Source organism: Oryzias latipes, chromosome 22 (assembly GCF_002234675.1).
Source record: "Oryzias latipes chromosome 22, ASM223467v1".
NCBI lineage: Eukaryota > Metazoa > Chordata > Actinopteri > Beloniformes > Adrianichthyidae > Oryzias > Oryzias latipes.
In genome coordinates this window covers 24,940,657-25,049,541 of record NC_019880.2, presented here as the reverse complement: position 1 = coordinate 25,049,541, position 108,885 = coordinate 24,940,657, and the positions used below count along the sequence as shown (strand labels likewise).

Genomic DNA, 108,885 nt, shown 5'->3' with positions numbered 1-108,885 from the left:
TGACAACGACGCAGCAGAAGACAGAAGCTGTAGATTCAATGAAGTCACATTAGTAGCACCAACATGATGCCTGCTATTATATTAGTCTGAAACAGCCTGAAGGACCAAAAGCTGCTGCAGCTGCTTCCAGTGACACCGGCTGCTCTGACAGGAAACATGCTGGACGTGAGCTTTGAAGAAAGAAAACTTAACCAAACATCTGAATTAAGAGAGATAATGGATCTCATATGCTAAGAAACTTTATCATCAAAACGGGAACTTGAATATTAAGGGGGAAGGAGGGGTTCCTGGATGATGTTAGCTGGAATCTCATGATTCCTTCCCGCATCCGTCCTGGACTGCAGGGACCAGACTGTTTCCAGTTCAGCTTTCTTCTCCTTTGGGTGAAAGGGTTCAAACCGGTTCAAAAAACTCCATGAATTTTTTACACAGCTAGTGCTGGGTCATTCATTCATCTTCTAATTCGTTTTTCCCTTTTGGGTCAGCATGGCTGCAGGAGCCTATCCCGGCCGCTTGCAGGCGAGGGCAGAGGACATTCTGGACAGGTTACAGGGCCACAATCACACACCTGTGGTCTCTCACCTACAGACAATTTAGAGTAACCAATTAACCTATGAAGCATGTTTTTGGATGGTGGGTGGCAGCTGGGGTCCCATGTGTGCATGGGGAGAGCATGCAAGCTCCACACAGAGGGGTCCCCCAATGTTGTTCCGTGTCCCCCAGCTGGGACTTGAGCTGGGGGCCTTCTTGCTGTGGGGCACGAGCGCTAACCACTGCTCCACCGTGCTCCACCGCCACCAGCCTCTGTTTTTAGATTATTTCAATTAACATTAATAAAATGGCGAACGGACTCCCCCAAAAAATGATGACATCACGGCGGGAAACTCTCAAATAGACGAGTGGGGTCAAAATCTCTTAAGGGGCTCAAAAAGAAAGAAGAGAAGACAGTAACATGGAGCATGCTGCAACGCTGCCGTAAGGATGTCCTGCACCAGAGCTCAGGGGCTTCCGCTCTTTTTTTAATCAGGGGAGAGATACCTATGAAAATGGAACAGATGTGTAATTTTTAGAGGATCTTTTCTACAAACTGAGGACTACTTCAACCAGTGGATGGATCACAAGTTTTTTGAAATGTTAGATCTGCACGAAAAAAAAATCCCTCATAAGCAAAAGTAACAATTTAAGAAAGTGTGTGTGGGGGGGGGTTGGCAGCCTGAACATATAAGGTCTTTTTGAGTTTTATTCTCTGCACAGATCAGACAAAGAGATGTTCAAATTACAAGAGAAATCACATTTGGACCAGACTTGTGAAAAAATAGTGGTTGTGTCTGAATTCCTTCCCTACTCACTACATAGTGCACATATATAGCACCATTTTGTAGTGCTCTCTGAAGCTTAGAAATTTCCCAGAAGTCTCTGCGAAAAAACCGTGGGCATCAATGGTCACTAGATTGGTAAATATAGACCACAATGCATTGCGTCTGAACAATTTTTTTCCCAAAAAATTTATTTAAATGTATTTTTTTAAATAAACCATTAACGTTTTTATCTCTATAGAACTGAGTGAATTTAGTAATGATTGTCGTAAAACGCTCATATATTTTTTAGATTTTAACTTTGTGAAATCGATGACGTCATATTCGTCTTTAAAAACAAAAAAGTCGAGAGCATGCTGTCTGCATTGCTTTTCAAATCCAGGGCACTACATAGTCCCACACTATGTAGTTTTTTAGTAGTTAGGGATTAGGATGGGAATTCAGACACAGTGTCTTCTAATACAGATGCCACTCCCACTCGATGACATCATCAATAGGCGGGTCATCCACATTAGTGTGTAGCTGCAAGCCGTCGGAAAATACATAACATCAGTTTTATAACTTTGAAAAGTCATGCAAAAACAAGAAGTTATTACTTACATTTACATGTAATTGTCTGTGCTTCAGAGCACAGCCACCTGAAGAAATGCGTTTCTCCTCTGCGGCACAGCGCGACGCAGATTTCCCTTGCAGCGAAAGGGTCTTTAGCTTGAATTTGGATTTAGCTTTAGAGTCAGAATGTAAAAAATAATCCAGAATATCACATTGTTTGATTTTTAGAAAATTTTTTTAATGTAAATTTAGAGAAAATAATTATATATAAGATGGAGAGATGACATCGAGCAGAAGGCAGGCAGCACGTGGACCCAGAGTGCCCAAAACCGTGGTGAGTGGAGTAAGATGTGGAGGCCACCCGCCAGCAGTGGCGTGACAGGCTGATGATGATGATGATGATGAATTATTTGTTCAAAAACAAAAGTTTAACCTGTCAGAAGTCAGAACTCTGTCTTCCCTCTGGTCACCATCCATTGGGAACCATCTCCAGAGTTCTAACCACACTTCCTGAATGTTGCACACCTGACTCCCGTTCACTCAGTCAACCACACATTCTTAAGCTTTGCACTTAGCTGATCTCAGTGTAAAGTATGTTTGTGCCACTCTACCTTCCTTACCCAGCAAAATATTTGGATTTGGACTTGGATCTCTTGTCTTCCGACCCTGACTATGTTTGCCTGCCGCCTGGCCCAACCCTCGCCTGTATTTTGACCATCCTGTCTCTCCTCTGATGAACTTATGCCTGTTATCGACTCCTGCCTGCCTGACCCTGATTTAGCTTTGTGGAATCTTAGCTAAGCTAACAAACCTGCTGCATTTGGACCCAGCCGTCTGCCTGTTCTAGTGATATCACTTTGTTACTTTATAATGTAACACTGGTTGGTGGTCAATGACAGATGTTGAGCGTTTCCTGTAGCTCTTCATCAGGTTTCCACACACTGCAGCTGCTATTTTGGTCCATTCTTCCATGCAGATCTTCTCAAGAGCTGGGATGTTCTGGGTTTGTTTCTGGAAAACGTTTAACCCCCATCCTCTGTTTCTCTGTTGGATTTGAAGTCCAGAGACCGGCTAGAACACTAGAAACATAAAATGCTTTGAACATAGCTGCTCTTTGATCATCTAGGCAATATGTCATTCATCATTGTCTTCCAGCATGACAGTGGAAGGAGGTTTTTGCATTAAATCTAACCAAACATGGCTCCATTCAGCCTTTCCTCAAATGGATCATTTGTCCTCCCCCCTTTTTTTATAGTAGCTTAAACTATTTTCTGCACCGTTATACAAATCAATTCTTTCAAAATCATAAAATGTGGTTTCCTTGTGTCTCTCGCAGTTAAAGTGCATCTCTGATAAGCATTACAGACCTCTCATCTTTTTTAGTGGGAAAACCAGATTACAGCCAAAGACATTTTTGCCTCACTATATGTGGTTCTGTTCAGGCTGCGGGACACTAGACCTACGGTGGCCGAGAGGTGCAAGACAGGCTTACATTGAAGATACAGCAACAGCAAATCCCAGTACAAATGAACAAATCACGAAACACAACAGCAAATACTGAAACACAACAGCAAATACTGAAACACAACAGCAAATCACGAAACACAACAGCAAATACTGAAACACAACAGCAAATCACGAAACACAAAAGCAAATCATGAAACACAACAGCAAATACTGAAACACAACATCAAATCGAGAAACACAACAGCAAATCTCGAAACACAACAGCAAATCACGAAACACAACTGCAAATCACGAAACACAACAGCAAATACTGAAACACAACAGCAAATCATGAACCACAACAGCAAATCTCGAAACACAACAGCAAATAACGAAACACAACTGCAAATACTGAAACACAACAGCAAATCACGAAACACAACAGCAAATCATGAAACACAACAGCAAATCACGATTAGTGATTAGTATTTGCTATTGTGTTTCATGATTTGCTGTTGTGTTTCAGTATTTGCTATTGTGTTTCATGATTTGCTGCTGTGTTTCAGTATTTGCTGTTGTGTTTCATGATTTGCTGTTGTGTTTCATGATTTGCTGTTGTGTTTCGTGATTTGCAGTTGTGTTTCAGTTTTTGCTGTTGTGTTGCGTGATTTGCTGTTGTGTTGCGTGTTTTGCAGTTGTGTTTCGTGATTTGCAGTTGTGTTTCAGTATTTGCTGTTGTGTTTCGTGATTTGCTGTTGTGTTTCAGTATTTGCTGTTTCGTTTCATGATTTGCTGTTGTGTTTCGTGATTTGCTGTTGTGTTTCGAGATTTGCTGTTGTGTTGCGTGATTTGCTGTTGTGTTGCGTGTTTTGCAGTTGTGTTTCGTGATTTGCAGTTGTGTTTCAGTATTTGCTGTTGTGTTTCGTGATTTGCTGTTGTGTTTCAGTATTTGCTGTTTCGTTTCATGATTTGCTGTTGTGTTTCGTGATTTGCTGTTGTGTTTCGAGATTTGCTGTTGTGTTTCGTGATTTGCTGTTGTGTTTCAGTATTTGCTGTTTCGTTTCATGATTTGCTGTTGTGTTTCGTGATTTGCAGTTGTGTTTCAGTATTTGCCGTTGTGTTGCATGATTTTCTGTTGTGTTTCGTGATTTGCTGTTGTGTTTCAGTATTTGCTGTTGTGTTTCATGATTTGCTGTTGTGTTTCGTGATTTGCTGTTGTGTTTCGTGATTTGCTGTTGTGTTTCAGTATTTGCTGTTGTGTTTCGTGATTTGCTGTTGTGTTTCAGTATTTGCTGTTGTGTTTCATGATTTGCTGTTGTGTTTCGTGATTTGCTGTTGTGTTTCATGATTTGCTGTTGTGTTTCAGTATTTGCTGTTGTGTTTCGTGATTTGCAGTTGTGTTTCAGTTTTTGCTGTTGTGTTGCGTGATTTGCTGTTGTGTTGCGTGTTTTGCAGTTGTGTTTCGTGATTTGCAGTTGTGTTTCAGTATTTGCTGTTGTGTTTCGTGATTTGCTGTTGTGTTTCATGATTTGCTGTTGTGATTCAGTATTTGCTGTTGTGTTTCAGTATTTGCTGTTGTGTTTCAGTATTTGCTGTTGTGTTTCAGTATTTGCTGTTGTGTTTCATGATTTGCTGTTGTGTTTCGTGATTTGCTGTTGTGTTTCATGATTTGCTGTTGTGTTTCAGTATTTGCTGTTGTGTTTCGTGATTTGCTGTTGTGTTTCATGATTTGCTGTTGTGTTTCAGTATTTGCTGTTGTGTTTCAGTATTTGCTGTTGTGTTTCAGTATTTGCTGTTGTGTTTCAGTATTTGCTGTTGTGTTTCATGATTTGCTGTTGTGTTTCGTGATTTGCTGTTGTGTTTCATGATTTGCTGTTGTGTTTCATGATTTGCTGTTGTGTTTCAGTATTTGCTGTTGTGTTTCGTGATTTGCTGTTGTGTTTCGTGATTTGCTGTTGTGTTTCATGATTTGCTGTTGTGTTTCATGATTTGCTGTTGTGTTTCAGTATTTGCTGTTGTGTTTCAGTATTTGCTGTTGTGTTTCAGTATTTGCTGTTGTGTTTCAGTATTTGCTGTTGTGTTTCATGATTTGCTGTTGTGTTTCATGATTTGCTGTTGTGTTTCAGTATTTGCTGTTGTGTTTCGTGATTTGCTGTTGTGTTTCATGATTTGCTGTTGTGTTTCAGTATTTGCTGTTGTGTTTCATGATTTGCTGTTGTGTTTCAGTATTTGCTGTTGTGTTTCATGATTTGCTGTTGTGTTTCAGTATTTGCTGTTGTGTTTCGTGATTTGCTGTTGTGTTTCATGATTTGCTGTTGTGTTTCAGTATTTGCTGTTGTGTTTCGTGATTTGCTGTTGTGTTTCATGATTTGCTGTTGTGTTTCATGATTTGCTGTTGTGTTTCAGTATTTGCTGTTGTGTTTCAGTATTTGCTGTTGTGTTTCAGTATTTGCTGTTGTGTTTCAGTATTTGCTGTTGTGTTTCAGTATTTGCTGTTGTGTTTCATGATTTGCTGTTGTGTTTCGTGATTTGCTGTTGTGTTTCATGATTTGCTGTTGTGTTTCATGATTTGCTGTTGTGTTTCAGTATTTGCTGTTGTGTTTCGTGATTTGCTGTTGTGTTTCATGATTTGCTGTTGTGTTTCATGATTTGCTGTTGTGTTTCAGTATTTGCTGTTGTGTATCAGTATTTGCTGTTGTGTTTCAGTATTTGCTGTTGTGTTTCGTGATTTGCTGTTGTGTTTCGTGATTTGCTGTTGTGTTTCATGATTTGCTGTTGTGTTTCATGATTTGCTGTTGTGTTTCAGTATTTGCTGTTGTGTTTCAGTATTTGCTGTTGTGTTTCAGTATTTGCTGTTGTGTTTCAGTATTTGCTGTTGTGTTTCAGTATTTGCTGTTGTGTTTCATGATTTGCTGTTGTGTTTCATGATTTGCTGTTGTGTTTCAGTATTTGCTGTTGTGTTTCGTGATTTGCTGTTGTGTTTCATGATTTGCTGTTGTGTTTCAGTATTTGCTGTTGTGTTTCATGATTTGCTGTTGTGTTTCGTGATTTGCTGTTGTGTTTCATGATTTGCTGTTGTGTTTCAGTATTTGCTGTTGTGTTTCGTGATTTGCTGTTGTGTTTCATGATTTGCTGTTGTGTTTCATGATTTGCTGTTGTGTTTCAGTATTTGCTGTTGTGTTTCAGTATTTGCTGTTGTGTTTCAGTATTTGCTGTTGTGTTTCAGTATTTGCTGTTGTGTTTCAGTATTTGCTGTTGTGTTTCATGATTTGCTGTTGTGTTTCGTGATTTGCTGTTGTGTTTCATGATTTGCTGTTGTGTTTCAGTATTTGCTGTTGTGTTTCAGTATTTGCTGTTGTGTTTCAGTATTTGCTGTTGTGTTTCAGTATTTGCTGTTGTGTTTCAGTATTTGCTGTTGTGTTTCAGTATTTGCTGTTGTGTTTCATGATTTGCTGTTGTGTTTCGTGATTTGCTGTTGTGTTTCGTGATTTGCTGTTGTGTTTCATGATTTGCAGTTGTGTTTCATGATTTGCTGTTGTGTTTCAGTATTTGCTGTTGTGTTTCGTGATTTGCTGTTGTGTTTCATGATTTGCTGTTGTGTTTCATGATTTGCTGTTGTGTTTCAGTATTTGCTGTTGTGTTTCAGTATTTGCTGTTGTGTTTCAGTATTTGCTGTTGTGTTTCAGTATTTGCTGTTGTGTTTCGTGATTTGCTGTTGTGTTTCATGATTTGCAGTTGTGTTTCAGTATTTGCTGTTGTGTATCAGTATTTGCTGTTGTGTTTCATGATTTGCTGTTGTGTTTCATGATTTGCTGTTGTGTTTCAGTATTTGCTGTTGTGTTTCAGTATTTGCTGTTGTGTTTCAGTATTTGCTGTTGTGTTTCAGTATTTGCTGTTGTGTTTCAGTATTTGCTGTTGTGTTTCAGTATTTGCTGTTGTGTTTCAGTATTTGCTGTTGTGTTTCGTGATTTGCTGTTGTGTTTCATGATTTGCTGTTGTGTTTCAGTATTTGCTGTTGTGTTTCGTGATTTGCTGTTGTGTTTCATGATTTGCTGTTGTGTTTCAGTATTTGCTGTTGTGTTTCAGTATTTGCTGTTGTGTTTCAGTATTTGCTGTTGTGTTTCAGTATTTGCTGTTGTGTTTCGTGATTTGCTGTTGTGTTTCATGATTTGCTGTTGTGTTTCAGTATTTGCTGTTGTGTTTCGTGATTTGCTGTTGTGTTTCATGATTTGCTGTTGTGTTTCAGTATTTGCTGTTGTGTTTCAGTATTTGCTGTTGTGTTTCAGTATTTGCTGTTGTGTTTCAGTATTTGCTGTTGTGTTTCGTGATTTGCTGTTGTGTTTCAGTATTTGCTGTTGTGTTTCAGTATTTGCTGTTGTGTTTCATGATTTGCTGTTGTGTTTCGTGATTTGCTGTTGTGTTTCGTGATTTGCTGTTGTGTTTCATGATTTGCAGTTGTGTTTCGTGATTTGCTGTTGTGTTTCATGATTTGCTGTTGTGTTTCAGTATTTGCTGTTGTGTTTCGTGATTTGCTGTTGTGTTTCATGATTTGCTGTTGTGTTTCATGATTTGCTGTTGTGTTTCAGTATTTGCTGTTGTGTTTCAGTATTTGCTGTTGTGTTTCAGTATTTGCTGTTGTGTTTCAGTATTTGCTGTTGTGTTTCAGTATTTGCTGTTGTGTTTCATGATTTGCTGTTGTGTTTCGTGATTTGCTGTTGTGTTTCATGATTTGCTGTTGTGTTTCAGTATTTGCTGTTGTGTTTCAGTATTTGCTGTTGTGTTTCAGTATTTGCTGTTGTGTTTCAGTATTTGCTGTTGTGTTTCAGTATTTGCTGTTGTGTTTCATGATTTGCTGTTGTGTTTCGTGATTTGCTGTTGTGTTTCGTGATTTGCTGTTGTGTTTCATGATTTGCAGTTGTGTTTCATGATTTGCTGTTGTGTTTCAGTATTTGCTGTTGTGTTTCGTGATTTGCTGTTGTGTTTCATGATTTGCTGTTGTGTTTCATGATTTGCTGTTGTGTTTCAGTATTTGCTGTTGTGTTTCAGTATTTGCTGTTGTGTTTCAGTATTTGCTGTTGTGTTTCAGTATTTGCTGTTGTGTTTCGTGATTTGCTGTTGTGTTTCGTGATTTGTTCATTTGTACTGGGATTTGCTGTTGCTGTATCTTAAATGTAAGCGTGTCTTGCACCTCTTGGCCACCGTACTAGACAGCTTATTCCCTTTGGACAGTGAGTGTTTAATGCACAGCTGTCTTGTGGACACATGGAGGCATTTTGCATCTCTCTAAATATCTGAGGAGTACATTGGAATGGTCAACTTTTGAAGGCCACCTAATCCTAGAACCCAGGCTCACTTGAGTTGGTCTTTATCAGATCATAAATCTATGGTAGATTTCTTCAGTTCAGCTAAATGAAAGATGGGCTGAGGGTTTGGGAGCCTGAGAATCTGTCTCTGCTGTTAGCATAGTTTTATCAGGACTTACAGCTCTGTGTGGTTTGAGATTTGAAACAGATGGAATGAAGATTAGCTGCTCCAGTTCTAAAGAGTTAAAACAGAAAGTAGTGCAAAATCTCTCAGGAGGAGCACACCTCCTCAGAGATAGGAAACAAGACTCTGACCTCTAGAAGATGCTAAAGAGAAGATCAGCCGGAAAAGAGCAACAGTAGAGGTTTTGACATCTACTACATGCTTATAGTGAGGGAGGCCTGCAACAGATCCAGATCTCTGTTGGTGTGGGAACAACCTGGTGTCCTCCTGAGTGAAAGAGGTGTGTAGATCTTGATCATTGACTGTATCAGAGCTGGAGCAGGTAAGTGTGACATCATCAATAGAAAATGGTTTACGTCCAGCTTCACTCAAATGAAGCAAATTCAGTCGGTATTTTTCACAATACAGAACTCGCCCTGTAGGCGGCCGAGTCAGCTTTTCTATGGCAACCATTCTTGCCAATCAGGAGTGAGCTTGTTGTAAATCCACACTCCTACCACTTGAAAGTGGGCTACACGAAATCTGTCAGTCAAACCTTTTTAATATTGTAAAGCGTTGTAAGGCGCTTCGAGCTACACAAGTATGAGATGCGCTTTTTATTAATAAAGTTAGATTTGTTTTAATGTAAAATCTGCGACATGGGGGGCACCTGTTTTCATCGAGGCATCTGATTGGTCACTTGTATAACTTTCACTACAGAAAAAAATAGAAAAAAATCAGATTATCAAGAATATGTTAAAAAAAGATGTAAGAGCTGGAATGGTTAATCTGACAAATAGAATGACTGAGTAATATAGTGGAGCAAAAAAGTGTTCAGTCGGTTACCAATTTTGCAAGTTTTCCCACTTAAAAAGGTGAGAGAGGCCTGTAATTTTCATCATAGGTATACTATGAGAGACATAATCGGAGAAAATAATCTAGCAAGACCACTGATTATCTCCCTCCATCTGGGGCTCCCTGCAAGATCTCACCCCATGGGGTCAAAACGATCACAAGGGTGGTGAGCAAAATCTCAGAACCAAAGTAACAAAGGCTACCATCAGTAACACACTATGCCGCCAGATCCTGCACAAAATTTTCAAATAAATTCTTTAAAAATCGGACAACGTGATTTTCTGGATTTTTTCCCCTCATTTTGTCTCTCATAGTTTGGGTATACCTATGGGGAAAATTACAGACCTCTCTCACCTTTTTAAGTAGGAGAACTTGCACAACTGGTGGCTGATTAAATACCCTTTTTGCCCTACTGTAGCTGTTTATTTCTCTATAGTCTATGGGGATTTTAACTCGTTGGAACCAGCAGGGACTTCCCATGTAGAATGTGAGGGGGGTTCACTCAGTCCAGTTCTCATATACAGTCAGTGATCTTGATGAGAACCTCTGCCCCCCCCCCCCCAAAAAAAAAATAAATAAATAAAAAAATAAATAAAAAAGCAGAAGCACAACATGATGAAAAGATGGAAGAAATGAAAGTAGGATCAGTGGAGACACAACAGTGGCAGCGCACATTTTCGCTGATGTGGTAAGGTGAAAAGCATGGTGGTGGAGGTAGCATGGTTTGGGTTACTAAACTTCAGTTTACAGAGGTGAACGTTACTGTTTTTCCCTTAAAAATGTCTCTTTTTATTGACCTCCTAAAGATGATGAGGCTCCTTCTATGTAAACTGTTTTCACACAGTTGTGCACACTTTGCTTCTGTCAGGATGTAGTTTTTCATTCTGATGGTACAATCATTAGAATAATAAACCTGGAAGTTTTTATGATCTCTATGCTTGCAGCTGAACTCCTCGTCTCTGTAACAAATGTGTCCACTGGGCTAAACCTGACGGATTAAAAGGTCCGATGATTCCTTTATTGCTCGGCTCTTCCCGCTGACAAACGCTCGCGCGGTGCAGAGCGCGTGGGCGAGGGAGCTGGAGCAGAGGCTGCAGTTAGTCTGATGCAGACTGTCGACGCGGAAACAGTCGGTAAGCAAATCTCTCTGCCCTAGGGAAGTCTGTGCGTGAATAGAGGCGCTCTGAGCCCGAGACTACCCGCTGCTTTTTACTGCCTGTTTCAGGACTAGACTGCTGTTACAAAGTCTGTTCTTACAGGTTGCTAAGACTTGCAGACCTGCCAAAAGCTAAATGACTGTGTTTACTGTTAGATAACTTGATGTCTGTAAAGATGATTACATAGCTGAATTACTTTTTTTGCAGGTCTGCTAGACAGTCAAATGACCGTTCTTACAGGCTGTTGGACTCCTGAATGACTGTTATTCCATACCTGAAGGACTTTTGCAGCAGACCTGTCACAGACTTTAATGACTGCTCCTGCAGCAAGCCTGTAACAGACCTGAATAGCTGTTTTTGCAGACTTGTGACAGTCATAAATGACTGTTCTTGCATCCCTTTTAGCTGAATGACTGTTCTTGCATGCTACTTACAAATCTGAGTAATTGTTTTTGCAGACCTTTTACAGTTCTGAATGACTGTTACAGACTTGTTACAGATTTGATTGTCTGTTCTTGCAAACCTGTTACAGAGCCAAAATACCAATTGTTGATGACTTGTTACAGTTCCTAGTTACTGTTTTTACAAATGTGCTGAATGTCTGTTCCTCCAGACAGCTACAGTTTTGCTGACTGTTCTTGCAGACTGGTACGGTTTTGCTGACTCTTCTTGCAGATTGCTACAGTCTTTGCTGACTGTTCTTGCAGACTGGTACAGTTTTGCTGACTGTTGTTGCAGATTGCTACAGTCTTTGCTGACTGTTCTTGCAGACTGGTACAGTTTTGTTGACTGTTGTTGCAGACAGCTGCAGTCTTTGCTGACTGTTCTTGCAGACAGCTACAGTCTTTGCTGTCTGTTCTAGCAGACTGGTACAGTTTTGCTGACTGTTGTTGCAGATTGCTACAGTCTTTGCTGACTGTTCTTGCAGACTGGTACAGTTTTGTTGACTGTTGTTGCAGACAGCTGCAGTCTTTGCTGACTGTTCTTGCAGACTGGTACAGTTTTGCTGACTGTTGTTGCAGATTGCTACAGTCTTTGCTGACTGTTCTTGCAGACTGGTACAGTTTTGTTGACTGTTGTTGCAGACAGCTGCAGTCTTTGCTGACTGTTCTTGCAGACAGCTACAGTCTTTGCTGTCTGTTCTAGCAGACTGGTACAGTTTTGCTGAATGTTCTTGCAGACAGCTGCAGTCTTTGCTGACTGTTCTTGCAGATTGCTACAGTCTTTGCTGACTGTTCTTGCAGATTGCTACAGTCTTTGCTGACTGTTCTTGCAGACTGGTACAGTTTTGCTGACTGTTCTTGCAGATTGCTACAGTCTTTGCTGACTGTTCTTGCAGACGGCTGCAGTCTTTGCTGACTGTTGTTGCAGATTTCTACAGTCTTTGGTGACTGTTCTTGCAGACAGCTACAGTCTTTGCTGACTGTTCTTGCAGATTGCTACAGTCTTTGCTGACTGTTCTTGCAGATTGCTACAGTCTTTGCTGACTGTTTTTGCAGACAGCTGCAGTCTTTGCTGACTGTTCTTGCAGATTGCTACAGTCTCTGCTGACTGTTCTTGCAGACTGGTACAGTTTTGCTGATTGTTCTTGCAGACAGCTGCAGACTTTGCTGACTGTTCTTGCAGACAGCTACAGTATTTGCTGACTGTCGTTGCAGATTGCTACAGTCTTTGCTGACTGTTCTTGCAGACTGGTACAGTTTTGCTGACTGTTGTTGCAGATTGCTACAGTCTTTGCTGACTGTTCTTGCAGACTGGTACAGTCTTTGCTGACTGTTGTTGCAGAAAGCTAGAGTTTTGCTGACTGTTCTTGCAGATTGCTACAGTCTTTGCTGACTGTTCTTGCAGACTGGTACAGTTTTGCTGACTGTTCTTGCAGACAGCTTCAGTCTTTGCTGACTGTTCTTGCAGATTGCTACAGTCTTTGCTGACTGTTCTTGCAGACTGGTACAGTTTTGCTGACTGTTGTTGCAGATTGCTACAGTCTTTGCTGACTGTTCTTGCAGACAGCTACAGTCTTTGCTGACTGTTCTTGCAGATTGCTACAGTCTTTGCTGACTGTTCTTGCAGATTGCTACAGTCTTTGCTGTCTGTTCTTGCACACTGGTAAAGTTTTTCTGATTGTTCTTGCAGACAGCTACAGTATTTGCTGACTGTTGTTGCAGATTGCTACAGTCTTTGCTGACTGTTCTTGCAGACTGGTACAGTTTTGTTGACTGTTGTTGCAGATTGCTACAGTCTTTGCTGACTGTTCTTTCAGATTGCTACAGTCTTTGCTGAATGTTCTTGCAGACAGCTGCAGTCTTTGCTGACTGTTCTTGCAGACAGCTACAGTATTTGCTGACTGTTGTTGCAGATTGCTACAATCTTTGCTGACTGTTCTTGCAGACAGCTACAGTCTTTGCTGACTGTTCTTGCAGATTGCTACAGTCTTTGCTGACTGTTCTTGCAGATTGCTACAGTCTTTGCTGACTGTTGTTGCAGACAGCTACAGTATTTTCTGACTGTTTTTGCAGATTGCTACAGTCTTTGCTGACTGTTCTTGCAGATTGCTACAGTCTTTGCTGACTGTTCTTGCAGACTGGTAAAGTTTTTCTGACTGTTGTTGCAGATTGCTACAGTCTTTGCTGACTGTTCTTGCAGACAGCTACAGTATTTGCTGACTGTTCTTGCAGACAGCTGCAGTCTTTGCTGACTGTTCTTGCAGACAGCTACAGTATTTGCTGACTGTTGTTGCAGATTGCTACAGTCTTTGCTGACTGTTGTTGCAGACAGCTACAGTATTTTCTGACTGTTTTTGCAGATTGCTACAGTCTTTGCTGACTGTTCTTGCAGACTGGTACAGTTTTGCTGACTGTTCTTGCAGACAGCTGCAGTCTTTGCTGACTGTTCTTGCATACTGGTACAGTTTCTCTGACTGTTCTTGCAGACAGCTGCAGTCTTTGCTGACTGTTCTTGCAGAAAGCTACAGTCTTTGCTGACTGTTCTTGCAGACTGGTACAGTTTTGCTGACTGTTCTTACAGACTGCTCACTCTTTAATAACTGTTCTTTCACACCAGTTTAATATTGAATGGCTTGCAGTCTTGTTATATGGATCCATTTTTCATGCAGACCCAATAGCGAAATCCTGCTTCTTGCAGACCTGTTACAGACCTGAATATCTGCTTTTGCTTCAATGACTTCATGAATTTATCAGCAGATCGGTTACAAAGCTTTTACTGATCTGTATGGGTAGCTGGTCCGTCTTATGCAAGTGTCCTGCCTGGACTCTGTGTTCTCCTGTGAGCTTTCGCTGGTGTGGCTGTTGCCTCTTCATGCATAATTTATGTGACATGTGAGCATTCAGGAGCAGGCACAGCTGGCTTGTGTTTTATTATATGAACAATCAGCTCAGCTATTCTGTGAATGTTTGCACGAGTGAGAAGATAAAGTTATGAAAATGTCATCCTAGTTTTTGAAGGATCAGAGGAATGTTATGAAGACTCTTAATAATAGTGTGTAGTTTGGCTTAAGGAAAGAAGAAAAGGATTATGTCTTTGAACTATAGGCAGTCTTAAAGTAATTTTTATTATGACACATTTCTTTTCTATAAATCAGTATTTTACATGCAACATTTTAATTTATTTACAGTTGAGGTTAAAATTATTCATAACCTTAGGATAAAGTTGTTTAAAATGTAAATAAAAGTTGTTTAAAAAAGCAATTTTTTAAGCAATGATCCAACATGTTTTGTTACCTCCTGGGAAACATTTCCTAACTAGACGTAATTTCCTGTTTGAAGAAAAATACATTTTGGTCTAAACTTGCCGTGGTAGGAATAACTTTAAGCTTGACTATAGGTTAATATTCTTAAGTTTAGGTGTTATTAGTCTGAAAAAAAAAATTCCTTTTCTGTGCGTATGCATCACAATGATTGCTGCTGCAAAAACTAAAGCAGCTGCTGGGGGGGGGGGGGGGCACTTAGCGGGATGAATTTAATGCAGGAAAATGTTTTCAAAAAAGACTGGAGAGAATGAAGATGTAGTGCTGCAACACTGTCTGCACAAATATGAGGTTCCGTTTGTGCCAAAAATATGTTTTTGTGTCCACTATCTATGTCTTTGGTCCATTGTCTATGTCTACTGAACGAGTTCATTGAACCTTGGTTCATGGGTTATGTTTAAAACTTTGCATTTGTCTTTGTTATTTTTGTTACCCTCTGTTGTCTCACTATGTCGTCAGGAAAGTCCTTAGCAACCGTTGCTAGTGTCGTTAGCTACGACGTTTCCCCATGTCGTGTCGTTAGATCTTGTCGTTTTTCAAATGTTGCCAAAGTCCTCTGGAGTCAAACGAAAAGCATTGTAATGATGGGAGCAGCTTATGTCTTAGTCTCAACTGTCCTTATGGGTATTTGCGGACTGTCTGCGGGTGAGAAATGGGCCAACCTGTACAGGGCACATAGGTGGCCCACCCACAATTTTAGGATTGTAGACTGCTTGTCATGCCTGTAGAGCAAAATGTTAATGCACATTTTTTCTATGTGCATTCTTTGGTCGACAGGTCGTAGCAAACACCTTGAGATGCACACAGGTTGTACGGATTTTTCCTTTTATCAACCCCCTGAACCCTGCTACTCAGGCCTCCTTGCACTAACGGCAAGGAGACCTTTAGTGCTGTTCACGTAATAGGTCCATGCTGCTTTCTCGCTCCATGCTTGTAGCCTGACTGTTAGAAATGAAAAAATTAGACAATCAGAGTGTAGTTTGAGTGGGCATCCTAAGGGCAACCGTTGGGCACTTAGATATCACGTCCACACCTGTGTGTGAAGCATTTATGCACACTCATTGAGGAGCCTGTACTCACATCGTAGTAATGACTAAAGAGCGGCGTAAGCGTACTGTGTGACAGCATTACAAGTACAATAGGGGGGGGGGGGGGGGTGATACGATACCAAGTAATTACAGGGCCAGTATCGCAGACATCGATACCAATACTTTTTCTTGAAATGTTTGATTATAGAACACATTTTTGGAAATTCATAATTTTTGGTTAATTAAGTGTAAAACTACGGAGCCCGTGTCCTGACATTAAAAAAATAAAATATATCTTGTTCCCACAAATTAATATCTTGTTCCCACAAATTCATATCTTGTTCGCACGAAAGAATATTCCGTTCCCACGAAATACTATTTCGTTCCCTCGAAATAATTAAGTTGTGCGAACGAAGTAATTATTTACGTCATAAGTCATTCATAAACAAGGATTGCTGCTTCGCCTATCGGACGTAACTCCTAGCTTCATGAATACGGATGTGAGCAATAGTTGGATTTACAACTGATACTTTCACATTTCTGTCTGTGTGTGTCTCATTCCATTCCATTGAAGAAACGGAGGATGTTTAGAGATCAGATTTATTTATTTTAAAAAGCTCTACAAAAGCATCATTCTCGTTAGGAGTCACTTTACATCCCAAGGCTAGTAGGTTACATGCTACGTATCCCAGCATGCATCACGTCACGACCAGCCAATCATTTGTCTTGTTGTTACACTACAGTTATAGGGACACAGTGATTTGTCGAGATGCATTATGGGGAAAATGTGATGCAAAAAAAAATAGCACCACAAACATATATTTTTAAAATAAAGGCAGAAATAAATCAACAAAGTCACTAGTATAGTAAAAAAAATGAAGTAAAGAACAGCAACACTGTAATAAAGTGAAGTTAAAGTCCCATTGGTTGTTACACACTGGTTTGCAGGTGGGGGGCCGGCTCACCTGCCTCCCCTGACCGCATGTCCCTGCTGGGATGTGTTTCAATAAGGAACCACCAAACCTAAACCCACCCAAAGTTATTTTTGCCCACAAATTTAGAATATAAACCCCTCAAATGGGCAGGAAATCACGCATTCTGGCAAAACTGGTGTTCGGCAAGGCAGCTGATGCACTGCATGATGGGATTTGTAGCTTGTATTGTAGTGAAGGTTACAGAAACATTAGAATTGGGCCTGCTGTCAGATCTAGCAGTCCAAGGAATTGTGGGATACCATTCCCTTTGCCTGTCTGGGCAGATTGGGGTTTGAGTGTGGATCTTTGTCTGTGTGTTTTGTTGTTAGGGTGTTTTACTCTGTTTATCCTTTAGTTATTTTATCCTGTTATGCTTCTTTCTTTCTGTAGCATGAATGAGGGGGAAGGAGAGGACGATGACCAGCCCCCTTGTGACATGTAGTTTTCTGTGGTCTGACAATAGAGCCAGAACGCCTGATAAAAGATCTGTCAGTCCCCTTCATCTAACGTTACCAAATAAATTACCAGTGCAAAATGTCACTGGCCTGATATAATTAATAATTCAAAATGATCTAGTGGGCTGGATATGCGTGCTCAAATTGACCCCTCGTGAAGCACTATCCTATGGAGCCCTCCAGGTGCCAGTGGTTAAAAAAAAATCTGATAAATCGTTTCCACGGATTTATCAATTGTGCTCGTACTGTTGCGCATTCGTGCACGCGCACACATTGCAAATGCGGGTCTCTGAGCAGCTGGACTCGTAGCTTCGTGTTTGCAGGCAGGGGAGGGTGCTTTGTAGGTATGGGTATTAAAGCCCCATGAAGCTTCCCTTGTGGGTCATGTAATTGTGCCGGAAAAATGAACCACCCATACAGGGCTTTGAAACCACACAGAACAGCGGCATCTGGTGGCGGACTGGACGAATATCGACATATGTTTCAACTAAGCTCCTTGTCACACTTCAATGTGGAAATGATGATGAAAAAGCGTAAAACAAAACAATGTTGTTAATGATGATTATAAAAAAAGACAACGTAAAATAAGACAACATGTGACGTTGAGAAGTGCTTCACACAGCACAATACACATCACATGAAGAAAATAAACGCAAAGCAAAAAAATGAAAATAATAAGTGTCAAACACTGGTCATGAACTCAGGTCCTCTGCATACATACCCCACTGATTGTTCCCCTGATCTATCTCTACTGACACTAATTCCATTATATGCTTGCCATTATAGATTTATTGAAGTATTTTTATATACACAATGCTCATAGTGTATTGTTTTATTTGGAGAAATCGATTTAAAACTATCCTGAGCCACAGTATGTTATTTACAAGGAGCCATGGTAAAGTGCCACAAACTGACACTGATTCCAATCTTGGGGAAACAATGAAACTGGTGGGGAAACCTCCGGGATTCATTTCATATTTCTACAGAATAGCGCGCCCAGCTGTTCGAAACGCAAGTGACATCTGAACCGTGGTTCGACCAAACGAAGCATTTGGCGCGTCATACGTCATCAACCACGTGATCTGCGCTAGTTGACACACGCCACGAAACATTGCACCGAACCACACTGTTTCATGAAGGTGAAACATTGCACCGAACCACACTGTTTCATGAAGGTGAAACACGCGCCGAAGCGTCGTGTCAAACGGGGCATCCCTGGTGCTTTGTTAAGGTGTGCGCAACGAAGGAGACTTCGGACAGCAGTCCGTCACGCTGTTCTATGAGAGCGGGATGCCAGACTCAGGAGAACCGTGTCTCCCTGGAGATTTGATTCTCCAGACAGAAAACGGGCTTTGGGACGGGCGGAGGCGGCTTTTGAATGAACATTCCTTTATAATCCAAGTTTCTTTTTATTTGAGTATTCAGCAACATATACAGTGTAAAAGACATTCAAACTATTTTTTTATACCCCAAACAAACAAACAAACCCACCCTGTTGCACCATAAAAGAAAAATAATTCAATACAATATACAAGAATTTTACTGATTGGAGTAACAGTCTTACCCGTCAGAGAGAAGCGATGGATCAAAATCTTTGATCTTGCTCAGAACTGGCTGCCAGACATTAAAAACCCTGCGGTATAACCCTTCATTGAGAATTTGATTTTTTTCAAAGGTAAGATGGCACATAAGATCAACAAGATATTTCCTAAAAGTAGGGGGTTGTTTGTTTTTCCAGTGTAGGAGGATTAGCCTTCTGGCCAGAAATGTAGTGAAAGCAATTACACTTTTGGATTTACTAGGTAGCCGCAGAGAGAACTCTGATACACTAAATATCCCAATTAAGGCCTCAGGAGCAATGTGCATCAGAAGGAAGTTGAAAAATGTTGGGCCAGAAGGCCCCCAGTGTCAAACAAAACCAAAACATATGTGACAGTGTACCTGGTACCATTTCACATCGATCGCAATTAGCATAAAGGTCTAGTTTGATTTTAGTTAGTTTTACTTTGGACCAATGCAGTCTGTGAACCACCTTGAATTGTATAACCCTTTGTCTTAAGCATATTGAGGATGAATAAATATTCTGAAGAGCAGTCTGCCATACATCCTCTGATAGGTCTGTAGCCAAATCTTCTTCCCACTTTCTTTTGGTATGAGTCAGTGGATCTGTGTTTGATGAGTTGATTGCTGTGTAGATTTTGCTGATGAGTCATTTTGATTGTGGATTAAAGGTCAAGATGTTTTCAGGAAGTGAGTCTGGCAGTCGCGAGGGGAAATGGGTGAGTGTGGTAGATAAAAAAAACTTCAAAGTTGAAGGTATCTGAAGAAGTGGACATCAGGATTTCTAAATTCACTTTTTAGTCTCTGAAATGAAACAAATTGACCTTCGATGAACAGATCCTTCAGTGTTCTTAGACCATTTGAGGACCAACATGCAAAAGAGTTATCAGTTATAGAAGGGATAAACATAATTTTCACAACTGGGGCATATATTGACATATTTTTAAGGCCCAGGCTTCTCCTAAATTGTTCCCAGATTTTAAGTCAATGTTTAACTACTGGGTTCTGTGAAATTTTGTCGAGAGATTGTGACAGTGGTATTGTTGAACAAAGCAGAGATGGAATGAGCATTCCTGAGAATCCGTGCAAACAATCGTGTGACTTTGTGTTACCAGTCTGGTCCAGACAAAATAAAGGCTGATGGTTATTCCAGTTAAAGTTGATCCGATGGTAGATGTTGTTAGCACATATTAACCTAATCCTAACCCTTCTTCCGGGTCAGTTCGGCCAAGAAAAAGCACTGGGAGCACAGATTTAGAAAACTATAAGCGAACATGCACTTAGTAATAATCATAGCAATAATAAAAGCCCATTTAGAAGATCATCTCTCTCTATGTTGGAGCTTGTTTACAACGGAACTCCAATTTCTTCTACTGTTGTACTGCAATTATTTTCAGACCAATCACAATCTTACACGTCATCGGACCAACTTATAGCCAAATATTGTGAAGTCATCATTAGTCGTAGGCTGTGTTCGGGGGCCTGCGGGAGCCGTTTGGTATCCAAAAGAGGCTCTTTTTAACAAGCTGAATCTCTAAAGATAGCCGGAAATTCCATCACAACAATGAACCCACACTGGCAGCCATGTTTGGTATGTTGTAAAGCCTGGGTAAAGTGCTGCACTTGTTCTGGTTAAATTCTGGGTCAAACAGCTCGACCACTGACTGACTGTCAAGGTGCTCGACATGTGATGTGACGTCAGGCAGACAGACACTTAGCTCAACAAAGAGCGTGCTCGTCAGCTAACATTTGTTCTTCAGATGTCGCTAATTAAGTTTATTAAGAATCCGTTATTTTGTTTTGGTCTGACTGACTGTGAAAATGTTGAATGTAATATTAAAAATGTCTAAAGTCATAATTATTGGCTGACAACGCTGGGTCAACAAAATTTGATTGAGACTGAGAGAAAAGAGTTTTACGTTAAGGTCTCTGAGATTTTTGTTGAGAAGATGTGTGTGGACTTTTTTTACAAGTAAAGGTTAGACCTGTGTGTGTGTGTGTGTTTTGTGAGTGTTTCACTGTTTGTAAGTCTCTAACTTATTCACATCAGAGTGCGTTGTGGTGCAGTGGTTAGCACTCTTGTCTTAGAGCACGAGGGCTCTGGTTCAAAACCTGACTGGAACTGTCCTGTGGCGTTTGCATGTTCCCTATGTACATGTGTGGGTTTTCTCCTGCTTCCTCCTACAGTCCAAAAACATTCTTCACATGTTATGCAGTGGTCACATTTACAACTGCAAATCAGATTAGCTACCACCACCCAATTTTTTGGCGTGGTCATGAAAGCAGATGGCGGCCATCAGACAGGGATGATATCAATACGGCCTTTCAATTGAATTCAGTTCAGTTGAGTTTATTCTATATAGCCCATAGTTGTTTCAACGGGCTTCACACCGGTAATTGTACAATTGGTAACTGCTAAACTTAACTAAACAGACTGGACTAAACTGGGCATCTCTGCCATTAGACCCTCCTTCTCGGTAAGGAAAAAAATCCTAAAAAATAAAACAGATTCTGGGAAAAACAAAAAGAAGAAACCTCAGGGGTGTCCACATGAAGGAGGGATCCTCCCCCAGGACTGACAGGCGATTTACCAGAACTCAGAGAAGAATTAGTTTATCTAACTATACAACTACATGTTAAATAGTCCAGCAGATGGAGCCTCATCCAGATGGAACTGGGGGACGGCTGGCGGTGTGAGACCAAAGACAGGAGCACAGATGAGATGTTCTCAGAACTAGTTTATCTTCATGGAACTTTATCACTGCGGTGGTGTTACAGTGGTAGGGGGGGTCGACCTCTGATTGAAAGATTGCAGGCTTAATTCCTGCCTTGCCCTCCCATGTGTCAAAGTGTCCTTGGGCAAGACACTGAACCCCACCTTGCCTCTGGTGGGAGGTTGGCGCCAGCGTTTGGCAGTGGAGCCGCCATCAGTGTGTGAATGTGACTGTGACTGTAAAGCACTATACAGGTATATGCCGCTTTCCATTTAAAGAACAGTAATGGTACATTTGTGTACCTGAGTGCAAAGGTTTGTGCACCTCTACGTCAGCAGTTTCTATCCATCAAGTCTGAGGTGGAAAATGCAAGCAACAAACTGTGGTGTAAAGGAAGACTCTCAGGTCAGGGGAATCAGAAAATAGGCTCCAAATCAGGCAACATTTCTCAGCTGGTACAGGGTGACTGCCTCTCTCAAGTTGATTTACCTGAGCAGTAAGTTATAAGTAACCCAGGTGACTGTATCGACCCGTCATGAATCCAAGCAGACGTCCAGGAAAACAGATGCAGAGTGAAGTTGCTCCATATAAGGGCCTCCTCTGGTGGCAAAAGAACAGGAATCATTCAAACGGGCCAATGAGGAGATGCTGAAGTGGTGGACCTGTTCACAAAGCCCCTTCTGCCCCAGAGTACATGTTAAATCAAAACATAAAGGCCGTGTCACATATGTAGATTTTGCACAGAATGCACGAGTGAAAATTGGTCAAACATAAATGTACGTGGAAAAAGTGAGACAAGTTGTGGTCTTTATGTGAACTTTTTACAGATGTGTTATGAAGGAACCACGTTAAAACCACCGGAGAAGTGCATATAAACCACGCAAAGAACATAAATCAACGTAGAACATGAACCGTGTGTGATTATTGCACTGTTTATCCGCAATTTATTAGTGATTTTGTGTGTCAATTACACAATTTTAATGTGATAAGTGCGCTGTTTACACAATATCAAAGTTATGCATTGATGGTACATGTGTGAAAAGTCCCCTAAAATTTACTACCCTAACTTGGTTTGATACATGTAAACCAATAAATCATCTTTGAAGAGTATGGTCTTTACAGATGGGCATCTTCATCTTTACAGGAGAGATGAAAGCTGATCAAAAGCGGAAACTCTTCACTTGAATCTGCTCGTTATTTTTATCCTGGACTCAGATAACCATTTTTATCATCCAGCTCAGAGGTGCTAATTACATCAAATGATATTTTTGATTGAATATATAGTGCACATTCGCAACTATATATACACTCTCCCCTCTCCTGCCATCTCACCCTCTATGGGTGTTTTTTTTTCTCACCCCAAGCTCGGGTCCTCTACCAGAGGCCTAGAAGCTTGAGGGTCCTGCAATATCTTAGCTGTTCCTAGCACTGCGCCTTTTTGGACTGAAGTCTTTCCAGGTATCTGTTGTAGCCACTCCTCCAGCTTTGGGGTTACTGCCCTGAGTGCTCCAATTACTGTCACCTTCACTTTCCATGCTTTCTCCAGTTCTTCTCTGAGTCCCTGGTATTTCTCCAGTTTCTCAAGTTCCTTCTTCCTGGTGTTTCCGTCACTCCATAGAGTAAGGCCTGAGAAGCCAGCTCAATGGCAAGAATACGACCCGGGCAATAAACAGCAACGCACTGCCAGTTATCAGATACGCTGCAAGAATAATAAGATGGCCAAAGCTAATCTCACGGATGTTGAGACACGAAACCTCCTCACCATGCATGGAGGGTTCCATCCCAAATCCAGCACCCTGAGACTGTATGCTAGCTGCAAAGAAGGAGGCAGAGGACTAGTGAGCGTAGAAGCCACTATCCAGAATGAAACATCCAAGATCCATGAGTACATCAAGCTCAAGGCCCCTAATGACAGTGTGCTCAGTGAATGTCTCAGGCAATGGAGAGCAGAGGATACAGTGCTGGAGGACAGATCCTCATGGGAGGACAAACCCCTGCATGGGATGTACCACCGGACCATAACTGAAGTGGCTGATATCAAGAAGTCCTACCAATGGCTAGAAAGGGCTGGCCTACAGGACAGCACTGAAGCACTCATCCTGGCAGCTCAGGAAAAAGCTCTGAGCAGCAGAGCCATAGAGGCTCAGATCTACCACACCAGACAAGACCCAAGGTGTAGGCTGTGCAAAGAGGTGCCTGAAACCAAAGAAGTGTTGCAGGCTTGATCCCCGCTCCCCCCAGTTAAACGCCGCCATGGCCCGCAGGCAAGATACCCCACCCTCCCCAGCGCTGCCCCACCAACATGTGAACGCACACGAAAGCCTCCGTGATGGTCAGAGGAGCCGCAGGCGTCCACCGGCACCCACCGTGGACCAGTATTGTGGACCAGCAGCCCACAATTCACTAAGCACGAATGAGGAGTGAATGAATAATGGACACTCATTGTAAGCACTTTGAGATAAATCCAATCCATTATTAATATAATAATAATTATTATTATTATTATTATTACATGGAGCGCCACAACCAAGTGGCTGGAATAATATACAGGAACAGATGTGCAGAATATGAACTGGAAACCACAAGTGGTAGAGAATGAGAGGGCAAAGATCCTGTGGGACTTCCAGATCCAGACTGACAGGATGGTAATGGCGAACCAACAAGACATTGTAGTAGCTCACACACCAAAAAAGTGTGGGCACCCCTGATCTAGTTCCTGCTGAGTGCTTTTTCTCACCTATTTGTCTTCCTGTCTGCGTTTCCTTTTCAGCTCTGTTATAAATCACACATTGCTTTTGGAAATATTTAAGATGTGTGCAGATGGGGAGAAGTATCTGTATACAACACCCTTAATGCAGACACTCATAAATAATACAGAGGAAAATTCCCATTTAGTCCATAACCTCACAGCAGGGGCCTCTTTAATCATCTGGGTGGGGTTTTCCCCATCTCCGAACAAACTGCTCGGCAGACATGAAGTCATGGATGCTGACCTGACCTCTGTCAAAAACAAACCTCTGGAACATCTATCTGTTTTAGTCTGTGAAGATTCTTCTTTGATCAGGTCATGTTCTAACAGGATTCTGTTCTTCAGGCTGGCAGGACTTTAAAGGTCTATCTAAAAGAGGTTTCTGTGTTCATCAAGGTAGCTGATGGGTTCAGGTTATGTACGTGGAGACTGCCTCAAAGGTGTGGGAGAAATGTTAGATCATTCACTGGATCATGGAAAATATTTATGAACTTCATGGCCATTGAACAGAAGAATAATAAAAATACAATGACCTGCCATCAGGGACAGCACCCATAGAAATGTATACAGCTAACCAGTTATGACCCGGAGCAGCAGTCTCTGACTGCTAGACCAGAATGTTTTTGCAGTTGGAAATATTTCTGTGTTTTTGAGAAAAAATTTGACCACCGCCACATGTGAGAAAACTCACCACAATGTAAACACACCTTGAATTAGGTGAACCTGAATTTTGGACATAGTGAACAGCCCCCTCCCCCCAATGATTACATCAAAGCGGGCAAAACCATAAAAAAATAATTAGGGCAAATGGGGCTTCAGAAAAAATATAGTCAGAATTCACTAACAAAACCAATCCATACATTTCGGGAGTATCCAAACAAAGTTTTGAAATTATTATGGGATGGCCAAACGACCTACGGCTTGGCGGTCATTTTGTTGCAAAATGTTAGATTTGGCGATTTTCATGTTCTCCCACAATATACAATGACCCATGGAGTTTGTTGACCTTTGACCTCGGGAAGAGGCCGCCATCTTGAATTAAAAAAAAAACACCTTTAGTGACCATCAACTCTGACCAGGGGGGTATTCCAGAAAGCAGGTTATGCTAGCTCCCACGGTAAGTTTGAGGCTAAGGAAGTTGATAACCTCAGTTTTCGGTTCCAGAAATGGAGGTATGTTTCAGGGAAGGTCAAGTTGCCATAGCAACTCATGCTCTGAACATAACCTGGTCTGGAGCAGGTTTATTGGATGTTGGAAAATTAAACTTTTTTTACTTTGATCTAACTAAGTTATTTGCTTCAGTTAAGATAAATCATTTGTTTGTTAAGTCAGTTTAAAAATAACACACAGTTTTCAGACAGTTATTTTACTTTCATTCAAACTAATTCAATTAAGTAGGTGTAACGTTGGTCCTGCTGTTAGATCGGCACCGCAAGGGATTGTGGGATACCATTTCCCTTGTCTGTCTGGACGGATTTTGGTTTAATTGTGGCTTTTTGACCAAATGTGTTTAGTTGTTTAGCTGTTTTACTGTGTATTGCCATGTTTTGCTGAGTTATTTTGTCCTACTGTGCTTACGTCTCTGCACCGTGAGTAAGAGTGGAGGAGAGGATGATGAGATTATATCGCACCCCTTCTATGTATTACTGTAATGACAATGACGGAAAAGTTTCTAATGAATCTGTGCGCAGCGTCCATTCTTCCCCCCGTCCTTTTTATTGTTATAAAAATGAGCATATCTGCCGGGCCGGCTCATACTTAGACATATGAGAGATCAAGAAATATACTTAATTAAGGGAGAAAAAATATTAATTGAATTGGAGTAATATGACATTTAGTTAGATAAATAGATAAATTTGAGTTGTATAAACAATTATTGAGTTTTATAGATGTAAGAAATTAGGTGATTAAATTTAATTCAATTATTTGTTACCAATAGAAGTAATTCATTTAAGGTGGCAAAATTGGATAAGTTATATATATATGCGTCACAAGGAAAATAGAAATAAGATCAGAAACTCTTGCGTTTACTTTGTCTGTTCTTCTACTACAAGCGGAGACTCTTTCTTTTGATGATGCAGCCGTTTTACTTTTTTATGGACGTATAATCTTCATACGCCATCATTGAAACCTCAGACTCCGTCTCACCGAAGTATAGCGCTTTCTTTTTTTCCACGTGTTTCCATGGTGACTCCAGAACTCGGCGATCCATAGAGAATGTCTTTATGTACTTGACATGCACGTGCATTAACCCAGGGTTACCAAGTCGAGCGTAATTACTCTAACTCATATCTAGTCTTTTGGAACCGACATACCCAGAGTAAGCAAGTTCAGGCGGATTTCAGCCAGAGTTCAGGCTTAAAGTCAGGCTAGTTTAAACATGCTTCCTGGAATACCCCCCAGGCTGACAGAGACAAAGGGAGGAGTTTGTGAGGCTTCCAATTTACATGGTTTATTTATACATACCAATGTGACAGTTGGCAGTTATTGACTGAGGGACATTCAACAATACCACAATACCACCACCATGTTTGTATTGACTGTTATCACAACTGGCAGTGCTTCCATGGTTAGTGTCTTAAGCAATGTGTTTTTCTGAGACAGTTGATGATGCTGATTGCAATGCTAGCACTTTTAGCCACATTAGCATAACTAGCATAGTTAGGATTATAAGCATCTCAAGCACGGTTGTGTCCGAATACCTCTCCTACTCACTGCATAGTGCACTACAAAGTGCGTTTGCCATTTTGTATTGCTGTCCGAATCTACAGTTCCAAAATCCAGCGCCCTAGAAATTCCCAGAAGTCTCTGAGAAAAAACCAGCGGGCATCGATGCTCACTAGTGCTGAAATACAGACCACAATTTATTGGGTGGAACAATTTTTGCCAAAAAAATGTATTTAGTTGTAATTTTTTATAAACCATCAATGTTTTTATATTCAGAAGACAGTGGACTCATAAATAATTGTCACAACATGCCCATATTAATCAGATTTTAACTTTGTGAAATTGATGACGTCATTTCCGCCGTTTGAAAAAAAAAAGACGTAGACCAATCAGACCAATCACTGACTATTGACATCCTCCAACATGGCGGCGTCCGTATTGCAAAAAAAAAAAAAGACGACTGAATACTTTTCATTGTGTTTGAGCTTGAAGTAAACCATTTTCCAAGAGTGACATCACAATCACTGTGTCCATTTCTTCTATGCAATCAATAGTTGAATATTGTATCAGATGTTTCATTACCTCACATTTGAGTGTCATAATTCCCACACTGGGTTCAGGGATGATTCCGGGAATTTTGCATGCAGTCTTTTTCAGTGGGATATGACTCAGCCATTCACAATGCCTAAATTACAACTTGGTGCTGTTGCCATGACTACCATTGTCAGGTCAGTTATCCAGAAGAAGGAGCAGAATTCCAGATGCCCGAGGGAAATCTGATATTGATCACAGGGTCATTTGTTGACCATACAGCTCCATAGATTGCTTTAAAACATGCCTGTGGCTGTTAGCATCCAGCACCTCACACATCCACCAGATTAACTCTGGTTCAATTAGGGACTTCAATTCACTCCACTGCTTTTAATAAAGATATTTCCTAAGTGACCTTCTAATGTGTAACCTGCACTTCAGAAGCTCAGAGGTTACAGTGAGTCCAGATTTGAAAGTGCAGAAGCATTCCCCTTTATTCTGGAAACTCCAAAGCGTCACATCCAAAGGATCAAGGAAAAATGACCAGCAGTCTCTGACTGAAATTTTTTTCTAGAAAATATTTTTAATCTGAAATGTTTGGAGGAGAAGTTTTGTTTTGTCACTCAGGCTTCAGTTTTCCACGGTGACCTTTCTGCACTGAGACAGAATGAGCTCTGGGCAAAGCAGCAGCAGAAGACAGTCTGCTGAAGTGAGTGATGCAACGTCCAGACTGCTCTAGGAAATCTGAATGGGACTTCTTTTTTTCTGAACACCCCCACATTATTTCTCTGGGAACTGCAGTCTTAGGATTATTGCTGATCATCTTAACAAACGTACAGTTCACAGAGAAGTGAAGCTCCTGACTGACCAGTCATTGATCTTTTCGGTTGTTTAACATTTTACATTTTCCTCACGAGTCTCTTTAAGTCCTTTCTGAATGTTTCAAAAAGTAAATTTATGCTCTGCCGTACTAATTCTAAATTGAAGACTGAGAATTACTATCATTTATTCTCATTCTGTTATGTTTTACGTTCGTGAAAAACAACTTTTTTCTCACATGAAAGATGGAATCAATCCTGTTTGTGCTGTTGATTGACACGTGGAAATACTTCCTACAGCCTTTCACTGAGTTTCTTACAAGCTGTGCTGTTGATACTGAAATAATAAAATGTAAAAAGCGTATACAATTAAAACAATTACCTAGATATAGTTGGGAAACACATATAAAGAACAGAGCTGGAGGTAGCGGAGACAAAGATGTTGAGGTTCTCTTTAAAAGTGACCATTGTGGAGAGGATCAGGAATGAATCCATCAGAGGAACAGATCACGCTAGATGTTTTGGAGATAAATGCAGGGAAGCAGGACGGAAGGAGGACACAAGTGTGGTTGACGTTAATGAAGAGGATGAAGGGCTAGTTGGAGGTGAAAGATTTGCTTGGACAAAAGACAAAGATTGCAAATCTGGCGAATTTTTGTCTTATTTTCAGACAGACTAAATATATGCTGTTGGTAAAGACTCATGGACTTCAGGGGAACACCATTTTTTAGGCGTTTCATTATCAGATGGATCTACAAGTGCAAGTCGGGTTTCCCGAGGAGACGTGTTTCTACTGAAACACCTAAATGTTTTTTCTGCAGCTCCCTCCTGCTTATAGCAGCTCTGCAGTGGCTCCTGGGAGTCTGACTGTCTGTAGTCTGACTCTTCATAAAAAGAACTTTCAATGACAAGCATATAGTTCACCACCAAACCAGGAGACTCAAAACATCAAGAAAACATAGTGTATTGTATTTTCGTATCAAGGTGTGAAATTGATGGACATCTCATAAACTCAGGAAGTTGACTCACTTCAGTCAGAGACGGAAAAAACATCGCTGCAGGAAAGAGCTTTCACAGATCTTGCCTCCCACCAGCTATTAGACTCTACAGCATCTCAGAGACACTGGAAACTTCTTTGTGTTATTTATTGTATCTTAGTGTTATTATTATTGTTATTATTGCATTTTACTGCTACCTAGCGAAAGTCTTCAGCCCCCTTGAACTTTTCAACCTTTTGTCACATTTCAGGCTTCAAACATAAAGATATAAAACTGTAATTTGTTGTGAAGAATTAACAAAAGGTGGGACACAATCATGAAGTGGAAGAAAATTTATTGGATATTTCAAACTTGTTTTACAGATAAAAAACTGAAAAATTGGGCGTGCAAAATTATTCAGCCCTTAACTTTCAGTGCAGCAAACTCTCTCCAGATGTTCAGTGAGGATCTCTGAATGATCCAATGTTGACCTAAATGACTAACGAGGATAAAGAGGATCCACCTGGATGTAATCAAGTCTCTGTATAAATGCATCTGCTCTGTGATCGTCTCAGAGGTCCATTTAAAGCACAGAGAGCATCATGAAGAACAAGGAACACATCAGGCAGGTCTGAGATGCTGTTCTGGAGAATTTTAAAGCTGGATTTGGACACAAAAATATTTCCCAAGCTTTAAACACCCCAAGGAGCACTGTGCAAGTGATAATATTGAAATAGAAGGAGCATCAGACCACTGAAAATCTACAAAGACCCGGCTGTCCGTCTAAACCACATGTGTCAAACTTAAGGCCCGGGGTCCAAATGTGCCCCTCCATGTTATTTTAGTTGGCCCACGAGAGCATCAAAGTTTTTAATTTCTTAAAATAAAAATTTTCTTTAGTTGATAACACTTATGTGTTGCTGCAGTTGTAATTGTTCAATGTTTGCACAATGTTTGTGTGGATGCAGAGAAATTGTCACCAAACCATCAGTTGTATGCAAGGCATTGGATACAACATTTTTTGTAAAATGTTACACATGTAATACATGTTCTTTCCAGCTAATTTTATGTCATTTTTCTTTATTCACTTGGACAGTTTGATCATGGGTTTTAATAAGTGGACAAAATGTAAAAGGATTTATGCTAGAGTAACAAGCAAACATATGTTTTCTATGCTGCAATAATTATCAGTTTAAAATGTTACAATAAATAAATAATCAGTTATTTTACATTAAGGAGTAGTTACATTTATTTTTCATTACATTTAGTTGAATGTAAAAGTTAAATCCGGCCCTTTGAGGACAGCCGCTATGCTGATGTGGCCCTTAGTGAAAATGAGTTTGACACCCCTGGGCTAAACTTTCAGCTCAAACTAGGAGAAGACTGATTAGAGATGCCGCCAAGAGACCCATGATCACTCTGGATGAACTGCAGAGATCTGCAGCTGAGGTGGAGAGTCTGTCCATAGGACAGCAATCAGTCATATACTGCACAAATCTGGCCTTTAGGGAAGAGTGGCAAGAAGAAAGCCATTTCTTAAAGAAATCCATAAAAAGTGTCATTTACAGTTTGCCACGAGACACACCAAACATGTGGAAGAAGGAGCTCTGGTCAGATGAAAACTTTTTAGCAACAATGCAAAATGTTCTGTTTGGCATAAACAACACAGCTCATCGGCCCGAACACACCATCCCCACTGTCAAACATGGTGGTGGCAGCATCATGGTTTGGGCCAGCTTTTCTTCAGCAGGGACAGAGAGGATGGTTGGATAAGATGGGAAGATGGATGGAGCCAAATACAGGACCATTCCTGATGGAGTCTGCAAAGACCTGAGACTCTGATGGAGATTTGTCTTCCAACTAGACAATGATCCAAAACATAAAGCAAAATCTACAATGGAATGGTTCACAAAGAAACATCTGTCTGTCTGTCTGTCTGTCTGTCTGTCTGTCTGTCTGTCTGTCTGTCTCATAACTTGTAGTGGATTAGCAGTTTGATGTGTCTAAGCGGTCCTCAGAAATCTACATTTTCTCAATAATCTTTCCGAGCTCAGAAAAACTTTGTCAGGTGAAGTTTCGATGGGCAAACAACTGCTCACATCTTGTGTTAGATTGTAAATAGTTTTCTGTGTCTCCTCCTGCAGTTATCTGACAGAGGATGGAAGACAGAGGCTGCTTTCTCTGCTTTGACTACTTTTAGACCATATTATTACAGTTCCTGCTGCAGAGCAAAGGAATGCACTCAGAGTTTACTGGAGCAGACTTTTGTGACCGCCGCCTCTTTTTTGCAGCAGAAAAAGTAGCTCCATTTTTCTTTGAAAAATTCCGTTGCTGAGTCACACGAGAGTCAAAATTAAGGCGCTTATTTACAAAAACAGGCTTATGGGCTGAGGAAAAGGAAGGCGGGGTGTGCAGAAATGTGACCAGAGGTCCTCAAAAAGAGGTTCTCAATACTCAGTCTGAACAACACATGCAGGTTTGCTTTCTGTCAAATCTCAAAATGGATTACATGAAATCTTTCCACCTTTATACATCTTTGTCATGGTAGGGAGAACACCTCAATGGAAGGGGGGGTCATCTAAGATAGCACAAGGGTTAAGTTGCTTTTTTGTGTTTTCCTTCAGTTCTTCAACGGTCTTACTTAAAGGACTTTATAACTTTATGGCTGGATGATAGAGCAGTTTTAGCTTTCTTGTGGGATACTAAAGTAATAAGCTGACCATGTTAGTGAGGTGGACATGGCACTGAAGGTTGGAGTTTGAAATTGCTTTGGGGTGCTCCGTACAGTGAAATGGAGTCATGCCGGCTTAGACGTAGCCCAGGTCAAAGAGGTCTGTGCCAGGTGTGGATGAGCGGGACGTCCTGATGAAAAACGGGAGACGAGAATAAGGCAAGAGCAAACATGGATCTGAACACAGATAAGTTCTTATGGCAGAACCCACGAAACCAGACTCAACTTTTCACACAGACTAATATGATGTTGACGTTAGGCCTTCAGTCACAGGGACATGCAGGTGGCCCACACAAAAGTTTGAGATCATAGACCAATTGGTGAGCCCATAGAGCAAAAATGTTCATGCACATTTTTTTTCTATGGGGCGGCCGTGGTGCAGCGGTAGGACGGTTGAGCCATGGTCATAATATTACAGGCTCAATTCCCGCCCATGAGTCAAGGTGTCCTTGGGCAAGACACTGAACCCCATCTTGTCTCTGGTGGGAGGTTGGCCCCCAGTGTTCAGCAGCAGAGTCGCCACCGGTGTGTGAATGTATGGGTGAATGGGACTGTGACTGTAAAGCACTTTGGGCCTTGAAGAAGGTAGAAAAGCACTATATAAGTAAACACCATTTACCATTTATGGGTATACTGCGGGCAACAAGTCATAGTGTACACTTATACAACATGCAAGGGTGAAGCAGGTGAGACACAGCCACATTGTACAGATTTTTGAACCTCTCTAAATCCTGCACACTGCAAAAGAAGCCCATTAGTGCTGTTTAAGTGATAGGCACAGACTCTTTGGGTGCATCCTGACTGTTAGAGTTTAGGAAAGTAGACAATCTGAGTGTACTGTAGTTTGTGTGGACATCCTGCGGGCTCTTAAGTAATACCGCACACCCTGTGCATGCAGCCTTTGTTCGTGGTCAGAAAGGAGCCTATTCAATAAGGAGAGATTTTGAATGTGTGATTGAAAGATTTAATAGTGTAGCATGAATAGTCAGTAGTCTTTAGCAGCTGGGCTCAGGGCCGGATACATCTTGCATGTTTGTGATGACCTTAGACAAAGTGAAGAGACCTCAGAGACCAGACGCTGATGGTGGTTCAGGCCAGACCATGCCGAATTGAAGAGCCAGGAGGAAAACAGGGTGGAGGTGGGCTGGCAAAATGTCTAAGCTTTTGGCTCATGAGTGACATGTAGAGTGATTAATCAACAACCCAGCATACTTGAAGAAGATGAAATTCTTCCTTATTGAAATTGCGCCAAAGATTCACTTTACGATGGTCCATTGTGTGATATAAAGATTCCATACGACATCATGACGTGTGCATCATAAGTGCAAGCAACTTGAATTATCCTTACGAATAACTCACAATACACGTACAACATTTACGACAATGGTACGTTCCATTTTTATGACTTCCCATAAGGTGCCTGCATAAGCCTTAAAGGATCTGTACGTTTTTTCAAGTGTTCCGAGTATACTCTATGTACAAATCGGGGGTTCATTGAAAGTTCAAAAGGTTGAACTTCTTCACTCTTAATCACAGCAATGACAGCAGTGACCAACCCGGACCTGAATTTGATAGTGACTTGTATAGGCATCCTTTTCAAAACACAGAAGTACTGACCTTTATCAACAGAATCATGGAGGACAAATTAATAATTTTGTTTTGTACCTAGCTGGATTGAAACCAAAGATGAACATTTATAGGAACAAAGCTGTGAAAACAAAAATCCTGGAGCAAGATTTGGAGGATTTGCACAACTTTGACTTTTCAAATCAACTTATATCACACTGTAGTTAGCAGACGAGCTCTAGTAAACAGTAAAAAAACAAAAGAAGAAGAATCCCATACCCTGCCGCTTTGTGTGTGTCCAATATTAACACCACCAGCTAAATGTGTCCTTGAAACCGTGAATAAAGGTTCTTGAACCCGGTAGTTGTGAAGGCAGCTTAACTTTATTGCTGCCTTCACACTAAACACGATTCTTGTGTCAGGGGCGCCCACTTTCAATGTTAAGTCAATGGTACAGACACGATCTCAGCGATTTGGCCGGGCGGTGCGGCGCGGCCAGAGTTGAAATATCTGAACTTTGGTGTGGTCGCCGCATCCCATCTAGCAATCAGGGACTCATCTTTGGACACATGAAATGTTCAGTGACTCGATCAGCTCGTAGGATTAGCTGTTCTGACACCTGGAGGCTGGCTCGCGGCAGCCTGTTCAGGTCTCCTGACAATAAAAAAGGTTTTCTAATTTTATTCTTGTTTTTCTTTTTCCCCTCTCGTTTTATTGCGGGACACAGAGACACAGAAACACCACGGACGCTGGTTGTCACTCAGATGCGGCTCCTGCAGCAGGAGTGTTTCGGGAGAGTCTCTGAATGATCACATGAACCCAAACATGAGATGTGATTAAAAAACTAGTTCTGATCTCTAAACATTCTCTTTTATCTTCCATGCATTGCGAATGAGATATACACAGACCCCTCTGCATGTAGCGATCAGGCTTTAAACATGTGGTGGTAGCTCTTCCCACATGTGGCTGTGGTGTCAAGCTTATGAACAGATTAGGAAAAGTGTCGAGCAGCAAATTCACAGCGTGGCGAAGAAGAGGTGGCCAACAGTAATGTGACGCGCGAATCGCGTTTGGTGTAAGCGCAGCTTCAGTGGTCCTGCTATTATTGCTCACATCCATTGCACAGTCAATGCGTCGCCCATTGACTGTATACCAGGAGACCCAGATTGGTGGAAATGTCAAATCACCTGAGCCCAGGCTGTGATTACACTGGCTGGCTGCATGTCCACACAATGTAACGTAAACAGAGAGTTTACTTTTTTGTGATGTAACTGTAGCTAGCGGTTAGCCAGCGGTAAGCTAGCGTCAGTTTTCATTCAGAATTTACCAGTCTTTACTTCAAGAGTCCCCACCCCCCATCGCCCTGATAAGTGGCTGTATGAGGAAGGGGGGTAAGTCGGGTACAGCTGGCAGACAGACCCCCGATTGGAGAACTACCCGTCCCCCAGCCCCAGGGGCTCCATCGCAACAAGAGCCATCCGCCCCAGGCCCAACACCCCCTCCCAAATAGAGAGAGGAGCCAAGAAATAGTTGGCCTCAGGGACAAGCCCAGGCCCCCGCACCTAAGTGCTGCCCCAGCGACAGCTCTGGTTGGGCACTGACAGGACCGAGGCAGCAGTGGCTTTTTAAGCAGTTTTTGTAGCACATCTTCAACACTGTTTATCATTTTTCTGGGGTTTTTGGGGTTTTTCTTACCACAGCTTTTACAAAGACGTCAGCTTTATGCAAAGTTTTTCATGTTTTTTTGTTTTTCACACTTGTTTTGACTATCTTAAACTTTAATTAATGTGGCACCAACCTTGCACAAATTTACTACAGAATTTTTGAATTTAGCATCAGTGCTAAATTGTACTTCAACATCTGTCAGCATTCACACACGTGTTTTTGAAGAAAATGCAATTATTCTAGTAAAGTATTTAGACTGTAACTGATTATGTTACGTAGACTTTCACACATTTTTTTAAGTGACGCATGTAAAAGAAAAAAGTTTCCTTAGTTTGCAGTTGCGTCAAGAGGAAATGCTGATGTGTTGAGGAAGTTGCACGTCAATTGTCCTAAGATATCCTAAGATAAAAGTATTTGAAGTGCTGCAGTGAGAGTCTGTTTCTTTTAACACCAGGGGAAGTGAAGGGTGAGTTTGGATCACTTGTTTCTTTGGGAACTCTGACAGCTCAACATTAACTAATGAGGAAATTTGACACTTTATGCTGTCTTAACACATTATCATTAGACGACCATCACTTCCTCATTGTTTTCACCCGCCGCCACAGTCTTAAGTCAAATTTGAATTGTTCTTTTTTTTAGTTCTGTATTTAACTTACACGTTGGGTGAATTTTCTTTTCTTTTCTTTTTTAAAGGAATTTTTTTTCTACATTTTTAATGCTTGATTTATACAACACTACAGTTTTAATATGGAATGTTAAACCTTCTTACAACTTTACTAAGAGAGAAAGAAAAACAAGAAAAACCCTCTTCATCCTGTAACTGAGCATGTTTCCATCTCTGAACGAAACCTCCAACTCACCACAGTCTGAAAACCTGGGAAAAACAGCCCAACTAAAACAACATAAAGGGTGACTCACTGCTCAGAAAAAAACTGCTTTTTAACAATTGAAAAAATATTTGATTTTCAAAGGTTTAAGTCTAAAGCAGTAGTGCGTAACCTGAGACTCTGGAGCCACATGCTGCTCTTTTATCCCTTCATTGAGGCATTTTGGCTTTAATGAAAAATGCTAACAAAATAAATAAATACCGGGCTTGTAATTTTGCCTGGTTTGTTTTCGAAAAGTTGTTTTTTTTCATTAAAATTTAAACAAGATAACTGAGCAAAATGATTCATGTAAAGCACATATTCTGATGTACTGAACAGTCTAGTTCCTGTTCACAAGCAAATTTCTGCTTTTGCATTCAAAGATGAAAAAAAAGATTTTACAACGATGTTGTCATGTTAATATTCAATAGTAAGAGGAGAGGAACACCACATAAACATAAATAAAGTTTTTTTTTTCCACCCACAGTGAGGTGGGAATTTGCAGCTCTTGTTTAGGTCAGTAAGAAACTGGACCGAATGGCTCTTTTATTGTGAAAGGTCACAGCCCCCTGGTCTAAAGACTTTCTTTTTCCATCGCCCTCTGAGTTTCCCCCTAAACACTACTTTATTTGAAACTCCTGTCATTCTTGTTTTTTTTTTGCTCCAACTTTTTTCAGAAGTATTGAAAAAAAATTTTTTCCAGTGAGTTTTAGTAAAACCTAGTAATAGTATTACTTTTTTGACTTTGTGTGTTAAAAGGACAAATATTTCCTCATAAAAGACCAAACTCACATTCATGTATTTCTGATATATTAATGCAGTGTTTTTCAGCCTTTTCTGAGCCACGGCACACTTTAACCTTAAAAAAATCCCGCGGCACACCAGCATCCAAAAATTAAAAAGAAAAAAAAAAAAAAAGGAGAAACTCATAGTCTGTATTGATCTACAGCCCCTCCACAATCTCACATGCATTTTTGAGATAATTGTTACAGCTGGAAACTGCAGCTGTTTTTTTCTAAAAGATGTAATAAAAGTTAAGTTAGAAGGTTTAAAAACTGTTTGAAGTGTGTTCGTTGGTTTCAAGACGTTTAACGACAGATCTCCTTGTGCGCTGTCACTCTCACAACCCAATGCATCATGGGAGATGTAGTGCATAAAACGGCCGGAGATCGGTTTTTGGAGCCTCATTGTTTTGTTCACTTGTTCCAAGGTCTGACACCGGATTCTGTGGAAAGCTACAGCGCTAAAGACGAGCTTTAGCTGGTATTTTTGTTAGAACTGAGCGACTTTACGAGCTAAATCGGGACAAGGAAGGGAAGACTTTAACCACTTCTGATTGGTCAGACTGATGACATGTGATTAAGCCCCCCAAGAATGATTGGTGGAGACAGTGAAGGGGCGGGACTTTTCCAAAATACAGCCGAAGCTGCAGCTGAATCGCGGTAACGTCATTCTTATCAAAATGTCTTTAACCCTTGTGCTATCCTAGGCACTTTACCATTGGGAGTTGGGTCATCTAGACCCACTAGACAGCCCTCTGATGCTTTTTTTCAATGATTTGTCAACCTCACTGGTGTCCATGGATTACATGTAATCTTTCCACCTTTATCCACCTTTGTCATGGTAGGGAGAACACATCAATGTAAGGGTGGGGTCATCTAAGATAGCACAAGGGTTAATAAAATAAAATAAACGCAAAGAAAAAGTATTTTACGATCTTTTATATTCCTAACTCCTCAGTGTTTTATCAGGGCCTGTTTGGATGAACACAGAGCTGAAATCCTGGAGATGGGAAATGTTTTTAGATCAGTTAATGAGGACAATTTCACACGGCACACTTGACCATCTCCCACGGCACACTAGTGTGCCGCGGCACACTGGTTGAAAAACACTGTATTAATGAACACTTTAGTAAACATTTGTAACCCTTGTGCTATCCTAGGCACTAACATTGGAGGTGGGGTCATCTAGACCCACTAGACAGTGCTCTGAACCTTTTTTCTTCAATGATTTGTGATCTTCACTGGTGTCCATGGATTACATGAAATCTTTCCACCTTTATCCACCTTTGTCATGGTAGGGAGAACACGTCAATGGAAGGGGGGGTCATCTAAGATAGCACAAGGGTTAATAAAAAAAAAGGTTAACATGGGTTAAATAAAACAGGGTTAGTTGTGAGCCAGACTGTCAAACCACACAGTCAAAAATAACAAAACTAATCATTTTAAGCCTGTACAACACAGAAAGCTAAATTATGAGGTGTCCTGTAAATACAAATGAGGTATCTCTTTAACTGAGAAGTTGTTATTTAAAATAAGATTTTAATCTTTAACAGTTTAAAGACTAAATATTATTCCAGACTTTTATTCCAAGACATTTTACTGTATGTTAGCTCCTTAAACTCATATTTATAGTGAAGTGATTTCACTTCTCCCGTCTTGTGTCTCCTCTCATCTGAATTAAACAGTTTGATTGATGCCCCGTCCCATGCTAACATGTCTAATTCTTGATTTGGACAAAGTACCCTCAGTGGTTCACTTCAATCAGCTCACTGTTCAGAGGTGAAACCCACCATAGTTTCTGGAAGAGTATAGAACATTTGTAAATGGAAAAGTTTTGTTTATGCTTAGATTTTTCCAGCTTTGTTAACTTTGAAATTATAATTGGATTAAAACCTTTTAAACCATGGAAGCAGCCATTTTACGTGGGCCGTTTTCTTTGTGCAGAGAAACGTATATATGTATATAGATGTTACGCACACATATAAATCTGTATTACTGTCTGTTATAAACTGCTGTGACTCTGCTGACTTGTTCACAGTGAACTATAATGAACTCTCCTGTGTTCACAGGACCAAACAGAGCACAATGAGGGTGGATGCATCCTCAGCTAGATGAAGTCAACGGCAGCAAACATCAGGACGTGTGGGTGCCTGTGAGCCAGCTATGCTATGGTTCCTTTTGGAGGATGAAGTAGTAAACGATGGACTCAAACATGTCTGAGGAAGAGTTGATCAACTGCACCATCAAGCATGATATCCACCAGAATGTCTTCTCCTTTGTGTACATCCTGGTGCTGCTGGTGAGTTTGATACGATTTCCAGCCCAGCTGTTAGTCGGCAGTGAGAATGTGCAGCAGAGCCGGCAGCTGCAGGAAAACTTTCTCTCTGCTGCAGACTTACGCTTCAGCATCCTCTGACCCCTCTCCGTCAGTTTACGATGTCTACCACTTGGTGGCTGAGCTGCTGTTGTTTCCAAACTCTTCCATTTTGTTCTGATAGAGCTGACAGTTGACTGTGGGGTATTTAGACGCAAGGAAATTTCACCACTAGACTTGCTGCACGAGTGGCATCCTATGACAGTTTATTCAACCTATGGCGGCTCTACACTAACTTACTCCCTGGGCGAGTAACCCCACCAGACCCCCCCTCCCGCACACATTCAATTTGACGACATCCTTTTTTGTTCCCTATCTTCTATTTAGCCATTTTACACAAAAACGCATGAATTTCATAAACTCGTATTACATGGGGGTCAAACTAAGTCGCACAGGGGGCCTAAATTAAAAACACGCTTTAGGTTTTGGGCCGAAAGGTTTTTTTTAAACCTTTAATACTGAACTTTTTGAACATAAATATGAATAAAAACAGGATGATTAATCCAGAATAACTCAAGTTAAACCTTAAATAATGTCTAATATTTTGCTCTCCATAAAAATATATTCTGTCAAAATTATACAAATATGAAGATGCTGCAGAACAAAACAAATGAAGCCTGGAAATATTAATAAGAAATTACAAATCAAATTATTCTGTTTTCTTTGCTCTTTTATCATTTTTTGGACCTGGACTCCTGCATCATTTTTAGCAATAATTTCTGGGTGTGTAACGTCCTGTGTGTGTCTTTGTGAAACATCAGAGGGAGAGGATCTAAAAAAAAACTTATTGTGATTAATATGTTTAGGTCTTATAAAACATTAAAAACTAAATCATAGAACTCATCAGTGGGATTACAAAAATATTTGGCATTTCCCTAATTTTGTGCAACACCCACAGTAGAAATCCTCCAAAAAACCATCCATTCATAAAAAATGGTCTACACCCACCACCCCTCCCCTGCGAGTGTTAGATAGAAAAAGACTCCCAATCACCTGTTAGTGTGATTCACCCAGCCACTGGTGAGTTGCGCCCCCCTCTTGAATTTTTCGACTTTGTTCCAAAGACTACCTCAAAGAGATGTAGACGCAAGTGTCTTGCAGCAGAGGGCTGTGGTCACGTCCATGTTGGGTCTGCTGTGTTGGAGCAAGGAATTGTGGGAAATAATGCCCATTGCCTGCTTTGGTCAAAATTGGGTTGAGCACGGGTTTTTCTTCTGCCTAATTCCTTTTCGTGTGGCTGTTTTACGTTATTTCATTCTGTTTTTTTTTTTGCACAATAAGTGTGGAGAGGGGGGAGGATGAAGACATGGGTGTGATGTTCAGTGTCTGATGTGTCAAAATAAAAGTGTAAAGAACTGGGGGGTATTCCAGAAAGCAGGTTATGTTAGCTCCCACGGTAAGTTTGAGGCTAAGGAAGTTGATAACCTCAGCTTTCGGTTCCAGAAACAGAGGTAGTTTTCAGGGTATGTCAAGTTGCCATAGTAACTCATGCTCTGAACATAACCTGGTCTGGAGCAGGTTTAGTTGAAGGTTAGTTTGTTTACAGAGAGGTGAAGCAGCATGGCGTGTCCATTTGAAGATGATTTAGTGGATGAAGAAGCTCAGATAATACTTTTTCCACCATGAGAGGGTGATAAGACCACATATGGATGTTGGAAAAATAAACTTTTTTACTTTGATCTAACTTAATTATTTGCTTTAGTTAAGATAAATTAATATTTTAGTTAAGTCAGCTTAAAAATAATACATAGTTTTCAGACATTTTACATTCATTCAAATTAATTCAATTAAGTAGGTGTAACTTTGGTGCTGCTGTTAGATCGGCACCGCAAGGGATTGTGGGATATCATTCCCTTTTCCTGTCTGGACAGATTTGGGTTTAAGTGTGGCTTTTGACCAAATGTGTTTAGTTGTTTAGCTGTTTTACTGTGTTTTGCCGAGTTATTTGTCCAGTTATGTTTAATTCTTTCTGCAGCATGAGGAAGAGGATGATGAGTCTTTATGTACCTGCTGCGCACGAGCATTAACCCAGGGTTACCAAGTCAAGCGTAATTACGCTAACTCATATCCGGTCTTTTGCAACCGACATACCCAGAGTAAGCAAGTTCAGGCGGATTTCAGCCAGAGTTCAGGATTAAAGTCAGGATAGTTTAATCTTGGTTTTCTGGAATACCCCTCCAGGACTGGGTTGTCAGAGGCTATATGAGACGCACACCATTGGGAGATTTTATAGGGAGTGGGAGCTTATCCCCACTACCACCCCAGTTGTAACAACCTTGAAACCGATGCCACCGTGTGCCACTACAGTGAGAACAAACCTCAAGAGTATCAACCATCAAAGACCAAGCAGCACTCTCCCGAAAGAATTTAAAAGTGAAGAAGCAGATGAGGAACTAAATGTTCTTCAGATTTGCCTGAAACCTTCTGTTTTGGGGTTGACCTCCTGGACTCAGGGGTAGAATGTGCACATTTGGTTACAACCCTGAGGGATTGTTCAGTCAAGTGTCTCGTTGCAGGTTGGCGTGCCCTCGAACCTGTACTCGCTGTACCACGGAGCTCAACAGCTGAAGCAAAAGAACGAGTTGGGGGTTTACTTGATAAACCTCACCGTGTCCGATCTGCTGTACCTATTCTCTCTGCCTCTGTGGTTGGAGTACTTCTTCCGGGTAACGTACCTGCCTGCCCTGGGGGGTATTCCAGAAAGCGGGTTATGCTAGTTACCCCAGTAAGTTTGAGGCTAAGGAAGTTGATAACCTCAGCTTTCGGTTCCTAAAACAGAGGTTTGTTTGAGGGTATGTCAAGTTACCATGGCAACTCATGCTCTGAACATAACCTGGTCGGGAGCAGGTTTAGTTGAAGGTTAGTTTGTTTACAGAGAGGTGAAGCAGCATGGCGTGTCCATTTGAAGATGATTTAGTGGATGAAGAAGCTCAGATAATACTTTTTCCACCATGAGAGGGTGATAAGACCACAAATGGATGTTGGAAAGATAAAGTTTTTTACTTTGATCTAACTTAATTATTTGCTTTAGTTAAGATAAATCAATTTTTGTTAAGTCAGCTTAAAAATAATACGTAGTTTTCAGACATTTTACTTTCATTCAAATTAATTCAATTAAGTAGGTGTAACTTTGGTGCTGCTGTTAGATCGGCACCGCAAGGGATTGTGGGAAACCATTCCCTTTTCCTGTCTGGATGGATTTGGGTTTAAGTGTGGCTTTTTGACCAAATGTGTTTAGTTGTTTAGCTGTTTTACTGTGTTTTGTCTAGTTCTTTTATCCAGTTATGTTTAATTCTTGTGAGAGGGAGGGAGAGGATGATGAGTTTATAAACCACCCCACTGTGCATTGGTGTGGTTTTAACGTCAGAGAAGTAACAACAGACTACAGGTTATGAATCCATTTTGTTTCATTCATTTTATTGTTATAAAAATGAGAATATCTGCAGGCTCAAATTTAGACATATGAGAGTTCAAGAAGTACAATAAATTAAGATGGAAAAACATTTATAATTGAGTTAGATAGACATAAGAAATTAGGTTGAATACATTTAACTCAATTACTTGTTACCAACTGAATCAATTCATTTAAGTTGGATAACTTATATATATATATATGTGTCACAAGGAAAATAAGATCAGAAACTCGTGCGTTTACTTTGTCTGCTCTTTTTCTACAAGCAGAAACTCTTTCTTTTACTGATGATGCAGCCGTGTTACTTTTTTGATGGTCTTATAATCTTATAATGGCTTTTTGACCAAATGTGTTTAGTTGTTTAGCTGTTTTACTGTGTATTGCCATGTTTTGCTGAGTTATTTTGTCCTACTGTGCTTACGTCTCTGCACCGTGAGTAAGAGTGGAGGAGAGGATGATGAGATTATATCGCACCCCTTCTATGTATTACTGTAATGACAATGACGGAAAAGTCTTTAATGAATCTGTGCGCAGCATCCATTTTTCCCCCCGTCCTTTTTATTGTTATAAAAATGAGCATATCTGCCGGGCCGGCTCATACTTAGACATATGAGGGAGGAAAAATATTAATTGAATTGGAGTAATATGACATTTAGTTAGATAAATAGATAAATTTGAGTTGTATAAACAATTATTGAGTTTTATAGATGTAAGAAATTAGGTGATTAAATTTAATTCAATTATTTGTTACCAATAGAAGTAATTCATTTAAGGTGGCAAAATTGGATAAGTTATATATATATATGCGTCACAAGGAAAATAGAAATAAGATCAGAAACTCTTGCGTTTACTTTGTCTGCTCTTTTTCTACAAGCAGAAACTCTTTCTTTTGCTGATGATGCAGCCGTGTTACTTTTTTGATGGTCTTATAATCTTCATACGCCCTCATTAAAACCTCAGACTCCGTCTCACTGAAGTATAGCGCTTTCTTTCTTTTTTTCTCCACGCGTTTTTCATGGTGACTCCATAAATTGGCGATCTATTGAGAATGTCTTTATGTACTTGACATGCACGTGCATTAACCCAGGGTTACCAAGTCGAGCGTAATTACGCCAACTCATATCCGGTCTTTTGGAACCGACATACCCAGAGTAAGCAAGTTCAGGCGGACTTCAGCCAGAGTTCAGGCTTAAAGTCAGGCTAGTTTAAACATGCTTTCTGGAATACCCCCCTGCTGTCTCACCGGGGAATCTTTGGCAGCCACGTCGTGTTCAAGTGTTTGAAGGTGGGTCTGGTGCTCCTCAGGGGGATGACTGGCATCACAGGGAGTGGTTGTGTAACCTGTGTGGTTTCCTGCTCTATGAGAACATCTACATCAGCGTTGGCTTCCTCTGCTGCATCAGTCTGGATCGGTACCTGGCTGTGGTGCATCCTTTAAGGTACTCGTGCAGCAGGTGTTTGGTCAAACTTCCTGTTTAAATCTCCATCTTCTATGGATGATGTCTTCACTTTAGAATCATCTTCCTGGATGACCTTTGTACTTTTTCTGGTCTCCATCTCCAGGTTTACCTATCTGCGCTCCATGAAGGCAGCATGGCTCTTCAGCGCCACCGTCTGGTTGAAGGAGTTAGCTCTGGGTGTGGTTTTCTTTCAGAAAAAAGTGCTGAGCAGAGACAAAACCAACCAATTGGTGTGCTTTGAGCATTACCCCATGGAACACTGGGAGCACCCCATCAACTACTACCGCTTCAGCGTGGGGTTCATGTTCCCGCTGGCCATCCTGCTGGTGAGAAGAAGCTATTATCCAACTCTGTGATTAAATCTGCTTTAGAAAGTCGCTCTCCAGGAAACAGAGCTGATTTTTCTCTGCTTTTCCTGAAAGTGTTTACTTGATTTGAGCGGAAAATGTCCTCCTTGTTTTGTTTTTTTTGGGATTCAGTTCTGTTTGGACCTCTGGGTCTTTTGGGTTTATGAAACTTTGACTGTATTCACTTTACCCCGTTTATTTTGTTGATTCTGTTTGCTTTAATTTTCTGTTCTTGATCTGCAATGCCTCTGGTTAAAGTAAAAAAACAAACAGATAAACCTCAACATTGTTCATAGAAACCTTCTTTTTTCTTTCAATTAATCGTGTATTTATTTTTTCATGGAGATGTCAGGATGAATTTAAACAATCATGTTCTTGTAAAAATAAACAAACTCCTCTTCAGATTGTGTAAATCTAAAAAACTAAACGTTTCATAGATATGGGGGTGGATTGGCCTCAGCCAGGTAACCCATGCGTTTTCCACTGTGCAGGTCAGTTACCTGTGCGTGCTGCGCGCGGTGGGCCAGAGTGTGGGAACTCAGCCGGATCAGAAGGTCAGGATCAGACAGTTGGTCAGCAGCACCATCCTCATCTTCCTCGTCTGTTTCTCTCCGTACCACGTCTTCCTGCTGGTGCGCACGTTGCTGGAGACAAACTGCGCCTTCATTGAAGGTATGTTGAAATGTTTGAGACAGCAGGCTCTGGTGAAGCGTCTGGCCCTGGTCCTGATTTGATCCAGGTTTGGTCAGACCTCTCTCTTCATCTCTGTCTGCGCTCAAACTCTCGAGAGGATCAGAATTCTTGTTTGGTCTCCAGGTCAACTTTAAAGACCCACTCCAATCATTTTTTGGTCTATTTTTAAAGCATTCCCAGTGGACTTTTAATTATGATGAATCAGTTTTTATACAAAATTGAAAAAAACGGTCCTGTTTCCCAGGACATAGTTTCTGGAGAGCAGCAGTAATACTTTAGAAATATCCCTCTGAGTTGGAGCCGAGACTGTTGGTGGGGAGCAACCCCTTCACCCCCACATAGCTCTGTTTACACACTCTTCTGCTAGCTTACAGCCCTTCATACCCCCAACCCAACGGCAAGGAATATTGGAGACATCCATCTGTACAGTTTGGATCCAGAATCCAGCATAACCTTTGTACTATCCTAGGCACTTTAACATTGGGAGTTGGGTCATCTAGACCCACTAGACAGTGCTCTGAACCTTTTTTCTTCAATGATTTGTGATCTTCACTGGTGTCCATGGATTACATGAAATCTTTCCACCTTTATCCACCTTTGTCATGGTAGGGAGAACACCTCAATGTAAGGGTGGGGTCATCTAAGATAGCACAAGGGTTAAATGAAGAAAACAAAGATGTACATGGATCTATTTACCTGTAGGCACACGCTTCATAATGGAGGAGAGCAGGGAGTTTCTTGCCCCCCCCGTGTATTTTTTTACATCACAGAAACACTCTTTTTCAAACAGCATTTTTTGATTCACAAAGTTTTGACTAAAGAAATACTCAGAAATGCAATTTCTTTGCTTGATTTTCTTTTTAAATGTCCTCCATCATCAGTACCATATTACACGTTAAAAACCCCAAAAACATCATTTTCATTGGAGTGGGTCTTTTACACTTCCCAGACCAAAAGGAGCATCAGAGGATATCAGCTATGAACCAGGACCAAAGCTGGATCAGCACCAAGTGTGAATTCACCCCTAAGGAAATCTGCCCCCCTGACCCTGACCCTTTCCTGTTTTCCAGCTATATTTAACTACTATCACCTGTCGCTGCTGCTCACCTCCCTGAACTGCGTGGCCGACCCGGTCCTCTACTGCTTCGTCAGTGAGAGCGTCCGCCACAGCCTGTACCAAACTCTGGTTCAACCCGTGGCCAGGATCCTCTTTTGCTGCTGTCGCCGTGGCAACGCCAGCCCCTCAAACCCTGCGAGTGACTCACACGAGGTTGCCACAGATGAGAACAACGGCCCCCCCACGGTGTTGCTGATCACACACACAACCTCAGACAACGACATAAAGACACAGGTCTACAAAGAAGCACCTGAACTCCTAACGCTGGCGGTGAGGAGCGGGCTCCCCGCTGTGGACGAGTGCGGGGGAACCAATGGACAGGCTGGTTCAGGGGCTGCTGGGGCTGGGGGGGGCAGAAACAAGGACCAAAGAGGAGCCTTTCAGGCGTCTGTGCTGAAAGCTTCAAGTGTTGCACAGACACAGTCACAGTGTTAGCTGAGCATAGGGGGCGGGATGGGTGCATGTTTACAGCAACCTTTAATAGATCTGAATATGACTCCGCCCACAGGCTGTTTATGTCTGTGTGGGGAAACTGAAAGGTTGAGTTGCACCAGGAGCTCACAGCTCTAAAATAAAGTTATATTTTTAAAAAAAGCAAAAAAGGTGTTTTAATAAACTTGTTACAAGACAACAATCAAGATTTTAGAAAACATAGCAAAATAAGCAGCTTTATTTTTGTTTTTATGTTAAATCGGTTTTGCAAAATGAAAATTTATGGTTTGGATTTTTCATTGTTCTGTGCTTTTTAACCCTTTTAAGTCCACCGCATAAAAACATTGACTAAATGTTCCTTTTTTTAATTAATATATTTACAAACGAATAACAATAAATGAGTTATTCTCATCATAAAGTTGCAAACTAGCAATGCTTTTCCCACCAAGAGCTCTACTGCCCCTAGTGGAATGATAATGAATTACAGGGCAGAAAACAAGGACAAAGTTATGATGCTTTAAGGAAAGTTTTGAAAATAATTTCTCCAATTAGAAAATCAATCTGCAAATAACTAATTAATTACAGTGAAATGTTAAATGTTGAGTGTAAAAGCTTAATTTAGTAAAGCATTAGATCCTTTCCTTTAAAATGGCGTGTACTTATAGTGCTTTCTTAGAAGGTTCAAAGCGATTTACAGTCACAGTCTCATTGACACACACATTCAAACACTTTACCAAACACTGGCGCCAACCTATAACCACCAGGAGCCATGTGGGGTTCTCTGTCCTGCCCAAGGACACTTCCACACATGTGCAGGCAGAGCGGGAACCGAACCTGCAATCGTCCTATCGGGTTGGCTGATCTACGGCTGCCCCACCGCCGTAAGGTAAGTGTTTGTAGAAAGAACAGCTTTGAGCTGAAAACAGAATCAGACATTTTTTTTTACTATGAACCTTAACTTTAAAATGTTGCACATGTTCACATAAGCCATTTTATTACTTGGTCAAATATTAATGATTTTCGTTTGTATAAAACAAACTTTGCTTAAAGAAATATGTAATCCTGTTTTCTTGATTGTTTTAAATAACTGTCATCTTGGTGAATGGACAACATTTAGCAACATTTCTGTTTTTTTAGATGACTTTTGGTCTGGAAAACCGTGACTATCTGGCAACATTGTACTTGTTTCAGTGACAAAGGCAGTTCGTTCATTAAGTCATTCATGTTAGTAAAACTAGATGCTGAAGCTGTTTGTTCATTCATTCATTCATCTTCTTCTGTTTATCCCTTTCGGGGTCACGGGGCTGCTGGAGCCTATCCCGCCCACTTATGGGTGAAGGCAGGGGACACCCTGAACAGGTCTGTCGCAGGGTCACACATATCACACACCAATGCACACACTCACACTCACACCTAGGGACAAATTAGAGTGACCAATTAACCTATGAAGCATGTTTTTGGTCGGTGGGAGGATGCTGGAGTCCCTGGAGAAAACCCACGCATGCATGGGGAGAACATGCAAACTCCACGCTGTTTGTTCATCTTCATTGTTTTAGTGTTTGTGTTGGAACTGCTCCTACACCTGCTGAGCTTTAGCAAAAACACAAAATGTGGCTTGTAAAATATTCTAATCTGGGCTGGATCTTACTGCAGCCGACTGGGTTCTGAAGATGGATGGATGGATGGATAGATGGATGCATTCTATGTGCCCCCCATTGTGCAAAGTACCCCAAAGCAATAAAGAACCCCCGGTGGGGAACTGCTCTCCCAAAGTGTTGCAGAAAAACCTCAATTGAAGCTGTTTTTCCATCAGATCAGCATTTATAAAGGATTTTTATATTGAGCAATAACTTCTTCTGTGTTGGACATTTCATTCTGCAACAAGCTCTAACGGATTTTCTTCCGGACCATCTTGTTTCCTTCTGAAAACATGCAGACATCCATGTCTTCACAAAAACATGGATGGACATTCTTTCAGTCAGTGCCTGGGTGAATTGATTTATTACAGGTATCAGTCAGCCAATGCAGAACAATCACACACAAACAGTTTAAATATAAAACAGGCTTCTCTCAGGTGTATTCACTAGTAAGGAAAACAGCTGCGTCTGCGAGGAATCAAAGGAGCAAGCTGAAAGGTAACCAGGGCAACACTGCATAATCTCCTGCCTTCTGCTACGCTTAGGCACCTGAGCCGGAGCTGCTGCTCAACTGATCTGTGCGGAGCCCAGCGTGGCCTCCAGCAGCCTGCTGATGAGACTGGAGTGAGTGGGGTGAAAGGTCAGGCCGTCCACCTCCATGCCCAGGTTCCCCGTTTTCCCACTTCGTATTCCCAAACGCACCAAAGTGGACAGGAAGGTCTCCTCCTGATTCACACAAAGGAAAACAGTCTCAGAAAATTCTGCTGTTTGCTCTTCTGGCTTCATTTCTGCAGAGCCCATCAGCTGCAGTCAAAAGATACTCTCTGTCTGTTTCTGTTTCTGTACAGCTGTAAATTTTCAGTTTGGATCATGTTTTCAAAGCTGACATTTGATGTTTGGTTAATATTTTACAATGATGTCATGATTTTCCTTAAAGAATCTTAAATGCTTGTTTATAGACAGATTCCAGAGGCCTAATAGTCGTCTTCTTTGCTTGTGACCTACATGAAATACCAAATGTCAAATGAGACATCATCAGTGCATTCATGTAGGATTTGGCTCTGTGGGTTTCCAATGACTTTCGTATGGACCTAAAACTTAACAGATTGTATTTTAGTGTGTGACAGACCTTTTTTATACGGCTCTTGGAAGTTAATGTTGAATCCAAAATTATGCCAAGGTATCTGTATTAATTTACCCTTTTAATAATTTCCCCCTTAACCTTAACTGGAGAGTAAATTTTATGACTTTGGCTCACTGAGAAAAACAGTTTTTATGGTTTTTCCTCATTTAGTGTCAAATAGAACTCATGCAACCAACTAACAATTTTGACCATTGCCACCGATACTTTAGCTGCCACTTGTTCTGGATTCCTCCCATCCATGTAGATAACTGTGTCGTCTGCATACATCTGGATACCCACATCATCACATATGGATAGGAGGTCATTGACATATAAACTGAACAAAGGTGGCCCCAAGACAGAGCCTTGAGGTACTCCCATGGTGTAAGTTTTCACTTTTGACACTTTACACAAAGGGAACATTTTTATCCGGCAAAAACTGCAAACAGCATTCTCAGCGGAGCCTGGAGGACCTCAGTTTTCTCCCCAAAAAATTATTTTAGCTGCTGGAGCTTCTTTGTATGAATAAAAACAGAAAAGTAGAACTGACTCTCCTTATTTTTCACCCCATGAATTAATTTCTGTCGACTTGACTGAAAATCAACTTTAACAAAAAGACAAAGTTGTGAAACAGTTTGGTTTGGATGAACATTCTTATTTGAACACAGAGGAGACGTTTTCCTTTAGTCCTCAAACGAAGGTCTTTACTGCAGACGTTTTAAACCCAAATCAGAAAAAACATTTGAACCTTTGACAGGAAAATAGCCACAGAGTCCACAGATCCACAGCCTCAGTGTGTGTGTGAGAGTCTCTCTTTACCTTCTCCACAGATGGCAGGCAGGAGCTCCAGTCCTGCAACTGCTCACTGGTGGGGGCAGCTTCCTGTCCCAGACCTTTCCTCAGGTAACGGCGGTGAGATGGACAGGTGTGCAGCAAGTACAGCCCGCAGGCCACCGCGTAACCCCCCCAATTTGAAACACCTGCAGGTACAGGATAGGAGAGTTAGTATTTTTTTCTTAAAGTCCCACTCCGATAATCTCTTATTCTATCTTAAAAGTGTTCCCAGTGGTTTTTTAATTATCATTATACCAAAATCAAAAGACAAAAGTTGTTTTCTAGGACTCAGTTTCTGAGTAGTTCATTAGAAATTCACCTCTGAGTGGTGGGCGGGACTGTTGGGGCAGAGCCACGCCACCCCTTTTCCTTCCCCCGTTGCAGAAAGCTCTCTGGTTGTGCCTGAATTCCTTCACTACTCAATGCGTAGTGCACTCTGCAGTGTGTTCGCCATTTGTACGGCTGTTTAAATCTACAATTTGAAAATCTAGGGCCCTGGAAATTTTCCAAAGGTTTCTGCGAAAAACCAGTGTGCATTGATGGTCACTTAATTGGCAAATAAAGACCACAATGCATTGCATTTCATCAAATTTTTCAACAAAAAAGGGGTTTTAATGTTTTTTTGTTTTTTTTAATAAACCATCAACATTTTCCTCATCAGAACACAGTGAATTTATAAATAGTCTTCATAAAATCTTTGTATTTATTAGTAGTTTTTCACTTTGTGAAATTGGTGACGTCATAAAAAATATAGTGGGCATGGTGTCCAAATTACTTTGAAAATCCAGGCACCAGAAAGTCATGCACTATCTAGTTTTTCAGTAGTTAGGGAGTAGGGAGGGAATTAATAATAATAATAATACATTTTATTTGTTAGGCGCCTTTCGAGGAACCTACAGTCGCCGTACATAAAAGTGAAAATAAAAACAGTCAAATAAACATTTAAAATAGGCCAGGAATAACAAGTTATGGAGGGAAATAGGCAAGTTGGAAAAGGTGAGTTTTTAGTTTCTTGGTGAATTGTGGGAGAGAGCCAATGTTTCTGAGGTCAGGAGGTCCCAGGTTCCAGAGCCGCTGAAAGCTCTGCTCCCCATAGTGACGAGGCTAGCAGTGGGGGCATGCAGATGAAGGGAGGAGGAGGATGGGGGGGTACGGGTGGGAGGGGCGACATGAACAAGATCTGATAGATATGAGGGGGCATGGTTGTGGATGGAGTTAAAAGTCAGGAGAAGTATTTTGTATGTAATCCAGTATGTGATCGGCAGCCAGTGGAGCTGCTGCAGAACAGGTGTGATGTGTTGGATGGAAGGTGTTTGACAGATCATTCTGGCAGCTGAGTTCTGAACATGTTGTAGTTTTTGTAGAGTTTTATTGTGGTAAACCAAAAAGAAGGGAGTTGCAGTAATCCAGGCGGGAAGTGACAAGACTGTGAACCAGGACGGCTGTGGAATGAGGACTGAGGGAAGCGCGAAGACGACGGATGCTGCCAAGGTGGAAATAGGCAGACCGGGTGATGCTGTTGATGTGTGAAGTGAAGGAGAGGTGACACCCAGACTCTTAACCTGAGGGGGAAGGGGTGGAGGAGTTTTCAAAGCGAATGGAGAAGTTCTGGATACTGTTTATAATGGATTTAGTGCCTATCAGGAGAAGTTCATTTTTATCATTGTTCAGTTTTAGGAAATTAGCAGTAAACCAACTGCATGGAGGCAGTTGATGAGGGAAGTGGGAGGAAGAGAGGAATCAGGCTTGATGGAGGATTCGGACATAGCCTGAGTTTACACGCTGTCCTGCTAGCTTACAGCCCCCACACAACCCCAACACAACATTACCGGTGCAACAAAAAAGGCGAGCAAAGTTGGATCTATCCAGCCGTCATGTTTTGATCCAGATTCCAGCTCAGACGAGGAAAACAAAGACGATCACGGATCTATTCGTCTGTAGGTGGATGCATCAGTATGGAGCAGAGCAGGGAGCTTGAGACCCACCCGGCATATTTCTTACCTCACCGCTAAAACCTGTTTCAGACGCCATTTTATTGTCTGCTCCTGATTCACAACAATTTGAATCAAGAAATACTCAGAAACGCAATTTTGAGCTTAATGTCCTTATATGTCCTCTATCATTAGAAAAAGGCTGTTACAACAAGTTAAAAACACTATTGTCATCAAAGTGAGTCTTTTAATGCCTCTCTGGATCAGTAGTCTGCTTGACTCAAAGCCGGCGTTTGACCTGCATCATATCCTCACCTGCAGTGATGGCAAAATCAGCAGGAACGTCACAGGCCACCACCTCCCCCATGGGCATCAGGCTCTTCACCTGCTGCTTCACTTTGCCCATCCCCAGCTCGTTGCCTCCATCCCCTATTCCTGCAGGAACAGATCAAAACAAGTTCTTTGCTGGCTGCCCGCCTCCATGATCCCCAAATGATCAAACTTCTGAAAAATGAACTTCTGCAGCGTTCCTCACCTGTGGTTGAAACACCTGAGATCGTCCTGGCAGCAATGAACAGATCATCAATGGGATCCACCAGATGTTTGATGTTGATTCCTCTCATGTTGTAATAGTTTCCATCTTCTGCTCTCCCGCTGCGCTCTATCGCCACCAGGTGGTCAAACCTACATTCAGAGGACCTCAGTTTGGACTTTTCCAGTCTCACTTGGATGAAAACACACAAGAACTGTTTTCTTCATTGCTATGACACAGTCAGGTGTTTCCGTACCATGAATTTACTACAGAAATAATGACAAATCACGTCTTCTTATGATCCAGTGTCATTTTTGGGATATCAAAGGAGAAATGTGTGCATATATGTACATGTATAATCTCATCCGTGTTTTCTGGAATCCTTCATCCAGTCTGAATGATCTTAAAAAAACACAAACGCAAGATAATAGAAATATTTCCACAAAATATGGATTCAGGAGTCATCCTCTGAGTGAATTCTGTGTCCTCTGAAGTTTCCTCTCTACGAGAAGGACTTCAGAAACAGAGGAGAAAACCTGGCTCAGGACGCCCCTGAACAACAACTTCATCATCAGGACGGCTGGATCAGCTGACCTGGGCTTGCTGGTGTCGCCATGGTGACACAGGAAGTTCTGCGCTGCCTCGGGCCCGCTGCCCTCAAAAGTGACCACCGGGATGGCGGCTTTCAGCACACCTGAGCCAGAATCAGGACACATCTGCAAGTGACCCGCCTGTTGAAGACTCCGGAGCAGCGCAAGCAAAGCGGAGAGAATTTGAACCCACCTGTCCTCACGGCCTCGTCCACCATGGCACCGGTCATCTCCACAGCTCTCCTGTCCGTCAACAGCGTTACGTCTTTTCCCAGAGACAGCAACATGGTTGCTATGGCGATGGCTCCAGGAGGACCGTCTGTCTCATCAGGGGGGCTACGCAGTGACATACACAGAGGGGTTAACCCCTTCATTCACAAAGTAACAGTTTGATTGTCTGCTGTTTTTTGTTTTACTTTACTTTTGACAATATTTTCATGTTTAGGTGAGTTTCATGTCTGCTGCCTGCAGACATAGAAGGAGCTGCTGTGAAACCTTACTTCAAATCAAATTATCCACGCTTTCACTGCTAAAAATGAATCATATAAAGGTCAAAAGACCTTTGTTCAGGAAAAGTCTTATTTTCTGTCTTTCATGTTATCATTAAGAAAGTTTTTCAAGAGCAAAACAATCATAAACTGAGAAAACCTGTCTCAGTGGCTAGAATTGTTTTCTTAAAAGAAGAATTCTCGGTAAGAACATTTTTCTCACCTCATTGGCAGATTTTTTATTGCTTTTCTACAGAAAGTGTTTCAAATTTTAGAATTGTTGATTCATTTCTCGGGGGCCTGTTTTTACGGTTAATCACTCTGAAGTGTGCAGACGTTCAGCAAGTCTCTGAAAATGTTTGAAATGAAATATGAAAGGGTTTTGATGGAGCTCTGTGGATGCAGGATGACTGACAGCTGCTTTCTAATGACATATTTTATAATATTTAGCATTGAGTTTGTTTTTTCCATAACACTCACAGGTTTTAGTGACATACAATGTACAAAAAGAACAAGTTGAATAAAACGCTTTAAAAATGTTAAAAAGAAGTAAATTTTAATCAGTAAAATCATTGCAGTCTCTTTTATCCTCTATTCATTAAAATTCAGATTCTTTTTTATCTACTTAACCGTGAAGCCTTAGATCCCTCTGCCCGCCCGCCTGCCTGTATGGACACTTGTCTGAGGATTCAAAGTTTAAAAGTTTGATTAAGTTCTAGGTTTTGGCCTTCATGTTTATGTGCTGCTCCAGTTGCTTCAGCACTTCCTGCAGCAATCAAATGCATTTCCTGCAACTCATGTAGTTTATGCTGATTTCTTTCCCCAGCACATTTTAGAAACTTGAATATCTGAAAGTTCCTCACGAGCCCACCGTCCTCGATTTGTTTGCACCTGTGCATGTAGTGTGTAGGAAATCCTGTTGTTATGGCAACAGAGGAGGAGTGAGACAGTGCCAGGCAGGAACGCAGGAGTTCATCCTGGACAAACAAAGCTCGAATGCCCCGCTGACCTGATGATGGAGAAAACGTCAGAGTTCAGATCCTCACTTTTGTGTCTCTCCTGACGCAGCGGAAGGATTTCAATCCCCACTCGGTTAAACGTCTGAGGCCAAATTCATGGTTGCAGCAAACATCAGCGCAGGCTAATGCTGCCTTCACACCGGACACGCTTCGCGTGTCAGACCAAATGTGAAGTTCCTCCAGCCCCATTTGGGCATCGGGCTGCAGAATCAGGGAATCAGATTTGGGCACGTGACGTTTTCCGTGACTCGATCAAAGGGCAGAAAAATAAATCCAGTTTGGCTGCACAATGCAATAGTTTTCGTCCTGGACTTCCATCCAGTTTTTTAGTTCACTGGGGCTGCAGGGGTTGCCGGAGGCTGTCCCTGTTACTGTTGGGCGAAGGCGTGATCCTCCCTGGACAGGTCGCCAGTGATCGAGCCCACTACAACCGCAGCCGCGGTCCAGCCGGTCCCTCGGCATTCGCTCTCTCCAGCTCCATGGACTCTTTGATAGGCTGGCGGCCTGTCCAGGCATTCTCCCAACGCTAACCTGGACAGTCTCTGGAGACTCAAGGTAGCGGGTGAGCAAGCAGATGGAGAGGATCCAGCTCAGGGTCCGGCAGACCCTGGCCTGCCCCCGGTTGGCTGCCCGGCACACGTACAGCGAGTCACCTCTATGAGCTTAGGATGCTTATCTTATTTTCATCAAGACAACAATAAAAATACCCCCCCAGTTTTATTCTGATTTTTCCCCTCTCTGGTTCATGCTCAAACTGGGCCACAGACACACGGAAGTAACGTTTAAACAGCCGTAACCCAGGCGCAGCTCCCACTGCATGAGTGAAGTGCACCGGAAGAGACTCTGAAGGAACCAGCGTCTGGGGCGTCAAGGCATCAAGCACAAGATTTGACGCACTTCAAAAGAGAGGCGGCAGACGCGTCAGGTGTGAATCCAGCATAAGAGTCATTTAGTAAAGTTAGTTTCTTCTGGTTCAGAGTTCGTTCTCATTACAAGGAAACATTGTTTGTCAGGAGAAGAGCAGGAGCTTCAGTTTTACCTGGGTCTTCTCCAATGATCATCTCCAGCTGCCGGATTCTTTCCACCGCTGCCTTTGAGGCCAGGCTGTACAGCAAAGGATTCTGGGATATGGGGAAGCAGAGAGGCATCAGCTCAGGACTGGGTTTGAGGCGAGGAGTGTTGGTGATGTCCGAAGCAGCGATGGTGGAGTCTGGAGAGTCTGGGATGTCGGTCAGAAACATGTGGCCTGGGGAGTGGCTGAAGGCCAAAGGCGGCTCTGAGGATCCAGAAGATCCGTGTTAGTCCATCTGCTGACATTCTGCAAAGGAACAGCGCGCCACACTTTGGACACTTAAAAGAACTCTTGGAAATCAGTTCAGGGATGAGAAAGACAAAAAGAAACTAACCCAAAGCCACTAAAGTTTTTGAGGAGAATAAAGATCTGAACATCTGAGCTGTTTTTTACAGACATTGACACCAGGAAAATGAAAATCTCCATCAAGAGATTTAAGGTCTGCTGTCATTCACTGGAACATTTGTACATCATTTTCATCAGCTCATCATGAACATCTGTAGTTTAAGTTTAAATTCTCCTCCTATAGAAACATCTCTGAGCCTTTAGTAACACTTTCAGCCATTATTGCCGTTCAGGAAACGTATTTCTTGGTGTGGCTCACTGCTGCACAGCACCGCCTCAATGGAAGTGACCCCGCAGGCCCAGAACACAGGAACGTCACCGGGCTGCAGATCCACCTGATCCCCGTAGTCTGGTTTGGACAGGTCCTGAATGCCTAAGAGAGCTGCACAACATGCACACACACACATGCACATACACACATACATGTGCATTAATACACACAAGTTACTCACTTCAGTTCAGGTCAATTTGGAGGGGAGTAGGGAGCGTGCACGTGCACACCTGCGTCTCCTATGTGCACGGGAGCTCCATGAGCGAGTGGGTTCAGGTGAGTGACCTCCACTGCTGTGTCCAGCAAAGCAGCTGGGACTGGACGCATGGTGACCACTAGATGGCAGTGAAAGGCTCCTGCAGGGATGCAGCTGATGGAAGTCTTGACCCCCAAAAAACACAAACCTCATCATCAGCTAGCATGAACTGTGACAAAATAGATGACAAACATGTTTTTAACTGTTCCTGCAGGAAGAGAATTATTTCATGGATGACTTACAATGTTTATCAATGACCTACCAGCGTGACTACCAGTGTCTGGACTCAGTTAATATTCTTAATACCATGGTCCGGGTGAATACTCGATTCTGATTGGCTGCTGGGTGTGCATTAAAACCTGATAACCGCATGGTGAAAAAAGAAGTTCGGTCAGCCAGCTTAAATGTTTTGTATCACTACGCCGGCTTCTTTAAAACAATCTTTAGCTTCATCATCTGGACAAAAACAAGCGCTAAGAGGTGAACTTTCTCTCTGAACTGATGCTTCATCGGGACGATCAGCATATATATATCGCTGAATCTTGATTGCAGTGGTGGTGCTGCGCGACGCAGACTATTTGTTACGTGATGCGGTGTGATTTTTGTGAGACAAGCGATCCAAATTGGAAAAAAACAAGAATTTAGGACTAAAAACTGGTTAATATGTATTGCTTTTGTAAGTCACCATGGTATAAGCAGGTTAATGGCCTTCAAAGTGTGCGTTATTACTTTTTAACGCAATTCGCGGAAGCAACCGTCCTCCCCCAGGCTTCCACGGCGTGCATTAAAAAGTAACAATGCACACTTCGTCGGCCATTAACCCTTACGTAAAGCAGCTGCATTTCATCCAGACGCTGTTGCTCCGGTCCTGACTAAGACCAGGAAGCATGACCACAGTCACGTTCTCGGGTCTTTGCTTCCTTTCGCTCAGAGAAGAGAGTTTTTTAAAAATCTGTGTGTGTCCTCTAGTCTCTCCGTGGTTAGGACCAGGGTACATCCCTGACGTGTTGGTTCCACGTCAGCCAGCGGGAACTCTGAGAAGCTCAGGGACAGACCTTCTGCAGGTGCAACGAGTCAGTGACGTCTAAAATCTGGACCAGTCTTCCTGGTGTTGGACAAACGTCAACTCTGACCATCTTCAAGTCCAGAATAGAAACTGTTCTGTTTCGATCGATGCAACAGTTGAAAGTCTCAACTGTGTTTTATGTTTGATTTGTCTTTTTTATGTAAAGCAGTGACTGAACTTTTACAAACAAAAGAGAGGTGGATAATATGTGTGCATGCAGCATTTCACATGAAGTAACATTTTGTTGAAAACTTTTTTTACACAACAATTGTGTTTTCTGGTGGGATTTTCCAATGGTAGACCCACCCTGTACATGCTGACGTTCCTGCCTTGCTCCACATTCCTCACAGGAACGCCGGCTTCCTTCAGTTTGCCTTCGAAGCCAAAGCTGCAACCGAGATAGAAGCTCACCATCTCTGACATCACATCCGGGGAAGAGCTGGAAAAAAAAAAAAGGAACGGAGTCAGGAAACCGTACAGTAACTTGTAGACCATCATTATTTTGATTAGAACGTGCTTTTTCTTGAAAAAGAACAATGGCGGCATGCTGAAGACGTTTCCTCCATCCATCTTCAGAACCATGTTGAATGTTGTATTAAATCCTGCAGACTCACTCTTCTTTCATCAAACCAACTGCTTTTTGTTCAGTAATTCCATGTGCTAAATTCTGGAATAATAAGCATTTCGACATCTGTGAATCGCAGTTTCAGAACTGAAGTACTGCATTTCTCCTGACTATGGTAGACGCCAGATACATTTAAGAGTTTTTTTCTTCAAACTATAAAAAGAAGTTTGACATTTTGACAGAGAATCCAGTAAATAGCAGAGGTTTGGAGTTGTTTTACCTCAGCGGACTGTAGCTCTGCAGACTGGAGATGGTTTTGACCAGACGGCCCTCCTCGTACACACAGTACTGAGAAACATCCGTCCTGCACAGAGACACACATATGCAGACTAGTGATCAGATAACATGTAGTGTTATCATTGAAAGGCTCCAAATCCATTCGTTGTCAGCATCTTCTCTGTTCTCCAGAGATAGAAACAGTTTTCTTGTTTGATTTAAAGAACAGAGGTGAGCTCAGAGTCTAAATTACCTTTCAGGTTTTTAACCTGGTTGTTTGTAAAACCACAGGCTATATTTCAGACAAGAATTCTATTCTTCAGGATAATTTCTAAAATCATTATTTTCTTACAAATATTTTCTGCTATTCTGATTACAGCTAAGGAAAGCGCCCTCTGCCTGATGTTTCAGAAAGTCATCAGCAAATCCGTGGAGGTTTCAGGATGGGGGCGTGTTTAGGCTGAATAGAGATCCCTGAGGGACTCCACAACACTTTCATGGATGATAATCCTAAACCAGAACTGATCTGCCCCCTGACAGTTAAAGATTTCCTGAGTTTGGAAGTCTCTCTGACTACCGTTAACGCCTGTGAATGCTTTACCTGACATCAGCACCCCCGGCCAGAGGCGGACAGGAAGTCTCTCCTGGTTTGCTGCGGTACAGAAGAGGCAATGGGGCGGGGTTTCTATGGCAGAAGTCCTCAAAGTCATTGGCCAGGCGGCTGGGCAGGATGAGCAGGTTGGCCTGCTGGAAGCCTGAGAGGAAGACAACGGAATGGGGGGATTGTGTGGATGTTACACCCCTTCTAGGTGTATCACCTTCAGTTTGAGATGGAAATGTTTCTGCAATATTGTTAAGGATTTCTGGACCAAATTAGCCCTCCCTGTCATTTAAGGGTAGAGTCTGAATCCTTAAAGTTTCCCCTTATTCTGGGAAATGAACTCTGGGAAGTCAGAGGTCTTTAAAAATCATCAACGTGCCAAAGAAGCTGCCTGTGGTTAATTATTCCTTTAATGAAAACATCATTTACAGTTATAGAAAATGAAAAATACCTCACAGCATTAACCTTTAAAGACCAGCTCCAAACATGTTTTAAACTATTGTTAAAGTGTTCCTAGTGGTCTTTTCAATCATTTTTTTCATTTTTAGCCAAAGTCAAATAAACTAGTGTTGTTTTCTAGGACATAGCTTCTGAAGTGGCGTTGGAGTTGTGGGCAGGAGCGTTGGCACGGAGCTCTCTGTTGACACTCTCTCCCACCAGCTGACAGCCCCTCACACCCCCAACCTAACATTATTGATGCAACAAAAGTTGCAATATCTATCCAGCCGTACAGTTTAGATGCAGACTCCAGGTCAGACGAGGAAAACAAAGACGTTCATGGATCTATTTGTCTGCAGGTGGATGCATCAGAATGGAGCAGGGCAGGAAGCTTCAGCCGGCCCACTGAATTTTCTACCTCACTACCTTTTTTCCGATGGCATTTTTTCATCTGCTCCTAATTTACAACAATTTTAATAAAGAAATACTCAGAAATGCAATTTTAAGCTCCATTTTCCATGAGAAAATGCCACAAGGACATGATAAAAACATGATTTGCATCGGCGTGGGTCTTTCAGCCGTGGAGACCTCTATTCAGAGCTACAGGTCGGAATCTGGCTCTTACCGTAAGCCAGTCCAGATGTGGTTCCGATTCTGGAATCTTTCTGCCGGATCAGAAGCCTGAGCTCAGCAGGAGTCAGACGGTTTAAGGGAAGGGTCTGCTGCATCTCTACTGAGAACCTGCTCGCCTCTGCTGAGACAAATACTCGGTCGGGGCTTTGCTGGCTGTGCTCAGATCTTTGAGCACAGGAATAACAAGTGAATGAATGTTTCTTTGAACTGACACCAAGACTCTTATCTGTTTTCATGAAGTTAATGTTTAAAAGCCAAGAAGCTTCAGGAAGTTAATGTTTGAAAGGCAAACATGCAGAAAAACTGCAATCCAGACAAAAAAAAACCCTTTTAAATGTAAAAATGTGCTCTTCTTTTTCCCACAGGAAGACAAAAGTCTTGATGCCACTTTGCAGGACTTGGCTGAACTATGTTGAAAGTTAAAACAGCTGTTTGAGACTTTTATGACTTGTTTAAATCTTTACAGCAGTGGGGCAGGAATCATCTTTTTCATGTAAATGTGGGCGAGAAGGCGAGCGACCAGAGCGCCTCCCAAAACGCCGCGGCTGCTGCCAAAGCCCGTATGCAGAGATGAGTGTGAGTTTGAGGATCTGAAAGCATTTAGTGTCCAAACATCAAACCAACGAAGGCCTGAGGGGGGGTCAGGCACTTTTTGCTGAACGACTAATCAATCGAAGGCAGCAGCAGCTTAATCACTGCGAGCGTGCAGAATGTCCACGAAAACAAGAATGACAATAGAAGTAGTGCTGAATGATCCATTTGAAATTCTCATGTTTATGACCCGATGATGGGTGAGTGAGTGGAGAGCATGAGAAGGAGGTGACACACATGCCTGTGTCCCACCTTCACGCACAGACGACCTCCAGAAGCCCCGGCAGCGTCCAGCAGAGCGGCGGGCGGCGCGCACAGCCAGAAACATGCTGCAGCTGAGGAAGAGAGGAGAAGAAATGAAAAGAAACAAACGAGGAATGTTGATCTGTTTTATACAAGTGATGGTGGAGGAGGAGCAGCTGACTGCAGCAAACATGACCCTCATGACCTTCTAACCTCCATCTAGGATTTGGTTTTTGGAACATTGGAACATCCAGCATCTTAGCAGTTTTAGTTTTTCTTTTTGTTTCTTCTTTTTAAATAAAATCCAAACACATTTCTCTGGATGTTAGACCATTTATATTCTATACTTCCTTTAACTTCATTTAATCTAAAGTCAATTCTTTTGGCTTCTGTAGAATTTTAAAGGTTTTGCAGAATCAAATGCATAACACTGAGTGAAGTATTTCAGTGAGTAAAGCTTTATTGTTTTTCTTCTGAACAGTTTTCATTCTTTCCATTTTCTTCGGTTGATTTCACTCCTGTTGGACTCAAATGCTGTTTGACTCAAACCCCGCTTAAACATTTTATTCAATGTTTATAAAGGTTTCATTAAGTCAGAGTCTTTTTTGTCCTGACAGCTGGTAACAGTTCAGAACAATCAGACAACAAACAACACCTGCACAGGTGGACGCCTGGCATCCACCATCACACCAAACTCACACTTCGAAGGTAGGTTTCATATAAAATGCTTCTTGGTGACTTTACTAAGTCAAAAATGTTGTGCGCCCGTATTCTACAGATTACGGCAGAGCAGAAGACTTAACGAATGTCACTTCCTGTTTTCAAAATAAAGCATCTGATCAGATCTAAATATATATTACAATAGAAGAAGTATAATTACACAAGACAAAGCTTTATGCTATATAAAGTTGTGTGTACTTTAATTACATTCATTCATTCATTTTCTGTACCGCTTTGTCCCTTTCGGGGTCACAGGGTTGCTGGAGCCTATCCTGGCTACTTGGGTGTAGGCAGGGGATGCCCTGGACAGGTCACCAGTCTGTCGCAGGGTAGAACATCCACAATCACACACCCATGCACTCTCACACTCACACCTATGGACAATTTAGAGTTGCCAATTGACCTATGAAGCATGTTTTTGGATGGTGGGAGGAAGCCGGAGATCCCAGAGAAAACCCACACATGCACGGGGAGAACATGCAAACTCCACACAGATGCATTTTTGATGCATTTTTCATGTCCCCCAGCTGGGACTTGAACCAGGGGCCTTCTTGCTGTGAGGCAAGAGCGCTAACCACTGCGCCACCGTGCAGCCCACTACTACTTTAATTACATATTTTACTATTCATCATTTCTGAAATATAGCATTTCATACTGAAGACACAGTACTACGAGGTTGAGTAAAATCCCTTTAGTCCATCATTCCGGGGCCACACGAGTATCTCATTGTCATTTTCTGTCTGTTCCTTTTTCAGAAAAAAACCTCTAAAAAAATGATTCAAAGCTGAATTTTCATTGTATGTGTCCTTCATCATCAGAAAAATGCCACAAGAACATGTTTAAAAAAAACCATTTTTCATCGGAGTTGATATTTTGTTAAAATACATAAATAAAACAGCAATTCCAGTTTCCTAAATGTACATAATATGAAATATTTGCTCTAACATCCTCTCATATGTGACACTTTACTGCAGGGGGGTCAAACTCATTTTCACTGAGGGCCACATCAGCATAGTGTCTGTCCTCAAAGGGCCAGATATAACTTATACATGTAACTAAATGTAATGTAATGTCTTCTTTCTCTTTCGGCTTTTCCCATCAGGGGTCGCCACAGCGAATCATCGTTTTCCACCTCACTCTATCATGAACATCTTCTACCCTAACATTAGCCAACTTCATGTCCTCTGTTAAGACATCCATATATCTCCTCTTTGGCCGTCCTCTTGCCCTCCTGCCAGGCAGCTCCATCTCCAACATCCTTCTACCAATATATCCACTATCCCTCCTCTGAACATGTCCAAACCATCTCAGTCTGGCTTCTCTGACTTTGTCGCTAACACAGGCAACATGAGCCGTCCCTCTGATGTACTCGTTCCTTATCCTGTCTAACCTGGTCACTCCTAAGGAGAACCTCAACATCTTCATCTCTGCTACCTCCATCTCAGCCTCTTGTCTCTGTCTCACTGCTACCGTCTCTAACCCATAGAGCAGAGCTGGTCTCACCACTGTCTTGTACACCTTTCCTTTGAGTCTTGCTGGCACTCTTCTGTCACACAACACTCCTGACACTTTCCTCCACCCGCTCCAACCTGCCTGCACTCGCCTCTTCACCTCTTTTCCACACTCCCCATCACACTGAACTGTTGACCCCAAGTACTTAAACTCCTGCACCTTCTTCACCTCAGTCCCCTGTAACCTAACGCTTCTACCTTGATCCCTCTCGTTCAGACACATGTATTCTGTCTTACTACGACTGACCTTCATACCTCTTCTTTCCAGAGCAAACCTCCACCTCTCTAGCTGTTCCTCCACCTGCTCTCTACTCTCACTGCAAATTACAATGTCATCCGCAAACATCATTGTCCAGGGAGATTCCTGTCTTACCTCGTCTGTCAGCCTGTCCATCAGCATAGCAAACAAAAAAGGACTCAAAGCTGATCCTTGGTGTAGTCCCACCTCCACCTTGAACTCCTCTGTCTGACCTACAGCACATCTCACCACCGTCATACTTCTCTCATACATGTCCTGAACTACTCTGACATACTTGTCTGCCACTCCAGACGACCTCATACAGTACCACAGCTCCTCCCTCGGCACCCTGTCATACGCCTTCTCTAAATCTACGAACACACAATGCAGCTCCTTCTGACCATCTCTGTACTTTTCCATCAACATTCTCAAAGCAAAAATGGCATCAGTGGTGCTCTTACGGGGCATGAAACCATACTGCTGCTCACAAATCTCCACCTTCTTCCTAAGCCTGGCTTCCACTACTCTTTCCCACAGCTTCATTGTGTGGCTCATCAACTTTATTCCTCTATAGTTGCTGCAGTTCTGCATGTCACCCTTGTTTTTAAAGATCGGGACCAGAACGCTTCTCCTCCATTCCTCAGGCATCTTCTCACTCTCTAAAATCCTATTGAACAACCTTGTTAGAAATTCCACTGCTGTCTCTCCTAAGCACTTCCATACCTCCACAGGTAGGTCATCAGGACCAACGGCCTTTCCGCTCTTCATCCTTTTCAGCGCCTTCCTAACCTCATCCTTTCCAATCTCTGCTACTTCCTGCTCCACAACAACCACATCTTCCTCCCTTCTTTCCCTGTCATTTTCCACGTTCATCAGCTCCTCAAAATACTCCTTCCATCTTTTCTGTACACTCTCTTGGGTTGTTAGCACCTTTCCATCTCTGTCCTTAATCACCCTTATCTGTTGCACGTCCTTCCCATCTCTGTCTTTCTGTCTGGCTAGCCTGAACAAGTCCTTCTCTCCTTCCTTTGTGTCTAACCTGTCATATAGCTCATCGTAAGCTTTCTGTTTGGCCTTTGCCACCTCTCTCTTCACTCTACGCTGCGCTTCCTTGTACTCCTGTCTACCTTCCTCAGTCCTTTCTACATCCCACTTCCTTTTAGCCAACCTCTTCCTCTGGACGCATTCCTGTACTTCCTCATTCCACCACCAAGTCTCTTTACCGTCTTTCCTCTTTCCAGATGACACACCTAGCACCTTCCTACCTGTTTCCCTGATAATCTCTGCTGTAGTTTCCCAGTCATCTGGAAGTTCATCCTGACCACCCAGGACCTGCCTCAACTTCTGCCTAAATTCCTCACAAGTTTCTTCATTCTGTAGCTTCCACCACTTGGTCTTCTTTTCTGTTTTCCCTATCTTCTTCTTCCTGACCTCCAGAGTCATCTTACACACCACCATGCGGTGCTGTCTGGCTACACTCTCTCCTACCACCACTTTGCAGTCATTAACCTCTCTCAAATGACCTCGTCTACATAGGATGTAGTCCACCTGAGTACTCCTACCTCCACTTCTGTATGTCACTCTATGTTCCTCTCTCTTCTGGAAGTAAGTGTTGACTACAGCCATTTCCATCCTCTTCGCAAAGTCCACCACCATCTGTCCCTCCAGATTCCTTTCCTTCACACCAAACCTGCCTATCACCTCCTCATCACCTCTGTTGCCCTCACCAACATGCCCATTAAAGTCTGCTCCAATAACAACTCTCTCTCCTCTGGGAAAACTCTCTATGACCTCATCCAACTCACTCCAGAATCTCTCCTTCACTTCTAACTCACAGCCAACCTGTGGCGCATACCCACTGACTACATTCACCATCACCCCTTCAATTTCTAACTTTAGGCTCATCATCCTGTCTGAGACTCTTTTCACCTCCTCAGAATCACTCCTACCCCGTTTCTCTTCCTATCAACACCATGATAGAAAAGTTTGTATCCTCCTCCAATACTACGTGCCTTGCTGCCCTTCCACCTTGTCTCCTGCACACACAGTACATCTACCTTCCTTCTCTCCATCATGTCTGCCAGCTCTCTGCCTTTCCCTGTCATTGTGCCAACGTTAAGAGTCCCTATTCTCAAACCTATGTTCCTGCCTTTTCCCTTCTCTCTCTGGCCACGGGCCCTTCTGCCTCCCCTCTTTCTTCCACCAACAGTAGTCAAATTTCCACCGACACCCTGTAGGTTAACAGCATCGGTGGCGGTCGTTGTTAACCCGGGCCTCGACCGATCCGGTATGTCTAAAGTGGTGTGGATGATTCGCATGGTTATTTTGGCAATTTTTACGCCGGATGCCCTTCCTGACGCAACCCTCTCTATTTATCCGGGCTTGGGACCGGCACAGAGGCAACTGGCTTGCAACCCCTGTGGCTAGATTAAATGTAATGTAATGTAATGAAAAATAAATGTAACTACTCCTTAATGTTAAATAACTCATTATTTATTTATTATAACTTTTGAAAGTGACAATTACAGTTGCATAGAAAACATGTTTGCTTGTTACTTTAGCATAAATCCTTTTACCCCTTTTGCTATCCTAGACACTTTACCATTGGGAGTTGGGTCATCTAGACCCACTAGACAGTGCTCTGAACCTTTTATTTTCAATGATTTGTGATCTTTACGGGTGTCCATGGATTACATGAAATCTTTCCACATTTGTCCACCTTTGTCATGGTAGGGAGAACACGTCAATGTAAGGGTGGGGTCATCTAAGATAGCACAAGGGCTAAAATTGATTCTGTCAGGTTGCGGGCCACATAAAATGACATGGAGGGCCACATTTGGCCCGCGGGCCTTGAGTCTGACACCTGCTTTACTGGAACAGGTGACACCCGGTGCAGATGGGTCCATGCAGTGTCTGGAGACGGACAGAGTCGCACTTCACACGGCTAAAACCTCTGACGGCTTTTTCACATTTCATTTTCATTTCTAGAAATTACTTTTGTTTTCCAAAAGGTCTTTTTTTAAGTTTTGGTATCTAAATTTAGTTTTGATTTCATCAAATTTCATCAGTGAGCAGCCGTTGGTCCAAGTCCGTCTGAGTCCACATTTCTATGGCAACCACTCTCATCAATCAGGAGAGAGCTTATTGAAAGCCCACACCCCTACCTCTTGAAAGTGGGCTTAGGAGAATCTGTCAATCAAACGCTTTGACTGTTGGAGGTGAAACCACCGTCTTTTATTGAGAATGTTCGTCTAGGTCCCACTCACTTTCAGGGATTGACTTTTTTTTATTTTATTGAAATATAATCATTACAAAAGTCTCGCAGACACAACCAAAGATGCACAGCTCTTCTCAAAAACAAATATAAAAAAACTAAAACAAAACAAGAATGTACACATATTAAAAATATAAAAAAACTTTTCAGAAACAAGGTAAACAACAATCTGGACCTCAGATTTGTAACCATTCTGTAGCAGATTTACAAATACCATCAATGAAAGGATTTGAGTTGTGAATACATTTCAATGAGGATAAATACAATTTGACTTCATTTTTAAAACACAGGAAATTCAGCCGATCTTTTTTCCACTTTTTCTTATGAATATGATATTTTCCCAAAATCAGGAGGATGTTCACTAAGTTTGTTGTCTCTTTTGGCAATTTACTGTTATAAAACAAAATATCTTTTTCTGTATGTCTGTATATGTTGTTAATTTTTTGACTAAGCCAGTTGTGTAAATGTTGCCAGAATCTTTGGATCACTGGACATGAAAAAAAACAGCTGTACTTTCAGGGATTGACCCACAAACTCATTCTGCGGAAAAAGCTCATTCTCATATAAATAAGTCATCATGAAAAACAGCAATGTAAAATAAAAACAAAGCTACTTTGGAAAATATTGATTTTGAAATACGAGTTTCTGAAATAAAAAAGCCATAGAATTATAATAATATTCAACTAGAACAAATATTTTAAAATGCTGTTTTCTAAATAATGAACAGGCTCTTAAAGCAAAATGAAATATATTGAATAATACGATGGCTAATTTAAAATCTGTGTACAGGTTTTTTACAATTTCAGGACATTTTTATATATTTGTGTATGATTGTGTGATTCCATAAGGTCTTTTTATTTATTTATTATGAACAATCTCCATATTATGGTACCAGCGGGTACTTCCTGTTCGGAGCTGGGGGGGGTCAGACAGTCCAGTTCTCATAGTCTTACAGTTTTCATGTCTAACTATCCTAAGTTTAATACGTTTCAGTTAGAATGTATAACTGCTGATTGTATTGTTTTGTGCATTATTCTTGCTTTGATTAATTGAATTAAACCATAACCAGATCAGCTACTACTAGTACTTTTGTTCTTCCAGCATGGCTCGGACCGATGGAATACTCCAGTTTATCACTGCGGTCAGGAGAGCCGCTGTTCGCTCAGGCGTCGTTTTGCGACAGTCGATCATTGTTTACGTAGGCAGAGCATAAAACCCGGTGGTTAATAAAACGTCTGATCTGTATCATTGATTTTTTTTTTTTTGTTAACGGTTTATTTCAAGTAATCAAAGCAAGAGTAATGCATGAATTATTTCACCAAATCTCGTGTAATACAATAGTGAACATCGCTATCTTATAGCTTCTTTTTTCTTACTATTTTATAAAACCGCCATAGAGCTGTTTGTGCCCAGTTTTACAGAAATTACTCCTTCGTTGTCATTTTTCTTACCTTTGGTCGACTTCTTTTTATGAAGTTTCACAGCACTTACGATCTGTTTACCTCAGGCGATTCACTTCCGGCTAGCCTTCAGAATTAAAGCACTGACCTTCATCCAATGATACAAAATCATTTTTTCCTGAAACAATTCTCATTTTTCTGCCTCTGACACGCTGGTGTAAGGAGAAAAATGTCAAAGAATCAATAATTCCCAAAACTTCATTCCAATGTTTTCACAACATTATTACTATAATAAGAAAATAAACAAACTAATAAATAATAACATTTCTAAGTGTGTTTAAAAAAAACCCAATTATTGTTTAAAGTTGACATGGCAGATGATTTGGGTTAAACGTAAGCGGGAACTCCTCACATGCTTTGTTGTACAAACCTCCATCCACATGTAAACCCACTTTATCTCTTTTTGGGTCATGAGGTTGCTGGAGCCTGTCCTGGCTACTGGTGGGCAAAGGCAGGGTAAACTCTGGACACATCTGAGCAACAACCATTATAACAGTATAAAAGAACTGAACTGAGTGACCCCCCCCCCCCCCCCCCGTTCCAAATGAGAACTAGTTCCAAAAAGCCAAAAATCCCAGACTTCTATAAAGAAACAAACAGCTTTACTCAGTCATTCTATTTGTCAGAATAACCATTCTTGCTCTACTATTTTTTAACATGTTCACAATAATTCTAATTTTTTTTTATGATATTGTTTCAGTAGTTCAAGTTACTCAAGTTGCAAACCAACCAATAAGATGCCTGAATGAAAGAAGGAGATCACATGTCAAAAGCTTGAATCATCTGATTAAATTATATTTTCTTACTCCTGATTGGCAAAAGTGGTTGCCATAGAAACGGTGATTAAGACCAACACGGACCAATCAGTCACTGTTTACTGACATCGTCTGGTTCCAACGTGGAAATATGGACCATTAGCCATTTTCTTTGGGTGACATCACAGTCACTCAGTCCAGTTCTCTTATGGTCAACGGTAACGACAAGTGTTGCCGTGCCATTGATGGAACATTGTGAGGATTAGTTTTACAATATATATTAGCTTTTTAGATCAACTAACACATACTTCACGAAAAGACTATAGATCAGTAAAAAGGGAAGCTTCATCCTCTTCATCATTTGTGAAATGCAGTGTTGATGTCATGGCTTGGGAGGTCCCTGTCTCTTTGTCTCCCTCTTTTGGCTATTTATCGTATTGCAGTCCGCTGGCCTCTTGCTGCTGCTTTCAGTTTGTACTCCACAGGTGTGCCTGATGCAGCGACTCTTGACACACCTTCAACCCAACTGCACTCACCCTGGTTGACCCACCAATCCGTCAGGTAACCTCTAGTGCAGGGGTCAGCAACCTTTGTGACATGAAGCATCAATTCCAACTATGATGTGAACTTTACAGAGAAATACCGAAACATTTCAAAACAGCAGGTCAAATAGCTTTTTTTAAAAAAAAAACATATTTAAAAGATAAAATATAATTACTGCCATGTTTGTTTGAAACAAAAAGTACTGAATTTCACACCTAAAGCAATGGGAACGGATACATCAGGAAAAAATACCATCTTCTCAACTTTCCAACATGAAAGAAAGGCATGTTTTGGTTTATTTCATTTTTGTTCCATGAGAACACAGGACCTGAGTAACTTAATGTTACTTCTGTGATTATGCTTTTATTGCATGCAAAATTCAATCATTTAACCTTTTTGCAGTTTGCTTATTATAGTAATGTACATTTTTCACAAGTGAACAGCGTTTTCATTTTTTTCACCCCCTAAGTAAATAAAGCGGTGATGTGCTGGATATTACCTTAATAGCTGTAGTATTCATTTTAAAAGGTGTTCACATTTGGTAGAACAGAAAGAAAGTCTGAGTTTAATTAGACCTGGCTTGGTTTTTCTTCAACTAACTGAACTGTGCACTCATTAACGGGTGCAACATTGTGCACGCTTCTCCCTCTCACGCATGCGCTCACGTTCTACCCACAAACACTCATTTCACCCCACCTGTCATCTCCTCAACGGCGCACGTTCATTTAGGCTGCGTTTCCACTGCAGGTCTTGATGCCCAAATCCGATTTTCTGACTATATCCGATTTTTTTGACGACCCGATTACATCATCTCTTAAAAGTGACCCGTATCCGATTTTTGCATTTACACGTGATAGACCAAACATGTAATCAGTGAAATATTCCTTACGCAGTAAGTTACTGTAATACATTACTTTTGTCTCCCAACACTGGTAATGAAGTCACAGTCCCACACTGAGAAGCAGAATTATGTTGGGAGAACTCCAGAATAGTTGAATATTTTTCCTACAAGAGTAAAAATGTATCAGGAAAATAAAACTGCACATTCCCAATTTTAATCAAACACGATTTTTTCAAATATTGGCACCAACCAAACATTTGAGTAAATTATTTTTCCTGTTGTTTTTGCTATTTTTGCTCAATTGTTCATTTCGACTATGATTCAATTCATTGTGAAATTTAATAGAAAAAAACAGAAGAGTGCAATTTTAAACATCTTTTGCTTCGTGTTTATTTTATTCAGAGGTCAAAGAATGGTCGAGGCTGATTTTTTTGGAGTGTAATGATTTATTAAACAACTGATTCACATCATAATTTTGTGGTTGCTGATCCCATTTATAGTCCATGTTGGTTCATTTTGAGCGATCTGATTCTCTGACCTAAAATGGATTCAGAACATCTTTTTAGCCCAGTTAGAACATTTTTATCTGAACTCTTTGAACTTTAAAGAAAATCTTTATGAGAATTTCCTTTTTCTGTGAAATCAATAAAGACTTGTTCAATCAGAACTAGTTTTAGAATTTTATCTTCCATTTTTGAAGAGATATTGAGTTGGATTGTGCTGTGAGCTCCTCCTGACTGGAGGCCTCAGCCAACAGGAGGCTTGAGTGGAGGTCAGAGTCTGACCTCTGGAACGTCCCTGCCGCTCTGCAGACCCGAGGAGAGTTCATAAAGATGTGAGCTGATGGTCTGTGTCAGACTCCGGCTGACGAGCACAGAGGAGAATCCTCGGGGCCACCATGAACTCCAGCCGTTTGTGTCTGCTGCTGCTTCTGCTCAGCGGCTGCGCAGCCGCTCGTGAGTGCAGATTTGTTTTCTTTTGATGATTTCAAAGAATCCTCCGGTGACAAATTATCCATTTGAATGTTTACTTTTAAATCTGCAACCTGAAAGCAATGATTGTTTAAGTCGGTATTTGTGCTCAGTGTGGATTAAGTGAACTCTTTGGTGACCACGTCTTGACCTTCTGTCTCATTAACTGCCATTATTCTGGCTTTCCTGCTGCCAGAACATCTGCTTTAAGGCCTTTAAGACATTTAGGTTTTTTGTAGCTTCCTTGTCGCCTGTACAAAATCAAAAAAGTGATGAACAACACATCTGACTGAATACAGTATGTGTTTACATGTACGACTCTTGTGTAAAACACAGATTACTTTGAACTGAGACATGGTGGCTTAAGAAATGATTTGCCAGTAAGAGTATTGGCAGATTGGTTTTGTGTATCAAAAGTTCATATTCACCTCAAACTAAAATGCATTTAGAGAAAAACAGGTCTTTCTATTTTTGTGAAATGTTACCGGTTTGTGTCTTACATCACAGTAAGAAATGTGTACCTTTGAGCTTTTTTCCAACCTTATCTTTTGCTTTCAGAGAGCCACGGTGGCAGCCGCGAACAAACGCCCATGTGCATGTGTGAGTAACCCTCCCTCACATGACATAACCACACATTTAAAGTCTACACCCAAAAAATGTTTTTTTCTTTCTTTTCTGAGGGTTTTCCTGCGGGCTCCTATCTTTCAGCACTGATGGTTGAAAATCCTGCAGGTTTTAAAACAGCTAGAGTCAGCAAACAGAGCGGAGAACAAATCAATGCAGGTCATTGAACTGCTCAGATACCACTGCAGATCTTGTGATCTGCCCCCCACTTTGCATCTACATGAACTACTTCTGGTTTAGTTCTTATCTGGCTCCTCCTCGAGCTTCCACAGAACCGATCAGGTTTCCACCGAGCCGAGTCTTCACCTCGCTGACTCTTTTATCGGAGCAAGAAGAAACATGAAGTTCGTGGGTTCCTCCTAGTTCCTCTCTTGTCTCTCAGATTGGTTCTGGTTCTGCTCGTGTCCATCTTGTTTATAAGACCTGAATATCTTGGCTTTGATTGATTGACTCAAATGTTTCAGAGAAAGACCACAATGATAGAAGCCAGGGCTCCAAAATCGAGTTTGAAGATTCAGATTCAGGCTTCCTTTTTTAAGGCCGTGCCACGCAGCCACTATGTACATTTTGCACGTTCTTCACGTATAAAATTGTTGTTTATTTTGTGATACATGTGTGATATACATTATTCTTAAGTGTTTCCTGTGTTTTTGTCATACGTTGATGTGCACAGATGTCCGTCAAGGCTTTTGGCCAACGGGTCTTTGCGTGAATTCATTTTTGAGCTATTCATAATTTTTGATTGACAATAACGCAGTTTATGCATATTTACATGATAGTTTATATGAAATTATTACGTAAATCTTACGTAATTATTTGTGACTTTTGAGAGATGCATTTGGAAATTTGTGGCTTTTCACAACCGTTCCACACATGTCTCATGAACTTTTCACACATGTACCACTGATGACTTTTACATAGCCTATACATATAAAATGACATCATTGATGCAGAAACTTTGGGACAGATTTAGCTTTTACACTGGTTTACGTGTTCTTTGCATGGTTTATTTGTACATCTCACACGGGTCTAAAGGTGGTTAAATCATGATACATCTGTGAAAATTTCACGTAAAAACCAGAACTTTTTTTAACTTTTTCCATGTATATTAACCTATGACCAATTTTATTCTGTGTCATATGCGCAAAATGTAGGTAGTGGCCTTAAGGTAGGTGACCCCGTTGAGGTACACAGCAAAAACAGGCACCCAAGAAATAAGTAAAAATTCTTACATTTAAAATTAACTATTTAAAAAAGTAAAATAAATTGTCAATTGGGTCAGAAAAGTTGTCTAACCAAAAATTCTTATTTGAAGAAAAATTCACCAAAATGTGTTTCCTAAACTAAGTATATTTTGTTATTTTATAAATAAAGTTTGATTTGATTTGATCAAAAAACTTACTTGATGAGATTGTTTTTCTTGACACAAAAGTCTTTTTATTCACTTATGTTCCGTTTTGCAGCGTATGCAACAGCAAAAACAGTTCCTTACTCAGGTCCAAAAGGTCTTGGAGCACTAAAGAACTGCTGCTGAATCAGGGTTTTGTCCGGTGAGAAGTGGATCTGTGAATCAGGGGCTTGCTGTTTCTGAGAACCACAGTGGTGTAATGCCATAAGGAGGAGGCTAAGAAGCAGTAAAGCATGCATGAGAGTGGAGAAATATCAGAGTCCTGAACCACTGAGGCGACAGTCAAAGTAATGTACACTTCGTGATGTGCTTGCAGTGGAGTCCAGATACAGGGTCAACTGGAAATATGTGTACCATTACAGCACAGAGAGCCATAACAGCGTGGTGGGGACCACCGGCTTACGAAATGGTCCGAAAGTCTCCTGTCAGGTAAAAAAAAATAAAAAAAGAGTTTGTACTGATAACTTCTTATCTGAGGCTTGACTGCAACATTGCTCTGCAGGTCCAGATCGAAGTTCCCCACACATGCTCGTTCATCATGCACACCAGGGACTGCACTCTCAGTGAGGCGTCTGCTGTGGACCCACAGGGCCAGCCCGTCTACAGGCACGCACTCGGTTCTGACACTTTCAGGACCAGAATGGAGAGGTGAGGGATGACCTTTCCTGGTGAACTTTCCAGGAAAAAACTGAAAGAGAAGAATTTAGGATGAGCTAAAGTCTGAAAAGAACGCTGCAAATTTCAGAGCAAACTTTATATTTCAAACTTTGACAGTGGTAATTATTCTAAGGAATACGTTCATGCAGAAAAATTCAGAAGCCATCTTTCTCTCTGACAGATTGCCTTTACACACCAAGAAATGTTGATGCAGAAATTAATTTGTTTATGAAAAATCATCTTTTAATTAAATTCAGCTTTTCTTTTTTTAAATTTAAAGTAGAGTCATGACCAAAAGCAATTTACTGCCCTTACTTTCAACAAGAACAAATACCACTAACAGTAAATTCATAAACTTTTTGGAACTTCTGCTCAAATATTATGACACTTTATCTTAATCCAAATGGTATCAAACTGTCATTCATGCATCCATCTTTTTAGCGTGCTTACCGGTAATTCCTACTGGGGTCAGGGGGATGCTGGGGCCTATCCCAGCTACTGTTGGGTGAAGGCAGGGTCCGCCCTAGACGGGTCACCAGTCAAGGACAGGGGCTCAAACATTCATTAACTCTGTAAAAGTATTTTAAAATATGGTAATCATCAAACAGGTGAACATGTTATCACCAGCAGGGATAAACCCAGGAGCAGGAAGACTCGAACAAAGCCAGAAGATTTCAAGGTTTCATTCATAAACCCAAACAAGAGACAGGATACAGGGGTGTATTCCAGGAAGCATGTTTAAACTAGCCTGACTTTAAGCCTGAACTCTGGCTGAAATCCGCCTGAACTCGCTTACTCTGGGTATGTCGGTTCCAGAAGACCGGATATGAGTTGGCGTAATTACGCTCGACTTGGTAACCCTGGGTTAATGCACGTGCACAGCAGGTACATAAAGACATTCTCAATGGATCGCCGATTTCCGGAGTCACCATGGAAACGCGTGGAAAAAAAATAGAGCACTATACTTCAGAGAGACAGAGTCTGAGATTAATGACGGTATATGAGGATTATACAAAAAAGTAACACGGCTGCATCATCAAAAGAAAGAGTTTCTGCTTGGAGAAAAAGAACAGACAAAGTAAACACACAAGATTCTGATCTCATTTCCATTTTCCTTGTGACGCATATATATATAACTTATCCAATTTTGCCAACTTAAATGAATTACTTCTATTGGTAACAAGTATTTGAGTTAAATTTATTCAACCTAATTTCTGATGTCTATAAAACTCAAAAACTGTTTATACAACTCAAATTTACATATTTATCTAACTAATTACTCCAATTCAATTAATATTTTTTCCATCTTAATTAATTAGAGCCGGCAGATATTCAAATTTTTATAAAAATAATAAAACAACACACTCTATGCACAGTGCATACAAAGTGCATACAATCAATTTGGTAATTCCCATCAGTGCTATTACATTTTTCATTGTGGGGGTGCTATATAAACTCATTATCCTCTCCCTTCCTCTCACTTATGGTGCAGAGACATAAGCTTAATAGGACAAAATAACTCAACAAAACACGGTGAAACACTGTAAAACAGCTAAACAACTAAACACATTTGGTCAAAAACCCACACTTAAACCCAAATCCGTCCAGACAGGCAAAGGGAATGATATCCCAGAATCCTTTGCGGTGCCGATCTAACAGCAGCACCAAAGTTACACCTACTTAATTGAATGAATTTGAATGAAAGGAAAATAATTGTCTGAAAACTATGTGTTATTTTTAAGGTGACCTAACAACAAAAATGATTTATCTTAACTGAAGCAAATAATTAAGTTAGATCAAAGTAAAAAAGTTTCTCTTTCCAACATCCATACGTGGTCTTATCACCCTCTCATGGTGGAAAAAGTATTATCTGAGCTTCTTCATCCACTAAATCATCTTCAAATGGACACGCCATGCTGCTTCACCTCTCTGTAAACAAACTAACCTTCAACTAAACCAGGGGGGTATTCCAGAAAGCAGGTTATGCTAGCTCCCACGGTAAGTTTGAGGCTAAGGAAGTTGATAACCTCAGTTTTCGGTTCCAGAAATGGAGATATGTTTCAGGGTAGGTCAAGTTGCCATGGCAACTCATGCTCTGAAAATAACCTGGTCTGGAGCAGGTTTAGTTGAAGGTTAGTTTGTTTGCAGAGAGGTGAAGCAGCATGGCGTGTCCATTTGAAGATGATTTAGTGGATGAAGAAGCTCAGATAATACTTTTTCCACCATGAGAGGGGGAGAAGACCACATATGGATGTTGGAAAGATAAACTTTTTTACTTTTATCTAACATAGTTATTTGCTTCAGTTAAGATAAATCATTGTTTGTTAAGTCAGTTTAAAAATAACACGTAGTTTTCAGTCAGTTATTTTACTTTCATTCACATTAATTCAATTAAGTAGGTGTAACGTTGGTCCTGCTGTTAGATCGCAACCGCAAAGGATTGTGGGATACCATTTCCTTTGCCTGTCTGGACGGATTTGGGTTTAAGTGTGGGTTTTTGACCAAATGTGTTTAGTTGTTTAGCTGTTTTACTGTGTTGTGCCATGTTTTGTTGAGTTATTTTGTTCTACTGTGCTTACGTCTCTGCACCATGAGTAAGAGTGAAGTAGAGAATGATGAGTTTAATCAGCACCCCTACCGCTTGACAATGTAAATACTTTGATGGAAAATTCTTTAATGAATTTGTGCGCTACGTGCATTTTTTCCCCGTCCTTTTTATTATTATAAAAATGATCATATCTGCCGGCTCATACTAAGACATATGAGAGATAAAGAAATATAATTAATTAAGATTGAAAAAAATATTAATTGAATTGGAGTAATATGACATTTAGTTAGATAAATACATAAATTTGAGTTGTATAAACAATTATTGAGTTTTATAGACGTAAGAAATTAGGCTGATTAAATTTTACTCAATTATTTGTTACCAATAGAAGTAATTCATTTAAGGTGGCAAAATTGGATAAGTTTTATATATATATATATATATATATATATATATATATATATATATATATATATATATATATATATGCATCACAAGGAAAATGGAAATAAGATCAGAAACTCATGCGTTTACTTTGAGTACTTTACGCTAACTCATATCCGGTCTTTTGGAACCGACATACCCCGGGTAAGCAAGTTCAGGCGGATTTCAGCCAGAGTTCAGGCTTAAAGTCAGGCTAGTTTAAACATGCTTCCTGGAATACCCCCCTGCTCCACACCAGGTTATATTCAGAGCATGAGTTGCCATGGCAACTTGACATACCCTGAAACTTACCTCCATTTCTCGAACCGAAATCTGAGGTTATCAACTTCCTTAACCTCAAACTCACCGTGAGAGCTAGCATAACCTGCTTTCTGGAATACCCCCCTGCAATGATTAAAACAAAACAAAAAAAAAAATCATCACTAGGGGGCAAACCATAACACAAACAGCAAAACCTAAAAAATAAATTAGAATTAAAAAAAACCCAGCAAGACCTGTCAAACATTAATCTGCCTATAATATAACCCGCGGGATCTCCAAAGTGATATTGACAGCAGCTCATGTTTGAAAGCAAACACGTATGTTTTTTAATATGTGATCCATTTTTTATTTATTATTCTTGTGATCACAAAGTCAGCAGAAAGCCAAGCCAGTTTTTTTCCTGCTTTCTTTTGATGCAGCACAAAACAAGTGGATCCTGATCTGGATTTTGAGTCCGAAAGTGAGAAAACATTCAGCCTGAACAAAAATCAGACTCCTGAGTCGGCTGTTAATCAAACAGACCGAGACAAACTAAACCAGACAGATTTATGTGCAAAAAGTAAAGAATATTAAAAATGTAGCACAGTTAAAAGGACAATTGTTTTAACTGTAGTAAATTAAATGAGACTTGCACTAAAGTAGTTATAAAAATCATCACTTAGTTTAATGGGGGAGGGGCTTGAGATGACCTTGACTCAGCCTGTATTTTTTTAGCTTTTTATTTTCGTTTTCAAATATACAAAATCACAGACAAGCAAAACAAACAGTTCAGGTGCTCTTCAGACCATTACAAAATAGAATGAAAAAATACAAGTGAATAAATAGTTGCCAGTTACATTCTATTCAATTTATATTTACAGGCCGTCCAAATAGGACAACTCAGCCTGTATTTGACTGTTAACTCAGTTTCTGTACGTAGAACTTAACTGCCCACTCCTCGGTGCTTTTCTTGTCTCCCAGGAGCCCCCTGAAGATCACCATGGAGGGTCCCGGCCATGTGCAGCTTTACCCTGACTCAGACGAACCAGTTGACATCCTCAACATCAAGAGAGGGATTGTTTCTGCTCTGATGGAGGGAGAGGCCAGCGTCAGTGTTCTGAAGTGAAAGTGCAGCAGATGCAGCTGCTAAAGTCAGACATGAGCTGAACAGGTCCTTGTTCCCTTTCAGAGCACGTTGCACGGTCAGTGCTTAACTCAGTATGAAGTGAACTCGAGGCAGGACGCTCCCACTGGCTTGACCTTCAGCAGGGATCTCTCCCAGTGTGACCACTTCTATAGCAGGAGGCTCACCAACAGCCCCATGGCTCTGCTGCAAAACCTGGTGGGTGTTGTGGTTTCCTGCTGTTCGGTTCAGAACAGAATCATGTTGCTGACTGACAGCACGTCTGGCTCCATAGGCAGTTTTTTTTGGTGTCTGCTCATGTGAGTGTGTCTGAGTTACGTTCATGACTGGGTCAAAGTTTGAAAGCGCTTATCAAGCCTTCAGCAAGAGAAATGCACAAATATGAGGAGATAATTTAGTCAGGTCATTGACTCTGCAAGGAAAGAGCTGAAGTTATCTAAGAAAGAAGACTTTCCATCCGAACTGAAGTGACGCAAAGAATAAGATTATGTAAAACAAAATCGTAAAAAAATCATTTCAATCAAATGAGAAAATTTTTGCAAATCTTATTTCCAGACACACTAATGTGCTGCAGCTGATCATTATGATTGTTTGATCAAAGCCTAACTTTTTTGTTGGGATTCACTTTAGCTAGAAATCTTACCGGAAGATGTTCAGGAAACTACCTTTAGTGCATTTCTGCATAAACCCCCCTCCCCCCCAAACACAGACACACATACGCATACCATGATTGAAAAAAAGTGATAAAATAAAGGAATGTAGAGACCTGGCTTCGTCCTGAAGTGGGGAAACGATATTTTGGGGACATGTCCACATCAGTGACCCCCCACCCAAGTTCACAGAGAACACTACCACAGAACCCCCCAGATCCGATTAAAGAGTCAGACCCAGGAGATCCCATTGCAGCGACCCCGTTCACTGAGAAGGGTCAGTCACCGATGTGGAGGATCCCTCAGAGGAAAACACTGGAGTTACAAATAAAATGTAAAAGAAATTAAATTAAAATATATTTAAAACATGAACAAGAAACAAATGACCATATACAGTACAGACCAAAAGTTTGGACACACCTTCTCACACAAAGAGTTTTCTTTATTTTCATGACTATGATAATTGTAAACTGAAGGCATCAAAACTATGAATTAACACATGTGGGATTATATACATAACAAAATAGAAACAACTGAGAATATGTCATATTGTAGGTTCTTCATAATAGCTTTTGCTTTGATTACTGCTTCACACACTCTTGGCATTCCCGTTTCATGACATCGACCTAGAATCGGCCTCGGCAGCGTGTCTGCGTTTCACCCACGAGTTTGCCGATCACCTCTGTCTCCATGGAGAAAGTGGGTGTGTTTGTTAGCCTGGGGGCGGTGCTGGGGGCACAGACTCTTCCTGGAAGGGGCTGTTCTCACTTGTCAATGTCACCATGTGAGGATTCACTCGTTTTCATGGATTTGGAGGGGCTGCTGCTCAGAGCGCATGTTTTAGAGCAGGGGTGCTCATTACTTTTCCGCCCGGAGGATTAAAAAGTTTGGGCATCCCTTTTTTAGAGAAATGCTCAGAGATGTGTGAACGGACCAGAATACCACTTTGGGGTTGTTTATAGTGAGGAATTAACATTATTTTACACCTAAAAGCTTAAAAAGTTCATTTTGCACACCAAATGCCCTTAAATGTTGTCTGATGTGAAAAACAAAGGCAAACGCAAAGACAATAAGAGCAAAACCTAATGAAAACGTATGCCGCCAATTTTAGTTGATCAGATTTTAAAAGCCTGATATTAAATATTTTTGAATCTGTATCATTTCGTGTGCAGCATCATCCCATATCAAAACTCATCAAAAGCACTCAGAGCTGCAGCTACCAGTTTGACAACAAGGGAAGTCACATCACCACGGCCACCTGCACAGAGACACACACCTACCTACCCTTCTTCCACAGGTGAGTCCATACCTGAGCATGTGCAGCGCTGAATGCTTCTGCCCGGCTCACTGTCCGCTCTGTCCCTCAGGGAGAACGGGATGTCGTCTGTGGTGACCCAGGAGCTCATCTTTCAGAGCATGAAGAGGATAAGCAGCAAACCGTTTGGTGAGCACATATTTCAGTGTTTCCAGGGAGATTCAAGCTGCAAAATCTTAGGTTCGGGCATGTTGAGGAATTAAGTGAGTACAATAATCTGTTCTCTGTTTTTACAAAGCATCAGTTTATAACCAGGTGTGTCTCAAGGCGCTACGCAAAAACACAAAAACAAACAAAATAGACAAGAACAAGAGCGGCCCCAGGACTGAGCCCTGAGGTACCCCACAGATCAGCTTTTTAGGCTCAGCTGGTATGTTGTTTGCAGACACTAAAGCTCCTGACAACCAAGTACGAGGAGAACCACTTTAAAACTGACCCAGACAGCCCTAACGGATCGAGCAGCCTTATTAGCAGGATAGGTGGTTAACGGTGCCAAAGGTCAAGGAGAGGTCCAGCAGAACTAGCACTGTACAGTTCTCGGAATCAGCAGACGTTAAAATGCGACTACATGTTCTCAAGAGCGCTGTTTTAGTGGAGTGGTGTGCGGAAGCCAGACTAAAAAGTGTTGTTAATGTTATGATTCTCTGGAAAAGATGTGAGCTGTTCAAATACCAGTTTTTCAAGCAGTTTGGCCATAAACTGCTTAGCCTTAACCTGGTTGGATAAATCGATTCATCATTACACCCCTGATTCTTCATGATTTTGAAGATCGGTCATGACACTGTTTGGTCTCCTGAATTTCCGGCTCTTCATGAATCAAGGGGCTCACAGACTGCAGAAGATGAATTGCCTTTTGAGGAGAGTAACATTTTTGATTGGAATTGTGCAGGTGTGGACCCGAACCAGGCCAGGCCTCTCCACTTTGAAGACCTCCACCACAAGTCTCCAGTCCAGACCACGGATGCTGTTCTGAGCAGCATGCAGGAGCTGGTGGATTTAGCAGGCAAAGGGCAAGGCCAGAGGAGGGCCAGCCTCTTCCAGACGCTGGTGTCCAGCATGCGAGGCCTGAGGAATGAGACCCTCAGCCAAGCGGCCTCTGACATGGTGAAGATCTCATCCTGGCTCACGTTCCAGGCACTGTTTCAGTGCGGGACCTCAGAGTGCACCAGCGCCATTATGCAGATTATCTGGACCATTGATGGCGTTTCTCTGGAGGTGGACGCTCTGGTTTATGGGCTGAGTTTGCAGCCGGACCCAGATCGGGCTAGAGTAAAAGACATGCTCAGCATGGCACAGTACAAGCAGAGCAAGGCCATCATGTATGCTCTGGCAAACACAGTGAAAAAGTGAGAAAAGGGTCTGAGGATTGAAGAAAACTCTGAGGCCCCCGCAGCTGCTTTCACCTTCCATCTGCTTTCCACAGGTTTTACAAAGGAGAAGTGACTCCTGAGATCACAGAGGTCTCCACATTCATGGAGCAGCTCTTAAACGACTGTTCCAAAGAAATTCCAGACACTGCCTCTGACTTCTCTCCGGATCCTAAGGAGATGTCCTTCCTCGTACTCAGGGTACTGAAAGGCTCTCAAAGATCTGAGAGTTTTGTATTTTCCTCCCCTGTTAGGAGGTCCGTCTTAAGGTGCTCAGGCTAACTCGTTTTTTGGTCTCCAGGTGGTTGGAGTCATGGCTCAGGCCATGCAGGACAGCAGCCCCAGCCTTGTATCCTCTGTTTTGCGGTGTTCACAGAAAACAGACCTTCCTTTAGCAAACCAGAAAGCAGCTCTCCGGACCCTGCAGCAGATGGACATGAACGATGAGGTACAGGTCTGAGGCCACTGAGGACCTCTCTGTGCAGCACAATCTTAAAAACCTACTCCACTATTCCATCTTTTGATTTGTTGTAAAGGCATACTTAGTGGTCTTTTAATAATTATTGTGCAGTTTTTAGCCAAAATAAAAAAAAAACTGAGTGGCTTTCTAGGACATAGTTTCTGTAGAGCAGCAGGAGTTCATAAGATTTTCACCTCTGAGTTGTTGGGAGCCAATGATCCAGCCCCAACCCTAACTCCCCCCAGTCCGGTCACCCATAACTGAGAGCTCTCTGTTTTCCATGCTTTTTCCACTAACCTAACATTAGCAGTGCAACAAAAATTGGGAGTAATAGGAAGACGAAGGAAAACGAAGATGTTCTTTCCAAAGATCTTTTTTTTTTTTTGGTCTGCTCCTGATTCACAACAATTTGAATACAGAAATACTTTATTAAAAATACAATTTTAAGCCTAATTGTCTTTACATATGTCTTCCATCATCAGAATGTTGTCATGAGAACACGTTAAAAGCACTATTTTCATTGGATTTGGTATTCAAATGCTGCTACCTAGTGATGTCATCAGAAAGTCATAGGATAACATTGGCAGCCAAACAGACAACAGTGTTTATTTTAAAGTTTTCTCTCTATCTCTCGACTGTTTTTCTGTACTTTACCCCCTACCCCCTTTATCTTCTGTCTTGCCCTCAACCCATGTTTCTTAACCCCTTGACGCATATTGATGCAAATAAGCATCGAACCACTTTGGCTGCAAAGTTGTCTTAATTTAGCACATGAGCCTAGATGAAAGCAAATGTAGGCATTTTCAGAGAGGAAAAAATAAGTTAAGCTTCAAGGGGTTAACTCATCTCTCCATGTCTTCTTCCTTCTTTTTCTTTGTCGTTTGGTCCACAATCTTAAACAAAAGAGAAAAACACACAATAAAACAATTCAGAAAAATTACATTGGGTTTCAAATGTAAAAAATGGTTTATCCAAGGAATATATAAGATAACCTCAGTTGGAAAACTGTTTTTCCAAAACAGAAGGTTCTCAGCTTCTGTCTGTTTGCTCAACTGCTGAAAAGATGAAAAAGGAAATAAAGAAGCAGACAAAAGAAAGAAAAGATGTTGGATGGATGCAGAAACAATCAATTCACGTTCGTGTCTTCTCCATGCTCCATTCTCCTTTTTGCTGCTCTTTCAAGAGGCCACCACAACAAATCATCTGCCCCCATCGAATCCAACCTCGTCCATGCACTAGTGCAGTGTTTTCCCAACCCTGGTCCTTGAGGAGCACTGTCCTGCATCATTTCAATTCTACCCTGCCTCTGCTGAATGCTATTATTAAGCTTCTGAAGAGTTTGATAATAAGCTGAATCAGGTATGCTTCACCAAGAAGAAATGCAGGACAGTGGTTCCTGAAGACCAGAGTTGGGACACACTGTACTAGTGGATGGTACGTCTTTAAAACTTTGAGCTTCAAACAATCTGTAAGAAAGCTGCTTTTTAAATAAAGTTTGATTTAGCTTGCATCAAGTAGTCTGAATTTTAAAAATTCAGACTACTGGTTTCTTGTGCACAGATCAGGAGCACTCTCATGGAGCTGTACCGGGACACCCAGAGTCCACTTGAAAAACGGATAGCAGCTTATTTGGTTCTGATGAAGAAGCCCGACCGAAGTCTTCTCAGAGACTTGGTGAACAGCCTGATGAAGGAGAGAGACAAACAACTGAGGAGCTTCGTGGTCTCCTACTTGAACAACATCCTTCGCTCTGAGGACCCTCAGATGCTCCAGTGAGTGACCAAAATAAACTAACAAATGAAGCATTTTTACCTTGATGTAAAATCCAGCATAGTTCTTTCACTTTCGGCTTTTCCCATCAGGGGTCGCCACAGCGAAACAACCTCTCTTATGAGGATGAGTCGCATGGTTAACTTGGCAATGTTTTACGCCGGATGCCCTTCCTGACGCAACCCTCTCAATCTAGCCGGGCTTGGGGCCAAAATCCAGCATAGTGTTATAAATATTTTAAAAGTTATCCACAACATCTGTACCCCCCTAGGCAGTTCTCCAGTTTCCAGGGCAGCATTCAGTCTTTCTGCCAATAATTTTGAAAATCAATCTAAAAACGTTTTAAATTAAGTTGTTCTATTTAACTCTCTCTCTTTGCTTTAAATAATGAAGACTTCTTCCACATTCAGTACAAATATATATTTGAAAAATAAATCTGTTTGAAATGAGGTTTATACCTTTAAACATCACTGTTCTTAAGTGTCATAAAGTCCACAGTTTTGTCACTACCCCATGTAGTGTTCAACAAAAACTCCACCAAACACTAAACTGCAGGTGTAGAGTTTGGTCGATCAGGTTGATCCCGCTGATCCTGAAGGAGGCTTCCTGTTAGTTTCAGGATCCACTGTTGTGTTTTATGCTGCCTGATCTCTCTTCTTTTTATTGTTAATCTTGTTTTCCTTTTTGATGTAGAAGGTGTCCTTGAGCATTTTGAAAAGCTGGAGACCAAAGAAAAAGACCCCCAAAGAAAGAAAAAAAACAAGTAATGAAACCTGTACTTTAACATGGAAAACTGAAACTAGGTCAAACAAAAAGGTGACAAAACAGCCGTTGGCACAACCACCATGGACTTAAACACAAAGACACAACTAATTACAGCCACAGGACTAGCTGAGGGGGTTACAAACTAAGACCTGGTGTAAAAATGACTCTAGAAGAGTCACAAAGCCACACTTCACACTAGCAAGATTATACACACCTAAGTTGCCCAACGATTAATAAATATAATGGCAGAAACTGTCACATTAAAAGGCCATTTATTAGCTGTTAGACTGGTGAGGCAAATTTGAACTCCAGGCAGGGGCCAAAGCAAATGAAGACCCACCTCTGTATCCTCAATAAAACAACTCTAACCTTAAAGGAAACAACAAATTTTTTTTTTTGATTAATCAAACATCCAGCATAGATAGAGATTTATGAGTACAAGAAATAAAAAGAAAATAATACAGATACATTAAAAACCCATCCTTCTCCCTACAGAATCAAAGCGGACATAGAGAAGGTCCTGCAGGGTGAGCTGCCACCTCAAAACAATGTCTTCCATGGACTGTCGCGCAACTACAAGATGGAGTCCCCCCTGGGCTCAGTGCACAGTAATATCATCTTTGATGGCAGAAACACACTGCCAAAGGAGGTGATACTGGAGGCCACCATGAAGGCTTTTGGCTCCAGTTACGACATCTTTGAGGTAAAATCCCAAACTCTAACTTCCTTTGAAACCAAACCAAAGACACCTTAGATACCTAAAATCTCCCCATTCAAGGTTGGAGTGGAAGGGGCGGGATTTGAGCCAACAGTTGATGCTCTATTTGGGGAGAAAGGCTTCTTCTCTGAATCCATCTCCAGACTTATGCGCTTTTTAGGTGATAAAACTCCACTGCTCAAAGAAGTTCTGGATAGAATTTCTCCTCATCAGGAGAGAATGAAGAGACAGGTGGGAGGATTTTCATACTCACAACATCATCAAACATTGCTCCTGATTTCATTTTTATTGTTGTTTCATTTCAAGGTGACAGAGGACCACCTGAAAGCCTTCAAAGGCATCTTTCAGAAGCTGCTGCAGGATGTGCGCTTGTCTGAAGCCCCTGAAGCCACCGCCTACCTCCGGCTTCTGGGAGAAGAGATTGGATATTTGAAGACCAGCGAGATGCGAAACATTTTGGAGGGTTTCTCTTTGTACTACCATATTTTCATCCGGGTGCTGCCTGCACAGGTCAGAGCAGCTTTATCTTATCAACTCCATAAGAGGAATCACAGTTGACATTAATAAAGTTTAACTGAAAACATACACTGCCCGTCCAAAAAGAAGTCACCACCCATACTTTCTAGAATAATAACTGCGCTGCCTGAAATCATCAGCTCTGAAATGGACACATTTTCAGCATTAAGAGTTTTCTGAAACTACAGCTATGGATTAGGAACAGTTTTCTACCAAAACTCAAAAGATGGTGGGGAACTTCTCTGTTTTCCAAAGAAAAAGATGTTTTTCACAATCCAGCATCAAATCAAGATCATGGCTGAAATTGAATGCAACTCCAAACCAGTGAACATTGCAGTGCTTTGACAAAAAATAAGAAAAATATAAAATTTGAAAGTTGGTCGGGCAACGTAAGTTAGGTTTTCACCCAAAACAGAGCATCGTTTCCTGAAAAAGTCTCATCTGTATGTCTTGTCAATGAAAATGTTTCAAAGCTGTATTCCTCAATAATGTACTGTAAAATTTGTATCTGTGAGAGTAGACTTGTTTTTTTGCTTACAGCATAATTAGCAATAAGCTTTTTTGTGCTGTTCAATCTTTTTTTCCCAAAAGGCTTTCCTAAAATTGACATCTAGTACTGAAAATGAGCTGTTTTTCCACTACATCTTCATGGAGAACGCCTTCAGTTTACCCACTGCGTCTGGTTTCCCTCTGACCTTCTCCCTCTCTGGTGTGCTTGCACCTGGCGTCCAAGGAGGCTTGATTCCTTCAGCAATGGTAGGCACCTCATTGATTTAGCTGAGATATTCTGCTTCCTCTGTTTGAATCCTTGTTTATTGCAGCAGTGTGATACTTGAGTGCTGAGTTTTAGTTCAGATCCCAGTAGCATAGCTCCGGTTCAGTTTAGCTCAGTTCATAGCATGGTCTCAGTAAAATTTCAAAAGTGGGTTCAGTCTCTTGAGAGACATGTGTGTAGAGAATGGGATTTACAACATTCTAGTTGTCCAAAATGTAATGCACTTGCAATCTGCCCCAGAGCGTCTTCACAGCAGGTAACCAAAACAGAGTCCATTTGCCCCTAGGGGCAGGTTGGTTTGTCTGCTGTGATTGCTATATTCTTCACTTGGACAATAATAAAGGAACCATGCCGAGGCGAGTTGTTAGAGGTGGTTCAGAACTTGGTTTGGTGCCTTGGCAGGGTTTGTTTCTTGAGATTTACCACCTGGTTGTCGTCCAGCTATCCCTTTCCCTTCTGCTGCAGATATTCTAAATCACGTGTGCTCACATGAACTTAAATTATCCACCTAATCAACAGAGAGCATGCAGGTTAGCTGGAAAACAAGTAGGGTTGTGGATCTTAAATTACAAGGCTAGGCAGCAATGACATGCACCGTACCACAAACAATGCTCGTGTTCTATTTTTTTTTGTGTGTTACGTTTGAGCTTGGTCTTTTGTAAAAGAATTACAGTCTGAAGTATTAATAAAGCTAATTGGAATAGAATGAACAGCAAGAGCCGTAAAGTAACAGTAAAGGTCTTAAGCAATAAAAATCAGAGCCCCGTACAAAGAGCAGAGAGTTTTGTGATGTGTACAGTAGTTAAAGTGACAAAATATTTACCATATTGGGGGTTGGTATGTACACCTTCACTTTATGTTGCTTGTTTTTATCCTCTTTTTGCCATGTAGACTAGTTTGTCCGTCATGCCTTCAGTTGGCCTGGAGTTCATTACCCATATGGGCGTGGACATCCCAGACTATGTGGATGCAGGTATTCAAATGCACACCAACATGTACCACGAGAGTTCACTCAATGCTAAAATCTCAATAAGCCGAAACCAGGTCAGAGTTTGGATTCCTGCTCCTACGTCCAACACTCAAGTTTTCAGCATCAGGTCAGTAGCTCCTCTGATAGATTGGACAAAATTTGAAATTGGATCTCACACTAGGTTTGTTTGCATGTAGCAACCAGCTACTGTCCATATCCTCTGGTCAAACAAAGGTTGTGCCATCCCTATTGGAGGATCGTGTAGACTCAACTGACTGTCACCCCTTTTTAAGGGGGTTAAACATCTGCACAATCGTGCGTTACTCCAATGGTTCTTCAGATAATCAAGCCCCGTATTACCCTCTGAATGGAGACATGAGGTAAGAATAAGTGTTCAAGATTCTGGTTATTTAAAGAATACAAGAAATCCAAACTAGCTTAAACTTGTCTCCTCATCACTTTAGATTTGCAGTTGAAATCCAGCCAACTGGAAAAGTGTCAGAGTACTCTGCTACCTTCACAGATGAAACACTAAGAGAGGGTAAAAGAGGGCGACATAAAGTTGAGTCCCTGAAGCTTACCTTGAAAGCAGAAGGTACAAGTAAGAAAGATAACTTTTCAAATCCTTTTACAGGGACACATCATTCAGAAGGAAGACATTAGGACACCCTGATCATGTTTAAATAGATTCACATTTGGAGCAGCAGTTGTTTCACAGATAACCACAGATATGATATCTGAGCTGCTTTATTTTTTAGTAATTATTATTTTATTTATTTTTAAATCGTCAATGCTTGTTTTTATATGTTGTTGTGTTTTAATTTAAAGCACTTTGTGATATATTTTTATATGAAAAGTGCTTTATAAATAAAGTTTGATTTGATTTGATTTGAACTGTGTGCAATGTGGAAATGTCCTTACAAATAAAAGGTTATCATGTTTTATCTAACCTTACTTCTTGCTGTTTCTAGGAGAAGAACCAATGGAAGCCACAGCATCTTTAAAGTACAATCATAATAAAAACCTAATCTTAACCGAGCTTCGTATTCCCGACTATGATGTCGAAGCAGTCACAAAGTTAGCAGTAACTGACAGTGAATCTGGTGAAAATAAGCTTCGAGGGATCACCATTGACATCACCAACAAGAACATCCCACAGCTGACATTTGTTGGACGTGCAAGGTATGTCTGTTATGCAGTTATGGGGAAAAGTGACAAAATCTGTCCTGTAAAACTCAAGATTCTTTTAAATGTAGATTTGATACTCTGAAAGAGGCCCTAGTACAGATCCATGTGGACATTCCCCCGCTGAAAAGCAATGGGTCTGTCCTGGCATTCCTGAACAAGGATGAAAGTGTTCTCTTAGACGTTGAGACAGTTGCTCTCCTCGCTGGGACTTCCTACCAACAGAAAACTTCACTGAGATACGGTAACTGTTGTCCACAGTAAAACGGAAACATTTGATTCAGATTCAGTGATCTGTATTTGGAAGGACATACTTTGATGTTGTCTTTACAGATGAGGATAAGTTTGAAGTGGAATTAAAAACTCATCTTAATTCAGAGATAGAGAAAGTTGTACCAAACGCAAAAGAACATCACAAGCTGCTTCAGCAGTACGTAGATGATCTCCTGGACCAGAGGGTAGCAAAGACTGATATGAAACTACGGCACATAATCACCAAGGGTATTGAGGTAAATGCATAACTGTTTTTGGTCAAGAAAAAAAACTGTGATAATTTTAAATCCAGATCAAATTATAACGCTGTGTTGATTCATGCTAGAAACCAACTGTTCTTTGAAATTAAACAATCTTGAGCAAGAATTGCCTGATTTTTGTGAGCCATCGAATGAAGAGTTTGATCATGACATACAGGGTGCTTCCTTACAGAATTTTAGTCACTTGCATTTGTTTAATTCATGACCTATGCCTGTCTCAATTCCTTCCACATTTCAATTTGTATATCAACAAGACTCTTCTAGTCTTCTCAGTGTATGAACTAAAACGTTTCCAGACTTTTGGATTTGATAGTCTGGTGTTGGTGAGGAAGAACTTTGAACGCACCACCCTTTAATGTTGCCACCAGAATCATTGTTTGTAGGACACAGCTGCCTCGGTTCAAAGTCATGAAAAGCTAACTATCAACAAGCTAACACAGCTCAGTGAATCAGAGGTTTTATTGAGCTGAATCATTCTCATTGTTGTGTATGCACAAAAAAAATCAAGTAAATATCACAACATTTACAATTTTTCAGGGCATACCAATAACCGATATTTCCGCTGCAACTTTGGCCAATAGCAGATATTTGCCGATACCGTTATTTGCATGTCTGGAGTAACACAACGTTTACATTTCCTTTGTGTGTCTTAGTAGAAATGCACAACTTCACTTTTGCTATTCAGTCACATTGTGCTTGACTTTTTTAACATACAGCAAGGGATCTCAAAGGAACAAGTATCACTTTAAAGCGTTGAAAATATATCTGAAAACATTTAGACAATTTGACATAACTGTAAACCATAAGGAGGAACATAGAGTGACATACAGAAGTGGAGGTAGGAGTACTCAGGTGGACTACATCCTATGTAGACGAGGTCATTTGAGAGAGGTTAATGACTGCAAAGTGGTGGTAGGAGAGAGTGTAGCCAGACAGCACCGCATGGTGGTGTGTAAGATGACTCTGGAGGTCAGGAAGAAGAAGATAGGGAAAACAGAAAAGAAGACCAAGTGGTGGAAGCTACAGAATGAAGAAACTTGTGAGGAATTTAGGCAGAAGTTGAGGCAGGTCCTGGGTGGTCAGGATGAGCTTCCAGAGGACTGGGAAACTACAGCAGAGATTATCAGGGAAACAGGTAGGAAGGTGCTAGGTGTGTCATCTGGAAAGAGGAAAGACGGTAAAGAGACTTGGTGGTGGAATGAGGAAGTACAGGAATGCGTCCAGAGGAAGAGGTTGGCTAAAAGGAAGTGGGATGTAGAAAGGACTGAGGAAGGTAGACAGGAGTACAAGGAAGCGCAGCGTAGAGTGAAGAGAGAGGTGGCAAAGGCCAAACAGAAAGCTTACGATGAGCTTTATGACAGGTTAGACACAAAGGAAGGAGAGAAGGACTTGTACAGGCTAGCCAGACAGAGAGACAGAGATGGGAAGGACGTGCAACAGATAAGGGTGATTAAGGACAGAGATGGAAAGGTGCTAACAACCCAAGAGAGTGTACAGAAAAGATGGAAGGAGTATTTTGAGGAGCTGATGAACGAGGAAAATGACAGGGAAAGAAGGGAGGAAGATGTGGTTGTTGTGGAGCAGGAAGTAGCAGAGATTGGAAAGGATGAGGTTAGGAAGGCTCTGAAAAGGATGAAGAGCGGAAAGGTCGTTGGTCCTGATGACGTACCTGTGGAGGTATGGAAGTGCCTAGGAGAGACAGCAGTGGAATTTCTAACAAGGTTGTTCAATAGGATTTTAGAGAGTGAGAAGATGCCTGAGGAATGGAGGAGAAGCGTTCTGGTCCCGATCTTTAAAAACAAGGGTGACATGCAGAACTGCAGCAACTATAGAGGAATAAAGTTGATGAGCCACACAATGAAGCTGTGGGAAAGAGTAGTGGAAGCCAGGCTTAGGAAGAAGGTGGAGATTTGTGAGCAGCAGTATGGTTTCATGCCCCGTAAGAGCACCACTGATGCCATTTTTGCTTTGAGAATGTTGATGGAAAAGTACAGAGAAGGTCAGAAGGAGCTGCATTGTGTGTTCGTAGATTTAGAGAAGGCGTATGACAGGGTGCCGAGGGAGGAGCTGTGGTACTGTATGAGGTCGTCTGGAGTGGCAGAGAAGTATGTCAGAGTAGTTCAGGACATGTATGAGAGAAGTATGACGGTGGTGAGATGTGCTGTAGGTCAGACAGAGGAGTTCAAGGTGGAGGTGGGACTACACCAAGGATCAGCTTTGAGTCCTTTTTTGTTTGCTATGCTGATGGACAGGCTGACAGACGAGGTAAGACAGGAATCTCCCTGGACAATGATGTTTGCGGATGACATTGTAATTTGCAGTGAGAGTAGAGAGCAGGTGGAGGAACAGCTAGAGAGGTGGAGGTTTGCTCTGGAAAGAAGAGGTATGAAGGTCAGTCGTAGTAAGACAGAATACATGTGTCTGAACGAGAGGGATCAAGGTAGAAGCGTTAGGTTACAGGGGGCTGAGGTAAAGAAGGTGCAGGAGTTTAAGTACTTGGGGTCAACAGTTCAGTGTGATGGGGATTGTGGAAAAGAGGTGAAGAGGCGAGTGCAGGCAGGTTGGAGCGGTTGGAGGAAAGTGTCAGGAGTGTTGTGTGACAGAAGAGTGCCAGCAAGACTCAAAGGAAAGGTGTACAAGACAGTGGTGAGACCAGCTCTGCTCTATGGGTTAGAGACGGTAGCAGTGAGACAGAGACAAGAGGCTGAGATGGAGGTAGCAGAGATGAAGATGTTGAGGTTCTCCTTAGGAGTGACCAGGTTAGACAGGATAAGGAACGAGTACATCAGAGGGATGGCTCATGTTGCCTGTGTTAGCGACAAAGTCAGAGAAGCCAGACTGAGATGGTTTGGACATGTTCAGAGGAGGGATAGTGGATATATTGGTAGAAGGATGTTGGAGATGGAGCTGCCTGGCCGGAGGGCAAGAGGACGGCCAAAGAGGAGATATATGGATGTCTTAACAGAGGACATGAAGTTGGCTAACGTTAGGGTAGAAGATGTTCATGATAGAGTGAGGTGGAAAAGGATGATTCGCTGTGGCGACCCCTGATGGGAAAAGCCGAAAGAGAAAGAAGAAGACAAAACTGTAAACCATAAGCTCCTCATTGCCAGGGATCTATTAGGAAGAACATGTATACCTATCAAGAATAAAATATTCCCGTAAACATTCCATTGCTGACTGTAACTGCCAACATAAGCTTCCCAGTGGCAGGGATCTATTAGGAACAAATATACATTTAAAAATAAAGTGAATCTGAAAACAGTCAGAACAATATCGGTAGATGTTTTTTATATTGGAACGATACCGATAAACTGAAATTATGCAAAGATCAGTCGATACCGATACTACCACCGATATATTGCTTATCCCTAGTTTCATCACCATAATCTTCTTATCTCTGTGTCATATTAACAGTGAGCTCTTTTATTGCCCAGCCTTATTCCAATGTCTGTTCTATGCAGCTTAAGAAAAGTTCAAACTGTTTTTTTTAACTAGAATTTATTTTACTGCCACTCTAAAGGCAGGTAACATTTGGCTCGATAAACTGACAGCACGCTTCCCGTCACTTGCAAGCCTTCGAAGTAAGAGGAGCATCTCTGATCTTACTTTGCCTGCTCTGCCTGAAAAACTGTTTTGGGAAGTGTAAGTGTTTTCAAGTATTTTTAAGCAACTTCATTTAGCCTGAAATGCTACTAGGCTCACTGTATTTAATGACTTTTAATTTTAATGATGTATTGTATTTTATGTCAACAGTGACAGTCTGTTCCGATATCAGTTCAACAAGGACACAAAGTTCATCTCCTTTCATCTCCCGTTTGGCGGCAAAAAGTCAGAAGTCTTGAACCTTCCAAAGTCTGTGTCTGTGCCAGCTATAGATTTAAAGCCGATAGGCTTGTACATCCCAGCCAAAACATATTTTCTTCCAACATTCACCATTCCACCTTCATTGGATTTTAACGCTCCTCTTTTCGGTCTGGGCGAAGTATCAATCAAGATCCACAGCAACCTTTATGACTGGGATGGCTCGATCTCCATGGGCAACAAAACTGTTGATATTCCCAGCTATGTTGTTAAGTACAAGTCCATAGCTCAGTCCCCACTGAGTCTGCTGTCCTACAAACTTGAAGGTAAACATCTTGTTTACTATTGTTTTAGCAAATTTAATGGTCTGAAAAGGAGAGATTAGGAACAAAAACTGTTATAGGAAAAGAGAAGTCAGAAACTACAGAGCTACATCTATGATATTTGTGCCTTTTTTTTAATTGTGTCTTTTTCCCTATTTGCTTTAAGGAATTGGAATGTTATTGGGGAGAGCTGATGAAAACCTCAAATATCTGCTCAGTACTTCTTTTAGCCACATCCTTTTTGACTCGAGCTTCAGTGCTGTGGAAACCTTCAGAGTAGGTAACAAATTCAATGCGGATGCAGATTACAGGATCAAGGCCTCTAGTCCGTTAGGCCTGAACGCCTCTCTGTCCTATTCCGCATATTCAACTTCCACTCTAAATTCAGATGAAGTATCAGGAGATGGTACTGTGGAGGGACATCTTAAACTTGGGTCGCTCTACACCAACACCTCCTTCACTCACAACTACAAAATACATCCACTGGCCCGAGAGGGACAAGGAGAGTCAATGTTTCGCTTTAACTCACCATTTATTGGATTTCAAAACACAATTCAAGGAGTCTATGCTAAGGCTGAGTTGAACCTTGTGTCAAGAACCAGCGCAGCGAGGGACACTTTCAAACATGTGGCAGAGCTAAAGTACAAAGATGCACAACTCATCCTAAAGTGCAACGCTGTTGGCACAGCCATGGGTAAATCATTAAGCAACCAAGTTGAGCTTGGCATATCAAGACAAATGTCCATGCTCAGAATTGAATCACAAGGAGATGATGACTCAAGTAGGATATATTCACTCATTTCTGGATCCCTGGATTCAAAGGGACTTGAAGTGATATCAGAGGGTTCCCTGATCTTTGATGCAGGCCGAGCATTCCATAAGGCATCTGTGAAGATTGGAAGAGATGGCCTTACCTTTGGAGGAACGAATAGCATTCAGTGCAGTCCTGTTACAGTGGAGAATGTCTTTGATGGTGTTTTAGACAACAGTGGAGCATCACTGTCATCCACAACTAAAGCCATGGCGGAAGAGGGCAGGGGAGAGGTGAACATTGAGGGTAAAATCACAGCTTCAGAGGCTACTATCCATGGTGACCTCAAGGGCTATGCTTATGATGCAGCTACAACAAACAACATAAAAATTGAACTGAGAAAAGGAACTCTGACCTTCACTGGAAATGCCAAGGGAACTTTGAGGCAAATGAGAACAGAACACAGCCACACACTGGCCCTTAGCCTGTGGAAACTCTCCCTTCGTTCCAAATCGGACAGCACAATCTGTGACGACATTTACTATAAAGAAGATACTAAAGTTGATATAAAGCCGTTTGTTATATTGATTGACATGAACAATGACCTTGTTTTTTATGACCTTAGTTTGTACAATGAAGGCCATATGAAGCTTGAGCCACTAAGGCTGGATCTCAGTGGAAGTGTAAAGGGAGGCTATGGGGAAGAAAACAACCTAAAACACATTTATGCATTCACCTATGATGATCTGTCTGGTTCTGTGAAATACAGTACATCTGGAACCATGATGAACACCCAATTAAGTCACTTCTGTGAGACAGAATTTGCTGGACTTGCTTCAATATCAAACTGTCAGGCCCGGTTAAATTCTGAACCTCTGCATTTTGATGTTTCCATTCGCACTATGGCCCTGCCCTTCAGTCTGACTATTGATGCTCTTGCCAACGGTGAAGGAGAAATACATCTACATGGGAAGCACAATGGGAGGACATCCAGCAAGCTGCTTGTTAAAATTGCACCACTTGTTCTTGCAATGTCACATGATTTCCAGGGATCAACAATGCACCGTCTATCACGTGGCGAATCTTCCTCTAGTTTAGTTAGCAAACTGGAAGGTCTCCTGTCTCCAAATGACCAATCCATGGATTGGAAAGTTATCTCCAACCTGGACAACCACGTCTTTGAGCAGAGCATCAGTGCCTACAACAATCCTGAAAAGTTTGGAATAGAATTTTCAGAAGTAATTCTAACAGATATTATCAGCAAACATAAGAAATCAAAAAGAGAAAGAGAAAAATTCAGTTTGGCTGGATTTTTAAAGTACGACAAGAACAGTGACTGTCATATCATTGAAATTCCATTCACCCAAAACTTTGCTGTTGCTTTTGAGAGGCTCAAGAACACCATTTTACAAGGCCTAGAATCCCTCCAAAAAATGATAAGAGATTTGGATGTTAATAAGTTAATCACCGACTACAGAGCCAGTTTAGACCAATTACCAAAAAAGGTTAAAAGCTTCTTGCAGGCAATGGACTTGGAGAACAAAGTGAATAAAGTGAAGGAGAAACTGGATTATTGGATAAAGGATTTTTCTATAACAATGGCTGACATGGAGCTTTGGATGAATAATTTGAAACAGAACACTGAAAACACAATAATAGACATTGCAACTAAAGTCCAAAATCTAATTTCTACAATTGAGGAGTACGCCAAGTCAGAGGAGCTAACTGAAAAGCTATCAAACGTGCTTTCATATACTAAAGACCAACTCGAAGCATTTGATGACAGGTACAAAATAAAGGAATCTTTAGTTAAAGTGCTAGCTTTCATGGAAGATATCATCCAACAAATTGACCTGCAAAAGCTCAAGCTAAGCAGTGCTGCATTCCTACAAGAGCTTGATTCAAAATACGGCCTTGTAGAAGCAATCAGGGGGAAGTTATCACAGATGAAACAGGACATTGAAGACTTTAACCTCAGCCTTTTCTTAGTAAATCTAAAAAATGACCTACTTTCGCTTGACTGGCCTTCTTACATTGGACAACTTTCATATCAAATCCCATCATCAGAAATCATGAAATTTATGGAATCCATGAATGAAGTTATTGTCAATTGGATTGATGAGTATGAAGTTCCCAACAAGCTTAACGCCATTTACTCCTACTTTAGGAATATCTTTGTGAAGTACAACCTTGATATGATTAGCAAAGATTTGATGGATCAGACAGTGAACCTTGTTGAACAATTCAAACTTGAAGAGACAGTGCAGTCAATAGTTGAAGCAATTAAATCTATCAGAATTGAATTTATTTATGATAAATTGATGGACCTTTTGTACACGGTGACAAAACAGCTCAGAGAATTTAACATAAAGAAATCCATCCATGACCTCAATGAGCATATTTCTTCAATAATAAAGTCAATGAAGGAATTTGAGTACAGCGAATTTGTTGATGCGGCAAACAGGAAGATTACAGAAGCGACAAAGTACCTCAATGAAGAGATTCAGAAATATGAGATTGTGAAAAAGATTGAGGCTCTAAGAGAGTTTTTCAGAGAAATCCAAAACTCCGTCTTCTCATATTTAGAAGAGGTAAAAAACACAAAGGTGGCGGATGCTCTGAACAAACTGAAAGATGTTATTGACACTGCATTTTATAATGACGTAAAGCTGAAACTGCAGGACATGCTCGAGGATGCCAGGCAAAGGATTGTAGATATGGATATCAGAGAGGAAATGTACAAGTATCTTCAGAGAGCCAGTGAATCCTACAGCAATATAGTTGGATACATATCTGTCCAGTTTAATCAACTCTTTGAAAACATCTTAAAAATGACCAGTGATAACGAGATCATCAACCAGACAAAGCAAGCAGCAAATAATCTACTGGAACAGTTGAGAAGAGCGGAGATTGACATTCCAACTTTCAAGATTCCTCTCACTGATCTCGTCATACCAGCATTAACTATCAAGCTGGGCAAGCTGCAGGAGATCAGCATCCCAGCTCAAATATCAATTCCCAAATTCACCATCCTCAGTCTGTATGCAGTGCCTGCCTTTACTATAGACTTTGATGAGATCAAGATTAAGATCATTACCATCATAGATCACTTCAGAGAATTTGAGATAAAAATGCCCAACCCAGAGCAAGTCTTTGGAGACCTTAAAGTTCTTTATCTGTTTAAACTGCCAGACCTAACCCTTTCTGAAATAACTCTTTCAGAAATAAAAATACCAAGCATTAGCATCCCAAAACTAAAACAGCAAGACTTTGAAATTACAATGCTTCCTGTTCCAGATATTAAACTTCCCGACACATCAAAAGACATTTGCATACCATTTTTTGGGAAACTTTATGGAGAATTTAGCATAAATTCTCCTCATTACACTCTAATAACTACAGGGAAAGTTGAGAATGCAACATCTTCTCTGAAAAATCCACAGTTTGTTGCATCTTTTACTTCTCAGGCCAAATCTTCTGTTGAGGCACTGGAGTACACTTTGGAAGCCACCACTCGGTTGGAAGCCCCTCGAATGAAGAAGCTTCAATTCACGGAAACAGTGAAAGCAACACATAAGACCTTCTCTGTTGATCATAAAGGATATCTGACACTCACAAGCTCCTCTGCAGAGGTGTCTGCCACGACTGTCACAAAAGTCACAAGCCAAATGTACAAAGCTGACTCCTTCAACAGTGTGGCTCTTTCATTACAGAGTGGAATCAATGCAGTCATAAACACAACTTACAACCACTACTTGGACATCCCGTCAATCAAAATTTCCAACCAGGCGTCCATGAAACAAAACATAAAAGCAACAATGGAATCTGGCACTATAACAGTGGTTGGTCAAACCAGTGGTGATGGAAAGGGATCCATTCAAGGTTATTCTGATGAAGGAACTCACAACAGCCATGTTGAATTCAGTGTTGATTTAAGCACGGCAAAATTTTTATTTGCAGGTGAGACACATTGTCAGACAATAACGACAAAACACTCCGTTTATGCTGAATCTGTCCTCTTCAGTCACATCATTGTCGAAGCAAAGGGTGAGACCAAGTGTCCAGTGATCAAAAACAGTGTTTTTGCTTTAAACGGAGAAGCCCATATTGGGAATCTGACAGCTTCACTGACGGCCTCTCATGATACTGAGTTTATTGGAAATCTGATTGGAACTATGTCAAATGGGGTGGACTTTGTGATTCATCCATTTGAGATCGTTCTTGATGTAAAAAACAAGCTCAATTTAAAAATGTTCTTCCCCCTAAAACTGTCTGGTAAGGTGGACCTGCACCATCACTGTGGTACTGTAGTTGCCTCTGAAAAACAGGGTGTCTATAGCATTATTTCTGCGAGATTTAATCAGTACAAGTACAGTCACAAATTCACAGCAGAGAACACTAAATTGGTTGTCTACATTCAGTCCTCGGTTAATGGAGAAGCTAATTTGGATTTTATGACTCTTCCTTTCTCCATTCCAAGGATGTCAGTACCTTACTTTGAAACAAAAACTCCAGAGATCACAAATTTCTCTTTGTGGGAAGATACTGTACTAAAATCTCTACTCATTACTCCTCATCAGACATTTGACATAAACCTGAAGGTTCAATATAACAAGAATCTTGAAACACACAGCTTTGAGTTGCACCTAGAACCAATCTACAGTGCTATCAGTGACAATGCCAAAATCATCCAGACTCAATTTGAAGTATGCAGAGACAAAGTTGTCACACTTCTGAAAGATTCGTACAACGAAGCTAAATCGCAGTATATCAAACACAAGATTGATACTTCTGGCCTGCCTCCAAGAATTTTCAGAGTCCCTGGATACACCATACCAATACTAAATATTCAGGTTTCTGCATTCAGGGCTGAGATGCCAGCCTTTAGCTACTTTGTTCCCAAAGAGGTCAGTACGCCAAGCTTCAAAATTCCAGCCTTGGGTTTCTCTGTGCCATCATACACCCTTGTATTGCCAACCTTGAAATTCCCCGTTGTGCATGTTCCAGAAACTTTAGGTGAAATCAAATTACCCAGTCTTACTCTGCCAAGCATTCAAGACAACATTGCGATCCCATCTTTTGGAAACATCACCCTTGACTTCTCCCTCAAATCTAACATGGTCACTTTAAGTGCCAACGCAGCAATCTCTAAGCAATCAGATGTTGTTGTTCAATTTGAAGCTTCCTCAAAATCTGTGTTTGACATTTTGAATGGCAAGATTGATGCTACCACTAGCCTGACAAGGAAGAGGGGGTTGAAAGTGGCAAGCACTGTCTCTTTGGAGCACAATAACTTTGAAGCAAACCATGAATGTGCTCTTAGTCTCACCAAGAAGAGCCTGGAAGCTTCAGTAGCCAACTCTGCTAAAATCAGTTTCCCTTTCCTCCAACTGGAGTTTAATCAGGAACTCCTAGGGAATACTAAGACCAAGCCAAATGTTTCCTCCAAAAAGAAACTAAGGTACATGTTTTATATTCCGCTAGTTGAGTCTACTGGCAAAGGGGACTTTGACATGAAGTGGGAACTGGATGTACTTCCCTCTCACATGTCTTTTGAGACATCAACCCAAGGGAAGTCGGACATAGCAATAATGGACATGTATAATTTTGACAAAGATTTTGAAAACAGAGCTAGTTTCTACATTAATATCAATGGCTTTAGTTCAACCGCAGCAACAACTTTGAACGTAAACATCAACAGAAAAGAGAAGCTAAAGCGAAGTTTAAGCAGAAACATTTTCTCTCTTGAGTTGGACAACAATTTGGTTGTTGGGGTTTCGTTTATTCATGTGTTTGCAGCAGCCTATTATAAAAGCAACAATAATGTTGACTTGCTGTTTTTTAGCACAAATGGAAACCATACTGGAAAGGGAGAACTTGACATTGTCCCTTTGGCGACTCTCAAGATCACAATAAACACTGATGGTGATCAGTTTAGTAACTTTGGCGACATTGGATTCATTCACAGCATGAACCTGTCCTGCAGTCCTGAGAAACAGACCTTCACCTGGAGTGGAAAGCAACAGCTAACATCACTTGTTCATGCTTGTGATTTATCCATCTCCAACGATGAATCTGAGCAACGATTGGACCTGACTGGAATGGTGGAGGGTCCTCTGGCATTTTTAAAGTCCGTTAGGCTTCCGGTTTATCAAAGAACCCTGTGGGATGTGCTAAAATTTGATCAGGTTACAAATATAAACACTAGACAGTTTCTTAACTACTCATCTAGCATAGTTTACACAAAGAATGAATATGGTTATGAAATACCATTTAAGGTATTTGAAAATGGTGTTACTTTCAGCATTCCTGAAATTAGCATCACACTGCCTTCTTGGATGAGAAATATCCCCAGGTCCATCAAGAATGAAGATATGGGATCTGAAAACCTTGTTGTGCCAGATCGTTTCACTCTTCCTCCTGCAGTCTCACTTCCAGCTTTTGACGTTCCTTTCACCAACTTACACGTAGAGCAATTGACGGTGGATCCAAAAAACTTTGATGTCCCGAAAGTGATCTCCACCAAAGCTTTTGATATCTTCCTGCCCGGCTTGCCAGTAATATCAGTGCCCAGTTACGACATCAACACAGAGTATGTGCAGCGTACAACGTCTTTCCTCTCATTTAAGATTCCACAGTATGAAATTACAGTGTCTCCTGGAGAACTCACAGCAGGCATGAACAAAATTACCAGTCACATTCTAGACTTGGAAGTTCCCCCCATTATGATCCCCGAGCAAAAGATTAAAATCCCTGAAGTGGTTCTGCATCTGCCCACAACTGTGCTTGTCCCAGTCTTTGGAGCTCTTAGTGCTACATTAAAGGTTTCTTCACCCATTTATAATGTGTCAACTACTGCCAGTGTGGAGATGAAGGACCCTAATCTTGTGGCTTCACTCAACTCAACCTGCACTTCAACCATGGCCTTCTTGGAATATGGCCTTACTGGTGAGACGAGCACACTATTCACTTAACCTGAAAGCCTATATCTGCATAAAATACTTTTTTGAAAATTCCCCCAAATACATAATATTCTGCTGATGTGTCCACAGGCACTGCTAATCTCAAATACGATAATGGACAAATGTTTTTGAGCGGGATATGCAACTTGATTCACAATGATGTAAATGTCAACTGGCAACACGTTTTGGCGCACAAGCTAAGGTAAGAATATTTTATGATAAAGGTACAAAAAAAAACATTTTATAGTTTTTACCCTTACTTACTACATTTTTAATGGCTGGGTTCATGTGTTGAAAACACTGAATTGCTTAAAAACCTTCTTTGAATTTTAATTTGTGATGCCATCAGGTCGGATAATTCATACAGATTCTGAAGCTGTGAAGCAGCCCCACATCATAACACAACCTCAACCATGTCTAACTGTGGTTTTGATATTCTTTTACAGTTTGTTGTTTAGGATGTGTTCAGACCGGGATAGTCTGGCTGTACATTTGGCTGAGGATACACACAAAAAATTCACCCTTTTAATTAGTTTTAGTATGGGGTATACAGTATAACAAACTCTTGGGGGCATTGGATCTTTTTACAAGCACATCAGGAGCTCAGTTTCCACAGGCAGCAGTAAGTCGAAGTAGTTTCTCTTGAGAGTTTAAGTCCATCGGGTATACTTTAAATTCAATTCATAGCTGTTTTGGGGATCGTTTCTCAGAGCATGGACTAAAGATTTATCTTCGAGAGCCTCAGAGTTCATCTCTGCTGTTTAGCATGATCTCCAACTTTTGCAGAACGTTTGCAGCTGACTGTTCAACAACTTTGATGTGAACCAGCACCTTCAAATTTGATTCCATGATTCTCAACCAGGAATAGCTGTAATGCCCGTTCAATGCAGCTTCTGCCGAGATGTGGACTTTGCGATGGTCTGTTGTGATGAAGACAGTGCAGAGTCCAAAGATATCGCTCTCAGTTTACAATAATATAATAATAATAAACTTTATTCATATCACACCCACCTTTCGAGATAAAAAATCACAAAGTGCTTCACGGTAAAACACAGAATAATAAAAGAAGAATTCAGAAAAAGCAATTTTAAAAAGATATGTTTTTTGCTGCTTTTTAAAAGAAAACACTGAGTCTACAGATCTGAGGCTGAGTGGAAGGGAGTTCCAGAGGGATGGAGCCACTGCAAGTCAGGGTAATTACAGAAGGGCAACAAAATAACAAAACTAATAAGGTTCATAAATAAGATGAGGAACAAAATTGGAGAAAGAGAGGAGTAGACTAAAAGATACAAATATAAACTAAAAATACAAAATTATGAAATATAAAGCATAAAATATAAAATATTGCAGCGTCCCAACCTTTTCATTATTACACTTTTGTCATGTGTTTGACCCATTGTGGTAGTTAGTTCAGTTCACTCCAGTCCAGTCTACCCTCTCCTATGTCCTGTGCTAGCATGCTGATTGCAGCTGGGAAGTATGTTTACAGAGAGAAGAGCTTTGGACTGAGGCAGCAGCCCTGTGCTGTTGACTGTCAACTCTGCAGAGACCTTGTTTTCCACCACCTGTGGTCTGTCTGTGTGAAATATGTCTATGAAGACTCTCATTCATCCAGGTTGATTCCATCATAGTAGCAGGTTTAGGGACTGTCATCTGGACTTAGTTTTTAAAGTTAGAAGATGTTTCACCTCTTATCCAAGAGGCTTCGTCAATTCTTCTAACTTTAAAAACTAAGTCCAGATGACAGCCCCTAAACCTATTACCATGTCTGTGAGAAAGTTACCCCGAGGTTCCTGATAGAGGGCTTAATAAAGGAAGGAAGTGGACCAAGCCGCTGGACTATATGGGGGAGCGCAGACTAGGACCTCATCTTTGGCTTTATTTCGTCGGAGAAAGTTTTTATTCATCTAACTCTTGACTGAATCCAGACACCTGTGTAAAATCTGCAATTTTAAAAACATCCTGGTGTTTTAAAGACACATAAAGCTGAACATCATCAGCATAAAAACAATGGAAATATCATGAAAAGAACTTAAATATGCTACAAAGGCAGCAGATATAAAATGAACAGTAAAGGTCCCAAAACTAAGCCTTGTGGCACACCACAAACCACAAGCGAGGAATTAAACTTTGAAAAATACAACAGAAAATTATCTAGCAGTTAGATCCAGTTTAGAACCAGTTTAAAGCGAATGCGGATGCGGATACCCCAACCCAGTTTTTCAACCAAGAAGATGTAATGGTCAACAGTGTAAAAGGCTGGGGTCAAGTCCAGTAGCAGTAGCACAGAGCATTTTCCTGCATCACTCTGCATCAGGATGTCATTAGTGACTCTGAGAAGGGCTGTTTCAGTGGAGTGAGCTTTGTGAAAACCTGACTGAAACTGACCAAGTATGCCATGACGTTGTACAGTCATGGCAAACTGCTTACTTACAGTTGTAAATAAGCAATTTTGGACAGGAATGGAAGATTAGAAATAGGTCTATAACTGCTCTAGAGGGAGGGGACAAGCCCAGGTTTTTTAAAGAGAGAGGAAGGACGACAGCTTCCTTTCTTAAAAAGGAAGACATCTTTGAGCAGAGATGCTGGCAGCACGTCGAGAGAGCAAAAGGATGACTTCATTGTGCTGACTAATCTGACTAGCTCAGGGAGAGAAACAGGTGAAAACGTGGCTAAAATCACAGGCCAAGGTGGACTAGGAACAGAACCAGAACCAGCTGACTGACACGGAGAGCTTCTCAAAGATCTGACTTTGTCAGTAAAAAATGATCAAAACTTTTCACAATCATTATTTGAATAGATGGGAACGGCAGGTGGACTGGGCATAACACTATCACTAATGGTGTTAAATAGTACCTTAGGATTACCTCTGCTTTTGGAAATGAAACAGTTAAACAGAGATCTGTTGGGATGAGCTGTTAAGATTGCAGATACAGTTCAGAGAAATTAACTTCCTACAGGGTGGTTGTGATGTATTCACAGACCGAGATTGATAGTTCCTTATTTTAAAAAAGAAAAGTCTTTGTTGGGAATTTCAAAATGTTATTAGATGTTAAATAAGTAAATTCTCATAAAAAGAAAAGCAGCACAACCGGGGCTCTAAATGAACTTTTTTGGTTACTAGCTGGGGTGGCCGGTAATATCCAAAGTCTACCATCCGAATAAGATTTCTACTAGCCAAACATATCTGTAAAAAAATTATTTATGGATTTGAGAGAAAAACAGTAATTCCCTTCATCAATAGAGTTTCAGTTGATGATTATTCTGTCATTAAAAAAAACACTGCTACTAACTGAAAGTGTCGTTTTGTGTCAGGTTTTATAATATTACAGAAATGTAATGTTATTTTAACTAAAGTCACTTCTGATCTTTCTTTAAAGCATCAACTTTTTCATCAAAGCCCTAATGATTATTTCTAGCCGTGGTCAATGCTTTACAACTTGAACATTTTTTAAGGACCTAACTTTATTCAAATTACAAAAGTTTTTTCAGTGTACAACAGAAGAGTAAAGATTAAAACTAGTTATAAATGTAAAAAAAAATTAATTTTAATGTGACAAATCAAATCAGGGAAGGAATGTATTTCTTTAAAGTGCTATAAAAATGCTTGTAAGAAGATAAACATATGTAATTTAAACAGTGAGTGGTCCGGATGAACTTGTAGGCTCATTAAGCATCGCATGAGGTGATCTCTGTGATTTACTCTCATTAAGATGCACAGGGCAGATGTTTCATTCCGCAGTCTGGGATAACAGGATAACTGACTGTTTTGAGTTTGTGTCAAATAAGGAGTTGATCTTCAACACAAACCCGTCTTTTCCTGTTTTAGAGCAAAGCGTCAAATATCTCGAGGTGATGCTGTGGCTCAGTAAGTTCATTTTAGTTCTGGAAGTTTTCCTTATCCTTTACAGAGCTAAAAAATGCTTCAGTTAAATGTAAAGCGAGGTTTTCCGCTCATTTTTGTCTCACAGGGACTCCCGACACACTCTCAGCGTTGACGTCACCAGCCGCACATTTGCTGATGTGAGCTTTCGTTTTGCTTCACGGAAAGACGGCCTCACTGCATCTGCTTCGTCTCCATCGGCCGGTTTTCTTGGACTGAATCTTCAGCGGAGGTCACCATCTCAGCTTCATGGAAAATTGTTCAGCCGCTACCTGGTGAGGCTTCCTTTCTGCTCCAAATCTGCTTGTGTGTAAAACACAGAAGGGGTTAAAGTCAACAGAAAAGAGCTAATCTAACAGGAGAGCGCTGGTGCTGATTGGAAATGTTTAATCAAAGTGTTTCTCTCTTGCCTGCAGTCCTCTTCTGATAAAGACACCAATGTTTTTAGTGCCAAGGTTCTTCTGAGGAACTCAGACAAATTAGTCCTGCAGACAGCTTGGAATTTGGACTTCTTCAATGATGCGACTGAAGGCTTCAAGAGAAAGATTCCTGCAATGACAGATGCTGTTCTCAAGTTCATCAACAAGTATCACACAGCACATTTTGGCTTTGACCTGAACCGCGGAGGCATGAAGCTGAAAAATGCCATCTCCAGTCTTATGGAGACAGCATTTCGGAAGGTTTTAGAGTTTCTGACCGAGCTGCAGGGTTTGGTGGAGGAAGTCTCTGAAAAGGGTGAATCTCTGTTTAGAGCGGCTTCTGACAGCTTGATGTCCATCGATGTTCAGGAAATTAGAGCCAAACTGATCATGATGGCTGACGAAGCCATGAAAAACATGCAAAGAAGGACAAAAGCCTTGCTGGATGCCGTCAGACTGTTTTTGAGTCAACAAAAATTTTCATTGCCTGGATCAGAAACGGAGATGTCCGTCACTGAGATGTTCCAGAGAACTCATCTGTATGTGTCAAGAGCTGTGGACAGTGGGATCCAGTGGCTTACCAGTCTCATGGAGAAGACTTCAGCATACATAAAGAACACTAACGTTTCCCTTCCTGCAACTGAGGTGGTTGTCAATGGAGAAGAGGTCATGGATAAACTAACCTCTATTGCTGTGTCTGCATATAATCAGATAAAGGACTTTAGTAGCAAAATTATGCTTTTTCTTTCCAAGACACTTAACGGCGTCCTTCAGCTTTTAGCCAAAAACACTGACCAACTCCTCGTCTACCTAAAAGATGAAAAATCTAAAATCAGTTCCCAGGCTGACGTCATTCATGCAGAAGTCCTACAAACTTCCAGACGACACATCCAGGGAGCAAAGAGACGCACAACTGAGTTCAAAGATCTAGTCAAACTCAGGATTAACCAGGCCTATAATTCTGTAAATTTGGAGAATATAAACAGCGGCGCAGAGATGTTTGTCGGCAGTCTGCAGTCAAATCTATCTGACGCCTTCGGTGAGAGTGTGGACGTTATGAAACGTTTCTCCCAGAACACAGCCCCATATTTCAAAGTGGGCAACCAGAGGGCGGACGTTGAAATTCCGCTACCTTTCCTTTGGAAATCCTTCCATGAATGGCCCGTTCCCATGAGGCTGTGAAGCAATTGAGACTGAACAAAAGGGTGTGGATGTACAGTGAGTGAAGAAAATGTCTTTTCCTGTGAAATTCATGTAAATCCTCACCGACTGAGGAAAGGTTTGAGGATTTGATCAGTTTCAAAGTATTGGAGCTTAATTAAAGATTTGAAACGTTTCTGCTTGTCTCATTTTCATTGAACATCAGTGTAGAATGTGTGAAAATTCCCCTGATGTTGCCTCACCCAGTATGGGGGTAACGGATTACAAAGTAACAAATTACTGTTATTTAATTACTGTTGTCAGTAACAGAGGAATTAACAAATTACAGTGCAATTTTCAGTAATTATTTACAATTACTGGACTATAGAAAACCCTTGTTACTTCGTTACTTAGGTTTGTAGGCTCTGACATTTTCTCTTGGTTAAATGAAATGAAACGGAGGTTAATTTAAAAAAACAGAGGCTGTCTGCTCAACTGTTGGACAGGACAAGTAAAAAACAAAACTCCCCCCTGGAAAGGATGACTGGATGAAGATCATATAGACCACTAACTCAATGGAAAAATTGTCATTTCCACTAAACTAAAGTTAGACAACCCCCCCCCCCCCAAAAAAAAAAAAGTGGAAAGAAAAAATGGTGCCAATGTGTGGAAAACCTCCAAGATTCTCAGATAATTTTGAAAAAAACAAACATAAAGATAACAGCCCAATTATGGTGTACTGTTTTTTATTTTTTATTTGTTGTAGTTGCTGACCCATGTCTGTAAACACTGACAACTGGAAAACACTCCATAAAAATAAAGTTTAAAAAAAAAAAAGGTTTCTTTTCAAACTGCATTTTGTTGTTTGCTCCTGATTCACAATGATTTGAATAAAGAAATACCCAGAAATGCAATTCCACATGAACATGTTAAAAACACTCAAAACACAATTTTGATTGAAGTGGGTCTGTACCTAGTATTCCCCCCCGAAATCCATGGAAACCGTGGACCCAGATGATTATCTCAGTACCAGGCACCCATGTGGTTACCAAGCTTCATGCTGCTTTCCTGGGGGGTATTCCAGGAAGCATGTTTAAACTAGCCTGACTTTAATCCTGAACTCTGGCTGAAATCCGCCTGAACTTGCTTACTCTGGGTATGTCGGTTCCAAAAGACCGGATATGAGTTGGCGTAATTACGCTCAACTTGGTAACCCTGGGTTAATGCTCGTGCACAGCAAGTACATAAAGACATTCTCAATAGATCGCCGATTTCTGGAGTCACCATGGAAACGCTTGGAGAAAAAAAAAAAAAAAGCGCTTCACTTCAGTGAGACGGAGTCTGAGGTTTTAATTGATGGTGTATGAAGATTATGCGTCTATCAAAAAAGTAGTACAGCTGCATCATCAGAAGAAAGAGTTCCTGCTTGTAGTAGAAGAACAGACAAAGTAAACACACGAGTTTTTGATCTTGTTTCCAATTTCCTTGTGACGCATAAATATATTTATGTAACTTATCCAATTTTGCCACCTTAAATGAATTACTTCTATTGGTAACAAATAATTGAGTTAAATTTATTCAACCTAATTTCTTACGTCTATAAAACTCAATAATTGTTTACACAACACAAATTTCCGTATTTATCTAACTAAATGTCATATTACTCCAATTCAATTAATATATTTTCCATCTTAATTAATTATATTTCTTGAACTCTCATATGTCTAAATTTGAGCCGGCAGATATGCTCATTTTTATTATAATAAAAAGGTTGGCAAAAAAATGCACGGAGTGCATAAATTCTTTAAAGAGTTTTCCATTGTCATCACTGCAGTAACAGCTGGTAGGGGTGCTATAAACTCATCATCCTCTCCTTTACTCTCACTCATGGTGCAGAGACTTTAGCAAAGTAGGACAAAATAACTCAACAAAACCCAGTAAAACAGCTAAACAACTAAACACATTTGGTCAAAAAGCCACACTTAAACCCAAATCACAGACAGGCAAATGGAATGGTATCCCACAATCCCTTGCGGTGCCGATCTAACAGCAGCACCAAAGTTACACCTACTTGATTGAATTATTTTAATGAAAGTAAAATAACTGTCTGAAAACTATGTGTTATTTTTAAACTGACTTAACAAAGTTGAGGTTATCCACTTCCTTAGCCTCAAACTTACCGTGGGAGCTAGCATAACCTGCTTTCTGGAATACCCC

At 41.1% G+C, this 108,885-nt stretch overlaps 3 protein-coding genes and 1 long non-coding RNA gene across 11 annotated transcripts; 2 read left to right on the top strand and 2 right to left on the bottom strand.

Moving 5' to 3' along the window:
- The first annotated feature begins 10,265 nt into the window (after nt 1-10,265).
- Nucleotides 10,266-46,643, top strand: gpr68 (G protein-coupled receptor 68). 3 transcript variants are annotated; one of them, XM_011492432.3, is made up of 7 exons: nt 10,266-10,768; nt 38,708-38,937; nt 41,529-41,678; nt 43,730-43,863; nt 43,988-44,210; nt 44,723-44,903; nt 45,995-46,643. In XM_011492432.3, the coding sequence occupies exons 2-7, from the start codon at nt 38,839-38,841 to the stop codon at nt 46,474-46,476; spliced, it is 1,269 nt and encodes a 422-aa protein (XP_011490734.1). In that variant the 5' UTR covers nt 10,266-10,768; nt 38,708-38,838; the 3' UTR covers nt 46,477-46,643. The 3 variants fall into 3 exon arrangements, with proteins under 3 accessions (XP_011490734.1, XP_011490733.1, XP_020555310.1); XM_011492431.2 differs by lacking the exon at nt 10,266-10,768 and adding an exon at nt 35,328-35,456; XM_020699651.1 differs by lacking the exons at nt 10,266-10,768; nt 41,529-41,678 and adding an exon at nt 35,328-35,456.
- Nucleotides 30,296-46,410, bottom strand: LOC110013439. Of its 2 annotated transcripts, none has more exons than XR_002288561.1 (4): nt 46,292-46,410; nt 46,032-46,174; nt 44,732-44,892; nt 30,296-31,890 (listed from the first exon to the last, which is right to left on the bottom strand). It is a non-coding gene; the product is annotated as an uncharacterized LOC110013439 (long non-coding RNA). The 2 variants fall into 2 exon arrangements; XR_002288560.2 differs by lacking the exon at nt 30,296-31,890 and adding an exon at nt 44,256-44,479.
- Nucleotides 46,644-48,282: 1,639 nt separating the features above from the next.
- On the bottom strand, nt 48,283-68,283 carry dglucy (D-glutamate cyclase). Of its 3 annotated transcripts, XM_023951815.1 has the most exons (16): nt 68,179-68,283; nt 60,994-61,076; nt 60,143-60,268; nt 59,080-59,233; nt 58,483-58,566; nt 57,944-58,076; nt 56,546-56,696; nt 56,304-56,426; nt 55,667-55,903; nt 54,500-54,617; nt 53,314-53,456; nt 53,125-53,224; nt 52,534-52,682; nt 52,314-52,433; nt 50,053-50,213; nt 48,458-48,836 (listed from the first exon to the last, which is right to left on the bottom strand). In XM_023951815.1, exons 2-16 carry the CDS (start codon nt 61,067-61,069, stop codon nt 48,678-48,680), a joined length of 2,034 nt encoding a protein of 677 aa, XP_023807583.1. In that variant the 5' UTR covers nt 61,070-61,076; nt 68,179-68,283; the 3' UTR covers nt 48,458-48,677. The 3 variants fall into 3 exon arrangements, with proteins under 3 accessions (XP_020555307.1, XP_023807583.1, XP_011490731.1); XM_011492429.3 differs by lacking the exon at nt 60,143-60,268; XM_020699648.2 differs by lacking the exons at nt 60,994-61,076; nt 68,179-68,283 and having other exon boundaries at nt 48,283-48,836; nt 60,143-60,959.
- Nucleotides 68,284-70,968: 2,685 nt separating this feature from the next.
- LOC101156458 (apolipoprotein B-100) lies at nt 70,969-107,308 on the top strand. 3 transcript variants are annotated; one of them, XM_020699653.2, is made up of 30 exons: nt 70,969-71,282; nt 71,856-71,897; nt 73,646-73,758; nt 73,832-73,977; nt 78,200-78,326; nt 78,408-78,560; nt 80,185-80,309; nt 80,380-80,456; nt 81,217-81,673; nt 81,751-81,895; nt 81,996-82,142; nt 83,715-83,926; nt 85,185-85,392; nt 85,468-85,638; nt 85,714-85,917; nt 86,515-86,679; nt 87,590-87,795; nt 87,866-88,048; nt 88,133-88,269; nt 88,640-88,850; nt 88,925-89,097; nt 89,187-89,362; nt 92,910-93,031; nt 93,143-93,516; nt 93,680-97,896; nt 97,978-101,212; nt 101,317-101,428; nt 105,056-105,094; nt 105,198-105,384; nt 105,526-107,308. In XM_020699653.2, exons 1-30 carry the CDS (start codon nt 71,225-71,227, stop codon nt 106,708-106,710), a joined length of 13,107 nt encoding a protein of 4,368 aa, XP_020555312.1. In that variant the 5' UTR covers nt 70,969-71,224; the 3' UTR covers nt 106,711-107,308. The 3 variants fall into 3 exon arrangements, with proteins under 3 accessions (XP_020555312.1, XP_011490729.1, XP_011490728.1); XM_011492427.3 differs by having other exon boundaries at nt 88,133-88,263; nt 93,680-101,212; XM_011492426.3 differs by having other exon boundaries at nt 93,680-101,212.
- The last annotated feature ends 1,577 nt before the right edge of the window (nt 107,309-108,885 follow it).

Coding starts and splice junctions, on each gene's coding strand:
- gpr68 (XM_011492432.3), top strand. CDS start 38,839: ATGGACTCAAACATGTCTGAGGAAGAGTTGATCAACTGCACCATCAAG. Junction 41,679..43,729: donor GGTTGGAGTACTTCTTCCGG/GTAACGTACCTG, acceptor GGTGCTCCTCAG/GGGGATGACTGGCATCACAG. Junction 44,211..44,722: donor TCCCGCTGGCCATCCTGCTG/GTGAGAAGAAGC, acceptor TCCACTGTGCAG/GTCAGTTACCTGTGCGTGCT.
- dglucy (XM_020699648.2), bottom strand. CDS start 60,386: ATGAAAACAGATAAGAGTCTTGGTGTCAGTTCAAAGAAACATTCATTC. Junction 53,457..54,499: donor CCTACACACTACATGCACAG/GTGCAAACAAAT, acceptor GTCACTGCGTAG/CCCCCCTGATGAGACAGACG. Junction 53,225..53,313: donor GGACGAGGCCGTGAGGACAG/GTGGGTTCAAAT, acceptor ATTCTGGCTCAG/GTGTGCTGAAAGCCGCCATC.
- LOC101156458 (XM_011492426.3), top strand. CDS start 71,225: ATGAACTCCAGCCGTTTGTGTCTGCTGCTGCTTCTGCTCAGCGGCTGC. Junction 71,898..73,645: donor ACAAACGCCCATGTGCATGT/GTGAGTAACCCT, acceptor ATGTGCTTGCAG/TGGAGTCCAGATACAGGGTC. Junction 85,393..85,467: donor CCAGTTACGACATCTTTGAG/GTAAAATCCCAA, acceptor TCCCCATTCAAG/GTTGGAGTGGAAGGGGCGGG.